A 144,179-nucleotide genomic window follows, 5' to 3' on the forward strand; every position below is an offset into this window, starting at 1 on the left:
AATTGGCCGTTGTTGGCTCCCTTCCCGCTCAATATTTGGGGAGAGGACTAGGGCCTATATAAGTAGAACAAGCCACCATAGTAGGAGAGGACGGGTCAAGAACTCATTCAGAGGCATCTCACCCACACAAGTTCGTCAAGCACAAGAACACCTCAACCTCAGGAGGCTGTTCATCCCCTTGTACTATTCATCATCAGCCCAAGAGGCAATCCACCACCATCACACTGGAGTAGGGTATTACACCACAACGGTGGCCCGAACCAGTATAAATCTTGTGTCTTTGTCTTGTGAGTTCGTCCGCGAGATCTTAGAGAGCTAGGGCATGGATCGGTAGGGAGGAGATCTTCGTGCGCACTCCAGTGTTCGAACCTCGAGGGTTTTGCCGGAACCCGTGATCTGATAGAAACGAAGGGCATATCTCTCCTTGTCTCCACCGGACACCCCCTCTTTCTACACCACTTTCACGTACGCACACAAACTATCTCTCGGCCCTCTAAAAGTATGCATGCCCATGACACATTCACGTGTGACGGTCACTGTATTTCAAGCAAAAGCACTATACGGTCGGTGGACTTCAGAATATGCTCATTACGGTCACCGTACATATTCTCGTGGTGATCAAACGGTATCTAGCTCATGATACGTCTCCGTATTTTGTTGATGACACTGACGGACATTGTATTTGATGCGTGCTCCATATTTTGTTGACGACACTTACGGTCATTGTATTTGAAGCAAAAGCACGATATGGTCACTGGACTTCAGAATAAGCTCATCACGGTCAGCACATACATTTTGTGGTGCTAACCAACCTGTGGTTGGATGGTTAGGAGGATAGTGGTTTCTCGAGCCCACCAGGGTTAAAGTCCTGGTGCTCGCATTTATCTTGGGTTAATTTCAGTATTTTTCCGGCGATGTGCGTTCAGTGGGAGGAGACGTTCCACTCGACCAGGAGGCACCTATGGTGACTTCGTAAAATCTCAAGATCATATGCTGTCTCACTCTCTCAAAGGTGCTCATAGGGGTAGGGTCTGCGTGTGTGCACTTATAGCGGTGAGTGCTTGCGCCTATATATGAGCGCTTGCATCTGTATCGTGTTAAAAAATACATGTCGTTATTATACGGTCACTGACTCACCCGTACAACTCCGTATTTTGTTGATGACACAATCAATTGACCAGTCAAACGTTCCACGTGGCGCAACTAGTGTTGCACCATCCGGGCACATAACCGTGGGGCCCACCTGTCAGCGCGTATATGAACGAAAGATATGGTTGTTTGAGTCTGTACTGTGTTAATAAAATACATTTTAGTGTGATCATACGGTCACTGGCTCACCATACAGCTCCGTAATTTGTTGATGACATGATCAATTGACCAGTCAAATGGTCCGCATTCAGCAGCACACATTACCATAGGGCCCACCCGTCAGCGCGTATATGAAGGACAGAAATGGTAATAAATTAGTGGTCGGTGGGGATTCAAAGTCGTGAGACCTCTGGTTGGCAGTCGCCGGCGGTGGGGGCGCGGTGATTGGGCGGTGGCGTGGGGATCGCTGGAGAAAAAGCTCGGCGCGGGGGGGGGGCCTAGAGGGATGGCCGGGGCGGCGGCGGACCGGCGGTGGGGAGTGGTTTCGGGGTGGGCGGGGCGGCGCGGCCGCGTGGGCCGGCCGCGGGCGGCGGCGGCCATTGGTTCGGCCGGCGGTGGCTGGCGGCTCAGGGGGTGGAGGTTGAAGATAAACTGCAGGCCCTTGATTTCATATCCAACGGCTGGAAAATCTATTGACTAGAGATGAAAAAGTCAGTTGACTGACGTGTAGCCTCACCCAGCACGTACACATGCACGCACGCAACACTCGCATGAACACACGCACGCATGCAGGTGTGCAACACTGACACATACACACAACGAACACACGCACGCATGCAGGCGTGCAACACTGACACGTACACATGCACTCACGAACACACGCACGTACGCACACATGCATGCAACACTGAAACGTACACATGCACGCACGCAACACTCGCATGCCTGCATGCACACCGCACACGACGCAAGACACACGCTCAACCTATACGTGCATGCACCCTTTGTTAAGGACATGGATTGTTACGGGTATTAACCAATCTAATCCTTTTTTTGCAAGGTTTAATTAATCTTATCTTTGATAACCAGAACATTGATGTTTGCAGCAGTCTTTATGAATCACAACGTATCGAGCGGGCTATCAACGTATATATGAAAATTTTAAAATTGTCTTACATTATATAGTAGGCTTATCTAGATGAAATAGATAACGTCACACTCAATGAACAATCATAGGTTTATGAAATGCCCGCTTCTGGCCGCCCTGGCCCACCAAAACTTCCTCTACCGTGCGCTGCCTGCGTTGGGTCACTGACATGCAGGCCATGTACCCAAAGAGCCCACACATCAGTGGAAGAACGGCGCCATGTCGTACGTCAGAGTCGAGGGTGCCACTCGATGCACGCCTGGCTAAACACGCCTCCTTGCTGCATTCAAACGCCTCCATGAAACCCGTGTGGAAGCCGAGAAACCCACTCTGGACACACGTCCGTTCATGACCGGGCCGGCCTTAAACGCAACGCCGGCCGAGCTCCTCCCATCCGCCGTCTATTTAATCTCCTATTTGAATGAGGCCAAACACCGGCCAAGAATCGCTCCCCTCCGCCGCTCCCCTATCTCCTCCTTCACCATTTTGTCCACTCTTACAATGGCTTACGAAGAGTAGTTATCCCGCATCCAAGCCGGCTGGGTGGCCCACCGAGCCCGCCGGATACGAGCTATGCAGCTCGCTGATCCACCTCCCTCCCCTCGCCCGACGGAGCCAGTTGCCACCCCAAGCCGGTGTGCGGTTCAGCAACTCATCGCTCCAGGCCAGCTTGACGAGCGGCGCACGGGCGTTGTCGCTGTCGTCCACGCCGCCGCCTCGCACCGCACCTCCCGTGTCTTCGACCGCATCTCTTGTTTCTGTGGCCGAGACTCCCATGCCGGCGGCCGCGCCATGCAAGCAGAGACAGAAGCCGGGTGCGCGGAGAGCGACGTGTCGGTGGCCAGTGCCTCCGCGTCCGCCGCCATCATCGAGGAGAAGTAGAACACGGGAGGCCGTCGCCGCTTGGGTCCCATGAAGGCCACCGTGGAGGTGACGCTGGCATACACCACAGGTGTCTTGCCGGATCCTTTTGTTGAGAGGACCTTCGTCGACCCCGCATGGGCTCCACGGAAGCGGAGAAGCCCCCTTCCACCATCGTCTTGGGCATCAGCCAACCATATCAGTTGGGCAGCGGGGAAGGGACTCATCCTTTGCGCTGAAGCAGATACCTCCAGGGCTCCCGGCAGTCCGGTGATCGTGCTGCCGGACATGAGGAACACAAATGGATCGGCGGGCTACCATTTAGGCCAGGTATTATATACCTGTGCTGTCCAGAACTAGCACCGCTTAGTTGATTTGAATGTAATGAAATCCGTCATGTTTGTATGAAAATCCGGTATTTTATATGAATTCCGTCATTGTTTATGAGAAATATCGCCGTGTTTGCATGAATTTCGTCTGGTTGGTTGAGTTGCCGTCAGAATGTGTGTGGCTATGGTTGGATGGCGTAATATGCGGGTCGCCGGTTGGTCTGCGGCCGGCTTGGGCGGCGTGGTGGGACAAAAAAAGCACAGCTCGTGCGAGCTCGTCTCCAACGTGCGCGTTGGAGGATGCATGAGCACCCGAGCCATTCATCGTTCATTTGGTGGCAAAGGCACCACTGGACAAAAGGGTCGCCAATATTTTGGCGACCCCGGGCAAAATCCAAACAGCCCCTCCCAGCAGATTCAAATCCCTCGTTTGCCGTGAAATTTTGCCGTGTGTTGTTTTCATGGACTAGCAAGATGCCCGTGCACTGCACGGAACATCAAGATGCTTTTTTTTTACAAAACACATGTTGTGATTGACCCATGCAGGAGTAATCCCATGTGTAAAAACTAATGATACCTCAAAAATTTTATCGAAAAAATGGTATCTCGAGAATTTCATCAAAAAAATGATATCTCGAGAAAGATGAGAGATAAGGTGAGGAGGAGTGGGGCGTGGTGGTTACTGGTGGTCTGATTGGGCGGAGGCATGGGGATGGACGACGCATTATGTCTAGGTTTGTATCTCTCTCACACACACCCACGTAGGTGGGGGACGTGCACGAAGAGAAGAGGTGCACGCACGGCGCACATACTCCCATCTCTTTCCCAGCCACACCTGCGCGGGTACACGGTGGAGCTCATTTCTATACGAAAGGGCAGCCCACGTGGTAATTTTACACGTGTACTGGTTGTCCACTTGATGGAGGATCGTCTACCACGGGTGAACAAACAAATTGCGACTTGACGCGTCATATGGGGCCTACCTTCGAGGCAAGGTTCTGTACACTCGAGATGCTCTGTACGTAAGTATTACTTTTGATGTGCCCCGTCAACTCGCAAAACGAGGAGAAGCTTGGTTACGATGTCGTCTCCCCCGCCCACGGGCGCGGTGGCTCGCAGGACGAGGTGAAGCTTGCTTACTACGCCTACGCCCGCTCCCTCGCCCACGCACGCGGTGGCTCGCAGGACGAGGAGAAAATTTTACTACTCCCTCCGTTTACTCCTCATCCCTACCTTGGTTAGAGAGATTATCATATTGTTTGGAATATATGTCTTTTAGTAGTACTCCCTCCTTTCTAGTTTATGGCTCAATTTCCTTGGAGTATTACATAGGAGTAGTACTACTACAGCAATTTCCTTGGAGTCCGTGGTGCAGCAAGCTACCCTAGGCTATGTTACTACTCCCTCCTTTCCAGTTTATGGCTCAATTTCGAAATCTCTCCAACCAAGGTAGACGGTGAGTGGTGGAATTAATTTCGTAGTTTGCACAAGTAATGTACGTTCGTTTTTCTCAAGAAGTTATGTTTACCGAGGCATTAATTAGAACGAATGCATGCATGACCACTAAATTTCCATGAACTTCTACATGCATTGGTGAGCTTTCTCTTGACAATGCTTGCATCGGGTGATTTAACGTACCTTGAAATCCAACATGTGATGGTACTATTACTACTAGTAGAATTGAGACTTATAAAACAGAAAAACGATTTTTTTAGACGAGCCCATAAACCGGAAGGAGGGGGTAGTAAGTAGTATACTACCTCCATAGTGGGTACGTACTCCGTAAAATCAGATTTTCCCAAAACTAAGTCGCTCAACCTTTATTTGCTTGTTTCCCTTCTTTCCTCGTTGCCTCAAACAGACTATGCCAAACTCCCCTGCCTGCCGCGCGGGAAAAGACCCACGCTTGCCTTTTTTTAGTCTGGGTTTGTATCGATGGATCACGCGAAGCAGCAAAAACCAAGTTGTGTCTTGTACACCTCCGTCGACGCTCGCTTTCATGAATTATGTACTTCCTCTCGCCGACATGTGGGACATATAGCAACCGGGTCGACGTGTCATGCACCAAATAATAGTGCAGAACAGTAGGGGGGACGCACCCCAGTCGTACTGCCCCAGTAGTAGTAATGAGCAATGAGACGTCAAATCACAAGGCCGCACCTTCCCAGACGGACGAAGCAACCATTATTTCACACTTCCCTTTGCCATTATCTCCTTCAAGAAAACCATGTAGTATTGCTTCTACCATTGTTTTGTCTCAAGAGGGACACGCGCATCGCCTTGGTACATCCTGACACGTGGGACCGCATGACAGGCCATGCTCCCCCGCCGATCGCTCAGTAAAATCACCTCATTTTTACTACTTCCTCCGTATCGGATTACAGGGCATGCACGTCGTTCTAGGTTGAGAATTTAACTGGCTAATATGTGATGAAAAATATATGTTTAGAAACTACATCCGCTTAAGAATTGAATGATATACTTTTTGTGACATAGTAACTCATATTTAGTTAGTCAAATGGATGACCGAGAACTACGTGCGCGTCCTATAAACCGAGACGGAGAGGGTAGTACAGTACGTATCTTTTCTCTACTCCTATAAAAGACTCAGTTGGTGATGATGGTGTGTCTGCCATCCGTCATTTATGACCATCAGATCTGCATCTTACGACTATGATGTAAGTCATGGCATTTTTGCAACCAGACCCCACTCCTCTGCTCCAATTTGCAGAAACCCCTTAGTATCTTGAAACCAACCACATCCCTCCCCCACCTCATCAAAACAGCCACAAGGAATATATTATGAGTGAAACCTAATACGAGTATATTTTTAGTGATATATACCCCAAACTATAGTGTTTTTCTTTCAAGTTTGTGAACATGTATTATTCTATTTTGGATCTGTTGCAACGCACGGGCACATTGCTAGTTAGATCAATATAGTCGGGATTCACCAAGGAGCAAAACCAAGTGGTAGGCTGCTCCTGTCGTGTTGGCGTAGCAACTCAGGGCTCATATGGTTTGGAGGAAATCAGAACGTAGGAACTAGGAGTAGTATAGGAATTTGATAGGATGGCACTTGCCATCCTAAGGAATTGACTTGCCTCGTTCCTACGCGCAAAATGAGCTTTGAGTGGATGTGTAGTTTCCTCCAAAAACACGGGAAATGAGTAGTATTCTACGAAATTCCTATACGCATTTCCTATAAACTGAATGCATATATAGGAAATTTTCCTCCGGCATCCTTGTTCCTATGTTATTCCTACGAAAATCCTCCAAACCGAATGAGGCCTCAAGCAGGGTCAGTCCGCACACGAAATGGTGACACACTTAACAAGACCCCTTTGGCCGACATGTGGCTCATCCACCGTCTTGTTCCATGTGCGATGCACCAAATTACAGTTCGAAGCACCGGTTGGACTTGGAGGCACCCTGGTCGTAGCGCCGCAGTAGTAGTAAATGAGCGATGAGGGGTCAAACCACAAAGCCCCACCTTTCCCGCATTAAGCTAGACGGACGAAGCAACCATCATTTTACTCTAGGGCGCAAGAGCATAAAGAAAAGAGCAAACCAATGATGCGTGCGGCAGCTACCTAGGGCACCCTAGGGTAGGGGCCTCCACTACAAATCCATTTTTTTAAGAGCCTCCACTACAAATCCACTTCTCCCTCCTCCTCTTGAAGAAAACCGATGATGCGTGCGGCGGTATGGTTTGTAGGAGTACTACGGCATGCGGGGCCACGTCATAGTAAACTGGAGAGGGATTGAGTTCGATTCGACGCCTTAATATGTGTGGGACGCTTGGTTTTGCGGGAACGAGGCAGTATTTTGGGTTCGGGGACCAGTGGAGATATACGTACAAAAAATTGTGATGTAGGTGCGACCGAAAGGCAATGATGCATGGGCCCTGCATTTTGATATACCCGCGGCCGCGTGAAATTTGCTACTCTACCTAAAACTAGTAAGGTACACATGCATTGAACGCATGAGATTTGGGAACCAAATTATGAATAAATACACACTATAGCATGTAAAGCTTTGAGTCATATATGCATGATGTAGATGTTCGTTTAGTTCTTATAGTTAATCTCATTCAAAATCAATTAGTTTTAAAAAGGTTAAGATTCATGGGATTGTGCTGTAACACCCCGGATGTAACTTTCCATATTTGTAACTCCGACTCTTGCCATTTTCGGCTATGTGTTATGATATTCCCTCCGTGGTCGGGTTTTGTCTTTCGTTTTGCATTTTGTCTTGTCATGCATTTTCATATCATGTCATCATGTGCATTGCATTTGCATACGTGTTCGTCTTATGCATCCGAGCATTTTCCCCGTTGTCCGTTTTGCAATTCGGCGCTCCTATCTCCTCCGGTGCACCCTCTTATTTTTATTTCGTGTGCGGGTGTCAAACATTCTCGGAATGGACCGAGGCTTGTCAAGTGGCCTTAGTATACCACCCGGAGACCACCGGTCAAGTTTTGTTCCATTTGGAGGTCGTTTGGTACTCCAACGGTTAACCGGGCATCCGCAAAGTCCATTTGTGTGTGCAGCAAAAACCCCCCTCAAAAACCAGCCCAAAACCCACCAAACTCTCTTCCATGCTCTAGGTCGTTCGATCACGATCGTGTGGGCGAAAACCGCACCTCATTTGGAGTCTCCTAGCTCCATCTACCTGTTTATATGCATCTCCCCCGAAAAACGAAACGCAGACGAACCCTAGCAACTCCCCTCGCGCCGCGCCGGACGCGTCCGCCGCCGGCCGGGCACAGCCGCGCCGCCGCCCCGACCACTCACGCACTGCGACCTGTCCCTCTCTCTCCTCCTCCCGCCGCCGGCCCGGCGAGCCCGAGGAGGGCCCGCCCGAGCCCGCATCGCCGTCGCCCGAGCCCGCATCGCCGCCGCCCGAGCCCGCGCTCTCCTCCGCGCCGGCGCCTCGCCCCGCCGCCGCCGGCCGGTCCCGCATCCTCTGCCACCGCCGCCGGCTTGCCTTGCCTTCGCCGTTGCCAGCCCGAGGCCCGCCGCCTCCTCCCTCCGCCGGGGCCCGCGCCGCCGTTCCCGCCCCACCTGCGCCGAGGCCCGCCGTCTCCTTCCTCCATTGCCGCGCCATCGCCGGCCACGGGAGCGACGAGCCCGAGCTCTCTTCCCCCGATCGGATCTGAGATCCACTGTAGCAAGGTTGACTTTCCCGAAGCCCGTTTTTCCTCCAAGTTTTTTTCCTGTTACAGCAAGTACCTATGTTCATCAGTGCATAACTCCTTTAATATAGCTCCGTTTCACGCATGTAATATGTCAAATTGTTCGTCTCGTGATGCTCTACATTTTGTTCAATTGCACGATGTTCATTAGAGGTCATATTGATGCCCAAATCTCTGTTGCAAGAGGGCTAGTTGCTGTTAATCTGCTGGTTCTTATCAGAACTTGGAGATTTGTCATTTTTGTATCTTTAAATCTGTGCATATTATGGGCATGAGCTCTACATGTGTTTTGTTGTATGACATGCCATCTTTCCAAGGGTGTATGCCATGTATTTTTGCGATCTCTGTGGTGACTAGCACAAGCTTGCAAACTAGGCTCCCTAATGTTTCTGATTTCAGGGACTTGGTGATTTCTCTAAGTCTTTGTCTGCTGTTATTTTGTTGCCATGTAAACTTGATGCTACAGAGAGATCCATGCATATTTTGGTGATGTTCATTAAGTATGTTTTGTAGCTATAGTTGTAATAGATCCATTCCTGCCCTTGTTTGGAATTATAGAGTGCCATAGCATGACTCAATCTTGCTCTACTTTTGCTATAAAATATTTCTGGCAGATTCTTAACATGATATGCAATTTTGCCAAGCTTATTGTAGTTGATCCATACATGCTATGCTTTTTTTCTTGCCATGGATAGCTTCATAAACATGCCATCTTTCTGTAGGTATGCTTGTTTTGTCATGCATTGCTCTGTAGTGAGTGCATCAAGCTCAGAAAGAGGCCTACATATTATTATTTCTGCCATGCTCTGTTTTCTGCCAAGTCCGAACCCTGATGACGAAACTTGCTATGTTTACATGCTTGTCATCATATCTTCTGATCCTTTTTGGCTTATGGTCACTAAGGGAATTTTGACATATGCATTTAGTAGAACACTGCCATGCCTTGTTTTGCTATGTTAAGTTCCTGTAGCATGTTGATTTCGTGCTCGGAACATTGCTACCTGATGCTGTGTTCTGCCATGTCCAATTTTTCACTGTGATCCTCTTATTTTTTGCACTTTTGCCATGCTTGTTTGAGCTTGATATGTTGTGATCTAGCCGTAGCTCAGTGTTCATCTTTTGTCAAGCATCTCCTGGAGATTACTTTCATGTGCTTTGTTGCTATGTTGGGGTGCCGTAGCATTGTTACTTGTTGCATTTTAACTGCTATCATGCTGTTAATCGCAGATTCGTGTCATTCTTGTTTTGCTTGCCATTTGCAAACCGTACATCCGTTGCCGGTGATCTTTATATCGATTTCGACCGAAATCATCTCATCTTTCCAGTGGCATGCTTGGTTTGCCAGGTTACTGCGTTGTTCATCATTTTTCCTTCCGGAGCACGCATACGCATCGCATATCATACATGTTTTGCATCATGTTGCTTGTGCATTTCTCGTGGTTGATTGTGGTCCCGTTTGCTTGTGTTCTTGTCTTGGGTAGAGCCAGGAGACGAGTTCGTGAACGAGGAACCTGTTGAGTACGCTTACGAGGATCAAGCTTTCGACAACTCTGAGAACCTTGCAGGCAAGATGACCACCCCTCGAAATCACTTCTATCTTTGCTTTGCTAGTTGTTCGCTCTATTGCCATGCTGCGCTACTTATCACTTGCTATATAATGTCTCCCATTTTGCCATGTCAGCCCCTAACCATCCTTTCCTAGCAAACCGTTGTTTGGCTAAGTTACCGCTTTTGCTCAGCCCCTCTTATAGCGTTGCTAGTTGCAGGTGAAGTTGAAGTTTGTTCCATGTTGGAACATGGATATGTTGGGATATCACAATATCTCTTATTTAATTAATGCATCTATATATTTGGTAAAGGGTGGAAGGCTCGGCCTTATGCCTGGTGTTTTGTTCCACTCTTGCCGCCCTAGTTTCTGAGATACCGGGATTATCTTCCTTGAGTTTGCGTTCCTTACGCGGTCGGGTGATTTATGGGACCCCCTTGACAGTTTGCCTTGAATAAAACTCCTCCAGCAAGGCCCAACCTTGGTTTTACCATTTGCCACCTAAGCCTTTTTCCCCGGGTTTTCGCGAACCCGAGGGTCATCTTTATTTTAAACCCCCGGGCCAGTGCTCCTCTGAGTATTGGTCCAACCTGTCAGTCGCCGGTGGCCACCAGGGGCAACTCTGGTCTGGCCTATCGGAAGCTTGGACAATCCGGTGTGCCCTGAGAACGAGATATGTGCAGCTCCTATCGGGATTTGTCGGCACATTCGGGTGGCTTTGCTCGTCTTGTTTTACCATTGTCGAAATGTCTTGTAAACCGGGATTCCGAGACTGATCGGGTCTTTCCGGGAGAAGGTTTATCCTTCGTTGACCTTGAGAGCTTATGATGGGCTAAGTTGGGACACCCCTGCAGGGTATTATCTTTCGAAAGCCATGCCCGCGGTTATGAGGCAGATGGGAATTTGTTAATGTCCGGTTGTAGAGAACTTGTCACTTGACCCAATTAAAATACATCAACTGCGTGTGTAGCCGTGATGGTCTCTTCTCGGCGGAGTCCGGGAAGTGAACACGGTTTGAGTTATGAATGACGTAAGTAGGAGTTGAGGATCACTTCTTGGTCATTACTAGAAGACGACCGTTCCGTTTCTTCTCTTCTCGCTCTCTTTTGCGCATGTTAGCCACCATATATGCTTATTGCCGCTGCAGCTCCACCTCATTACACCATCCTTTCCTATAAGCTTAAATAGTCTTGATCTCGCGGGTGTGAGATTGCTGAGTCCTCGTGACTCACAGATTCTACCAAAACAGTTGCAGGTGCCGACGATGCTAGTGCAGATGATGGGATCGATCTCAAGTGGGAGTTCGATGAGGAACGTGGTCGCTACTATGTGTCTTTTCCTGATGATCAGTAGTGGAGCCCAGTCGGGACGATCGGGGATCTAGCATTTGGGGTTATCTTATTTTCATCTGGATTTTGACCGTAGTCGGTCTATATGTTTGTATTTTGGATGATGTATGAATTATATTTATGTATTGTGTGAAGTGGCGATTGTAAGCCAACTCTTTATCCCATTCTTGTTCATTACATGGGATTGTGTGAAGATGACCCTTCTTGCGACAAAACCACTATGCGGTTATGCCTCTAAGTCGTGCCTCGACACGTGGGAGATATATCCGCATCGTGGGCGTTACCTAGACGGAGGGAGTACAAAGAGAAAAAATGAATTGCAGTTAAAAGAATGACATTTCTAACAAAAATGTGAATTTGAACTACATATGTGTGCACGTGACCATCACATACATTGTCAATGCAAAATTTAATGCAAGAAATAACTTATGAGTAACATGCATGAATTGATGATGTGGTGCTTGCATGCATAGAGTAGAAAAACAATGTGATTTATGACTTGCATGCATGACGTGTTCTTGTGCCATAGTTGCATGTCTAGGAAAAAAGCTACTAGTGGGTTGTACTAGCTATTTAGGAATAGAAGATGTATAGATGGAAGTTGTAGGGAAAGAGATGACATGTATCTCAATTCCCATGAGTAGGGATTGGAAAAGAGATGTCATTTGGTTCACATCATAGCAACTTTTCTATTGATTCTAAAGATGACATGTATCTCAATTCTTATGAGGAGGGATTAGAAAAGAGATGTCATTTGGTTCACATCATTGGAACTTTTCTATTGAATATACGCTAATGTTTATTTTCCTTTCAAATTTTGGGAGTATAGGAATCCATTGATATGAACCAAGTGGCTCTAAAGCTATAAAAATGATATCATGTTTATTTCCTTTGAAATGTGGAGTATATGAATCTATTCCTATGAACCGTTGGCTCTAAAGGAAACAAATCCTATAAAAATCATATCATATAGAGTTCCTATGATATTCCTCCACACCAAAGGATGGTTGAAATTGTTGTAGGTGATGCGACGGTCTTTCTTTGTAGACTCCTCCGCCATCTTTATAGTTACCTCTCGAAGATGAATGAAATGATATATACTGGGTATTCTATATGTGCATTTTGGTACACGAAAACTCGGTAAAAGTTTGCGATGTTCGAATTTACAATAAAGCTATATGCACTGCATTTTGGAACGGGGAGAGGAGCATACGGCAGTTGCTAACACTCACGTGGAAGATTTGTGTGTAGGAGGAGTGGCTGCTCTTTTAAATGACATGGAAAAACTGACATTGTCGGATGCCGATCTAACGGTTCTTACGGCGTTCGTCAGGAAACGGCTTGTGGCGAACATTTGTCGGATAATGATTTATGGACACATGCATTGCATTGATACGTGCCCCCTCTCTCTCACGCACACACGCACCCTCACGAGTCACGAATCTCCCGAGTCCTCTCGCACCCATCGTCTATCTGCAGGTAGACGTCACACACATATGTGCTCTTCACACCCTACCCTCAGAACTTCTAAAAAACAAAAGACGCCGCACACCTTTTATTTTAGCTCACACGTCACACACTTATACTATTACGCTTGTGGCAAACGTTCTTTGGGCATAGTATATTGTACTCTCATGAAAAGAAGCGGTGCACGCACACACTAGTTCTCTCACACCCACTCGCGGGTACACGTAGGAGCGCATTATTTTGAAGCTGGTACAACAAAATAACTCCACTATATATATAAGCAGGAGCCTTAGCGCTTGCTTTACTAGGGTTCCTCTATTTCACTCCCTTATGCTCTCCAGATCTAAGCAAGACATAGGTGGCCACACTCTCTCTTTGCTCACGGCTGTTCACAAATCCGGCCGGACCACCTTGACCGGGGCAGGGGTGTAGGTGCATCGTTCACGCTGTCGTGATCGGCGGCCGTGCCGTTCTCTCCGAGAGAGCGCCGGCTCGGGAGGGCCTCCGACCCCTTGTTCCTCCCTACGGTATTGTGTCCAAGATGCGGCCTCCCGACGCCGTCTTTGCCACATGCCAACGACCCTCAGGTATATATTCCTTTGAAACCCGCCTTGCTCTGCTGCCCTAGCTCCCCACGTGGCTGCGTGTGGATCTTTTTCTACTTCCGTCGGCTGTTCCAAAGCTACCTAGACTTTTACTATTATTAGAGGTAAAGGTAGTTCATACAGTCGAATCTAAGAGTTGGTTCAAATAGGGAAGAAAGTGGGAAAGCTGTAGCATGAATCTAGGACTTGGTTCTAAGAGGAAACGGAGAAAAGTAGTAGATACTGGCTACCCAACCGGTCTATTGGTTGAAAAGGTGAAGAAAGCATGGTGGATGGCGAAGGGTGGGGGGAAGTGGACATGTCTCTTGGTTGAAAAAGGAAATAAAGTGAGGGGTGTTGGGGGACAACGCAAATGAGAATGAGCAGGTCTAGATTTCCTGTGCTCACATAGGAAAATGTCGCCGAGGAGATAAAAAATGGGACAAATGCAGACATGCTGCCTGAGTGTTTGCCGGTCTCGGCAACCACATCTGCCTCACCACTTTATGCCCCTGTTGTCCCTACGCCCATATCGCTACCATTAATGTAAAATCACATGAAGCATTAAGCAATGCCACCTAATGTCACTATAAGTAATGGTCTAGTGCCATCGATAAATTGAAGCAATGCCACCAGCATTTTATGAAGTGCTTCCGTCTTGCTTTATTTCCCATGAATTGTGTTGTTGCAGTTACACTTAAATCTCACACCGCTAACATTGCTTCATCCCAGTGGAACTGCACAAATTTGATTGCACATTTACTGACCATGTGCTACTCTCATGACAGTAATACTAATGCTATTGTTCTGCATGTTAATTTAGTGGCAGTGTTGATGTGATGTGATGATACTTAAGGGCACTTTCATACTGTCAGTCTAATGCCAATTATAACACAATAGATGCTGCTGTTAATCATACGCTACTGCAAATATCTATCACTGTTTGAATAACCTTACTTCGTATTTGCGCAAGCAGGGATGTCTGTCTCCGTATCATTTCTATCTGCGCAATCAAAAGTACACACCTCAGTTTTAGTACAACTGCACAAAATGAGATGGCTATTCCTAGCTGTCGTCCTCTAACCACCAGTGTTCTAGGTATTCCTACATTGGTTCTAACTAGGTAGAATGACCAACGAAATCTAAAAGAAGCTGATTCGTACGTTTTACTTCCTGATTGCAGTGCAGGGATGAGCGAAAACAGTTGCATCCTAGTCCTGAATGCACTTTCTTCTAGTTCATCCATGGACCGAGGACTAGCTGGCATGGCTAGACGGAGGTTTTTGGAACAGGAGCGCAGACAAGAGGCATTGTGGTCTGCTTATTTCTGCAAATAGCGGTGCTTAAATTTAGTGGGATGCACAAGAATTTCAGCTGGTCAGTACACTACATGGTTCAGTTCAGCATTCCAGAGTGAACTCCAGGAAGAACCAGGGTGAATGTTGGCGTTCTGGGAACGGGGATCCCCAGACTTGCCTGCCTGCGGCCCACAGCGTGGCTAAGCCAGCGGGCCGTACGGCCCATATCCATCAACAAGGCATCCAAGACCCTCGCGAGGGTCCAAGCCTCGCGAGGCAGACGACGCAAGACCTCCTCTGGAGTAGCCTAGCCAGGCAGGCTCACGAGGAGCGGAGATATCAAGGCGGGGCAAAACCTCACGAGGCTCTCGTGACGTGAGCCATGATGAACGGCACCGGGTGGGTGCTAGCGCGCGCAACATCCTTATTTCCTCTTTGGTGCTAAGGAGGCCAGCGCAGGCGAAGAGTACCGAGGCATCAGGCAAAGGTTGCTATATTGGTGCAACGAGACCAAGACCAGGAGGACGGCGAGACGGAGGTCATCATGGATCCCAAGGCAGCGTCACCACCAGAGCTTTTCGCAGGCGAAGACCGCTTTTGTCAGGATAGCTTGTACTAGCCGCCCCCCTTCAAATTTGCCTGCCGTTGTTGGCTCCGTTCCCGCTCGATATTTGGGAAGAGGACCAGGGCCTCTATAAATAGGTCTGGCCACCACAATAGTAGCCATCGGATCCAGAGACGCGCACAAGCTCGTACTCACAAGAACACCTCAACCTCAGGAGGCTGTTCTTCCCTTGTACTGCTCATCATCAGCCCAAGAGGTAATCCACCACTACCACACTGGAGTAGGGTATTACACCACAATGGTGGCCCGAACCAGTATAAACCTCGTGTCTTTCTGTGTTGCGAGTTCGTCGAGTTCGTCCGCGAGATCTTAGCGAGCTAGGGCGTACATCGGTAGGAGGAAAAGTCTTCGCGCGCACCCCAGTGTTCGAACCTTAAGGGTTTGCCGGAACCCCACATCCGACATTTGGCGCGCCAGGTAGGGGTGCGCCGGAGCTTCTTCTCCGCCAACCAGCTCGCCGACGCTCCCCAGCCACGATATCTGGCGACACAAGGGCCGGCTCCGATCGCTGGGCAGCCTGGCCGGCCCGGGCAGCGCCGCCTGCCCATGAAGATCTCGACCCCGCACTCCGGGCGGCGCGAGCACCGCCAAACTCCGCCGGGCGCGGGCAGCGCGGCCAGGCGTCGTCCACCCTCACCCCACGGTAGGTACGGGCCGCTCCAAGAGCAGCAAGCCATGCCGCAGCAACGGCGCCGCACTCGCGGCGGGAGCAAGCAAACATGTGGGCAACGCTCACCGTGGCAAGGGAGCTGCTGTGGTGCAGACTGATGGAGAGCGGCCGGGACACACTGCTGGAGCGTGTTGCCGAGCTGCTGGATGCAGCGGCGTCGGGAGCACCATCCTTCTGCTATCGACTTCCTCCCCAGGCCACTGCAGGGCCGCGCGGCGAACCTCACCACATCCGCGCGCCATCAACTACGCCCGGGGGCTTCATCAACATCAGCACGGCCAACGGCGTAGGTGGCTGCGACTCCCCCATGCCGCCCGCGACAAGCGCGGGGGCAAGCGTCGCCCTCCATGGGCCCAGCCGGATGCCGTGCTGTCATCCCCAGGACACCACCATGGGCCGAGCAACATGGAGCGTGGGTCACCACGGCGAGGTGTTCGGGGTGACGGCCCCGGAAGCCTACGTGCCCCGTATGATGGACCAAGGGTACGCACCAGAGGACGACCCTGGCTCGTTCATTGGAGAAGATTGGGGAGAGGGGGCGCTAGGAGCTGAAGCCTTCGAAGAACCAACGGAGGACCACGACGATCGCGCCGGCGATGGCAACTACAGGGTACCCCTAATCCCTCAGGAGCAAGCTTACGCTAACCATGAGTCGCAGGAGGAATAGATCACCGCAACGGCTAGCGGTCCCAGCTCGGCGGCCTCCCTGCCGCCAGGGGAATCGCGTTGGGGGCTGCAAGAGAGGGGTCGGGAGCCAGGCCCCTCCCCACGGCGCGTGAAACTAGGGGACACTCGGAGGTAGGCCCTCTGCCGGGGAGGCTTCGGCCAACCTTGCCCCGGCAGAGGACCTGTGGCCGACGAGGAAACCGCTGGCGTCCTCTTTCCCTCCTTCGTGTCGTCCTGGTGACCGGTCGGCTCAGAGGAGGTCAAGGGTGGCGCAAGGCGGGGCCCTCGTCTGGCGATATGAAGCAAGACCGGTACCTGTGAAGAAGGCCCAGTGCCTGTGAGGCTCGCCGCCCGTGACACTCTCACGTAATAATGAGTTGGGGCTGTACACGCCCCGGAGTCTCAGGGGTGCCGGCCTCAGGCCTTGGGGCTCCCTCAAACACCTAGTGGCAGCACTTAGCTCCGCGCTGGTGAGAAGACTTGAAGACCAGAAGACTAGACTAGGTGCCGGACGCGGCCTTCTCCGTAGCTTTGCTTTTTGGATCTGGATTTGAGTTGAAGTTGAGTTTTTATTGATGCGCGCGGGGGGAGCCTTTTCTTGTTCAAGCAATTTTGTAACGCCCACGATGCGTCTATATCTCCCACGTGTCGAGGCGCGACTTGGAGGCATAACCGCATGGTGGTTTTGTCGCAAGAAGGGTCATCTTCACACAATCCCATGTAATGAACAAGAATGGGATAAAGAGTTGGCTTACAGTCGCCACTTAACACAATACATAAATTAAACATACATCATTCGGAGTACACACATAGTCCGACTACGGACAAATCCACATGAAAAGAAGATAACCCCAAATGCTAGATCCCCGATCGTCCCAACTGGGCTCCACTACTGATCAACAGGAAACGAAACATAGTAACGACCCAGGTCGTCGTCGAACTCCCACTTGAGTTTCGGTTGCGTCACCTGCACTGGTATCAACGGCACCTGCAACTGTTTTGGTAGAATCTGTGAGTCACGAGGACTCACCAATCTCACACCCGCGAGATCAAGACTATTTAAGCTTATGGGTAGGAAAGGGGTAATGAGGTGGAGCTGCCGCAAGCACTAAGCAAATATGGTGGTTAACATACGCAAATAAGAGCGAGAAGAGAAGCAACGCAACAGTCGTGAAGCTATAAGTGATCAAGAAGTGATCCTGAAACTACTTACGTCCATACATAACCCAAACCGTGTTCACTTCCCGGACTCTGCCGAAAAGAGACCATCACGGCTACACACGCGGTTGATGCATTTTAATTAAGTCAAGTGTCAAGTTCTCTACAACCGGATATTAACAAATTCCCATCTGCCACATAACCGCGGGCATGGCTTTCGAAAGATAATACCCTCCAGGGGTGTCCCAACTTAGCCCATCACAAGCTCTCACGGTCAACGAAGGATATTCCTTCTCCCGGGAAGACCCGATCAGACTCGGGATCCCGGTTACAAGACATTTCGACAATGGTAAAACAAGACTAGCAAGACCACCCGACTGTGCCGACAAATCCCGATAGGAGCTGCACATATCTCGTTCTCAGGGCACAACGGATGAGCAATCCATACAACTAAAACCAGGCCTCAAGTTTCCCCGAGGTGGCGCTGCAAAGGGCTCTAGTTTGGACCAACACTCAGAGGAGCACTGGCCCGGGGGGTTAAAATAAAGATGACCCTTGAGTCTGCAGAACCCAAGGGAAAAGGGCTTAGGTGGCAAATGTTAAAACCAAGGTTGGGCCTTGCTGGAGGAGTTTTATTCAAAGCGAATTGTCAAGGGGGTCCCATAAATCACCCAACCGCGTAAGGAACGCAAAATCAAGGAACATAATACCGGTATGACGGAAACTAGGGCGGCAAGAGTGGAACAAAACACCAGGCATAAGGCCGAGCCTTCCACCCTTTACCAAGTATATAGATGCATTAATTAAGATAAGAGATATTGTGATATCCCAACATAAACATGTTCCAACATGGAACAAACTTCATCTTCACCTGCAACTACCAACGCTATAAGAGGGGCTGAGCAAAGTGGTAACATAGCCAAACAACGGTTTGCTAGGAAGGTGGGTTAGAGGCTTGACATGGCAATATGGGAGGCACGATATGACAAGTGGTAGGTTGCGCGACATAGTGATAGAGCGAACAACTAGCAAGCAAAGATAGAAGTGATATCGAGGGTAATGGTCATCTTTCCTGAAATCCCGCTAGGAAGAAGAACGAGTCCATGAAGAAGACAAACGGATGTAGTCGAACGAATCCTCACAACTCCGGAACGAAACCGAAGCTAACGAGAGAAGCAACCCGGAAAGAAACAAACAACATAGTAAACAACCACCACATACACATGGCATGATGGACAAACAAGTACGATGCATGTCCGGTTTAATGAGGCATGGGATGGCAAAGTGCACAAACAATACTACAAATTAAGCGGAGCTCAATATGCAACGAGTTGCATATTAACGAAACACCACATCAAATATTTAGTTCCCTCTCGTTTGTGTACCCAACAATATTAAATGTTGATTAACATGGCAAGGGGTGAAGCATAAGTAAACTACACATTTAGGTAAGTTTAAATGAGTCCGGAAACATCAAACAATAAATCCAGAAAATCCTCATGTCCATATTTTGAATTAGCTACTGTTCTGCCCTAAATCATATTTTAAAGTTGTTAAACATCAAAATAATGTGAACCAAGTTATTCTATGCATTCTCCTACCCAATTTACATATAAAGTTTATTTAAAATGGAGCTACGGTTATTTAGTTATGAAATAAATCATTTTAACATGGCATTTACGCAAATTTAATCAAACAACATTTTTAACATTTTTAACATGGATGATTGCTGCATATTATGAAAGTACTTGAAAAACTAAACATTTAACATATATGAAGTTTTTACATATGATGCATGATTATTCAGTTATTAAATGCATGAACAACAAGGGGTTTTCTGAAAACTGGCGTTCTCTGGATTATTAGACAAATTCGCAGATAGGAAAAAAACACAATCGGGCTGAAGATGCTGGCCCAACAGTGCACAGGAGAGGACACTGGATCTGGGTGCTCACCAGGCCGCATGGGCCGGTTGGTGGAGCAGCTGGCAAGCCGCGGCTGGACCTTGGAGCGCTGCAGCTGGAGAGGCGCGGTCAACGCGAGGCGCGGGTGAGCGGGCGCCTCGTCCTGGAAGAAGCAGAAGACGCAGGCAGAGGCAGGCAGTGGCGATGCAGGGGAGCGACGATGGCGAAACTTGGCGCGCGAGGCGAGGGACTTGGCGGCGGCATCCTGCTGGGGTGATGACGACGGCGGGAGGGACTTGAAGCGCAGGGACGGCACAGCACGGGATCCGGTCGGGAAGGGTTGTGGCTGGAGGAGTCCGGCCGGACCCGGAGGAAGCCGTCGGCGATCTTGGCTCCTGTGGACCTGGCGGTTCAGGGACTTGGCGAGGCGGAGGGAGGCAGACACGGCAGCGGCGGCGTCGAAGCCCTGTCCATGGCGGCAGAGAGGGAGCAGAGAGATTAGAGACAGAGAGGAAAAGAGAGACGGTCAGGGGAGTGGCTACACTGGCCTGGTTTGGTCGCCGGTGGCACTCGGCGGAAGGAAGGTCCGGTGAAGGAGAAGAAGACGGCAGGGCGAGCTCTCCGGTGGCTTGCGTGCTCGGGGACGGGAGGACACTGGAGGCGGGGAAGCTTTGAATCGGGAGCTCCTCTGTCGATCGTGCAGCAAGGCGGGGAGGCCGCGGGCGATCCGCGGGCGAGGTGGGTCGAGGGGTTCTGGTTGGGTTCGCTGCAGAGATGAGGAGAAGGTGGTGGCTTTCTGGAATCCGGTGGCGGCGGAAATCAAGGGAGCTGGTCGGAGCGGTTGCCGGGGATTTTGGATCGGGAGTTTCCCGAGGGATACATGAGAGGGGTGGTTGGCTAGCGGCGACGCGATGGGAATTGGTGGATTAGACAGGTAGGGGCTAGGGTTTAGGCTGATTAAATAGGAGGTGGTTAGAAGGGGCAAGTTTTAGAGCCTCCGATCAAAATCCAACGGTCTTGGATAATTAGGTTAGAAAGCTCAAACAAATAATCGAAGATATTTTAGGGATGTTTGGGGATGATCCAGACCCATCGGTAACGACAACCCGGTTCGGGTCCGGGGAAGTTTCGGATGCACACGCGAGGGGTCTGAATAAAATGTAGAGAGGGTCAAATGGTCAGACAAGTGGGGCTCGAAAAACCCGGTTGGTCTCGAAACGGTCAACGAAGGCAAGGGGGGACACGGCAACTACGAACGGATGCAAGTTTTGAAAAATGACGGCAACAAAGTGCCGATGCAATGCGGATGGTGCAATGATGAAATGCAACAAGCAAATAAAACACATGGCGATCACGAAGGACATGGAAGGCGTCTGGAGCGTCGGTCTCGGGGCGTTACAACACTCCAACACTACAAGAGGATCTCGTCCCGAGATCTAAGGACGGCACCGGAGAAAAGCGGAAGAGGAAGAGAAGAGGTAAAGCTAAGTTGCTTCTTTGACAATCGAGTGAGACCAATGACCCTAGAGAGGTTGAAAACTTGAAAGAAGAACACAACAGAGTTGAACAAAATTGGGAAGACTCTGGTAGAAAAGAGAAACAAGGAACACCATGTGAACCTTGGAGCTTGCAAAACTATGAATGACGAGCAAAATGGACAAGAAGGAATTGAAACCACTCCGGTTAAAATTAGCTAGGCAAGGAATAAGAATAAAAGAATTCAGGTAGCACTCCGGTTAAATGAATATAAGCAAGGAAAAGAACATGATCTTGACAAAACGAGAAGATGGGATGAAGAGAGCAACCTTACAATGCCTCCGGAACGAAAGAATAGTAGCTAGATTGTTGGGATAAGGGATAGAGAAGAAAATGACAACTTCCACCACAATTTAATTTCAAGAGCATCCTTGCAAGAAAGGATTGAATGGAGTTATTTGAAAAACAACAACGGTAAGAATAAGCTTGTTGTGGGCTTATGGAAACAACTCAAAACTTAGAGGTGAATACATGCCAGTACGGAAAACAATTGATTGCTTGAGAGCAACACGGAGATGAAAACTTGATTTGCCGAGAGAATAGGAGAAAACTTGGATCATTGATAGCCATCACAATTAGCAACATTCCTTCGAGAAGGCTTTAAGTGAAATCTATACCAAGATAACATCAACAAAGAAATTGTTGGGTTGAAAAGATACCATGAACGAAGAAAATATGATGGGTTTAAATATTTCATTCTTGATAACTTGTGAATCATGAAACATGAAAAGAAATTGTCAAGAATGACATATCACCATCTCAAAATGAGGTAGAAAGAATTGCACTTCGGAATGCAAGATGAAGAATGCTTGAGCTCCTCAAAACAAAACATGTGTTAAGCACCCTGTTTAATTTTTGAGTATAGCTTGGCGGATCATAACTTCGAGAGAAATCTTCAAAATAATAATTAAAGAATGAAAGGAATCCTTAACGAAGCACCATGTTGAGCCTTCGTGAGAACTCCGGTCAAGAATGATCAAACGAAAGGAAAGCTGAAAAGAACTCCGGTAATAAAAGGATGATAGAAAGAAAGAGAAGTTGAAAACACCAGGTGAATCCTTGCAATGATTTAGATGGAGCTTTGCGACGAGATAATGCAGAAAACTTGGAAGTCCGGAAGAAGGAATTAATCACTTGGATGAAACAAGAATAAGAATTACATTATGCTTAGCCTTCACCAATTTAGATTGATGACAAGCAACGGATTTTGCATACTACTTATTCTCGTAGAAAGGATTAAGATAGATATTGCGCAAACTTGGGAAGGTCTTGATGGAACCACCGGTGGGATTTAACCAACGAATAAATCAATATGAGAACATAGGAATAGGAGTCTTGAACAAACCGCCGTAAGAATTGAAAATGAAAGTAGCAAAGGCACAAATCACCGGGAAGAATTGGAAAACGAATGAAGATACTTGAGGGGATTTAGATACATGAGAACGAAGAGATCATGAACTGATTAAAAGATATTTGGATGATGCATCGAAAGATTTGGAGAACGATAGTTACACGCTGTGAATGAAGAATTATGACATGATGGCCATCGGAGGAAAGAAATGGAAACAACTCATGAAATGCTCCGGATACATATGAAAAGAATTCTCGCAATGGAAAATAATTATGAGAGGATGGCTACAAGCTAGAACCATGAATCTTCAAGAGAACGGACCAAGATTCAAGAGAAATTCTTCTTCGTTCTTCAAATGTTGAGAATGATGACGAGAAACACCACCATGAATTTTTAGGCACTCCGGATTGAAAATTAGAAGGTTGAACCAACGATGAAAAGAATTTGAAAGATCTTGGAGAAAGACATTTGACTGATGATAATTCATTCTTACGTCAAACTTTGCAATGAATTTGAGAATAACTCCGAAAAGAATTAGAAGAGTCAGGTAAGATCCTGGGAAAAGACCTGTGGGTTAGGGCCCACTCAAAAGAAACACCGTTGAACAATTTAAAAGAGAGATTGCACTGGTTGAATTAAATGGCTTGAATGAGATAAGAACCTCAAAATAGCTAGAAAGGATTAAGAATAGAAACATGAATCCTCTGGGATACCTTCAGCACTGCAGATAAACATGAATAACAAGAGGTGGATGATTAAGAGGTGCACCGGCATGAGAAAACATTTGAAACGAGGAAAGGATATGATCGACAAATCTTGAATTGGATCCACCGAAGAAGAAAAAGAACGAAGAATAATAAACTTGAAGCTCCGTTAGTATCTTCATGGGAAATCACCGGATAAGAACATTGAAAGAAAAGAATGAAGAGACTTCGCATCAATAAAAAGGATACTTGATTAAGAAATTTGAGTCCTTGAAGAAAAGGGTGGGAGGGTGGGAAAACAAAAGCAACTTGTGACGCCCGGATAATTAGACTACAACAATTCCCTACTAATGATGCCATGTCACCTCAGTTACTGTTGATAATCTCGCGTTAGTTCGAAACCAGTTTGTATTCAAATTCAAAATCAAGCAAACAATAAAAGTTTTCAAATGTCAAAACTAAAATGTTCTAAAAGTGACAAATAAATCATATGTAATATTGGTGGAGGAACCAAGTCTTTATAAAATGTTTAAATGCACCAAACTAATTAAATCAGTAGCTAAAACCATTAATTAAATGCCTTTTGTATTTTGTAAAATATTAAACTATATTATTTTGGGATGAAACTTTTTGTGGTTGTGACATAATTTGCAACAACAATTTAGGTGTCCATTTGGTATTTTATTGAAACTAAAATAAATTGGAAGTTAAAAGAAATCAGAAAATAAGATAAATAAAAAAGGATAAAGATAAAACAAAAAGAAGAAAAGGAAAACCCCTTCCCCCCCCCACTGGGCCACGGCCCAGCAGGCCATCGGGCCGCCAGGCCGGCCCGCCGCACCCCCACACCCTCCCCCTTATCCACCCCACTGGGGGAAAACCCTAACCCCCACGACCCCACTCTCCCCCGATCCCCCCCTCTCTCGCTCGGTTCCCTTCCCCCCTCCCCGATCTGGATCGGGGGCAACTACCCCGTCGCCTAGCGCTCGCCGCCGCTCGGAGCCTCCCTCGCTGTACCGCTTCTACCTCGACTCCTCCGCCTCCCCGTTCTGGAGCTGGGCGCCCATGCCGCCGCCCGACGCCGCAGGACACCTCCGCCACCCGAGGACCGCTCCGCCGCCTCGACCACGCCTCCTCGCCGGACTACCTCCCCGGTGTCGCGTTGTCCTCGTCCCCCACCCCGACCCCCGCTGCCCCTGACCCTACAGCCACCGTGAGCCGCCGCCTATTCCCTCCTCCTCTCCCCTCTGCTCCCGTCAACGGATCCGACCGTGCCGTCGTCCGCGCCGTGGCCCTGGTGCCGTCCCTGATGGCCATCGGCCACGCGCTGCTTCGCCCCCGACGGCGCCCTCGGCGGCTGCCGCGGCCGCCCCACGACCGCTGCGGCTCACCGCCGCCCCGCGCTCACCATGGCCCCCGCGCCCGCTGGCCGCGTCAAGCGCCCCCAGCGCCTCGCGCCCCTCCTGGCCTCCCCATGTGAGCTCCTCTCGTGCTCGCCTCCCTGCTGGTCCCAGCCACCGTCGCGACCAGCGCGTCGGGGGCGCGCCCGTCTGGCTCGGCCACGGCCCCTCCCCCTCCACGCGCGGCCGTGCCCGCCGCCGGCAGGCCGTCCTGACCACTGGCCTCGCCCCGCCGCGCTCCCTGCGAGCGAGCGCCCACTCCTGGCGCTCGTTGCGCCCGACCCGCTTTGGCCTATGGGCCACTGACCACTGGGCCAGTGCCCCCCGGCCCTATGACACATGGGCCCCGCCCAGAGAACATTTAAAAAATGATTAAAAAATTAATTAAATTAATAAAAATAAATAAATAACTAAATAAATAATAAAGATAATTAATTAAATTAATTAATCATGTTAATATTAACTAATTAAGATTAATTAACCTAATAACTAATTAACCTAATTAACTACTGTTAATTAGCTAACAGCCCCTGACAGGTGGGACCCACCTGTCAGGTTGACCAGGTCAACGGTCAACGTTGACTGCTGACGTCATGCTGATGCATTAATTAAATTTGGAATTAAATTAATTTATTAAATTCTAAAAATGATTTAAATCTTTAAAATTTAATATAAAATAAACTATAGCTCGGATGGAAAAACTTTGTACATGAAAGTTGCTCAGAACGACGAGACGAATCCGGTTACGCAGCCCGTTCGTCCGCCACGCATCCCTAGCATAACGAACACGCAACTTTTCCCCTCGGATTCATCTGTCCGAAAACGCGAAACACCGGGGACATTTTCCCGGATGTTTCCCCCCTTCACCGGTATCACCTCATACCGCGTTAGAACACGTCTAGCTCTGCCATTGTCCTGTTATGCACTTGCTTGCTATGTATTTACTGTTTCTCCCCCCTCTTCTCTTCGGTAGACCCCGTGACGATGCTGATGCCCCTGTGGTCGACTACGTCACCGATGACCCCTCCTTCTTGTCTGAGCAACTAGGCAAGCCCCCCCCCTTGATCACCAGATATCGCCTATTCCTTCTCTATACTGCTTGCATTAGAGTAGTGTAGCATGTTATTGATTTCGGTTAATCCTATTCTGTTGCATAGCCTGTCATTGTTGCTACAGTTGTTACCCTTACCTGCTATCCTACCTGCTTAGTATAGGATGCTAGTGTTCCATCAGTGGCCCTACACTCTTGTCCGTCTACCATGCTATACTACTGGGCCGTGATCACTTCGGGAGGTGATCACGGGTATATACTATATACTTTATATACATGACACATGTGGTGACTAAAGTCGGGTCGGCTCGAGGAGTACCCGCAAGTGATTCTGATGAGGGGGCTGAAAGGACAGGTGGCTCCATCCCGGTAGAGGTGGGCCTGGGTTCCTGACGGCCCCCGACTGTTACTTTGTGGCAGAGCGACAGGGTAGGTTGGGACCACCTAGGAGAGAGGTGGGCCTGGCCCTGGTCGGCGTTCGCGGATACTTAACACGCTTAACAAGATCTTGGTATTTGATCTGAGTCTGTCCATTTGGTCTATACACACTAACCAACTACGCGGGAACAGTTATGGGCACTCGACGTCGTGGTATCAGCTGAAGCTCTACTTGACGTCAGCGACGGAGCGGCGCGCGCCGGATTGGACTGGAACGCCTGCTAGGCTAGGTCTGCTTCCGGCCGCGTACGCAACGTGCAGGTGTGCAATGGGCGATGGGCCCTGACCCCTGCGCGCATAGGGTTTAGACCGGCGTGCTGACCTCTCTGTTGAGCCTAGGTGGGGCTGCGACGTGTTGATCTTCCGCGGCCGGGCATGACTTAGAAAAGTGTGTCCGGCCAAATGGGATCGAGCGTGTTGGGTTATGTGGTGCACCCCTGCAGGGAAGTTTATCTATTCGAATAGCCATGTCCCTCGGTAAAAGGACGACCCGGAGTTGTACCTTGACCTTATGACAACTAGAACTGGATACTTAATAAAACACACCCTTCCAAGTGCCAGATACAACCCGGTGATCGCTCTCTAACAGGGCGACGAGGAGGGGATCGCCGGGTAGGATTATGCTATGCGATGCTACTTGGTGAACTTGCCATTTACTCTCTTCTACATGCTGCAAGATGGAGGTGGCCAGAAGCGTAGTCTTCGACAGGACTAGCTATCCCCCCCCTTATTCTGGCATTCTGCAGTTCAGTCCACCGATATGGTCCTTTACACATATACCCATGCATATGTAGTGTAGCTCCTTGCTTGCGAGTACTTTGGATGAGTACTCACGGTTGCTTTTCTCCCTCTTTTCCCCTTTCTATACCTGGTTGTCGCAACCAGATGCTGGAGTCCAGGAGCTAGAGATCCCGAGGATGATTCTACATGGAGTTCGGCTTCGAGGAGTAGTTAGGAGGTCCCAGGCAGGAGGCCTTGCCTTTTCGATCGTTGCTACTTTTGTGCTAGCCTTCTTAAGGCAAACTTGTTTAACTTATGTCTGTACTCAGATATTGTTGCTTCCGCTGACTCGTCTATGATCGAGCAACTGTATTCGAGCCCTCGAGGCCCCTGGCTTGTATTATGATGCTTGTATGACTTATTTATGTTGTAGAGTTGTGTTGTGATATCTTCCCGTGAGACCCTGATCTTGATCTTACACATTTGCGTGCATGATTAGTGTACGGCCAAATCGGGGGCGTCACACAACTTGGGTCGGATGAAACGAACACCGTTGAGAAAAAGCTTAGAATTGATCTTGCGAATGTCGGAATGATCGGATTTACTTGAAGAGAAGCACACCAGTTGGAAAGGATTGAAAAGACAACCTTGATGAACAAGAAGGATTAGCATCCTCATAGAAATATGAGAACACCGCTTAGAAAAGGTATGGAATCAACACTTGACAATGAAGCAACTCGAATACCACAAAACAAACAAAAACAAAGGATTTGGCTTGCACAATAAGCCGGAAACAAACATATGATAGATATTTCGCCCAAAGTGTTCGTGATGAGGCCCCACGGGCACGACGTACAGCGGACGTCACGAATGACAAACAAGACGTCCCCGAATCGGCATAGCTAGGGATTCTTTAAGACACCTCGTGACCACTGTAAATCGACGGTGAAACGCTAACCACTAGACGTTGGTCCCTAATCTCAAATCATACATCTGTCGAAAAGATATTCTAGGAGCTACTTGAATTCCCACCTATAAACTCCCGACACTTTCTGGTTATGCAATCTGGTGTTGGGGATACAGGGGACGCAATATATCTCACCCAAACTAACAATCCCTAGATCCAGCCGTATCCATCCGTCAACACATAACCAAGAAAACTCCGGAAATCGTGTACCTCAACCTTCGAAAAGCATCCGTTATACAAGTTATGACCATACTCCCGAACTCCCTCCCCAGTACTGGGTGGCATCGAGGTAATCTCACCAACAACTGCATAAAAGAGATTTTCGATGTCGGCAAAACTCAGGTATTCCAGAGCTGCAACGATAAAATTTGTGACGACAACTCCTCAGAGCTCAACTCCCCGGTGCACTGCCACAACCCCTAAATGTCAGGAGGCACCAAGAACAATGTTCTCATCACAAAACCATCGGAACGATTCCAAGATACCCGCGTGATCCTAAATTTTTTTTAGTGAAATTGGAGGAGAGGAAAGTCAAAACATCTACGTCAGGAGGCCTCACTAGAGCGACGAAGGGACTGAGGAGTAAAAAGAATCCTACTCTCCGATATATATAATCCTAAGACTCAAAACATTTTTTCTAGACTCAACAACGCTAGCGATTCGATCAAGCAGGGGGCTCCTATGTCGGGGATGGCTCTAATACCAACTTGTAACGCCCACCATGCGGCTATATCTCCCACGTGTCGAGGCACGACTTGGAGGCATAAGCGCATGGTGGTTTTGTCGCAAGAAGGGTCATCTTCACACAATCCCATGTAATGAACAAGAATAGGATAAAGAGTTGGCTTACAGTCGCCACTTCACACAATACATAAATTAAACATACATCATTCAGAGTACAGACATAGTCCGACTACGGACAAATCCAAATGAAAAGAAGATAACCCCAAATGCTAGATCCCCGATCGTCCCAACTGGGCCCCACTACTGTTCAACAGGAAACGAAATATAGTAACGACCCAGGTCCTCGTCGAACTCCCACTTGAGTTTCGGTTGCGTCACCTGCACTGGTATCAACGGTAGCTGCAACTATTTTTGTAGAATCTGTGAGTCACGAGGACTCAGCAATCTCACACCCACGAGATCAAGACTATTTAAGCTTATGGGTAGGAAAGGGGTAATGAGGTGGAGCTGCAGCAAGCACTAAGCAAATATGGTGGCTAACATACGCAAATAAGAGCGAGAAGAGAAGCAACGCAACGGTCGTGAAGCTATAAGTGATCAAGAAGTGATCCTGAAACTACTTACGTCCATACATAACCCAAACAGTGTTCACTTCCCGGACTCCGCCGAAAAGAGACCATCACGGCTACACACGCGGTTGATGCATTTTAATTAAGTCAAGTGTCAAGTTCTCTACAACCGGATATTAACAAATTCCCATCTGCCACATAACCGCGGGCACGGCTTTCGAAAGATAATACCCATCAGGGGTGTCCCAACTTAGCCCATCACAAGCTCTCACGGTCAACGAAGGATATTCCTTCTCCCGGGAAGACCCGATCAGAATCGGGATCCCGGTTACAAGACATTTCGACAATGGTAAAACAAGACCAGCAAGACCACCCGACTGTGCCGACAAATCCCGATAGGAGCTGCACATATCTCGTTCTGAGGGCACAATGGATGAGCAATCCGTACAACTAAAACCAGGCCTCAAGTTTCCCCGAGGTGGCGCTGCAAAGGGCTCTAGTTTGGACCAACACTCAGAGGAGCACTGGCCCGGGGGGTTAAAATAAAGATGACCCTTAAGCACCGGGATTTTCTCACTTCTCATGACATTCGATTGAAGACAATAACGCTAGAACGATATGTAGCCAACCATGCAAACACTAGATTTATCACATTCTTCCTGCTGAATGCGAGGTTACTACTGTCCATCAGGCTTAAGTTTATCAGCAGCATGGTTTTGACGGATGGGTATGTCGAAGAGCAAAAAAAGGAGTTTCAGGTGGACAAAAGAGCTTCTGAACGTGCCGGGCTTCTATTTACAACATATTGTGGTCATAATCCAGTAAATTTTACAACCCAGGATGTTCATTCTATGGACCTGACCGATCCATTTGACTGTAACTGCCGAAAACAGTGCTGGAGTTAGATGTTATTGCCCTTCTCAACCTGGGTTTTGTCTAAACCTGATGAACGATTAACCCTCGTGCTTTTGTACAGTTTGTAAGCTGGAGTTAGATGTTCTTGCCCTTTTCAACTCGGCTGTGACTGTCATATTTTCTTTGAAACAAGGCAAATGGCTTGCCATTCATTTAATTTAGAGTGAAATATTGTAACAAATCCCAACCAAGGGAAATAACATCACTCTCGCCGGCTGCTTGAGCTCACTGTGCATTACAGAAGCCAAGTCATTAGCCCCCACCAGCACCCACAAACTTATTTCGAACTAGCACACCAAATGGGCTGTAAATTTTCATAGGAAAGGCTGCATGACCGTGACAGATTTGGATTCTGACATTTGGGACCCACGAGGAAATAGCCTATCCAAGGTGGTGTCGACTTACTAGCTAGGCAACAAATGATTCTACCTACCAGCCGTTGAATTGACATCCAACATCTCTCGTGTATCTTCTATCTCTGGTCTTCTTCCTCCAGCCGCCCAAACCAAACCACCCCGCCGGCTCCGCCTGCTCCCGCCTCCCATGGCTTGCTGTGCCTCCGCTGCCCTACCATACCCTCCAACATTGGACAATCCCTCCCTCTATTCCCCCACATGTCCTGTTATTCTTGGGCGACGTCAGCCCCAACACGCACCCGCACCCGAACTAGTCAACCCTCGTACTCCCCTCCCCCTGTGACTGGACCGGCGCATCTTCCATGGCTCCTGTTCGTTCCATCTGAGGCCTCGCCGTCATCCTCGGCCTTGGTTCGCTCGCTGTGCGCGGTGCGCCGCCTTCTTGCATTGTCAACGCCGTCAACAACCGAGAGGAACAAGGATATGACTGTACATGGAGAGGATGACAGTAGGGACCCACCACCATCATGGCAGTACGCAAGCAAGTGCCTCATTATTATAAGCCCAAAAAAATGGTTCCTCCTAATGGTTGGACATCTGGGGCTCACGCCATTGTCAACGTAGTCAATAAACGAGAGTACTACACAACAAGCGGCTGACACCAGGGACCCAGCAAGTCGCGCAATTGTTATTTACTTTTTTTTGAGGAACAAGCAGTTGTTATTTATACTAGTTTTAGCGACGGATCAAGGTAACAACGGGGCTATGCGGGGCTGTGGCCCGTCTGGCCAGGGTTTTATTTATGTTTACCACATCATGAGCCCAGTTGTGTTTTTTTCTTGCTGAAAATGGCTAGCCCAGTTCTATTTTTTAAAAAGAAATACCCAAACGAGGCCTACTTGCTTTATCAGCCCTGCTGGGCTGCAAATCTTTCAGGACGAGGAGCGTTTCATTCGGTTTGCCCAGAAATTGGCTGTACATTTTTAAAACACATCAAACCGGAATTAGTTCCAATTTTTTTAATTACAGATTTTAAACTCCATAGATTTTTATGCGTGGACAATTATTTGGATTTTTTATTTATATAAATTATTTTTGAAAATAGTTTGAATGTGACTCGATATTTCGGGATTAAAAATAGTTGACTGCACCGAAATATGCAAAATTTCGTATAATTTTTAACCGTGGCCACAATATGGGGTGTAATGCTAACAAAAAGAAGATGGGCTCCATACGCTCAAAAAAAGAAGATGGGCTCCCAAAAAATTCTTAAGAATTGGCAAATGGGTTGTAAATTATTAGAAATAATGGCAGATGGGTTGTATGCTGTTTTCCACATATTTGAGGCTAACTTGTGCGCCTACTATAGGTTGACGCATATGCTTTCCTAAAAAATAAGGTTGACGCACACGCAACGCCGTGTCAACTTATTCAACACACGAGAGCAGTCACTGTTGGTTGTCCATCCAACGGCCGCCGTGCTTCTTCAATCTCTGCTCTTCCTGCTCCAGCCGCTCAAACAAGCGCCGGCGGGACTGCCTGTGTCACAGCCCTAGCTTTAGCTTTGCTTGTGGACTAGTCTTGGTTGCTGCATCATGTTTAAATTTTGCTTAAACTTGAAATAGGGGTGATCAATCCCTAGCACCCAAAAGAACTCAACTAGGTTCAACTTAAAAACATTTTCAATGAACCCAAATGCCCTTTAGAAAAGTTCATGATTTTTGTTAAAGGTGAAAACCTCTGCCAAAAATGATGCACCTATTTCTAGGCCATTCTGGATTTTTGAATTAAATCTTATTGTATTTGACTTTTGGGCATTTAAATACTATAAATAATTTAAATGTTCAAATAATGTTGGAACTATTTTTGGGCCACTGAAATAATTCAGCAAGTGTCCATGAATATTTTCAGGATTTTAGGAAATGCCTTGGTATTTTTCCTAAGCTCAAAACAGAGGCAAATAATTAGAAAACAAAAACAAATTAGAAAACAGAAGAGAGGGAGAGCTTACCTGGCCTCACCTGTGCAGCCACCAGAGGGGCCAGCCCACCACTGTAGCGGCCCAGCCCACCGAGGGCAGAGCCGTCTTCCTCCTCCCGCCAGTAGGCACAGGGGAAGCGTGGAGCGCGCGCGTGCGAACGCGGCCACCTCCTGCTTGCCACCGAGGCGCCCCCGACGCGTCTGGAGACGCCTCGCAGCCCCTCGCTTCTCTCCCGCACTCTCTGCCCTCTCACTCGCCCCCAGCCTGCTCTCTGCCTCGCTCCCCCTCGGACCCAAGAACGCCAGAGCGCGCCGCTGCAAAACACCGCGCCCACCGCCGTCCCTTTGCCCATGGCCGTGACCCTAAGCTCTGCTCAGGCCCCAAGAACCCCCAGGCCGAACCACTCAAGCCCGGATGACCCCAAGATGACACTGCGGTTTTTCTTCCCCGTCCACGGCCGCCGGATGCAGTTGCCCGATTCACCGTCTTCAACGCGTCCCCGAGCCCGCTTCGACGCCCCCTGCAACCTCCGTGAGCCACTACACCGAACCCCTCTCTCCTCGTGTTCGTCTGGCCTGTCTAGCCGCCACTTCCTCCAGCTCAAGACCTCACCGCCACCGGCCATGGTGCCACCGCGGTTGCTGACGCCAAAGCTCGCGTTCGAGCATGCCGTTGAACTGCTGGAGCTCCCAGGAGACCATAGAGCACTTCAGCTAGCCCCTCCGTGCACCATAGCGCCGCTCGCGTCAAGCCCATAGCTCCGGCCGCCGCCCAACTCGCCTTTGCCGCCGCTACCGAGTGCCCCGTGGCCTATTGCTGCCACCACTAGATGCGCGAGAGCGCCAGCAATCCGTAGGAGCAAACCCCGCCCCAAACTGTGGGCTGTAGCGAGATCCCGACGATCTCCGCCGCGCGAAATGGTCGTCGCCGGCGAAACTCCGGCGAAAACCGACGTGGCGCAGTCATTAGCGCTAATCCCCGCCAGCTCAGCCACCCTTTAGCCACTGACAATGGGCCCCGCAGCATGTCAAAGTGCTAGTCAACGCGGGTTTAGCACCGGTGTCACTGACGTGTGGACCCCACACGTCAGGTTTGACCCTGGTCAGCGCTGCTGACGCAGGCATGACGCAGTGCTGACGCAATTAATCCTTTTCTGGATTTAAAATAATTCAGGAAATTCCAGAAAATGCCCTAAACTTCTAAAATTCATAGAAAATTATCTGTAACTCCAAATAAGATAATTTATATATGAAAAATGATCAGAAAAATCCAATCTATCCATCTGTACTGGTTTCATGCATGTTTAAACAACTTAACCTTGCTGTTTAGTTCAAAACATGATAAGGCACTATTTAAAGTCATAATTTGAGTTTGGGATTGAACCTTTGGTTCAAAATGACCCAAACCCATCTGTTTGTAGTTGCATTAGCCAAAACACATTCATATTGCCATGTCATAGAATGCATCATATTGTGCATTGCATTGATCGTGTTTCTTCTTTGTTTGCCGGTAACCGTCCCCTCTCAGTAGCCGATGCTCCGATGACGTGATCGATGACACTGATGAAGAACTATAATATCTTCAGAAGTGCCAGGCAAGCATAACCGCCCCTTGTTCATTCCGATACAATCCCACTCTCTCGCTCCTGCTCTCTTTTACTGCATTAGGACAACAACGATTCAACTGTTACATGCTGCGGTAGCTGAACCCCTTATCCTCTGCATGACCTGTCATTGCCACAGTAAATAGATGAAACCCACTAGCATGAGTAGGAGTTGTTTGAGCCCTGATGTGCCTACTCATTCATGCTTGTTGGTCATGCCTGCTACTGCTTAGAGTTGAGTCGGGTCTGATTCATCGGGGTTGAGTTGGAATGGTGATGAACATGTCCTACTATGTGTGAGCTAAGTGTGTGAACACGATTTGGTAAAGGTAGCGGTGAGAGGCCATGTAGGAGTACATGGTGGGTTGTCTCATTGAAGCCGTCCTCAGTAACTGAGTTCTGTGTTTGTGATCCATGATACAGTTACTACCACGCATTGGGCCCGAAACCAATGGACCCTCTCGGCTTCTTAATCACCCTTGTCCTTTGTCCAGCAGTTGCAAGTAGTTTCTGGTGTTTGTAGTATGCTGGAGGCCGTGGGCAGCGCTGGCCGGAGGGGTGGGCTGTGATGCGGTAGGCACGTGGCACGGTGTACCGGGCGCCCGTTTGGTGTCTCAGGAACCCTGCACACATCGTTCGGGGCCGTATGTGGAAACCTCGGCCGGACTCCCTGCGGATGGAACCTGAATAGGCGATAAACCTGGACTAGAGACTTGAGTGTTTAGGTAGGCTGTGGCCGACACCCTCGCTGGGCTTCCGCTTGAAGGTTGCCGAGTACATGTCGTGTAAACGGCGGTAAGTGGTGAGAGCGTGTGTGACGAAGTACACCCCTGCAGGGTTAATATGATCTATTCGAATAGCCGTGTCCGCGGAAATGGACTTCTGGGTTGCCTATAACAGTTCATAGACAAGTGAAAGTGGATACTCTAAAATGCGCAAGATAAGCGTGAGTGCTATGGATGGCGTTCTCGTAGGGAGACGGGAGCGGATCCATAGTGGTGTATTGATTTGGTGAATATGTGGACTCGTGTGCGCCACCTCAAAAGAGTTGCTTGCAGTCGTAGTTCAGGTTAGCCACTGAGTCAAAGCTGGCTTGCTGCAGTTAAACTCCACCACCCCCTTTGTTGATACTGATGCATATGTAGATAGTTCTGATGTAAGTCTTGCTGGGTACATTTGTACTCACGTTTGCTTATTTTATGTTTTTGCAGAGAGACTTCAGTCTCGCTAGTAGTTCCGCGTGGACTTCGACGTTTAGCTTGATACCTCAGCTACGATCTTGTGCCCTCGGCAGGATCTAGTAAATAGTCAGGCTTCTCAGCCTTTTCCATTTATAGTTGTCTGTACTCAGACATGTTAAGCTTCCGCATGTGTTTGACTTGTATGCTCTGAATGTTGGGTCATGAGACCTATGTTTGTAATATCTGGCTCTTCGGAGCCTAATGAATAAATACTCTGAGTCGTAGAGTCTTGTTGTGATGCCATGTTGTATTTGCACATATCGAGCATATTGTGTGTATGATTGAAATGCTTGGTATGTGTGGGATCCGACAACCTAGTTGTTTATCCTTGGTAGCCTCTCTTATGGGGAAATGTAGTCTTGTGCTTCCATGAGCCATAGTAGTCCGCTACAGCCCGGTTCACCGGAGTCCTGCTAGCCCAGCACTACTGCTCCGGAACACTTGACTGGCCGGCATGTGATTCACTTCGTTCCTGTGTCTGTCCCTTCGGGGAAATGTCACGCGGTGACATCCGGAGTCCTGCCTAGCCTGCTACAGCCCGGGTTCCCGGAGTCCTGTTAGCCCAGTGCTACAGCCCGGATTCGCACGCTGCTGACCGACATGCTCGATGTTGATTCATGTATGCCTGTCCCCATAAGTTAGTGCCACTTTGGGTTCACGACTAGCCATGTCGGCCCGGGTTCTCTGTCATATGGATGCTAGCGACACTACATATACGTGAGCCAAAAGGCGCAAACGGTCCCGGGCCATGGTAAGGCGACACCCGTGGGAATACCGTGCGTGAGGCCGCAAAGTGATATGAGGTGTTACAGGCTAGATCGGTGTGACTTAGAATCGGGGTCCTGACAGCGTTGGTATCAGAGCCTGACTGCCTGTAGGATTACCAAGCCAAACTAGTCGAAGTTGAGTCTAGAAATGCTTTAGTTATATAAGGGAATTGATTGTGCAAGGGAACGCAAGGCTCTTTTTACTCCTTTACCTTATGCCCTTCTGATCTGAGTCACCCTCTTCTCTTCTACGGGGATTTAGAACTAGGCCTTCTCATCTATCTATCAGGATGACATGTTACTAATCCCAAGGCTTAGAGGATTGTTGGATTTAAGCTCCAGTTCAGTTTCTACTACTTCTATGTGTTCATAGTTGGTCTCGGAACCTTGATATTGTGCTTCTGAGTGGTTATGCCACCATTTCTTGCAGGATGTCTCAAATCCATTGAGCATTTACAGCCGTTATGCTGTCTGAGTCATCCGAGGTTTCTAAATAGTCTGATGCATTTGCAAATCCCTTCTTTCCGTTTCCGATGTTCCTTTGGGCCAGATTAACCACACTAATCGCTGAGTTGAGGTACTCCATTGCCTCGACATATATGTTGGAGCTAGTATTATGACCCTAGGTGTCTTAGAAGATTACCTAGTAAACTAGCCATGTTTTGTGATCCCGGTGTGATGATTCTGGCCATCATTCTTGAAAGCATCCTGTGATGTTATTAGTTAGTAGGTATTCTACTCCTGGGTTTTGAACCCGAGATTCACCCAAATTACTTCATGTTGTTAGTATTTGCTAGTTCCCTTAAGATATTAGTAACCCTTGCGATAGTCCTCGAGGTCCGTGGTATATCACTCTTCCAAATACCATGAACCATCCTTGGCAGAAGTTCCTCCTTGAACTAAAGGATCACAATAAGAGTGCTCTTAATGGGTTCTCCCTGCAAGAATTGTGAATCTGCCAGTCCTTCCTCTTCTGCATGGGTTATCCGGAAGAAACATGTTGAACTTGGTTCGACATACTAATCTATGCATCCACAACTCAAAATTTTATATGTTCCTTGAGTTTACCCTCCTCAGCTGTATTCAGACCCCAGTCTATCAATTGATAGTCAGGAATAGTTGGCATTCGTGTTCATCGATGCGTATTATTCTTGTGGTCCGTCAAGCCGTTCTAATCCGGAATGACTAGGAGAAACAAACTCCAGTACCTCGTCCATCTCTGGGATTAGGTCAAAGTAGTTGTATTCCGCAGATCAAATGCCAATCCAGTTTTTGTTCTGTTCTACCTTGGAGTGTTACCATCTTTATGTCAAGAGTGTCATGAGAATTGCACCACCTCCTATGAATTCTTGGCGCAGTAATACTTCTTGCCATCATTGTTCATTCCTCGGTTCCCGTGTTATTATAACCGGAATACCGACAAGTGAATTGTGATGTGTGAAATCAATACTCCTAGCAACTCCATTGCTTGGTAGTTAATGGACAATAAACTCATTCTTAGCGTGTTGGTTATTGTTCTACCATCCTAGGACTGATCGTGCTACCTAGTCCATTTTGTTGGTGCACCCTTCCGTCGATGAGTTAGGATTTTGTCAATCCCTCACTCTTTTGATCATATCATCTTGCCTTGGAAGCAAGATTGCTCCCGGGCCTAATAACATTTCGGTGGTTCGTGATTTTCCGAATATCTTCTCGGAAGTATCACCAGGTTGTCACCTGACCGCTATGTTGAGCTCGTGATCAAGTTGGTTTCTTGTAAACCACCCCTTCTCCAAGAATCTGTGTTGGATACCCCTGAGCTAGTTGGTCAAGCTAAACAACAACTTGGAGAGTTGGAAGATAAAAGCTTGCCAGCTTAGTTCATTTCAAGGGATATATTTGCGTGTGTTGAAGATAGATGATACCTTCATCGATTGGTCCCTGTGATCAGTTGTTGGACCTATTGTCGTATCAAGACTTTGATTTGAGTATGGGCTATCATCAAATCAAATCAGAACCAACGATGTTCATAATGTTGTCTTACTCGTGGTTGATCCCTCGAGCATACACCATTATATCTTTTGGGTCTGACCAATGCTATCACTTGTTCACATAATTATGGAATTCCATCTCCATGGAAACCTGGATGAATTGTTGTTCAGCCCATCAGCAACACTGCTACCTTCTCCATGACTCGTGTTGAACATCCAGCTAGTATTGGAAACTTTATAAGCATTATCTTCGTGTTCCGTTCATGAAGCATATGTTGGATGAAAGAAGTGACTTACTCTAATTCATGTGCATTAGATGCAAGTTGCCGCCGTGAATTCGAGAAAGTTAGTTTTGCTTCCTCTGGAATCATCCCAAGTCAGTCATGCACATGCGAAGTATACCATGGCTTGAGAGATTAGCTACCTCCATCCCATCGGTATTTCCTAGCACACCAAGCCACTGATTGATTTGTTCAAAGAAAAGAAGTTCATGCGCTACTCCTGAAGGGCCCGGATGGACATGCACAAGACTTCGTTACCCTAGATGATGGTTCCCCACCTGAACTCGGTAGTGTTTTATCATAAGACTACTATGTGGTCATGCTTGTCTGGGACAGCCTGTTCACATGTGTTTAGCAGAACCAGCTCATGTTTTGGAGCTTGCTATCTTAGTTCATTCCTCGAGAATCTCGCAATGCTATCTCATCGGTTTGTGTTGCAAACTTTCTTTTCCAGACACGTTGTCCGAAATATCCTGTTACCAACCAGATCCGAATCTCAGGCAGATATGATGGTTGGAACTTCTTCCAGGATCTATGATGTAGGTCCCGACAAGGTTGATGTTCTGGCCGACACACCTAGCCGGAAGATCTGTCATTGTAGTATCTTTGACCATCTTTCCATGAGGATTTCGTACGACTTATTCCACAAGTTGTTTCTTTTGGATTTTTGTGCTTTCGAAGTCCGACCTTTACTTGATGGCCATGTTGATGTTTTTAAGCATTGACCGTGGTACCTAGTACATCAAGGATAACATTAGAAGCGGAGTGCTAAATGTCTCTCGGTCGATCATCCAGATTTGCTTCTTTGGCATTGCTAAGGAAAAATCTGAGAAAGTGATGTTCTCCTTTGCACCTGCATCCTCCATCATCGTTCATCATGGTAGTATGATGTGTCGCCAGGATCCTCGGCACGGATGTTGGTAAAACCTTGATGAATATGGAAATGCTCAAGTTCTGGAGAGCATATTCAGACACTAGGTTATATCCCCGGTATCAACGGGAATGTGCCTTCCGTTTGCCGAGTTGCTCCTTAACCATAGTTTCCTTTCCGATCTGAGTATGCCATTTTTCCGAACTCCTTCAAATGATGGTTTGCGATTTTCCTTGGGCCGGTTTAGAGAGTTTCAATGATCTTTGTATCAAAAGTAATTCTTTTTGCCGCTTAAGGGAATAATTCTACGAGTCACCTTCCCCAAGGTGCCCCGTTATGGAGTCATGGCAACTTCCCTCGCTGCTTTGAAACCCTCGTCAAATTGTTTCTCCCGTCCCTCCTGATGCATGTTTTGCCTCACAGCTCCAGAGATGTTTCTATGTCTCATTCCGTGAGTTGATCTTGTGATCATTAAGATGATCCTAAGTTGCTCGAACCTCAGGAAGGTTGATTCCTCTAAAATTCCCCCTTTCTACTCGTTGTCTTGTTGGATAGAGTTCTCAGAACAAGATGTCAAGACAGGGATGATGATCGAATCAATTTTCTTATGAAGTACATATGGATCGTGAAGATTGTGTTAGCTTTGTGTCCCCTCTGTTTTCTTACCTCACGTCCTGAATCTCGGGACGAGATTCTTGTTTAGTGGGGGTGAGCTGTCACAACCCTAGCTTTAGCTTTGCTTGTGGACTAGTCTTGGTTGCTGCATCATGTTTAAATTTTGCTTAAACTTGAAATAGGGGTGATCAATCCCTAGCACCCAAAAGAACTCAACTAGGTTCAACTTAAAAACATTTTCAATGAACCCAAATGCCCTTTAGAAAAGTTCATGATTTTTGTTAAAGGTGAAAACCTCTGCCAAAAATGATGCACCTATTTCTAGGCCATTCTGGATTTTTGAATTAAATCTTATTGTATTTGACTTTTGGGCATATAAATACTATAAATAATTTAATTGTTCAAATAATGTTGGAACTATTTTTGGGCCACTGAAATAATTCAGCAAGTGTCCATGAATATTTTCAGGATTTTAGGAAATGCCTTGGTATTTTTCCTAAGCTCAAAACAGAGGCAAATAATTAGAAAACAAAAACAAATTAGAAAAGAGAAGAGAGGGAGAGCTTACCTGGCCTCACCTGTGCAGCCACCAGAGGGGCCAGCCCACCACTGTAGCGGCCCAGCCCACCGAGGGCAGAGCCGTCTTCCTCCTCCTGCCAGTAGGCAGAGGGGAAGCGTGGAGCGCGCGCGTGCGAACGCGGCCACCTCCTGCTTGCCACCGAGGCGCCCCCGACGCGTCTGGAGACGCCCCGCCGCCCCTCGCTTCTCTCCCTCACTCTCTACCCTCTCACTCGCCCCCAGCCTGCTCTCTGCCTCGCTCCCCCTTGGACCCAAGAACGCCGCAGCGCGCCGCCGCAAAACACCGCGCCCACCGCCGTCCCTTTGCCCGTGGCCGTGACCCTAAGCTCTGCTCAGGCCCCAAGAACCCCCACGCCGAACCAATCAAGCCCGGATGGCTCCAAGGCGACGCTGCGGTTTTTCTTCCCCATCCACGGCCGCCGGATGCAGTTGCCCGATTCACCGTCTTCAACGCGTCCCCAAGCCCGCTTCGACGCCCCCTGCAACCTCCCTGAGCCACTACACCGAACCCCTCTCTCCTCGTGTTCGTCTGGCCTGTCTAGCCGCCACTTCCTCTAGCTCAAGACCTCACCGCCGCCGGCCATGGTGCCACCGCGGTTGCTGACGCCATAGCTCGCGTTCGAGCATGCCGTTGAACTCCTGGAGCTCCCAGGAGACCGTAGAGCACTTCAGCTAGCCCCTCCGTGCACCATAGCGCCGCTCGCATCAAGCCCATAGCTCCGGCCGCCGCCCAACTCGCCTCCGCCGCCGCTACCGAGTGCCCCGCGGCCTATTGCTGCCACCACTAGATGCGCGAGAGCGCCAGCAATCCGTAGGAGCAAACCCCGCCCCAAACCGTGGGCTGTAGCGAGATCCCGACGATCTCCGCCATGCGAAATGGTCGTCGCCGGCGAAACTCCGGCGAGAACCGACGTGGCGCAGTCATTAGCGCTAATCCCCGCCAGCTCAGCCGCCCTTTAGCCACTGACAATGGGCCCCGCAGCATGTCAAAGTGCTAGTCAACGCGGGTTTAGCACCGGTGTCACTGACGTGTGGACCCCACACGTCAGGTTTGACCCTGGTCAGCGCTGCTGACGCAGGCATGACGCAGTGCTGACGCAATTAATCCTTTTCTGGATTTAAAATAATTCAGGAAATTCTAGAAAATGCCCTAAACTTCTAAAATTCATAGAAAATTATCTGTAACTCCAAATAAGATAATTTATATATGAAAAATGATCAGAAAAATCCAATCTATCCATCTGTACTGGTTTCATGCATGTTTAAACAACTTAACCTTGCTGTTTAGTTCAAAACATGATAAGGCACTATTTAAATTCATAATTTGAGTTTGGGATTGAACCTTTGGTTCAAAATGACCCAAACCCATCTGTTTGTAGTTGCATTAGCCAAAACACATTCATATTGCCATGTCATAGCATGCATCATATTGTGCATTGCATTGATCGTGTTTCTTCTCTGTTTGCCGGTAACCGTCCCCTCTCAGTAGCCGATGCTCCGATGACGTGATCGATGACACCGATGAAGAACTATAATATCTTCAGAAGTGCCAGGCAAGCATAACCCCCCTTGTTCATTCCGATACAATCCCACTCTCTCGCTCCTGCTCTCTTTTACTGCATTAGGACTACAACGATTCAACTGTTACATGCTGCGGTAGCTGAACCCCTTATCCTCTGCATGACCTGTCATTGCCACAGTAAATAGATGAAACCCACTAGCATGAGTAGGAGTTGTTTGAGCCCTGATGTGCCTACTCATTCATGCTTGTTGGTCATGCCTGCTACTGCTTAGAGTTGAGTCGGGTCTGTTTCATCGGGGATGAGTTGGAATGGTGATGAACATGTCCTACTATGTGTGAGCTAAGTGTGTGAACACGATTTGGTAAAGGTAGCGGTGAGAGGCCATGTAGGAGTACATGGTGGGTTCTCTCACTGAAGCCGTCCTCAGGAACTGAGTTCTGTGTTTGTGATCCATGATACAGTTACTACCACGCATTGGGCCCGAAACCAATGGACCCTCTCGGCTTCTTAATCACCCTTGTCCTCTGTCCAGGAGTTGCAAGTAGTTTCTGGTGTTTGTAGTATGCTGGAGGCCGTGGGCAGCGCTGGCCGGAGGGGTGGGCTGTGATGCGGTAGGCACGTGGCACGGTGTACCGGGCGCCCATTTGGTGTCTCAGGAACCCTGCACACATCGTTCGAGGTCGTATGTGGAAACCTCGGCCGGACTCCCTGCGGATGGAACCTGAATAGGCGATAAACCTGGACTAGAGACTTGAGTGCTTAGGTAGGCTGTGACCGACACCCTCGCTGGGCTTTCGCTTGAAGGTAGCCGAGTACATGTCGTGTAAACGGCGGTAAGTGGTGAGAATGTGTGTGACGAAGTACACCCCTGCAGGGTTAATATGATCTAGTCGAATAGCCGTGTCCGCGGAAATGGACTTCTGGGTTGCCTATAACAGTTCATAGACAAGTGAAAGTGGATACTCTAAAATGCGCAAGATAAGCGTGAGTGCTATGGATGGCGTTCTCGTAGGGAGACGGGAGCGGATCCATAGTGTTGATTGATTTGGTGAATATGTGGACTCGTGTGTGCACCACCTCAAAAGAGTTGCTTGCAGTCGTAGTTCAGGTTAGCCACTGAGTCAAAGCTGGCTTGCTACAGTTAAACTCCACCACCCCCTTTGTTGATACGGATGCATATGTAGATAGTTCTGATGTAAGTCTTGCTGGGTACATTTGTACTCACGTTTGCTTAATTTATGTTTTTGCAGAGAGACTTCAGTCTCGCTAGTAGTTCCGCGTGGACTTCGACGTTTAGCTTGATACCTCAGCTACGATCTTGTGCCCTCGGCAGGATCTAGTAAATAGTCAGGCTTCTCAGCCTTTTCCATTTATAGTTGTCTTTACTCAGACATGTTAAGCTTCCGCATGTGTTTGACTTGTATGCTCTGAATGTTGGGTCATGAGACCTATGTTTGTAATTTCTGGCTCTTCGGAGCCTAATGAATAAATACTCTGAGTCGTAGAGTCTTGTTGTGATGCCATGTTGTATTTGCACATATCGAGCATATTGTGTGTATGATTGAAATGCTTGGTATGTGTGGGATCCGACAACCTAGTTGTTTATCCTTGGTAGCCTCTCTTATGGGGAAATGTAGTCTTGTGCTTCCATGAGCCATAGTAGTCCGCTACAGCCCGATTCACCGGAGTCCTGCTAGCCCAGCACTACTGCTCTGGACACCTGACTGGCCGGCATGTGATTCACTTCGTTCCCGTGTCTGTCCCTTCGGGGAAATGTCACGCGGTGACATCCGGAGTCCTGCCTAGCCTGCTACAGCCCGGGTTCCCGGAGTCCTGTTAGCCCAGTGCTACAGCTCGGATTCGCACGCTGCTGACCGACATGCTCGATGTTGATTCACGTATGCCTGTCCCCGTATGTTAGTTCCACTTTGGGTTCACGACTAGCCATGTCGGCCCGGGTTCTCTGTCATATGGATGCTAGCGACACTATCATATACGTGAGCCAAAAGGCGCAAACGGTCCCGGGCCATGGTAAGGCGACACCCGTGGGAATACCGTGCGTGAGGCCGCAAAGTGATATGAGGTGTTACAGGCTAGATCGGTGTGACTTAGAATCGGGGTCCTGACAGCCTGCTCCCTCCTCCCACGGCGGCTATGCTGCCACGCATGCCTCACCGCCCCATCGTTCTCCCATCGCTGGCCTAGCCATCCCTCTACTCACCCACACCTGTTGTTATTCTCCGGCGACGGCAGACGAACCAGTAAACCCTCACACTCCCCTCCGCGTGGGAAACAACTGCCAAGTTTTCCCTGGCTCCATGTCGTTTCCCTTCCTAGGCCTCGCCGTCGTCCACTGCCCTTGTGCTCTCGGCGCGGTGTGGTCAACGTGGTCAGCGAATGACATGCATCAGAAGTGGACTGTACCTGGAGAGGCTGACAGCTGGGTCCACGGCCGCACGCAAGGAAATGCCTCCTTATTACACTCAAAATAATGATTCCTCCACCTGACAGCTGGGACCCAGCGGAAGGGCCTCTGTATTTCGCAAAAAAACGTTCCCCCGATGACAGGTCGGACCCACCAGCTATATCTTTGCACGCAAGGAAGTGCCTCGTTATTACGAACACAAAAATGAATACTCCCCCTACTAGCTGGGACACACCATAGTGGGAGGCTAACTTGTGGGCCTACTAAGATGACGGGGACGGAGGGTTTTGTCAACTTAGTCAATATGAATGATTCTAGCTCCAGTGACCGTACGATGTCCATCCAACGGCCGTAGTGATTCTTCAACCTGTGGTCTTCTTGCTCTAGCCGCCCAAACAAGCGTCGGCCATGCCGCCTGCTCCTGCCTCCCGTGTCTGGCTGTGCTGCCACTGCTGGCCATGGCATCCCTCTATACTCACCCACACCTCCTGTTATTCTCCGGCGACAACAGCCTCACACCACAGCCGAAGCAGTCAACCCACGTACTCCCCTCCGCGTGGGCATCCACTGCCGCGTCTTCCCCGGCTCCGCGTCGTCCCCTTCCTAGGCCTCGCCGTCGTCCACCGCCTTGGTGCTCTCGGTGCAGCGTGGTCAATGTGGTCAACGAACGACTTCCATCGGAAGAGTACTGCACGTGGAGAGGTTGACAGCTGGGTCCACGGCTGCAGCAAGGAAGTGCCTCCTTATTACGCGGAAAATAATGATTCCTCCACCTGACAGTAGGGACCCACCGGACGGGCCACTGTATTTCGTGAAAAAAAACGTTTTCCCCCTGACTGCTGGGACCCACCAGCTATATCTTCGCATGCAAGGAAGCGCGTCCATATTACGGGCAAAAAAAATATTTGCCCCCTGACTGCTGGGACCCACCAGCTACATCTTTGCACGGAAGGAAGTGCTTGACAGTCGGCACCCACCTGGTCGAAGCGTACGTAGCATTGTCATTCTGGTCGCGAACGTGTACGTACATACGATCGGTCTGTTTGCAGGCTGCAGCGATGAACCGTGGCCGTGTAAGGAAGGACACATGTCATAGTAGAGGCGCGCACATGTCGCAATAGAGGCGCACACGTAGCATGTACACGTACGTACAACGGCCAGGGTGGAAGAAAGAAAATACGGCCACGTACGTACATACGGGCGGGGTCTCGAACGTCTACTCGCGCATACGTACGGCCAGGGCTCGTGTACATGGCTGGGTCAGAATGGAGAAACTGCGTCGTCGTCATGTTCATGGGGAGGCAACGGAATGCGTCGTGTTCATTGGGAGGCAACGGAACGCGTGCTGTTCATCGGGAGCCAACCGGCTTGGACGGAACAACCGAGGGAAACAAGGCCTGGCGTACCGCAGAACGAAGGAAACGACCTTGTGTTCGACCGGCCATGGTCGAAATGGGATCCTGTTCATCGGGAGGGGTCTGGCGTACCCAAAACGGAGGAAACGGACCTCCTACGATCGAAACGGGGTCCTGTTGATCGGGAGGTGTCGGGGATATACCCCGCGGTATGACCCGGCCAGAGTTATAACCCGGCTGGGACTTGGTAAACCGGGAGAGAGTTAAGACAGATGGTTAAGGCAGACAGTTAAGACAGATAGTTAAGACAGATGGTAAACCGACAGGAAGTCATAACCCGGCAGACAATCATAACCCGGCAGACAATCAAAACCCGGCAGACAATCATAACCCGGCAGACAGTCATAACCCAGCAGACAGAGTCGCCTGGGGTTAATAAGCCCGAGATGTTATGAAGCCCAAGACGTTAAGAAGCCCATGAAGAGAAGTCAGAATAGTTTAAGTCTTAATCCGAGTTGGACTCTACATGTAACCCGCCCCTTCAACTTATATAAGGAGGGGCAGGGCACCCCAAGAGGGGGGAGAGAATAATCTTAAGGGTTAGACATAACTGGGAGAGCCGGTTTACGGCGACTCTCTCATTAGCATAATGAGACCTAGCCACAAACAACATGTAGGGCTATTACTGGACGATGTTTCCCGGGGCCCGGAGCTGTCTAAATCCTTGTCTTCTGTGTTGATCCGCTTGGCGTCTCTCATCCCGATCAACCCCTCTCAAGCTACCACATAGATGCGTTGGCCTCACGACTAAGTCCTCACACTAGGACATCTGACGTGACAAATCCACGACAGTTGGCGCCCACCATGGGACCTGCGCACGGTGGTGATGAGTTCTCGGAGGGATCTATTCTAGGGATCGAGAAATTTGCAATTTTCCGGAGGAGAAAATTCCCGTTTAGAAGGATCTGCGTCAGCTTCAAATTCATCAGTCTGAATTTGCAATCTTTGAGATTTGAGGTCAAGGGAAAATTAGGGTTACGCATGATAAACGTGACCCGGCAATCCGTCGAATCTGGAGACAAATCCATATCGGTTATAGTGACCGCCACGAGAGCCGAGGCAAACTTCTATTCGGGCGAGTCACCAGTATCCGGGAACACTAGAAGTGTCAAAAAAGGAATTTTTATGTGTGCGGTTCTTGAATAGAAGACCACCATGATCTGGACGTGAATTGTCCAAAGGCTACTACAGCATGGAGGAGGTTAATATTCGCCTGTGCTATTGCGGGTCACTGAGACAGACAAGAATACTATTCAAATCAATACTGCAATCGGATCAGTCCAACCCGGGATCAACGACCATAACCCGTTCTCCTCTGAAGCTATGGCCGCGCTTCACAACCTTTCCACGACCGTTGTCAACGCTTCTGCGACCTGCCACACGTTGAATCGCCGGAATCCGTCGCCGCAAACTCCGATTCACACGGCCCTTCGTCCACGACCATTCCCACATCATGTTGTTCCCATCGACCGTCTACTGCGGCCGAGTCACCACGCGCCGCGTTGAGCTGCCGTCGGACCACCTCATTACTCGGCCCCCGGACAGCTATAGCTGTGGCCTTGCTTGTGACTCGCCTTGCCTGACCAAGGGATTCTTGAGTTGCCCATCTCCGCCGTGTCTATGAGGGTCAAATCGTTGCCTGGTCAGCCCGCGTCTGCAGCCCGATGTCAAATCGGCCCCGCTGGCCTCGCCCACTGCTGCTCTATTGTCGGCCGTTCCTCGCTGGTTCGTCACGGCTGGACCCTTATTCCACTGAACCGCCGCCGCGGTTACTGCCTCCGCAGCGCCCTCGCTACTGTTGCTGGTTGCGCTTGAGCCGCCTCTGACTGCTCCACGCCTACCTCGTCCCGTGACGACCCGATGACCCCCGTGCCGCAACAACCGCCGCAGGAGAGCCGCCGGCCGTCGTGCTCTACTTGCATGACTGCTCTACTCGGACCCCTGTCTTGCACCTTCCCACACGAGCCGCCGCCTCCAGGGCCGGTTTCGCTATCACATCTGCAGCCCGACGCCCTCCAACCCGCTGCGTGAGTCGCCCCGTCTCAACGTGCCTCTGCCTGTTTCCAAACCGCCGAGGTCGTGACCCGCCGACTTCAACTCTGCTGAGCTGACTTGCTGCAGCTACTCCTACCGCCTCCGCCGAGATCTTGCCTGCACGCGGACGCCTAGGAACCGGCATCCATCACGCCGACTTGCTACTGCTGCACCCCACGCACCGATTCACCATTGCTGCGAGCTGCTGCTATCCTCGCGTGCCGGTTCACTAGCCGTGACCGCGCCCTTGTGCTGCCCCCGGCTCGTTTCTGCCTTGTTAAATCGCCGTCAAGCGGCCAGTAGCGCTACATCCCTGCCTGGGTCAACTTCTGACCCGTGGCTCACCTACTCCTGTCGCCTTGAGCCGCCAATGCTACCGTGGTCCTGCCTCCGCTGCCGCTGCAGTCACGGAGGGCCTCAAAACCGGTTCTACTGCCTAGTGCCGCCGGATTATTCCGTCGTGGGTTACTTCTGCTGGCCATCTTCAAACCGGCGAGAACGAGCCGCCTCCCCCACGGCACGGCCATGTTCAGTCACCTTCGCCCGCGCTCGTAAACCGCCGAGCGACCCGTACGACCGGCCATGAGCCGCTCTACTGCCCTCTGAACTGCCTGCGCCAAATCGCCCCGTTTCATGGCCTCAAGTGGCCTCTGCCTTCGTGGCCTCTCTGAGTTACCTTCGTGGCTACGGACATGTCAAGTCATCGTCGTCGCTCAGCGCGCCTCCGTCGGGTCACCTCCGAGCTCGCTTCTGCCGCTGAATCGCCAAAATGGCCTCAAATCGTAGCCCTTATGACCTTGTCGCGCTTCGGGCAACCTCCGCTTGTAACCCGGCCCAATTCTTTCCACGAGCATATGCCGCCGTGGATCGACAGCCAGCTGCGCCGCGTCGTCACTTCACCCCCTGCCGCGAGCTGGCCCTGCTTCAAATCGCAAACCGCCCGCCGGTTCGTGCCTTTTCATGCCGTCTCGCCGTTGCGGCAAACTGCCCGCCGGTCCGTGCTTCGTCCGGCAGCACAGCCTCATCTACTCAGCCGCGAGCCCGGACCGAGTCGCTGCTCTAGTCGGTTCTGGCGACCCTCGAGACAGTTCTTCGGCTCTATCTCCGCCCCTGCTGCTCCTCCGTGCCTGCTCGACGGATCCGCCTCCGCTTCTGCTGCCGTCACGGCCGCGCTGAACCGGCCACAGCCGTGCGACAACCCGCCTCGGCTTGAGCTGCCACTCTGCCAGCGGACGCCTAACCGTCGAGCCTCTCCGCTCCGCGCCGGTTCAGCCCGCGCCACCTCTTCTGGCCCGAGCCGCCTCTGTCGCGACCATCTCCAGCCCTGCTGGCTCTCGCCGCTCGCTCCACCAAAGAAGGAGCCCTGCTTCCCCTGCGCTCGCTCTGGCTAGAAAGAAGGAAACAAAGGAAAAGTCAAGGGCGGTTTAAAAAAAGCCCATGACTCAGTGGGTCTATTCTAAACCGCTGCAGCCTCTGCATCTGACCACCAGCATATATGACTGGTTTGACGTCCCAGGGAAGTGCCAGGTGCTATCCAGTTTATTTATGTTATCAATGCATGTTAAATTCCTTCGAGAACAATTATTCTCCCTTTAATCTTTTTATACACAGGACAATGGTTCCATGTTTGCGGTGGAGACAACAAGTTCATCTGTCATTCAAATGCATCAGGACAGTTATTCATCGCTAAAGAGATAGACCGTGGATACGGAGTGCATGACATCGTCATTTTGCACTGACATTTACCCGTGCTGTTTCGCTCAATAGAAGCGCTTAAAGTCGCCACCCTTGCAGACGGATTTCCATCAATACATCAAGGTTATACCCGGTCACACAAGTTACCAACAAACATGTGCAAGTTGCCGCCCCTCAGTCCGGTCTATTTCAACAAATCTGGAGCAGATCATAATATATTATCAGCTTCTAGCGGATGGTTCAATGAATCAGAGTACAAATCATTGCCACTACAGTTTGGGTAATTTCAACAATCAGCGTGGATGATGATGAAGCCATGTACCTAGGGTAGGGTCATAGGCCTGACCTAGACACCCTACCCAAGGACATCACCCAAAGCCAGAAGCATTCAAAGGGTACCATCATCCACTCGACCAGAGACATTCCACTCGGAAGAATCAATGTCACTTGACCGTCACATAAACCACTCGACGTACAGAAGATCTAAAGTCTCTCTACACAGCAACGGTCGGGCGTTTACTCATAGACTTAATTATCATTTATAACACTTTATTGCGGGCGTTACCTGTAACGCTTCCTCTTTATGAACATCGAACCGTGCGTAACGGAGGGGAGCTGGGGTCCTGGCGCACTCTATATAAGCCACCCCCTCCACCGGGACAAGGGTTCGCACCCCCTGTAACTCACACACGCATAATCCAGTCGACCGCCTCCGGGCTCCGAGACGTAGGGCTATTACTTCCTCCGCGAAGGGCCTGAACTCGTAAAACTTGTCTGTACAACTTCGACATAGCTAGGATCTTGCCTCCTCATACGTACCCCCCATTCCATTGTCAGTCTTAAATCCACGACAGTTGGCGCCCACCTTGGGGCAGGTGTCTTAGCGACTTGTTGGTGAAGTTGCGATTTTTCCAATTCCCATCATCATGGTTTCTGACGGAGGATTGGCTGAGGACCGCGAGATCCGTCTCGGCGCGCTCTGATAACCCACAAGTATAGGGGATCGCAACAGTTTTCGAGGGTAGAGTATTCAACCCAAATTTATTGATTCGACACAAGGGGAGCCAAAGAATATTATCAAGTATTAGCAACTGAGTTGTCAATTCAACCACACCTGGATGACTTAGTATCTGCAGCAAAGTGTTTAGTAGCAAAGTAATATGATAGTAGTGCTAACGGTAACAAAAGTAACGGTAGCAAAAGTAATATTTTTGGTGTTTTGTAGTGATTGTAACAGTAGCAACGGAAAAGTAAATAAGCAAAGAACAATATGTGAAAAGCTCGTAGGCATTGGATCGGTGATGGAGAATTATGCCGGATGCGGTTCATCATGTAACAATCATAACATAGGGTGACACAGAACTAGCTCCAATTCATCAATGTAATGTAGGCATGTATTCCGAATATAGTCATACATGCTTCTGGAAAAGAACTTGCACGACATCTTTTGTCCTACCCTCCCGTGGCAGCGGGGTCCTAATGGAAACTAAGGGATATTAAGGCCTCCTTTTAATAGAGTACCGGAACAAAGCATTAGCACATAGTGAATACATGAACTCCTCAAACTATGGTCATCACCGGGAGTGGTCCCGATTATTGTCACTTCGGGGTTGCCCGATCATAACACATAGTAGGTGACTATAGACTTGCAAGATAGGACCAAGAACTCACATATATTCATGAAAACATAATAGGTTCAGATCTGAAATCATGGCACTCGGGCCCTAGTGACAAGCATTAAGCATAGCAAAGTCATAGCAACATCAATCTCAGAACATAGTGGATACTAGGGATCAAACCCTAACAAAACTAACTCGATTACATGATAGATCTCATCCAACCCATCACCGTCCAGCAAGCCTACGATGGAATTACTCACGCACGACAGTGAGCATCATGAAATTGGTGATGGAGGATGGTTGATGATGACGACGGTGACGAATCCCCCTCTCCGGAGCCCCGAACGGACTCCAGATCAGCCCTCCCGAGAGGTTTTAGGGCTTGGCGGTAGCTTCGTATCGTAAAACGCGATGAATCCTTCTCTCTGATTTTTTTTCTCCCCGAAAGTGAATATATGGAGTTGGAGTTGAGGTCGGTGGAGCGTCAGGGGGCCCACGAGGTAGGGGGGCGCGCCCAGGGGGCAGGCGCGCCCCCCACCCTTGTGGACAGGGTGTGGGCCCCCTGACATGGATTTTTCTTCCAGTATTTTTGATATTTTCCAAAAAGATGTTCCGTGGAGTTTCAGGTCATTCCGAGAACTTTTGTTTCTGCACATAAATAACACAATGGAAAGTCTGGTGAAAACAGCGTCAGTCCGGGTTAGTTCCATTCAAATCATGCAAGTTAGAGTCCAAAACAAGGGCAAAAGTGTTTGGAAAAGTAGATACGACGGAGACGTATCAACTCCCCCAAGCTTAAACCTTTGCTTGTCCTCAAGCAATTCAGTTGATAAACTGAAAGTTATAAAGAAAAACTTTTACAAACTCCGTTTGCATTTGTTGTTGTAAATATGTAAAGCCAGCATTCAAGTTTTCAGCAAAGATTATGAATAACCACGTTCACAATAACTCTTAGGTCTCATGTTTACTCATATCAATGGCATAATCAACTAGCGAGCAATAATAATAAATCTCGGATGACAACACTTTCTCAAAACAATCATGATATGATATAATAAGATGGTATCTCGCTAGCCCTTTCTGAGACCGCAAAACATAAATGCAGAGCACCTTTAAAGATCAAGGACTGACTAGACATTGTAATTCATGGTAAAAGAGATCTAGTCATAGTCATACCCAATATAAATTAATAGTAATGGATGCAAATGACAGCTGTGCTCTCCAGCTAGTGCTTTTTAATAAGAGGGTGATGACTCAACATAAAAGTAGATAGATAGGCCCTTCGCAGAGGGAAGCAGGGATTTGTAGAGGTGCCAGAGCTCGGTTTTGAAATAGAGATAAATAATATTTTGAGTGGCATACTTTCATTGTCAACATAACAACCAAGAGATGGCGATATCTTCCATGCTACACACATTATAGGCGGTTCCTAAACAGAATGGTAAAGTTTATACTCCCCTCCACCAACAAGCATCAATCCATGGCTTGCTCGAAACAACGAGTGCCTCCAACAAGCAACAGTCCCAGGGGGAGTTTTGTTTGCAATTATTTTGATTTAGTTTGCATAAAGCATGGGACTGGGCATCCCGGTGACCAGCCATTTTCTCGTGAGTGAGGAGCGGAGTCCACTCCTCTTGAGAATAACCCGCCTAGCATGGAACATACGAACAACCCTAGTTGATACATGAGCTATTCGAGCATACAAAACAGAATTTCATTTGAAGGTTTAGAGTTTGGCGCATACAAATTTACTTGGAACGGCAGGTAGATACCCAATATAGGAAGGTATGGTGAACTCATATGGCATAACTTTGGGGTTTAAGGGATTGGATGCACAAGCAGTATTCCCGCTTAGTACAAGTGAAGGCTAGTAAAAGACTGGGAAGCGACCAACTAGAGAGCGACAACAGTCATGAACATGCATTAAAATTAATAAACATTGAGTGCAAGCATGAGTAGGATATAATCCACCATGAACATAAATATCGTGAAGGCTATGTTGATTTGTTTCAACTACATGCGTGAACATGTGCTAAGTCGAGTCACTTAAATTATTCAAAGGAGGATACCACCCCACTATACCACATCACAACCATTTTAATAGCATGTTGGCACGCAAGGTAAACCATTATAACTCATAGCTAATCAAGCATGGCACGGGCAACTATGATCTCTAATTGTCATTGCAAACATGTTTATTCATAATAAGCTGAATCAGGAACGATGAACTAATCATATTTACAAAAACAAGAGAGGTCGAGTTCATACCAGCTTTTCTCATCTCAGTCAGTCCATCATATATCGTCATAATTGCCTTTCACTTGCACGACTAAACGACGTGAAAATAATAAGAGTGCATGTGCATTCGACTAAGATGGAATCTGCGAGCATTCAATAAATAGGAGAAGACAAGGTAATATGGGCTCTTGGTTAAATCAACAATAATGCATATAAGAGCCACTTCAACAATTTAATCATGGTCTTCTCCTATCGACCCCCAAAGAAAAGAAAAGAAATAAAACTATTTACACGGGAAAGCTCCCAACAAGCAAAAGAAGAACGGGAAATATTTTTTTGGGTTTTCTTTTTAATTATTACTACTACAGCAAGAAAATAAACTAGCTAAAAGCTGCAACTAATTTTTTTGGTTTTTTCTTAAGGTTTATCAAACACACAAGAAGAAAGCAGGAAAAAGAAAATAAACTAGCATGGATATTACAGTGAAAGAGTATGAGCACCGACATCTAGCAATGAGTGTGTGTGAACATAAATGTAATGTCGGTGGGAAATACATACTCCCCCAAGCTTAGGCTTTTGTCCTAAGTTGATTCATTGCCACGGATGGCCTGGCGGATATCCATAGTTGTAGCCGAGGTCGTACTGAGATGAAGAAGACTCTGATTGCCACTGGTTGGAAATCATCTCCGGATCCCACTGATAGTTAGACTGTCGTGGAGGCTCAAATTGTGGTTTCGGCTCCGTGGCTGGTGTAGGGTTCCGGTAAGCGTAAATGGCCGCCCACGGAACGAGATACGGACCTGTAGATAAATTAAACAAGGAGGGAGCAGGCAAGGTGATAGTCTCAGGGTGATATTTATCAAAGAATAATTTGTATTTAAGAGCCCCTTCCCTATTCTTAACAAGAAAGTCATGCGCTACCATACTCTTATAATCTAAATAAGCAGTGGGCAACAATTTTTCTTCTTTTTCATAGTGCCTAATAGGTATGTTATAATGTGCAGCAAGGCGTGAAGCGTAAATACCTCGAAAGATGGACCCTTTGTACAGTTCAAACTTAACCGTTTCGCAATAATACCGCCCATACTAACAGTGTTATCGCGGAATAAACCATGGAACAAAATGATAATATCAGGAACACTAAGGTTTCCACAGTTTCCGCGACCAATTAAGCAGCGACTAGCAAATATGGCAAGGTAGCGTAAAATAGGAAAATGTATGCTAGTGATTCTTGCATCGGAAACCTTCCTGGTTTCCCCCACAGTAATGGTGTCAATAAACCCGTCCAGATCTTTACGATGTGGTTCATCTAAACTACCCTCAAAAGGTATTTTGCAAACCTTGCAAAATTCATCTTGTGGCGTCTTCTTAACAACATCATATAAATGAAACTCTACTGAAGGAGGTGTTTCCTTAGGATAGTAGTAGAAGTTTTGCACAAAAGTATTGGTGAGTAAGAGATACTGGTTGCGTTGATCGCGGGGAAAGTTGGTGAGGCCTGCATTCTCAGCCAATGAATAGAAATCATCATAAATCCCGGCTTCTCTCAAGAAATCATCGGAAGGCCATTCACACGGCCGAACCTCCGTGGTGCGAGGCAAATTATATTTGGGCCAGCAAAGTGTTTGGTAGCAAAGTAATATGATAGTAGTGGTAACGGTAACAAAAGTAACGGTAGCAAAAGTAATATTATTGGTGTTTTGTAGTGATTGTAACAGTAGCAACGGAAAAGTAAATAAGCGAAGAACAATATGTGAAAAGCTCGTAGGCATCGGATCGGTGATGGAGAATTATGCCGGATGCGGTTCATCATGTAACAATCATAACATAGGGTGACACAGAACTAGCTACAATTCATCAATGTAATGTAGGCATGTATTCCGAATATAGTCATACGTGCTTATGGAAAAGAACTTGCATGACATCTTTTGTCCTACCCTCCTGTGGCAGCGGGGTCCTAATGGAAACTAAGGGATATTAAGGCTTCCTTTTAATAGAGTACCGGAACAAAGCATTAGCACATAGTGAATACATGAACTCCTCAAACTATGGTCATCACCGGGAGTGGTCCCGATTATTGTCACTTCGGGGTTGCCCGATCATAACACATAGTAGGTGACTATAGACTTGCAAGATAGGATCAAGAACTCACATATATTCATGAAAACATAATAGGTTCAGATCTGAAATCATGGCACTCGGCCCCTAGTGACAAGCATTAAGCATAGCAAAGTCATAGCAACATCAATCTCAGAACATAGTGGATACTAGGGATCAAACCCTAACAAAACTAACTCGATTACATGATAGATCTCATCCAACCCATCACTGTCCAGCAAGCCTACGATGGAATTACTCACCACGGCGGTGAGCATCATGAAATTGGTGATGGAGGATGGTTGATGATGATGATGGCGATGAATCCCCCTCTCCGGAGCCCCGAACGGACTCCAGATCAGCCCTCCCGAGAGTTTTAGGGCTTGGCGGCGGCTCCGTATCGTAAAACCCGATGAATCCTTCTCTTTGATTTTTTTCTCTCCGAAAGTGAATATATGGAGTTGGAGTTGATGTCGGTGGAGCGTCAGGGGGCCCACGAGGTAGGGGCGCGCTCAGTGGGGGCAGGCGCGCCCCCACCCTCGTGGACAGGGTGTGGGCCCCCTGACGTGGATTTTTCTTCCAGTATTTTTGATATTTTCCAAAAAGATGTTCCGTGGAGTTTCAGGTCATTCCGAGAACTTTTGTTTCTGCACATAAATAACAGCATGGAAAGTCTGCTGAAAACAGCGTCAGTCCGGGTTAGTTCCATTCAAATCATGCAAGTAAGAGTCCAAAACAAGGGCAAAAGTGTTTGGAAAAGTAGATACGACGGAGACGTATCACGCTCATGTTTGTCGCCGACGACTCCGCTTGGCTCCAAGAGGCTCCACTCGACGTCGAGGCGCTCCCCATCCACGGGGCGACGCACTTTCGCGCATTCGTCCGCGGCGTCCTTCTTCGGCAGCCGCCGACTCAGTATCGGTCGGCTCCTGTAGCGTCCTCGCTCCCCGCTGTTCGCCGGTGCAAGCGCTCCGGCCGGTCGCGGCTCCCGCGGTGGGTGAGGCATGTGTTGGCCCGCCAATCGACCACCCCACAAATCACCGCAATCGATCCCGACAAAACTCTCTACGGCTTGTTTGACTCATCGACTGGCTCCGTCGAGACCGTATCCGATTGCGACAGCAGCGACCCCGCGGCGGAAGTTCTGATGGTCAACGGACCACGCAGTCCTCCTGGCTTCCCCCGCGACGACAGTGGCGATGGGGGCGGCGATCCGTCGCGCGTTCACGAGGAGTACCTCCCCGAGCCCTTCTCTTCGCAGCAGAGGGAAGAGCTTCGCCGCCGCAACATGGATGCACTTCACACTCCTATCGTTGGAGAAACCCCCGAGGCCCGGGCCTTGGAGGATGCGCGCCTGGCCAACTTGGCTGAGCGCACTCGACTCGAGAACCTCCAGCACGCACTCGACGAGCGTGCTTGGCAGCGGATTCCTGAGTCCAGTCAACGACAACTTTTTTCGCCTCCAACTCAGGTATACCGAACTCCGATTCAGAATCTCACAGCTGCAGCCCGAATAGCAGAGTCGATTCAGCCTTCCCAGTCGAAAGCTGGCAGAGGTTTGATGCAGATCCGAGCTTTACTCCGGGCAGCAGGAGAGAAAACACAGCAGTATCACAGTCACGGAATAGAATTCATAGCAGGTCTGTGATGGCAGACACAGTTCAGTCGGCTCACAGCCCAAGATCGCCCCCGCGGCGTGAGGGATGTGGGGACCGGCGGGATCAGTACAGAAACCGTGAGCAGTATGATCACCGACTCGACCACGATGACCGTCGTCGAGTGCCCACGCCTCCCCCGAGGAGTGCGTCATATGTGCCTCGACAACACGATGACAGACGCCCTCACAGTGGCGGGCGAAGAATTCCAGTCAACCCCAGGGAGCCGGGCTTTGATGCGAGATCCATTCTTGTTCAAGGTCTGGTCGACAGAAACAGAGCACATGGAGAGGGTCATGACAGAGATCACCCGACTGGCAGCAGAGTACATGTTTCAGGCCCAGAGTGCTTTAGCAAAGCCATCAGGGCTGCGGTGGTTCCTCCCAACTTCAGGTTGGCGAATGGAGTCATCAAGTTCACTGGTGAGTCCAAGCCTGACACTTGGCTTGAGGACTACCGAGTGGCTGTGCAGATCGGTGGCGGCAATGATGAAGTGGCCATGAAACACCTTCCTCTTATGTTGGAAGGCTCAGCCAGAGCGTGGTTGAATCAGATAGCACCTGGCAGCATATATAGTTGGGAAGAACTCGCCTGAGTGTTTGTCAGAACCTTTGAGGGTACTTGCAAACGGCCGGCAGGGTTAACAGAGTTGCAGTCCTGCGTGCAGAAACCGAATGAGACCTTGAGAGATTACATCTAGAGATGGATCACATTGCACCATACAGTGGAGAATGTGTCAGATCACCAAGCAGTTTGTGCCTTCAAGGAGGGTGTTAAGTATCGAGAGTTGAATCTGAAATTCGGTCGGACAGGAGATATGTCTCTGACCCGGATGATGGAGATCGCAACCAAGTATGCTAATGGTGAAGAGGAAGACCGACTCCGGAGTGGCAAGCATAAAACAGTCGCCCAGGAAACCGAAGGAGGGAATTCCAGTCGGAAGCAGAAGCGCAAGGCCGAACCAGCTTCTCCTCGTGAGGCTTTAGTTGTGGCTCAAGGAAAGTTCAAGGGGAAGCCCAAAGGGCCCTGGAACCCCAAGAAAGTGAAAGATCAAGACGGAAATGATGTGTTGGATTTACCCCGTCACATTCACATCAAGAAGGATGAAGAGGGTAATCTGATTTACCCTAAACACACCACTCAACAGTGTCGGCTCCTGATCCAACAGTTCCGGGAGAAACAATCCAAGGAGAAGGAAAAAGAGTCGGACAAGGGTGAGGATAAAGAAGAAGACGATGATGGTTTTCCCAACGTCAATTCCACTCTGATGATTTTTGCTGATGTTGAAAGCAAAAGTCGGCTGGAAGTTATAAACAGAGAGGTGAACAGGGTTGCTCCGGCAACACCAAGTTATTTGAAGTGGTCCCAGACTGCCATCACATTCGACCAGTCTGACCATGCAGCACGTATAGCCACCCCTGGGAGGCAAGCGCTGGTGGTCGACCCAGTTGTTGAGGGCACTCGACTGACTCAAGTGCTGATGGATGGTGGTAGTGGCCTGAATATCCTGTATGCTGAGACCTTGAAGGGAATGGGCATTCCGATGTCCAAGCTTAGTCAAAGCAATATGAGTTTCCATGGCATCATACCTGGCAAGAAGTCTGAATCACTCGGCCAGATCGCCCTTGATGTGGTTTTTGGTGATTCCAAGAATTACCGCAAGGAAAAGTTGACAATTGAAGTAGTGGATTTCCAGAGTGCTTATCATGCCATTCTGGGTAGGCCTGCCTACGCACGTTTCATGGCTCGACCATGTTACATGTACCTCAAGTTGAAAATGCCTGGTCCCAGAGGAGTGATCACTATCACTGGCAATCGGTAGAAGGCAGAAGAGTGCTTCCAGAAGGGCTCAAAAATTGCCGATGCACAAATGGCAGCAGTCAAAATGCAAGAATACCGGAAGAACGCAAATCCGAGTTATTTGTTGCGCTCCAAGAAGCCTGCCACTGATTCTGCATTTTAGTCGTCCTGTGAACCCAAGCCGATACATATTCACCCGACTGATCCTAATGCTGCTCCTACTCATATCTCAATATCACTCGACAGTAAATAGGAAGAAGCGCTCATCAAGTTCCTCCGTGAGAACTGGGACATCTTTGCATGGAAACCTGCTGACATGCCAGGTGTACCCAGGGGACTGGCTGAGCATCGTTTGCGAGTCGACCCAAAAGTAAAACCAGTCAAGGAACATCTTCGACGGTCCGCCGTACAGAAGATAAAAGCAATTGGTGAGGAAGTGGCTCGGCTCCTGACAGCTGAGTTCATCCGAGAGATTTACCACTCCGAGTGGCTCGCCAATGTTGTCATGGTCCCCAAGAAGGACGATTCAGTTTGCATGTGCATTGACTTCAAGCATATCAATCAGGCCTGCCCGAAAGATCATTTTCCTCTCCCCCGCACCGACCAAATCGTCGACTCAACTGCGGGGTGTGAGCGATTGTCTTTTCTGGATGCCTATTCCGGGTATCATCATGTCGGTGTACAAAAAGAGGGGTGCGTTTTTGTACCCCTTTACCTGTGCATGGGCAGTCGAAGCCGCGCCTACAGTCACGCCAAGCAGAATAGGGGAGGTGAGCCAAGGTAAGACCGAAGCCCAAGATAATAAGAGCAACACCAAGGCCAAGACCACAAAGAGAAGAGGGACGAAGCAGGTTCCCCTGGCAAGACCCTTGTCGGGGCAGCTCGCCCCACACCAACAGAATGAGCCACCCTTGAGCCCACGGTCCCCAACGCCATCATCCACGTGGGGCCAGGGCTCGGGAAGGCACCTCTGTGGTGGCATGTAGATCTTTGTGAAGACATATTCAAGATCAGATGAGGATTAGAAGACGACGATCCTCGGCAAGATCCTTGCCGAGGAAGGCCACCAGACCCCTGGAAAGGTCCTTGCCGGGGACGACAACGCGCCGCGGCAAGCCCCTTGCCGCGCCACCCGGCAAGGGCCTCACCAAGGACGCCAGCGGGGCCACCGCCAGGCCCGCGCCAACCAAGCTTTCACCGCCGTTCACATGCAGCTGCCAGCCCAACCAGCTAGGCGGGCACCTGCGTGGCAACATGCAACTCCTAGGCCAACTCATCGAGCGCCTGTGTGGCGGCATGCAGATCTTCGTGAAGGCTCCGCCACTGCGCCACCTCAGCTGCCTGCCTGCCTACATGGCACCATGCACCTAACCAGCCCGGGCGCGTGTCAAGGCGAGGAGGAGTGGCGATGGACGGGACGGGCCTCGCCCCCGTCCCCAATAAAGCAAGGGGACACCTAAGCTACGCATTGAATGCGTCTTGTCCTGTAATACGAGCGATAAGCTCAAGGCACTGTATGCCTTTCCACCTCCTGTGTGCCACTGTGGCAACCCCTTTCGACTATAAAAGGAGGCCCATGGCATACTGGAGAAGGATTCGGCTCTTTCGATCCACACACTGACCACAGCTAGTTCGAGAGCTCAAGAACTCTCTGAAATACACCCACCAAAGCAGGACTAGGGTTTGGTCACGACCGGTTTTTCGGGATATTAATTCTCTAGAAAATGGCCCTTGTGCTCACCAGCCCCAGGATTACTGTTAGCTGATGAGGCACCAACTTGATACAGAAATTCCAAGCAAAGTACAAAATATGTAGTACAAGACCATTGTGGCCTATGAGTACAACACTTGGTTTCTAGTGGTTGATGGCGGAAGCGGTTTGTGGTTCATCTGCGTCTATGGGACTCCATTTCCCACAGGAACAGCTGACCAGGACAACTCCTATCTTCGCGAGGCTGCTATCATCACTGCGTAGGTTCCGGGGCTGTCATCGCAATGCTCCTCTCCACGCGAGAAATCTGGCCAAGACAATAGCCAGGGACAAGCCAGTGAGTACTTTTGAATGTACTCGCAAACATTATGAACACGGGTATAATATAACAAGGGATAATCATGCTCCGAAATATTCTATGATCATAACGTCTGTCACGAAATAAACGAAATCCATGATGCACGCATGCGGGTAAAATATGAATATGCAGTACGGGAGTATAAATAGAATACACCGATCGAGTGTCTGAAGCGACGCCTCGGAAAGATAAAAGATAAAACATGCCTCAGTCGGGCGTCTGAGCGACACCACATAAAGGGCTTATAGATAAAAGAAATAACAAGCATGCCACAGTCGGGCGTCTATGCGACACCACATAAAGGGCTTATAAATAATAGAAATAACAAGCATGCCACAGTCGGGCGTCTGCGCGACACCACATAAAGGGCTTATAATATAAAGAAATAGCAAGCATGCCACAGTCGGGCGTCTGAGCGACACCACATAAAGGGCTTATAATATAAAGAAAATAGCAAGCATGCCACAGTCGGGCGTCTATGCGACACCACATAAAGGGCTTATAAGAGAATAATCGCAGTGAGTATCCAGGAGGTAGAACCGTCCCAGGGATACTCAATAATTCAAATAATGTAAATGGTTAGTCCACAATAATAATAATCATAATCCTCATATGTCACAGGTCATAATCAATGTTCTGGTTTAGCCGTTTCTCCTCCGAAGACCGTCACTAGACCCATCTCAGACTGTAGTCCTTACCCATGGACATGGCTATCCTAATAGGTTTCTCCTCTGCAGAGGGTGTACTCTTTACCCACGAGTAACGGATTTATTTAGTCCATCAGGACTAATTCCGCCTACGGTCTTTTAATTGAAAACACACCTGACCCGCACACACCAGCTTAACTTACCGGTGTCTGGAATCACCCACGACACCTGTCAAGCAAAACTCTAAGTGGGGAGGCTACAACCTCAACTTAGCATGGGATGAAATTTATATCACGCGCTCTAAGGGGTGCCCCCCTCTCGGTCCCAACCGGAAACACCGATGCCCCCGGACCAGGTGGCATGCCTACCGGATGCATCCGGTATCTTCCACCATGGCCTCTCTGTACGGTGTGTGCTAGGAAGGGGTTGACAACTTACTGAACCGCACCCTACCTGCGGCAGGGACAAGTCGTAGTACGAAACAAATATGGGGGTTACTGGAACAAGACTCGATCTACGGCCGACTCAGGAGGTTCAAGTATCCCCTGTATGATTAGCATAACAAATATATTTCAACTAACAGACAGAATCACCGCTCATCATACCTCATCATGCCATACCGGACACACTCGTCTCGACGAGGAACTAGGGACAAGCTCGTGTCTACCCAAGACCGCGACTTTCCCGGCTTCCTTCCGGTATGCATGAAAAGCTCACGAGGATGATCACTATCACCAGCATATCCATTTCTAACAGCAAAGAATCTCCATTGTGCACTCATGCGTATGATTTTATCGTCACATAAAATAACGTATGCTCCAAGTCAAGGTGGTGTTGTAACCGTATCAAAACACCACACAAAAATATTATGCCAGGGTTCAGAATGCTTGCCTTCAAGAGTATGCAAGAGGGAGTGCATTTTTTTGAAAGTTGCCTTCTTCTTCAAAATCCTATTTTATGAAAATTTAAATTAACACATAGCTTTAAAATAGTACAAAAAAGTTGTTTGGAAAATTTTCAAATAAATACTAAAATAAACTAGACAGAATTTGAGAAAGGTAGGAAAAGGAATCAACTAATTTGGAGTATTATTTAAGAAGATATAGTCAGTCAAAGTTCTGTTTTTAATAAAATCATAAAAAGAAAACGTTTCGGGGGGGAAATACGCTTTCGAAGCAGTGGAGACGTACTTCAGGGGTTTACGCGACCACTTAAACACGTGGTGGCGGGGCTGGGTCACTGACAGTGGGTCCAGCGGGCCCACTGGTCAGGTATGACTAGTCGCTCCTCCCTCCTCTTCCTCTGCCCGAGCGGAGGCGGGACTCCGGCGATCGACGCCGGCGAACGGCGGCTCTTCGCGGGCTCCGGAGGGCAGGGATGGATCCGTGGTTCCAGGGCGGTCCTCCCGGTGGTCGCTAGGCAGGTGGGGACGGAGGGAGCCGCCGGCGGTGAGCTCCGCGGCGGACGGCGTTTCGGGAGTGATTGGGGGTTTGGGCTCCGGTGGTTTCCGATCGAGGCTGAGGCGCTGGGCAGCTCCGCAAGATCATGGGGAGTCGAACGGTGGCGCTGGAAGGATGGGGGCAGCTCTGTTTGCGACGAGCGAGACCGGAGGGCGGCGACGGCCGAACCGGCCGGAGTCGAGGAAGACGGCTACCAACCGCCGATTGCTGGCTGAGGGAGTGCTATGGGGGTGGCCTGGGGTCGCCTGAGTGCTCGGAGGAGCTCGGGGGCCTCCTATTTATAGGGGTCGAGGCTGGTTCCCGTGGCGGCCGTGGATAAGAACGCCGGCGACCGCCGTTCTGTAGCCGCAGGACGACGTGGCGGCGACGAGCGCTAGCTGACGGGTTTGAGGATAGGCTCGGACTGTACAAGGGGGCAGCTGGCGCGTTGCTGCGGCTCGGGCGGCAACGTCCATGGCAGGAGCCCACTGTGGCCGGCCGCTAGCCGCCGTGGCCGACCTGACGGCGGTGCTGTAGGGCGCCAGGGGTGGCTCTGCGGCGAGGGAGGGGGCGGGCGTGCTGGCTGCGGGTGGCCAAGGGCCAGAACGGGCGCGGGAGGGCGGCAGTGCGACGCGGCGGCTCGGTGCGTGCGCGTGCAAAACGTGCGCTCTGGGCGCGTCCAGAGCGCGCACGCTACGTGTTTGACAGAATGCCAATGCATGCCATAGGGCTTGGGTGAGGCTGGCAAGTAGCAGGTTTAGGTTAGAGTCTTCTAGGAGCTTAGTGGACATGCTATTTTGTCCAGAGGTGCAAGGTCACAGTGCAAAGGCAAAAATCATGTCAAAACTGACCATGCACACAAGGTGCTCGACAGATTGCTAAGTGCATCTAGGCAACTCTTGGAGTGGCCAAAAACTCCAGATCAGGGTCTCCCTAGATGTAGGTGATGATGGCAAGATCATTTGGACAAAACCAGAAACTTGCTAGGGCAAGTTTTGCAAAACTTCAGTTTTGGGCAGCAAGAACAAAGCTTCATTGCATGCACTAAAAATCCTCCAATGGGTCCACTCTCCTGGGCTTAAGGGTTTTGTAGGGAGGACTACAAGCAGGAAAAAGCTCATGGGCACTAGAGCAAAATAAATTAGGGTTGCAGTACAAATCACCAACTGGACCAGAATGAAGATGAGGATGATTCTTTCAACTTTTTCAAAGAACACCAATGGGTTTTTGCATAAAGTTGAATTAGATGCCTCTACTGACATCTCCAAACACTTGGAAGAATTTTTATGGAAATATTTAAATAGGTTGTAGTGCAAAAATACCTACTGGACCAGATTTGAAAAGTTGATGTAGAGCTCAAAATCTCCAATGACCAAAAGATATTCTTGCATAAAAGTGATGTGGAAACATCACATGACATCCCCAAATTTTGGTGAAAATTTTAAATGCATTAATCAAATGGTTGCAGTGCAACAGAGGCTCCAAATTTATGAAAAATCATTTTAAAAGAATAAAGCTCAGGAAAAACAATTATGCAAATAAATCCACTGATAAAGAATTGTTTTATTGAGAGAGTATACAAGTCCAATAATATTTTTGGAAAGTTTCCACTTGAGGTAAAAACCCACAATATTAAAGAGAAGAGGGGTTCTGAAATCAAAGATAAATCCAGAAAACAAAAATTTAATTTCCTGGCAAAATTTTAATTAATAAAACAAGGTCAAAATTTTGGGGTGTTACAACACTACCCCCCTTAAGAAAAATCTCGTCCTCGAGATTTGTTAAAAGCTGTTTTGAACAAACATCGCTCTTACCAAAGGAAAGATCATCTTACTTATGCAATAAAATGTGGCTATAGTGAGAGGGCAATAAGTGGTGTAAAAACTACAGTGTGGTATACTGGCGTTGCGTGAGAAAAATCCATGGTTGGGGAAAACGAGATATTTCTACGTTGGATACAGTAAATTTAGAATAAATTCTAAATTACTAAAATACGCTGGTCGTACCCGAGAGCACAGTGCTCTCTCTGGCTGACAGGTGGACCCGGGGCCACTGTCAGTCTCTTCTTCTACCTCTGGCTCTCTCTTCTTGCTCTCTCTCGCGTGCTTTCCCGCGCTTTCTCCACCGGTGACGTCTAGCGCGTAGGGCATCTAGGCCGTACTGCGGTAGTGCGCGGCGTGCTAGCTGCCGGTGCAGCGTGCACTCACCTCGCGGGCCAGTGCACTGTCGGCACTGCTCGCGGATTCCCCTCCGAACACTGGTGATCGAGCGACGAGCGGCGCTGGTGGACCTCGCCCACCGTACACCGATCTCGAGCTATAAAATGACCGCGGTGCTCCTTTCTTCTTCCTCACACCTGGCCTTGCTTCTTCTTCTCCTTCCTTCTCCTCCATTTCTGTTTGCAGGAGCTCGAGGCGAGGCTCTAATGGCGGAGGTGATGCCGGACTGGTACGTGGTCCTGATGTGCGGAGGTTTGGCGACGTTGCTGGGGTTCTCCGTGCTCCTGTGCGCGATGATCCTGGATGATCGTCGTGATGCTGCCGCTCGAGTGTTAGCTCTCCGCGGCGGCGGTGATCGCGAGGATTAGGTGCGGCATCGAGTGCTAACTGCTGTCAGTGGGCTGGAGTAACTTGCGCCCGAATGATTACTCATAAATCTCTCCTACTGAGACTGTGGTGTCCTCGGGTGTGACTAGTTAGGTGCAAAATGTGTACGGGGATTTGTAATTAGTGCACGAGGTCGAGTGGTTGCGGTTGTGAGTCTGCCGCTGCGTGAATAAAATCTACGTCATGAAGAGGCATATGCTGCAGCAACTCAGGGAAAGAAATCTCACTACAAAATTTATCGTGAGTGAAAATTAGTTAAATCAAAATTAACAGCAGTAAAACTGCTCACATAATTGAAACCAAATATTTGATCCGTCGCACAAATTTTGCATACCACGTACAAGTTACAACACATAAATAAAAACTGGGATAATAAACACAGCGGTGACGTCTACAATAAAAACGGCAAAAGGACAGGGTCCTGAGAAAACGTCTCTGGTACTGGGGCACACTCCTCTTCTATCGGGGGAAGCGGGTTGACTAGCCGATGAATGCGTCTCTCCTGGTCAGGCCTCACTGGTCTGCCAATAGCGATCTGAGGATTTAAATCAGCGAGGCTCTGGAGATAACCCATTACCCGCTGAGTCAAATGCTCTTGAGCGATAACATACTGGGCAAGGTTGGCCAGTACTGGATCTCTCTCAATTCGTCCACCGGGAAAAGATGCTACTTCTCCGGGTGCTGCACGACTCGGAAAGTAATAATACCCTCGTTCGCTGGCATAGGGTACCGCGAATCGAAGACGAGCGAGCGCTTCGTACGCAGCAGCTTCTATGGCCATATGCGGAGTCGGCATGGATTTCCCCACGAAGGAGACTTCCGTTGGGTCTTGGTTTGGGTTTGCGGGAGGGATGTGCACCACTGCCCAATATTTCGAGGTGGAAGGGGTGATCCTCGATTTGAGCAACTCGTACTGGGGTGGATGGATGGCACTCATGGTACTGCAGGTAAAGTCCCACAATAATTTAACAAAACTACCCGGGGTTGCGTCTGGAGTTCTCAGATAAATACTGGGGGTCGGCATGGCAAAGAAATGGCTGTGAGTGTTGTGCACAAGGTGAGGGGTACTTGGCAAGGTCACGAGGTGGCCTTTTATATAGCATTGGGGCTGGGTTATTTACCGTGGTGAAGGGTAACTAGTTTGTCGGTTTTGTTCTATGGGGTCGGGGTCAATGCTACAGATACACATATCCCACAAAGTGACGCATTACTGTGGGTGTCGTCGGGGTGGTTTTGGTAGCTGCGCCCGGAATTTAAAAATGCAACTGTACGCTAACGTACTTATGCATGGCTACTATTCAAAAATAGGGGCGCACAAGCAGACACATTTAATATGGTGATACAGGATCACACAATTACAAGGCGTAGAAATACTAAGGCTCGTTACTACTCGAGCGACTTAGTCTACTTCGTTAATATCTAAGCGGGCTTGCCTTGTGGACGTCGAGGCTTCTCCACGGGTTTCACCGTCGGGATTAGCTGGATGAGGTTGAGGGGCTGCAGGGTCGGGGTAGCGATGATGACCATCGCGGGGGTTGTTGGCCACAATCCCGTTGGAGCGTGTTCCCAAAAGGCGACGAAGCACTTCTGGGGACACCAAAGTATTTTGGTCGATGGCTGGGGCAGACCTCAAGGACTCGATCGGGTGTCCGAACAGCACGACTGGGTTGTCGGCGTCGGGCTCACCTTCTCCTCTCGCCGGGGCTCGGCGAACCAGTTCTCCACGAGCTGCGATCAGGTCAAGGGTGATTTGATCGAACAGTTCCTCTAGTGCACTTACATAGCGCACCAGATGCAATAGTGCAGGATCCGTCTCGTGATCTCCGTTGGCAACCTGGGGCGGCCTACCATACCCGTCACGGCTGGGGTAGTAGTAGAACGAGCGACAGTTAACTCTGGGCGACAAGTGCCGGAGTTGAACTATAGCTTCTCGAGCTGCCAGTTGGATGGCTTGTGGCTCAAAGGAAGTTGTCCTTCCAGTGAACCTGTAGGGGCGTTCTGGTGATAGACCCCTACCATAGATGTGTACAGTGGCCCAGAATTGACGGCTCTCACCGCTCATGGGTCCTTGGTACACAACATATTCTGGGGGCTCTTCTAATGCATAGGCACGGCGGGTGAGGTTTGCGAGCACGGTCACAAAACCTCCAAGGTTGGTGGCTGTGGTCTCATTGTGAACAATGGGTCCAGGCATCGTAGCTTGGTTTGGGGAAAGAGGCTGTGCTGTGCTGTGTTGAGGCTAGCGTGCCCTTTTTATAGAAAAGGGGACGGAGTCTTCCTTCGCACGCTTGCGAATGAGACATGCTAGGTGTCGGTCACTGGCGCGTGATCGACGGGCTAGGCTGATAGGTTGGGCACCGACTGCCAAAAGCGTCGGGGTCACTGTGTGGCTATCTTACACGAGAAGCTTGGCCGGGGTTGGGTTAAGGTCTGGTGGGTTGGTTAACCTAGGTTTATTGACCTGGCTAAGATAGGATTAGCCAATGGTCAGCCTGGCTCTGATACCAAGTTTGTCACGACCGGTTTTTCGGGATATTAATTTTCCAGAAAATGGCCCTTGTGCTCACCAGCCCCAGGATTACTGTTAGCTGATGAGGCACCAACTTGATAAAGGAATTCCAAGCAAATTACAAAATATGTAGTACAAGACCATTGTCGCCTATGAGTACAACACTTGGTTTCTAGTGGTTGATGGCGGAAGCGGTTTGTGGTTCATCTGCATCTATGGGACTCCATTTCCCACAGGAACAGCTGACCAGGATAACTCCTATCTTCGCGAGGCTGCTATCATCATTGCGTAGGTTCCGGGGCTGTCATCGCAATGCTTCTCTCCATGCGAGAAATCTGGCCAAGACAATAGCCAGGGACAAGCCAGTGAGTACTTTTGAATGTACTCGCAAACATTATGAACGCGGGTATAATATGACAAGGGATAATATTCTATGATCATAACGTCTGTCACGGAATAAACGAAATCCATGATGCACGCATGCGGGTAAAATATGAATATGCAATACGGGAGTAGAAATAGAATGCACCGATCGAGTGTCTGAAGCGACGCCTCGGAAGGATAAAAGATAAATCATGCCTCAGTCGGGCGTCTGAGCGACACCACATAAAGGGCTTATAAATAATAGAAATAACAAGCATGCCACAGTCGGGCGTCTGAGCGACACCACATAAGGGCTTATAAATAATAGAAATAACAAGCATGCCACAGTCGGGCGTCTGAGCGACACCACATAAAGGGCTTATAAATAAAAGAAATAACAAGCATGCCACAGTCGGGCGTCTGAGCGACACCACATAAAGGGCTTATAAATAATAGAAATAACAAGCATGCCACAGTCGGGCGTCTGAGCGACACCACATAAAGGGCTTATAAGAGAATAGTCGCAGTGAGTATCCAGGAGGTAGAACCGTCCCAGGGATACTCAATAATACAAATAATGTAAATGGTTAGTCCACAATAATAATAATCATAATCCTCATATGTCACAGGTCATAATCAATGTTCTGGTTTAGCCGTTTCTCCTCCGAAAACCGTCACTAGACCCATCTCAGACTGTAGTCTTTACCCATGGACATGGCTATCCGAATAGATTTAACCTCTGCAGAGGGTGTACTCTTTACCCACGAGTAACGGATTTATTTAGTCCATCGGAACTAATTCCGCCGACGGTCTTTCAATTGAAAACACACCTGACCCGCACACACCAGCTTAACTTACCGGTGTCTGGAATCACCCACGACACCTGTCAAGCAAAACTCTAAGTGGGGAGGCTACAACCTCGACTTAGCATGGGATCAAATTTATATCGCGCGCTCTAAGGGGTGCCCCCCTCTCGGTCCCAACCGGAAACACCCATGCCCCCGGACCAGGTGGCATGCCTACCGGATGCATCCGGTATCTTCCACCATGGCCTCTCTGTACGGTGTGTGCTAGGAAGGGGTTGACAACTTACTGAACCGTACCCTACCTGCGGCAGGGACAAGTGGTAGTACGAAACAAGTATGGGGGTTACTGGAACAAGACTCGATCTACGGCCGACTCAGGAGGTTCAAGTATTCCCTGTATGATTAGCATAACAAATATATTTCAACTAACAGACAGAATCACCGCTCATCATACCTCATCATGCCATACCGGACACACTCGTCTCGACGAGGAACTAGGGACAAGCTCGTGTCTACCCAAGACCGCGACTTTCCCGGCTTCCTTCCGGTATGCATGAAAAGCTCACGAGGATGATCACTATCACCAGCATATCCATTTCTAACAGCAAAGAATCTCATTATGCACTCATGCGTATGATTTATCGTCACATAAAATAACGAATGCTCCATGTCAAGGTGGTGTTGTAACCGTATCGAAACACCACACAAAAATATTATGCCAGGGTTCAGAATGCTTGCCTTCAAGAGTATGCAAGAGGGAGTGCATTTTTTTGAAAGTTGCCTTCTTCTTCAAAATCCTATTTTATGAAAATTTAACTTAACACATAGCTTTAAAACAGTACAAAAAAGTTGTTTGGAAAATTTTCAAATAAATATTAAAATAAACTAGACAGAATTTGAGAAAGGTAGGAAAAGGAATCAACTCATTTGGAGTATTATTTAAGAAGATATAGCCAGTCAAAGTTCTGTTTTTAATAAAATCAGAAAAAGAAAACGTTTCGGGTGGAAAATACGCTTTCGAAGCAGAGGAGACGTACTTCAGGGGTTTACGCAACCACTTAAACACGTGGTGGCGGGGCTGGGTCACTGACAGTGGGTCCAGCGGGCCCACTGGTCAGGTTTGACTAGTCGCTTCTCCCTCCTCTTCCTCTGCCCGAGCGGAGGCGGGACTCCGGCGATCGACGCCAGCGAACGGCGGCTCTTCGCGGGCTCCGGAGGGCAGGGATGGATCCGTGGTTCCAGGCGGTCCTCCGGTGGTCGCTAGGCAGGTGGGGACTGGAGGGAGCCGCGGCGGTGAGCTCGCGCGGACGGCGTTCGGAGTGATTGGGGTTTGGGCTCCGGTGGTTTCCGATCGAGGCTGAGGCGCTGGGCGCTCCGCAGATCATGGGGAGTCGAACGGTGGCGCTGGAAGGATGGGGGAAGCTCTTTGCGACGAGCGGACCGAGGGGGCGGCGGCCGAACCGGCCGGAGTCGAGGAAGACGGCTACCAACCGCCGATTGCTGGCTGGGGAGTGCTAGGGGGTGGCCTGGGGTCGCCTGAGTGCTCGGAGGAGCTCGGGGGCCTCCTATTTATAGGGGTCGAGGCTGGTTCCCGTGGCGGCCGTGGATAAGAACGCCGGCGACCGCCGTTCTGTAGCCGCAGGACGACGTGGCGGCGACGAGCGCTAGCTGACGGGTTGAGGATAGGCTCGGCTGTACAAGGGGCAGCTGGCGCGTTGCTGCGGCTCGGGCGGCAACGTCCATGGCAGGAGCCCACTGTGGCCGGCCGCTAGCCGCCGTGGCCGACCTGACGGCGGTGCTGTAGGGCGCCAGGGGGTGCTCTGCGGCGAGGGAGGGGGCGGGCGTGCTGGCTGCGGGTGGCCAAGGGCCAGAACGAGCGCAGGCGACGACAGAGGGACGCGCGACTCGGTGCCTGCGCGTGCAAAACGTGCGCTCTGGGCGCGCCAGAGCGCACGCTACGTGTTTGACAGAATGCCAGCATGCCATAGGGCTTGGGTGAGGCTGGCAAGTAGCAGGTTTAGGTTAGAGTCTTCTAGGAGCTTAGTGGACATGCTTTTGTCCAGAGGTGCAAGGTCACAGTGCAAACAAAAATCATGCAAAACTGACCATGCACACAAGGTGCTCGACAGAATGCTAAGTGCATCTAGGCAACTCTTGGAGTGGCCAAAAACTCCAGATCAGGTCTCTAGATGTAGGTGATGATGGCAAGATCATTTGGCAAAACCAGAAACTTGCTAGTGCAAGTTTTGCAAAACTTCAGTTTTGGGCAGAAGAACAAAGGCTTATTGCATGCACTAAAAATCCTCCAATGGGTCCACTCTCCTGGACTTAAGGGTTTTGTAGGGAGGACTACAAGCAGGAAAAAGCTCATGGGCACTAGAGCAAAATAAATTAGGGTTGCAGTACAAATCACCAAACTGGACCAGAATGAAGATGAGGATGATCTTCTCAACTTTTCAAAGAACACCAATGGGTTTTTGCATAAAGTTGAATTAGATGCCTCTACTGACATCTCCAAACACTTGGAAGAATTTTTATGGAAATATTTAAATAGGTTGTAGTGCAAAAATACCTACTGGACAAGATTTGAAAATTTGGTGTAGAGCTCAAAATCTCCAATGACCAAAAGATGTTTTTGCATAAAAGTGATGTGGAAACATCACATGACATCCCCAAATTTTGGTGAAAATTTTAAATGCATTAATCAAATGGTTGCAGTGCAACAGAGGCTCCAAATTTATGAAAAATCATTTTAAAAGAATAAAGCTCAGGAAAAACAATTATGCAAGTAAATCCACTGATAAAGAATTGTTTTATTGAGAGAGCATACAAGTCCAATAATATTTTTGGAAAGTTTCCACTTGAGGTAAAAACCCACAATATTAGAGAGAAGAGGGGTTCTGAAATCAAAGATAAATTCAGAAAACAAAAATTTAATTTCCTGGCAAAATTTTAATTAATAAAACAAGGTCAAAATTTTGGGGTGTTACAGGTTTTACGCATCCTCGCGGCCCGAACCTGGGTAACTGATCCTTGTGGTGTCTACTAGCCCTGGTCTTCTGGCAACCCCGCGCCCCGGCAACCATAGTAGGGATTCTTGTGATCCCATAGGTGTCGTTTCACACCGACATCTTTGGCGCGCCAGGTAGGGGGCGCAATTGTGAGAATCTGGTCTAGTAGTTAGCCTTGTAGTTCTTCGTCGCCATGGCTCCTAAGAAGAAGACGGCCACGGCAATCGGCTCGTTGGGAGCCGAACGGCCCGTGCCAGTGCGGACGAGCAGTGGACCGGTCGCGGACAGGACCCGGGCCGCGGTCCGCGGACACCAGCACTGCCCTGGCAGTCAGAGCCTGGCGAGCGGCGTTGTTCGTGCACCAGACGACCGGCCGCACGTCGCCGGATCCAAAGACGGAGCTGGGCCCCCCGCAGGCGGCGCGGGGCCCTCCAGGGGTGTCGTTGTGCCACCCCCGGGCGGCGCAGCGACCTCCAGGACGCCCACACCGGCGACCACTGCGCGCTCTTCCCATGGTGTGCGCGCCGACCAGCGTCACCACGCTGGTGACCCTGGGCACCGCCATGGGAAGAGCCCTGTGCATCATCCACGAGATGAAGGGGTTCAACACGCCCACCGAAGTGCTGGCAAAAATGGCACGCAGCCGCTGGGTCGTAACGGAGCTCCTTCTAATGTAGTTAGAAGTCAAAGCGCGCCGCGATCCATGCAGTTGTCACCGCCGCCCACGCCAGCAGCAGCTTTGGCGCGCGCGCAGCTGCTCCTCGACTTCCCTCCTGCTGTGGAGAAGCTCGACGAGTGGAGGGCCACCATCCGGAGGCGCGTCGCCGTCGCCAACAAAGACGATCCGTGACCAGCGGGGCCCTCGGGTCAGTGCTCCGCCGAGCCACCACACGCTGGCGCTGGGAGGACCGGGGGAGCTGCGGCCACGGTGCACTCTCCTCCTCCTCGCCATCTGCCGCAGGCATCGGCCCGTCGTGATGATGCTTGTGATAACATCTCCATAGCGTCGTCCGACCCGCGGACCCTCCGCGATCAGCGACAGGTCCTACGGGAATGAGCTCACGAGGACGCTCGAACCACCGTCGAGCGCCGGCGCGAAACACGCCGCCAGTTGGACAAGCGGGCGGGACCCGCTATGGACCACCCGGCACCGGGGGCTCCGGCGGCCTACCTTACGAGGTGGGCTGCCCAGCATTTACCCGTGAGCTACGGCAGTTCCAGTGGCCGTCCCACCGCACGTTCAAGCCCGACGACGGCGAGAAGTACACTGATAAGACCCATCCGTCCGAGTTCCTCAGCATCTACACATCGCGATGCAGGCTGCTGGAGCTCGTGACGACAAAGTGCTTGCCAACTATTTCCCGCTGGCGCTGAAGCCCAGTGTGATGTCTTGGTTGATGCACTTCCCGATGGATTCCATTTCTTCCTGGTCGGATCTATGCCATGAGTTCGTTGGCGCCTTCACGGGAGGCCACCAAGCTCATGGCCAGGCGAGTGATCTGCATATCATTCCCCAGAAGGAAGGGGAAACCCTGCGCAAGTACATCCAGAGATTCAGCCGGGTGCAGTACAACATCCTCGACGTTCATCCCGCCGCTGTGATCAGCACGTTCCACCAGAACATGCGCAACCGCAAGATGCGCGAAGATCTGGCGGTGACCAAGGTTAAGGATGTGGCCGAGCTCTACGTTCTGGCCGATGGGTGCGCCCGGGCTGAAGAGGGAAGGAAATACCCCGGCGAAGACGTCGGCGCGCAAACCGACTCTACCGATGAAGACGCCGCTACCCCGACGAAGTAGGGCTGGCGTCGCAATAGGAAACGCAAAGGCAAGGCCATGTTGGCCATTGAGGGATCTGATGACACCGGTGCCGGCAAGAAGGTCAAGGCAGACGCCCCCGGCAAGGAGATTGCCGGGTGCGCCGCCTGTCGGGCCTTGGCGGCTACCGACAAGCCAGGAAGCTCCGGCAAGCAATACTGCAAGATCCACCGCACCAAGGGCCATGACCTCCAGAACTGTCGACAAGTCAAGCTGCTTGCTGAGAAGCAAAAAGCTGAGTACAAGAGGCGGGACAAGCAGAAGGACCAGGATGGTGCTAAGGGATCCGGCAAGAAGCGTGGCGGCCAAGGAAGCCGCCCCGGCAAGGACAACCAGCAAGAGAGGCCTGCCCGGGGCCGCGACAAGAAACAAGAAGACGATGATCACGACGAGGACGACGAATCCGGTGAGCAAGGGTTCCAGAAGGCTACAGCGGCCATGTGCGTCGATGGCGGCGCCTCGCTGCAAACTTCCCACCGCGAGCTCAAGCAGTGGGCGCGTGAGATTACAGCAGCGGAGCCGTTGTTCGACGCTCAGAAGCCGCTGAAGTGGTCCAGCACGTCCCTCATCTTTGACACCGAGGACCACCCTGACCGCTCAACCGCGGTCGGGTGTTTGCCATTGTTGGTCTCACCAATGAAACGCAACCTCAGGGTGAACAAGATGTTGGTTGACGGTGGGGCCGGCCTGAACCTGATCTCGCCTGTCGTGATCAAAAGATTGCAATTCCCTGATGGAGACCTCGAGGAAACGGGCACATTTCAAGGGGTCAATCCGGGGAGGAGCCAGCCGAAGGGGAAGGTCACACTGCCCGTGACGTTTGGAGGAGAGTTGAACTACAGGACGGAGAGGATCATCTTCGACATGGCTGAGATCCCCTTGCCCTACAACGGGATCCTCGGCCGCCCGGCACTAGCCAAGTTCATGGCGGCGTCGCACTATGCCTACAACATGCTAAAGATGCCTGGGCCGTTGACCATCATCTCCATCCCCTCCGACAAGAAGGACGCGCTGATCTGCGCCGACCAACTCTACCAGGAAGCAGTTGCAGCAGCCGCCGTCAAGGCACCTACTCCTGCCGCTGAAGGCCCGGGAGGGAAGAAGAAGCCCGGCAAGACCTCTCGCACCCACTCCGGCAAGCGCACCTCCTCGGAGTGTTGTGCTACCATCGAGGACGTGCCAGAGAGCTCTGCCTACAAGAGCAAGAAATCCAGAGCCGAGCCGCCACAGACCAAGAAGGTGCCCGTCGGAGAGGATGGCACGGGAGGGGCCTTCACCATAGGCTCCACCCTCGACAGCAAATAGGAAGGCGCGCTCGTCACCTTCCTGCGGGCGAATGTCAACGTGTTTGCATGGCAAGCATCCGACATCCCCAGTGTTCCAAGGGAGGTGATTGAGCACCACCTAGCTGTCTGCCCCCATGCGCGGCCCGTCAAGCAGAAGGTCAGAAAGCAGGCTCTGGAGAGGCAGGAGTTCATCATAGAGGAGATCAGGAAGTTGGAAGCGGCAGGTTTGGTGAGAGGAGTGCTCCACCCGACGTGGTTGGCCAATCCGGTAGTGGTGCACAAGGCGAATGGGAAGTGGAGGCTGTGTATTGATTACACAGATATCAATAAGGCTTGTCCTAAGGATCCCTTCCCGTTGCCGCGCATCGACTAGATTGTTGACTCCACAGCCGGGTGTGATCTGTTATCATTCCTCGACGCCTACTCAGGCTACCACCGGATCTTCATGACAAGAGAGGATGAAGAGAAGACATCATTCATCACCCCATGTGGTACGTACTGCTTTTTACGAATGCCTTTCGGGCTGAAGAGTGCTGGCTCAACGTTCGCAAGAGCAATCCAAATTGGTTTTGAACCTCAGCTCCATAGAAATATGGAGGCATACATGGATGACATAGTGGTCAAAACCAAAGACGGGCCAACTCTTGTGCAAGATCTGGAAGAGACATTGGCCAACCTGCGCAAGATCAACCTCAAGCTGAACCCTGAGAAGTGTGTCTTCGGTGTTCCATCCGGCAAGCTCCTCGGGTTCTTTGTGTCGCAGCGCGGGATCGAGGAAAACCCAGACACGATCAAGGCTATTGAGCAGATTGAGGCGCCCAAGCGGATCAAGAATGTGCGTCGGCTCACCGGTTGCGTTGCCGCCATGAGCCGATTCATCTCCAAGTCCGCCGAGCGCGCCCTTCCTTTCTTCAAAATCTTGAAGAAGGCAGGCCCAATGGAATGGACCCCAGTAGCCGAGGCAGCATTGCAGGATCTGAAGAAATACCTTTCCTCCACGCCAGTACTGGTTGCGCCTAAACCACAATTGTCGTTGCTGCTGTATCTGGTGGCGACGAATCAAGTGGCCAGCGCCGTGCTGGTGGCACAGAGGGAGGTCAATGAGGAGGCAATGACACGGCAGAACCAGCGGATGGCAAGCCCAAGATTCCCCCGGCAGGGCCTGGTGCCGGTAAGGCGAGGCCCCCGGCAGAGTCTGATGCCACCGAGGCAGTGCCCGCGCAGTCAAGTGAGGTGGTGCAGAAGAAGAAGATGATGCAGCACCCAGTTTACTTTGTCAGCTCCCTCTTGCGGGGAGCTAGGTCGAGGTACTCCGGTGTGCAGAAATTGCTCTTTGGCCTCCTTATGGCCTCGAGGAAGCTGCGTCATTACTTCCAAGCCCACGAAATCACTGTCGTCACCCGCCTCCCATTGCAACGGATACTGCACAACCCAGATGCGACTGGAAGGATTGTGGCATGGGCCTTGGAGTTGTCAAGCTTTGGTTTAAAGTTTGAAAGTACCTCGACAGTTCAGAGAAGAGTCTTGGCGGAGTTCATTGCAGAATGGACCTCGGCGCCTGACAAAGAAATCCAGGAGACCACTCTCCCCGGCAAGGAAGCAGACCGCAACTGGATCATGTGATGTGGCTTTCTCGCTACAAGGCGCCGGTGCCGGTGTGCTGCTCGTCGCACCCACCGGAGAGCACCTCAAGTACATGATCCAGATGCACTTCCCCAGGGAGATGTCCACCAACAACACAGCTAAGTATGAGGGATTGCTTGCCGGTCTCAGGATCGCGACAGACCTCGGGGTTAAGAAGCTCATCGTCAGGGGTGACTCGCAGCTCGTTGTCAGGCAGGTCAACAAGTATTATCAGAGCCCATTGATCCAAGCTTACGTAGATGAGGTGAGGAAGCTGGAGGAACACTTTGACAGTATCCAAGTGGAGCACATCCCCCGAGCGGAGAACGACACCGCCGATTACCTGTCAAAGCGTGCCGCATTCAAGCTACTTGTGGAACCGGGTACCTTTTTGCTCCGGTTAACTCAACCATCCGTCGAACCATCAGCAGGGCAGAACAAGCGGAGGAAGTTAGGTCCCGGCAAGTACTTTCCTACCGAGCCCCCTGGGGCTGTCGGCAAGGGTGCTGCCGCGGACGCTGAGCCTGCCCAAGAGCAAGTGGCTCGGCCAGGGCGTCAAACCCTGGCCGTAGAGACAGCCGCTCCCATGGCGGAAGAAATGCCTTTGGCCCTTGCCGTCGAGCCCCAGGCTCCGGCACGGGCACAACATACCGTCGAATTCCTCCAAACAGGGGAGCTTCCTGAGGAGCAGGAAGAAGCGGAAAAAGTAGCCCGTCGGTCCGCCCTGTACCAGTTCGTCGATGACGTCCTGTACCTGAGAAGGCCAAACAGTGTGAAATTGAAGTGCATCCCCCGGGAGGAAGGACTGGAGCTGTTGGCGGAGATACATGGAGGCATATGTGGCTCCCACATAGGGTCGAGGGCCCTTGCCGGGAAGGCGTTTCGGCAAGGTTTCTTCTGGCCCACCGCTCTCCAGGATGCGACGGCACTAGTAACCAACTGTGAAGCGTGCCAGTTCCATTCAAAGAAGCTTCATCAACCAGCCCAAGCCCTTCAAACAATCCCTCTCTCCTGGCCATTCTCGGTCTGGGGGCTCGACATACTGGGCCCTTTCCCCCACGCTGTCGGAGGCTTTGAGTACTTGTACGTTGCAATCAACAAGTTCACAAAGTTGCCGAAGGTGGAAGCAGTGAGAAAGGTGACTGCTCAATCAGCTGTCAAGTTTTTCAAGGGACAGGTCTGCCGTTTTGGTGTGCCAAACAGAGTCATCACCGACAACGACACACAGTTCACGAGCCACACCTTCATGCAATACATTCAAGACCTCAGCAGCAAGGTCTGTTTTGCTTCCGTGGCACACCCACGGAGCAACGGCCAAGCGGAGAGGGTGAATGCTGAAGTGTTGCGAGGCCTAAGGACAAAGACTTTTGACAAGCTGCACAAGAGCGGAAGGCGCTGGATTGATGAATTGCCGGCGGTTCTTTGGTCGATCAGGACGACCCCAAATCGAGCCACCAGCCAGACACCTTTTGCCCTGGTCTACGGGGTAGAAGCAGTTCTCCCCACGGAACTCATATACGGGTCACCTCGAGTGCTCGCTTATGATGAGCTTGAGCAAGAGCAGTTGCGCCAAGATGATGCGACGCTCCTTGAGGAATATCATCTTCGGGCGGCTGTGAGAGCAGCACGCTACCAGCAAGCCTTGCGCCGCTACCATAGCCGCAAGGTTCATGCCCGAAGCTTTGAGGAAGGCGTCCTTGTTGTTCGGCGCGTTCAGTCGGCCAAGAATGCCAACAAGTTGACGCCGAAGTGGGAAGGCCCTTATCGGGTAATACGAGTCACCAGGCCCGGCGCAGTCCGCCTGGAGACCGAAGATGCCGTCCTAGTGAGCAACTCCTGGAACATTGAGCATCTTCGCAAGTTTTACCCATAAGGCGCGGCTTGCCGGGCCTCCCGGCAAGCCACCTTTTGTACAAGCTTTGCTGGCGAGGCATGTAACCCTTCTTACAAAGCCAGGCGCAGACCCTGATCATAAATAAATGAAGCGCTGGCGCCCTAAGTCATAACATGCATGCTAAGTCGAGTCTCTTCCATGGATAGGGTTGATAGTGCTCAGCGGCGACTAACCCTTAGCTTAGAGGTCGAGTGCGCGTCTATCTGTTTCTTTTCTGTCCTCCTTTGGTTCGCAGGGCACATGAGCACTTTTGCTGAGCTACTTGGAAGAAGGGAAACGGACCGGCATCCCGACCCCGGCAAACCAGAGTTGCCGGGGGGCTACAAGCACGGGGATCCAACCGCGGCAAGACAAGGTTGCCGGGGGTTGCAGATCCAGATAAGTCTTTTATCCTCTGTCATGCATTTCGGAATAGGACTGGGGCATGTGAAACCTCGTTTTTATCTCTAAGATGCCGTGCTCCCCTTTTTCCTATACCTAAGGATTATTTCCTGAGTCCGGTTTGGTTTTAGCCGGGACGGCATGGAGGTAGAATGAGGAGCCTACAGCCCACTTCATCCCTACCTCCGCCAAGAGCGCGAGAACGGTCGAGTGGAGTGGGGGGTGGCAAGGCCTGTTGCTAGGCGAAAAACGTTTATCTTAAACAATAACAAGGATTCGCTCCTTGTCGCGGGATTTACCCACGAACAAAAAACCCGGCAAGCATCCCTTTTTCATTAAAAACATCCCATACAAGTACAGTTCGTACGAAATAAAAAACATGAACAAAGGGGATTACAAGCTTTAAATTTAACAAGGCCCGAAGGCTTACAAATTAAAAAAGAGATAAGGTGCCCGTGATTCCTTTCTTGTTCCTCTCCTCAGGAGGCAGGTCAAGGAGGCCAGAGGACAAAGGGAGAGCCTAGGCGAGCTACGAGCAGCAGAAAGCACCAATAGAACACCTCGGTGGCCGCCCACGGGTAGGCCGGTGATGACGGTGCCGGGAAAGGAGCTGGAAGACGAGGCGGCAGGACCGGCATTACGCGACGAAGGCGTCGGTGCCCGCGTACTCCGAGTTGACGGCCTTGCCGCCCGCCCTCTTCCTCTTCCGCAGCCCCCCGACGCCAGCCGCCAAAGGAGATGGCCCCGAGAAGTTCAAGGAGTTCGCCCCACCGCCGGAAAAACCCTGCCGGAGGAGCGGCTAGGTGCAGATGCTGCTGCTGCCGCACCTGCCCAGGCGCAGGGCGTCCGACGCCTAGTCGGACTCATCCCCGTCATCTGCCCCGCTGTCCTCCTCATCACTTTCGCTTGAGGAAGAGCTTCCATCGTCGGAATCCCCATCGAAGGAGCTCTCCACGCATCACTTCAGGCGAGTCCCGAACTCTCCGAAGACCTTGATGGAGAGCAGGCCGTCCTCCATCAATTTGAAGTAGAGGACGAGCCCCGCCGTCAGGCTGTGGATGCGAGCGAACGTCTTCCACCCACGACGGAGGTACATGACCCGAGGAGCCGGGAAATCGACGTCGACCCGCGTGCCCCCATTCCCACAACCCCTCATGTGCAATCTGAGGGATTGGGGCCGGTCACGCTCCATCTCCCGAGCAAACGGGGCGGGAAGACGGAGACGCACCATTGGCAGGGGCGAAGCCGGCGCGCCGCCCCGTCCTCCTCTTCCCCGAGCACTGCGACCTCTGCCCCGCCCTCGCCCCCTCCCCCTTCCCCTCGCGGCCGGTTCCACCACCACGGGCTCAGGAGGAGGAGGGACGCACTGTCGAGCGGCGACCCTCACCGCCACCATCGAGAGACCCGGATTCCCTATCTCCATGGCGAGTGAAAGGAAGAAGCAGAAGCAAGAGGAGGCAGATGATAGAAGAATGCGGGACGCCATCCCCCTTCCCCCTCTTTATAAAGGGGCGGGGTCGGGGCTCGGCTGCCCCACTCGGCCAATCCAGCCACCGGAGGCGCAGGGAATCAGGACCGACCCGCTGCCCCAACCAGCGACGGCCCGGTTTCCCGCCTCCACCGCTTGCCACCCCAGGCGCATGAAGGACGCGTGGCGGACGTGCAGAACTGAGGGGACAGGTGTGTTGGAAATATGCCCTAGAGGCAATAATAAATGGTTATTATTATATTTCTGTGTTCATGATAATAGTCTTTTATTCATGCTATAATTGTATTGTCCGGAAATCGTAATACATGTGTGAATACATAGACCACAACCTGTCCCTAGTAAGCCTCTAGTTGACTAGCTCGTTGATCAACAGATAGTCATGGTTTCCTGACTATGGACATTGGATGTCATTGATAACGGGATCACATCATTAGGAGAATGATGTGATGGACAAGACCCAACCTAAGCATAGCATAAAAGATCGTGTAGTTTCGTTTGCTAGAGCTTTTCCAATGTCAAGTATCTTTTCCTTAGACCATGAGATCGTGCAACTCCCGGATACCGTAGGAGTGCTTTGGGTGTGCCAAACGTCACAACGTAACTGGGTGACTATAAAGGTGCATTACGGGTATCTCCGAAAGTGTCTGTTGGGTTGGCACGGATCGAGACTGGGATTTGTCACTCCGTGTAACGGAGAGGTATCTCTGGGCCCACTCGGTAATGCATCATCATAATGAGCTCAATGTGACTAAGGCGTTAGTCACGGGATCATGCATTGCGGTACGAGTAAAGAGACTTGCCGGTAACGAGATTGAACAAGGTATTGGGATACCGACGATCGAATCTCGGGCAAGTAACATACCGATTGACAAAGGGAATTGCATACGGATTGATTGAATCCTCGACACCGTGGTTCATCCGATGAGATCATCGTGGAACATGTGGGAGCCAACATGGGTATCCAGATCCCGCTGTTGGTTATTGACCGGAGAGGCGTCTCGGTCATGTCTGCATGTCTCCCGAACCCGTAGGGTCTACACACTTAAGGTCCGGTGACGCTAGGGTTGTAGAGATATATGTATGCGGAAACCCGAAAGTTGTTCGGAGTCCCGGATGAGATCCCGGACGTCACGAGAGGTTCCGGAATGGTCCGGAGGTGAAGAATTATATATAGGAAGTCCAGTTTTGGCCACCGGGAAAGTTTCGGGGGTTATCGGTATTGTACCGGGACCACCGGAAGGGTCCCGGGGGTCCACCGGGTGGGGCCACCTGTCCCGGAGGGCCCCGTGGGCTGAAAGTGGAGGGGAACCAGCCCCTAATGGGCTGGGGCGCCACTTTGGGCCTCCCCCCATGCGCCTAGGGTTGGGAACCCTAGGGGGGAGTTCCCCTTGCCTTGGGGGGCAAGGCAACCCCTTTCCCCCTTGGCCGCCGCCCCCCCCCCTTGGAGATCCCATCTCCAAGGGCTGCGCACCCCCCTTGGGGGCCTATATAAAGGGGGGAGGAGGGAGGGCAGTAGGACACAGCCTTTGGCGCCTCCCTCCTCCCCTGCAACACCTCTCTCTCTCGCGCAGAAGCTCGGCGAAGCCCTGCCGGAGAGCCGCTACATCCACCACCACGCCGTCGTGCTGTTGGATCTCCATCAACCTCTCCTCCCCCCTTGCTGGATCAAGAAAGGAGGAGACGTCGCTGCACCGTACGTGTGTTGAACGCGGAGGTGCCGTACGTTCGGCACTCGGTCATCGGTGATTTGGATCACGGCGAGTACGACTCCGTCATCCACGTTCATTGGAACGCTTCCGCTCGCGATCTACAACGGTATGTAGATGCACTCCCTTCCCCTCGTTGCTAGTAGACTCCATAGATGCATCTTGGTGAGCGTAGGAAAATTTTAAAATTATGCTACGATTCCCAACAGTGGCATCATGAGCCAGGCCTATGCGTAGTTACTATGCACGAGTAGAACACAAAGCAGTTGTGGGCGTTGATGTTGCCAATTCTTCTTGCCGCTACTAGTCGTTTCTTGTTTCGGCGGCATTGTAGGATGAAGCGGCCCGGACCGACCTTACACGTACGCTTACGTGAGACAGGTTCCACCGACTGACATGCACTAGTTGCATAAGGTGGCTAGCGGGTGTCTGTCTCTCCTACTTTAGTCGGAACGGATTCGATGAAAAGGGTCCTTATGAAGGGTAAATAGAAATTGGCAAATCACGTTGTGGTCATACGTAGGTAAGAAACGTTCTTGCTAGAAACCTACAAACCACGTAAAAACTTGCAACAACAATTAGAGGACGTCTAACTTGTTTTTGCAGCAAGTGCTATGTGATGTGATATGGCCAGAAGATGTGATGAATGATATATGTTATGTATGAGATTGATCATATTCTTGTAATAGGAATCACGACTTGCATGTCGATGAGTATGACAACCGGCAGGAGCCATAGGAGTTGTCTTTATTATTTTGTATGACCTGCGTGTCATTGAATAACGCCATGTAAATTACTTTACTTTGTTGCTAAACGGTTAGCCATAGAAGTAGAAGTAATCGTTGGCGTGACGACTTCATGAAGACACAATGATGGAGATCATGATGATGGAGATCATGGTGTCATGCCGGTGACGAAGATGATCATGGTGCCCCGAAGATGGAGATCAAAGGAGCATGATGATATTGGCCATATCATGTCACTATTTGATTGCATGTGATGTTTATCATGTTTTTGCATCTTATTTGCTTAGAACGACGGTAGCAAGTAGGATGATCCCTTATAATAATTTCAAGAAAGTGTTCACCCTAACTGTGCACCGTTGCGAAGGTTCGTCGTTTCGAAGCACCACGTGATGATCGGGTGTGATAGATTCTTAATGTTCGAATACAACGGGTGTTGACGAGCCTAGCATGTACAGACATGGCCTCGGAACACACGCAATACACTTAGGTTGACTTGACGAGCCTAGCATGTACAGACATGGCCTCGGAACACGGAGGACCGAAAGGTCGAGCATGAGTCGTATAGAAGATACGATCAACATGGAGATGTTCACCGATCTTGACTAGTCCGTCTCACGTGATGATCGGACACGGCCTAGTTGAGCTCGGATCATGTTTCACTTAGATGACTAGAGGGATGTCTGTCTGAGTGGGAGTTCATTAAATAATTTGATTAGATGAACTTAATTATCATGAACTTAGTCTAAAATCTTTACACTATGTATTGTAGATCAAATGGCCCACGTTGTCCTCAATTTCAACGCGTTCCTAGAGAAAACCAAGCTGAAAGATGATGGCAGCAACTATACGGACTGGGTCCGGAACCTGAGGCTCATCCTCATAGTTGCCAAGAAAGATTATGTCTTAGAAGCACCGCTAGGTGAAGCACCAATCCCTGAGAACCAAGACGTTATGAACGCTTGGCAGCAGCGTGCTGATGATTACTCCCTCGTTCAGTGCGGCATGCTTTACAGCTTAGAACCGGGTCTCCAAAAGCGTTTTGAGAAACATGGAGCATATGAGATGTTCGAGGAGCTGAAACTGGTTTTCCAAGCTCATGCCCGGGTCGAGAGATATGAAGTCTCCGACAAGTTCTTCAGCTGTAAAATGGAGGAGAACAGTTCTGTTAGTGAGCACATACTCAGAATGTCTGGGTTGCACAACCGCTTGTCTCAGCTGGGAGTTAATCTCCCGGATGACGCGGTCATTGACAGAATCCTCCAGTCGCTTCCACCAAGCTACAAGAGCTTTGTGATGAACTACAATATGCAGGGGATGGAAAAGACCATTCCCGAGGTATATTCAATGCTGAAATCAGCGGAGGTGGAGATCAGAAAAGAACATCAAGTGTTGATGGTGAATAAAACCACTAAGTTCAAGAAGGGCAAGGGTAAGAAGAACTTCAAGAAGGACGGCAAGGGAGTTGCCGCGCCCGGTAAGCCAGTTACCGGGAAGAAGTCAAAGAATGGACCCAAGCCCGAGACTGAGTGCTTTTATTGCAAGGGAAGTGGTCACTGGAAGCGGAACTGCCCCAAATATTTAGCGGACAAGAAGAAGGCCGGCAACACCCAAGGTATATGTGATATACAAGTAATTGATGTGTACCTTACCAGTACTCGTAGTAGCTCCTGGGTATTTGATACCGGTGCGGTTGCTCATATTTGTAACTCAAATCAGGAACTACGGAATAAACGGAGACTGGCAAAGACGAGGTGACGATGCGCGTCGGGAATGGTTCCAAGGTCGATGTGATCGCCGTCGGCACGCTACCTCTGCATCTACCCACGGGATTAGTTTTAAACCTCAATAATTGTTATTTAGTGCCAGCTTTGAGCATGAACATTGTATCTGGATCTCGTTTAATTCGAGATGGCTACTCATTTAAATCTGAGAATAATGGTTGTTCTATTTATTTGAGAGATATGTTTTATGGTCATGCCCCGCTGGTCAATGGTTTATTTTTGATGAATCTCGAACGTGATGTTACACATGTTCATAGTGTGAATACCAAAAGATGTAAAGTTGATAACGATAGTCCCACATACTTGTGGCACTGCCGCCTTGGTCACATTGGTGTCAAGCGCATGAAGAAGCTCCATGCAGATGGACTTTTGGAGTCTCTTGATTACGAATCATTTGACACGTGCGAACCATGCCTCATGGGTAAGATGACCAAGACTCCGTTCTCCGGAACAATGGAGCGAGCAACCAACTTATTGGAAATCATACATACCGATGTGTGCGGTCCAATGAGTGTTGAGGCTCGCGGAGGATATCGTTATGTTCTCACTCTCACTGATGATTTAAGTAGATATGGGTATGTCTACCTAATGAAACACAAGTCTGAAACCTTTGAAAAGTTCAAGGAATTTCAGAGTGAAGTCGAGAATCAACGTGACAGGAAAATAAAATTCTTACGATCAGATCGTGGTGGAGAATATTTAAGTCACGAATTTGGTACACACTTAAGGAAATGTGGAATAGTTTCACAACTCACGCCGCCTGGAACACCTCAGAGAAATGGTGTGTCCGAACGTCGTAATCGCACTCTATTGGATATGGTGCGATCTATGATGTCTCTTACCGATTTACCGCTCTCATTTTGGGGTTATGCTTTAGAGACTGCCGCATTCACTTTAAATAGGGCACCGTCTAAATCCGTTGAGACGACACCGTATGAATTATGGTTTGGGAAGAAACCTAAGCTGTCGTTTCTAAAAGTTTGGGGATGCGATGCTTATGTCAAGAAACTTCAACCTGAAAAGCTCGAACCCAAATCGGAAAAATGCGTCTTCATAGGATACCCTAAGGAAACTATTGGGTATACCTTCTACCTCAGATCCGAAGGCAAGATCTTCGTTGCCAAGAACGGGTCCTTTCTAGAGAAGGAGTTTCTCTCGAAAGAATTGAGTGGGAGGAAAGTGGAACTTGATGAGGTGATAGTCACCCCTTCCGAACCGGAAAGTAGCGCAGCGCGGGAAAATGTTCCTGTGGTGCCTACACCGACTGGGGAGGAAGTTAATGATGATGATCATGAAGCTTCAGATCAAGTTACTGAACTTCGTAGGTCCACAAGGACACGTTCCGCACCAGAGTGGTACGGCAACCCTGTCCTGGAAATCATGTTGTTAGACAACGGTGAACCTTCGAACTATGAAGAAGCGATGGCGGGCCCGGATTCCGACAAATGGCTAGAAGCCATGAAATCCGAGATAGAATCCATGTATGAAAACAAAGTATGGACTTTGACTGACTTGCCCGATGAGCGGCGAGCCATAGAAAACAAATGGATCTTTAAGAAGAAGACGGACGCAGATGGTAATGTGACCATCTACAAAGCTCGACTTGTCGCTAAGGGTTATCGACAAGTTCAAGGGGTTGACTACGATGAGACTTTCTCACCCGTAGCGAAGCTGAAGTCCGTCCGAATCATGTTAGCAATTGCCGCATACTATGATTATGAGATATGGCAGATGGACGTCAAAACGGCATTCCTTAACGGCTTCCTTAAGGAAGAGTTGTATATGATGCAGCCGGAAGGTTTTGTCGATCCTAAGAATGCTAACAAAGTATGCAAGCTCCAGCGCTCAATCTATGGGCTGGTGCAAGCATCTCGGAGTTGGAACATTCGCTTTGATGAGATGATCAAAGCGTTTGGGTTTACACAGACTTATGGAGAAGCCTGTGTTTACAAGAAAGTGAGTGGGAGCTCTGTAGCATTTCTCATATTATATGTGGATGACATATTATTGATGGGAAATGATATAGAATTCTTGGAAAGTATAAAGGCCTATTTGAATAAGTGTTTTTCAATGAAGGACCTTGGAGAAGCTGCTTATATATTAGGCATCAAGATCTATAGAGATAGATCAAGACGCCTCATTGGTCTTTCACAGAGTACATACCTTGACAAGATATTGAAGAAGTTCAGTATGGATCAGTCCAAGAAGGGGTTCTTGCCTGTATTGCAAGGTGTGCAATTGAGCACGGCTCAATGCCCGACCACGGCAGAAGATATAGAAGAGATGAGTGTCATCCCCTATGCCTCGGCCATAGGGTCTATTATGTATGCCATGCTGTGTACCAGACCTGATGTAAACCTTGCCGTAAGTTTGGTAGGAAGGTACCAAAGTAATCCCGGCAAGGAACACTGGACAGCGGTCAAGAATATCCTGAAGTACCTGAAGAGGACTAAGGATATGTTTCTCGTTTATGGAGGTGACGAAGAGCTCGTCGTAAAGGGTTACGTCGACGCTAGCTTCGACACAGATCTGGATGACTCGAAGTCACAGACCGGATACGTGTATATTTTGAATAGAGGAGCAGTAAGCTGGTGCAGTTGCAAGCAAAGCGTCGTGGCGGGATCTACATGTGAAGCGGAATACATGGCAGCCTCGGAGGCAGCACAGGAAGCAGTCTGGATGAAGGAGTTCATTACCGACCTAGGGGTGATTCCCAATGCGTCGGGCCCGATGACTCTCTTCTGTGACAACACTGGAGCTATTGCCCTTGCGAAGGAGCCCAGGTTTCACAGGAAGACCAGGCATATCAAGCGTCGCTTCAACTCCATTCGTGAAAGTGTTCAAAATGGAGACATAGATATTTGTAAAGTACACACGGACCTGAATGTAGCAGATCCGTTGACTAAACCTCTCCCTAGGGCAAAACATGATCAACACCAGGACGCAATGGGTGTTCGATTCATCACAATGTAACTAGATTATTGACTCTAGTGCAAGTGGGAGACTGTTGGAAATATGCCCTAGAGGCAATAATAAATGGTTATTATTATATTTCTTTGTTCATGATAATAGTCTATTATTCATGCTATAATTGTATTGTCCGGAAATCGTAATACATGTGTGAATACATAGACCACAACCTGTCCCTAGTAAGCCTCTAGTTGACTAGCTCGTTGATCAACAGATAGTCATGGTTTCCTGACTATGGACATAGGATGTCATTGATAACGGGATCACATCATTAGGAGAATGATGTGATGGACAAGACCCAACCTAAGCATAGCATAAAAGATCGTGTAGTTTCGTTTGCTAGAGCTTTTCCAATGTCAAGTATCTTTTCCTTAGACCATGAGATCGTGCAACTCCCGGATACCGTAGGAGTGCTTTGGGTGTGCCAAACGTCACAACGTAACTGGGTGACTATAAAGGTGCATTACGGGTATCTCCGAAAGTGTCTGTTGGGTTGGCACGGATCGAGACTGGGATTTGTCACTCCGTGTAACGGAGAGGTATCTCTGGGCCCACTCGGTAATGCATCATCATAATGAGCTCAATGTGACTAAGGCGTTAGTCACGGGATCATGCATTGCGGTACGAGTAAAGAGACTTGCCGGTAACGAGATTGAACAAGGTATTGGGATACCGACGATCGAATCTCGGGCAAGTAACATACCGATTGACAAAGGGAATTGCATACGGATTGATTGAATCCTCGACACCGTGGTTCACCCGATGATATCATCGTGGAACATGTGGGAGCCAACATGGGTATCCAGATCCCGCTGTTGGTTATTGACCGGAGAGGCGTCTCGGTCATGTCTGCATGTCTCCCGAACCCGTAGGGTCTACACACTTAAGGTCCGGTGACGCTAGGGTTGTAGAGATATATGTATGCGGAAACCCGAAAGTTGTTCGGAGTCCCGGATGAGATCCCGGACGTCACGAGAGGTTCCGGAATGGTCCGGAGGTGAAGAATTATATATAGGAAGTCCAGTTTCGGCCACCGGGAAAGTTTCGGGGGTTATCGGTATTGTACCGGGACCACCGGAAGGGTCCCGGGGGTCCACCGGGTGGGGCCACCTGTCCCGGAGGGCCCCGTGGGCTGAAAGTGGAGGGGAACCAGCCCCTAATGGGCTGGGGCGCCCCTTGGGCCTCCCCCCATGCGCCTAGGGTTGGGAACCCTAGGGGGGAGTTCCCCCTTGCCTTGGGGGGCAAGGCAACCCCTTCCCCCTTGGCCGCCGCCCCCCCCTTGGAGATCCCATCTCCAAGGGCTGCGCACCCCCCTTGGGGGCCTATATAAAGGGGGGGAGGGAGGGCAGCACACACAGCCTTTGGCGCCTCCCTCCTCCCCTGCAACACCTCTCTCTCTCGCGCAGAAGCTCGGCGAAGCCCTGCCGGAGAGCCGCTACATCCACCACCACGCCGTCGTGCTGTTGGATCTCCATCAACCTCTCCTCCCCCTTGCTGGATCAAGAAAGGAGGAGACGTCGCTGCACCGTACGTGTGTTGAACGCGGAGGTGCCGTACGTTCGGCACTCGGTCATCGGTGATTTGGATCACGGCGAGTACGACTCCGTCATCCACGTTCATTGGAACGCTTCCGCTCGCGATCTACAACGGTATGTAGATGCACTCCCTTCCCCTCGTTGCTAGTAGACTCCATAGATGCATCTTGGTGAGCGTAGGAAAATTTTAAAATTATGCTACGATTCCCAACAACACCGCCCCACGCATCGCCGCCCACGTCACGCACACACCCTCCATCGCCGCGCCACGCGCGCGGGTCGTGGGAAGCGAAGCGCGCGAAGAATCTTACACGCGGTAATGAACCGCCCCGCCTGCCCGCGCACGCGTTTGGCCTGACCCAACGAACCATGTCGCGCTTTATGTGTGGCCCAGGCCCGGCGGGCTCCTGTCGGCTGGATACAAAAGAGGGGTGCGTTTTTGTGTAACCCCTTACCTGTGCCACGTGGCAATCGGAGCTGCGCCTACGGTCACGCTAAGCAGAACAGGGGAGGTGAGCCAAGGTAAGACCGAAGCCCAAGATGATCAGAGCAATGCCAAGACCAAGACCACAAAGAGCAAAGGGACGAAGCAGGTTCCCCCGGCAAGACCCTTGCCGGGGGCAGCCTCAGCAGCCCCGGCAAGATCCTTGCCGGGGCAGCTCGCCCCACACCAACAGAGCGAGCCACCCTTGAGCCCACGGTCCCCAACGCCATCCTCCACGTGGGGCCAGGACTCGGGAAGGCACCTCTGTGGTGGCATGCAAATCTTTGTGAAGACATATTCAAGATCAGATAAGGATTAGAAGACGACGATCCTCGGCAGGATCCTTGCCGAGGAAGGCCACCAGACCCCCGGCAAGGCCCTTGCCGGGGACGACAGCGCGCCACGGCAAGACCCTTGTCGGGCCACCCGGCAAGGCCCTCACCAAGGACGCCAGCAGGGCCACTGCCAGGCCCGTGCCAACAAAGCTTCCACCGCTGTTCACATGCAGCTGCCAGCCCAACCAGCTGGGCGGGCACCTGCGTGGCAACATGCAGCTCCCAGGCCAACTCATCGAGCGCCTGCATGGCGGCATGCAGATCTTCGTGAAGGCTCCGCCACTGCGCCACCTCAGCTGCCTGCCTGCCTACATGGCACCACGCACCTCACCGGCCAGGGCGCGTGTCAAGGCGAGGAGGAGCGGCGACGGACGGGACGGGCCTCGCCCGCGTCCCCAATAAAGCAAGGGGACACCTAAGCTATGCATTAAATACGTCTTGTCCTGTAATTCGAGCGATAAGCTCAGGGCACTGTACGCCTTTCCACCTCCTGTGTGCCACTGTCGCAGCCCCTTCCGACTATAAAAGGAGGCCCATGGCATACTGGAGAAGGATTCGGCTCTTTCGAACCACACACTGACCACAGCTAGTTCAAGAGCTCAAGAACTCTCTGAAATACACCCACCAAAGCAGGACTAGGGTTTTACGCATCCTCGCGGCCCAAACCTGGGTAAACGATCCTTGTGCTGTCTACTAGCCCTGCTCTTCTCGCAACCCCGCTCCCCGGCAACCGTAGTAGGAATTCTTGTGATCCCATAGGTGTCGTTTCACACCGACACATCAGATCCGACGGTATGGTCTCGATGAGATAAAAACGGCTTTCATCACTCCATTCGGATGCTTCTGTTATGTCACCATGCCATTCGGCCTGAAGAACGCCGGAGCCACATTCATGAGGATGATTCAGAAGTGTCTGCACACACAAATCAGTCGGAATGTGGAAGCATACATGGATGACATTGTGGTCAAGTCACGAAAGGGTTCCGACCTGCTGGCTGACCTTGCTGAAACTTTTGCCAACCTCAAAAGGTATGATATCAAGCTTAATCCTTCAAAATGTACATTCGGAGTTCCTGGCGGAAAGTTGCTCGGCTTCCTCGTTTCCGAACAAGGGATCGACGCAAACCCAGAGAAAGTTGGTGCCATACTCCGGATGAAGCGCCCTGTGCGTATACACGATGTCCAGAAGCTTACTGTTTGTTTGTCCGCCTTGAGTCAATTCATTTCTCGCCTCGATGAAAAGGCATTGCCTCTTTACCGACTGATGAAAAAATCTGATAAGTTCGAGTGGACTCCTGAAGCTGATGCAGCTTTTGCAGAACTCAAAGCCCTGCTTTCCACGCAGCCGTGCTCGCTGCCCCAATCAGCAAAGAGCCTTTACTGCTTTATATTGCAGCCACTGGACAAGTTGTCAGTACAGTACTCACGGTCGAGCGAGAAGAAGAAGGAAAAGGTTATAAAGTTCAGCGCCCAGTATACTATGTTTCTGAAGTTCTGACTCCATCGAACCAAAGATATCCACATTATCAGAAGCTTGTTTATGGGATTTACATGACCATGAAGAAGGTTGCACACTATTTCTCTGATCATTCCATTACAGTCATCAGCGACGCACCATTCTCAGAGATTTTGAACAACAGAGATGCAACTGGTCGAGTGGCAAAGTGGGCGATTGAAATCCTCCCCTTGGATATCAAGTTTGAGGCAAAGAAAGCAATCAAGTCCCAAACAATAGCAGATTTCCTCGCCCAGTGGGTTGAACAGCAACTGCCGACTCAGATTCACTCGGAGCATTGGACCATGTTCTTCGATGGATCCAAGATGTTAAATGGTTCCGGTGCTGGGGTGGTATTGGTATCCCCCCGAGGCGACAAAGTCAGCTATGTTCTCCAGACTCATTTTGACTCCTCCAATAACGAAGCTGAATATGAAGCACTTCTGTACGGGTTGCGTATGGCCATTTCACTCGGCGTCCGTCGCCTCATGGTCTACGGCGACTCGGATTTAGTGGTCAATCAAGTGATGAAGGAGTGGGACGTCAGAAGCCCAGCTATGACTGGCTATTGTAATGCAGTGAGAAAGTTAGAGAAGAAGTTTGAGGGGTAGAGCTCCATCACATACCCCGACTGAAAAATCAAGCAGCCGATGATCTGGCAAAGATAGGTTCCAAGAGGGAGGCCATTCCCAGCAATGTGTTCTTGGAACATATTCATACACCTTCAGTTCAAGAAGATCCTTTCACTGAAGAGCCCCCGCAACCAAAGAGTGCCACTGATCCGACTGAAGTCGAAGTCCCAGCCGTGGTCGACTTGATCATGGAGGTTTTGGTCATCACTCCTAATTGGACTATGCTGTACATTTCATACATTCTTAGGAAAGAACTCCCAGAGGATGAGGAAGAGGCCCGACAGATCGTCCGTTGATTCAAAGCCTTCACTGTGATAAAGGGACAGATGTTCAGAGAAAGTGTGACTGGAGTTTGCCAGAAGTGCATAACACCAGAAGAAGGTCGAGTGATCCTTAACGACATCCACTCGGGGACCTGTGGTCACCATGCGTCCTCTCGGACCATTGTGGCCAAAGCATACTGAGCGGGGTTTTATTGGCCACGAGCAAATGAGATGGCAAAATAAATAGTCGACAAATGTGAAGGTTGCCAATTTTACTCCAACATGTCTCACAAGCCTGCATCAGCCCTGAAGACCATTCCACTCATCTGGCTCTTTACTGTTTGGGGATTGGATATGGTGGGACCACTGAGAACTGGTAGGAGCGGCTTCACTCATGTGCTCGTGGCAGTCGACAAGTTCACCAAATGGATCGAAGCTAAGCCTATCAAAAGTCTTGAAGCCAGTACTGCTGTCAGCTTCGTCACAGAGTTAACATTCAGATATGGTGTTCCGCACAGCATCATCACTGACAATGGGTCGAACTTCGATTCTGATGAGTTCAGAGCCTTCTGTGCTTCCCAAGGTACTCGAGTCGACTATGCTTCAGTCGCCCACCCCCAGTCGAATGGACAAGCTGAAAGAGCAAACGGATTGATTCTCAAAGGACTGAAACCCCGACTGATGCGTGATCTCAAGCACGCAGCAGGCGCCTGGGTCGATGAACTTCCATCAGTGCTTTGGGGATTGAGGACAACTCCCAATCGGTCGACTGGCCGAACCCCATTCTTCTTGGTCTATGGAGCTGAGGCTGTACTTCCGAGTGACTTGCTCCACAATGCACCCCGAGTCGAGCTTTTCTCAAAGGATGAAGCAGAACAGGCAAGGCAAGACGCAGTTGACATCCTGGAAGAGGAAAGAGAGATGGCCTTGATCCGGTCGACCATCTATCAGCAAGACCTGCGTCGATTCCACGCCAGAAACGTGAGGGGTCGAGCATTTCAAGAGGGAGACTTGGTTCTTCGAGTGGATCAACAGAAACCACACAAGCTTGCTCCTGCTTGGGAAGGCCCCTTCATCATCACAAGAGTGCTCCACAATGGAGCATACCACCTTTACAATGTCGAGCACAAGAAAGACGAGCCACGCGCTTGGAATGCGGAGTTGCTCCGCCCCTTTTATACTTAAAAGAATTCAGATGTAAAAAGAAATACCTTCTAGTTTGATTATCAAAGACACAGTTTTACAGTCTCCTAAATGTTTGTTGTTTCTTTGTTATATATTTCAAATCCCCCAGTGGGTGACTTAGCTGCGAATCCGTTTCGCCTAAGTTTAAAAAATCCTACCGAGTGGTGAGATGGCCTCTCACTCGGGGGCTTAGCTGCAAATCCGTTTCGCCTAAGTTTAAAAAATCCTACCGAGTGGTGAGCAAGCCTCTCACTCGGGGGCTTAGCTGCGAATCCGTTTCGCCTAAGTTTAAAAAATCCTACCGAGTGGTGAGCAAGCCTCTCACTCGGGGGCTTAGCTGCAGTCCAGTACTCGCCTAAGTTTGAAAAATCCCACCGAGTGGTGAGCAACCCTCCCACTCGGGGACTTAGCTGCAGTCCAGTACTCGCCTAAGTTTGAAAAATCCTACCGAGTGGTGAGCAAGCCTCCCACTCGGGGGCTTAGCTGTAGTCCAGTACTCGCCTAAGTTTGATAAATCCTACCGAGTGGTGAGCAAGCCTCTCACTCGGGTGCTTAGCTGCGAATCCGTTTCGCCTAAGTTTAAAAAATCCTACCGAGTGGTGAGCAAACCTCCCACTCGGGGGCTTAGCTGCAGTCCAGTACTCGCCTAAGTTTGAAAATTCCTACCGAGTGGTGAGCAAGCCTCTCACTCGGGGGCTTAGCCGCGAATCCGTTTCGCCTAAGTTTAAAAAATCCTACCGAGTGGTGAGGAAGCCTCTCACTCGGGGGCTTAGCTGCAGTCCAGTACTCGCCTAAGTTTGAAAAATCCTACCGAGTGTTGAGCAACCCTCCCACCCGGGGGCTTAGCTGCAGTCCAGTACTCGCCTAAGTTTGAATAATCCCACCGAGTGGTGAGCAACCCTCCCACTCGGGGGCTTAGCTGCAGTCTAGTACTCGCCTAAGTTTGAAAAATCCCACCGAGTGGTGAGCAACCCTCCCACTCGGGGGCTTAGCGGCAGTCCAGTACTCACCTAAGTTTGAAAAATCCCACCGAGTGGAGAGCAACCCTCCCACTCAGGGGCTTAGCTGCAGTCCAGTACTCGCCTAAGTTTGAAACGTCATCCCTATCCGCAAGGACAACCAGGTACAGGTCGACTGCAACCTCCTCTTCGGAGCTGCGCCACAAATACAATGTGCGCTCCATCCTTATCCGCAAAGACGACGAGGTGCAGGTCGACTACAACCTTCTCCTCGGAGCTGCGCCACAAGTATAACGTACGCTCCATCCTCATCCGCAAGGACGACGAGGGGCAGGTTGACTGCAACCTTCTCTTCGGAGCTGCGCCACAAATACAATGTGCGCTCCATCCTTATCCGCAAGGACGACGAGGTGCAGGTCGACTGCTACCTTCTCCTCAGATCTGCGCCACGAGTATAACGTGCACTCCATCCTTATCCAGAAGAATGACGAGGTGCAGGTCGACTGGAACCTCTTCCTCAGAGCTGCATCTCAAGTACAAAAAAATATTCCGAGTGAAGAACAAATTCCACTCGAAGGCAAACACAAGCATATTCGGAGATAAACCAAATTCAGATACATCCTAAGGTTCTGACCGCGGATTAAAGTACTCAGGCATCAAGCCCAGAGGAGTTTAACGGTTACAAAATCAGTCGGAATTCCGAGGCAAATTTAAAGTGAGGCATAAAAGTTTGTTCACTCTGCAGGAGGAGGGCTGGCAGGCTCGACGAATTCGTCGAGGTCGATTCCGTCGGCAATCCGAGTGGTAGCAGCAATGAAGGTCTCCATGAAAGATTGGAAGTCGTGCTTCTTGGTGTTGGTAACCTTGATCACTGCCAGCTTCTCTTCTCGCGCTTCCTTGCAGTGGACACAAACCAAGGACAGAGCCACATCAGCGCCGCACCGGGCAGAAGACTTCTTCCATTCTTGCACTCGACCGGGAATCTCATTAAGTCGAGTCATCAGAGACTCGAGGTCATTCGGGAGCGTTGCCCCTGGCCAGAGTGTTATGTCGATCCGTGACATTGCGACTTTCAGTCGGGCAAGATAATCAGCAACACCAGCAACACGGGATTCCAATCGGAGTACATTCATGGCAGCCTCGTCTTTCACTTGAGAATGGATGGGGTCCAAGCTTGTCTCAACTCGCCCAGTCTCTTCCTCGAAGTTCTTGCAAAATTCTGCACACACAATTCAAAGATGAGTCAGTGGTTGTATATCGAGTCGACAGTAACAAGTCAGTCGAGCCGAAGAAAATACCTTCAAGCATGACGAACAGCTTCTTGGCAAGACCTCCCAGATAATTCTCCAGATCGTCCCTCTTGCGAGCAATGCCTTCCATCTTCTCGTTCAGATTGTTCTTGTCCTTCTTCAGGCGAGTCGCTTCCTTATTGGCTTCATTAGGGGCGGTTTTCAACTTGGTGTTTTCTTCCTCCAGTTTCCCGACTGAAGCTAGCTTCTGTTCGGCGAGCGCAGTTTTCTCGTCAGTTGCTTTCTGTGCGGCCGCAAGGTCTTGGTCCTTTTTCGCCAGAGCTTGGTTTATTTTCCCTGAAAGAAACAATGCTCGGTTCAGAAAAAGCAAAATAAAATCCGGTTCAGAGACAAATCAGTCGGCAAGTTTGTCTTACCGGCAGCTTCATCCTTGGCCTTCTGCAGGTTTGTCTTGGCCAGTTCCAGATCGAGGTTGAGTTGAATATGTTTCTTCTCCAATTCAGCAAAACGGACTCCGAGTTCACAAGATTTCTGTAATCAAGAGATAGTCAATCGACAGATGGAATGATTAGTTGCTTCAGAACAATGGTCTGATAAATCCAAGTTGTTTTCAGACCGTAGTCGACTGCCCGCAGTCGACCACGGTCTCGGGGACAACACCCAGTGGGTGCACTTAGCGTGCCCCCACTGGTCTAGTTTCCACTCGACATGGTCTGTCCAGGTTGAGTGTAAAGAAAAACAACATTATTCTCAGACCGTAGTCGACTGCCCGCAGTCGACCACGGTCTCGGGGACTACACCCGTGGGTGCACTTAGCGTGCCCCCATTGGTTCAGATTCCACTCGACATGGTCCGTCCAGACCGAGTGGAAAATTCAGCTTCTCATACCATAGTCGACTACCCGCAGTCAACTATGGTCTCGGGGACTACACCCAGTGGGTGCACTCAGTGTGCCCCCATTAGTTCAAAGATCCGATCGACACAACCTAGTCGACTCAAGATACAAGTTTGCTCAGTGGCAAATCAAAACACCCACTGGGGGTACGGATGCGAAGCGCAGACAGATGAAAAGATTCTTCGAAGAAAGTTTTCAGGTAGCATATCCTAACAGAACAAGCTAAAAGAGTCAGTCGGCAATCTGCTAACCTGGACGTTGCTCTGGAGAGCGGAGCTGGCGTCATAAGCAGCTTGGCTAGCTTCCCGCACCATCTTCATCTTCTCCATCATGATGCCCACCTGGCTCATAGCCTCTTTGGCAGCACCCACCTGGTCCTCTGGGACATGATGTGCAGCAAAAAGTGAAGGTGGATCGGCGAGAGTCTGCGCGGCTGACGCTGAAGGCTGAGCACTCGACAGTGGTATGGCGAAGGAGACGGAAGTCCGATTGGCATCGCCGGCGTCCTGGATTACCGGTTCCGCCACCGGCGTCGACTGAGGCATCATGCGAGCGGACGTTTTCCTGCTTCTTCTTCCCAAGGGCCTCTGTGGCTCGTCCTCGTCGTCGTGAGGGAGATCAATGATGTTGAGAGGAGCTGTAAAAAGATCAGTAGCCAAAAATTCATCCTCGTTGGTTATACCACAGTTCAATCGACAAAGCAAGGACAAGATCACGAAGATTATACCTGGGTTGGAGGTGACCGCATCTTCCATATCCTCATCCTCGTTTTTGTAAGCAAAGGTCCCAGAGGTAGCAGCACTGCTAGTTTCAAGATTCGTTCGGTCAAACCAAGAAAAAATAGACAACACAGAATTTCGGGTAAAACTGAAGACAGGACACTTATGCAGAGGCAACATGGATATCGATTTTGATTTTGGGCAGAGCCTTTCGAGTCTTCTGCGGTACAACCTTGGATTGTTTCAGAGCCTTTTCAGTCGGCGCCGGAGAAGACGTCCGAGGACGCTTTGACGACTGCCCAGTCTGAACGGCTACCTTGTCGCGGGCGCTTGCCGGGTCGTGGGTGAGCTTGGATCGCCTTTCCCTACGGGGAGGTGAGTCAACCTCTTCTTCATCACTCGGGTCTGAGCTCTCCTCATCCCCTTCACCATCCGAATGCCACTCGCTGCTCTCGCCTCCGCTCGCCTCCCCCTCCGGGTCCTGCTCCTGCTCTCCGTTGGGCATCGAATACATCTCAGTAAGAGCCTGGAAGACAACAAGCAAGACAAAAGTCAGTCGGTTAATTGCAAGCAGTTACATGATAAATCAAGATAACACTCGGCAATTCAGAGTTGGACCTTGTCTGTTTGGTGCGATTTGTCGAGTGGAGGGACTCTCCTGGCCCCCTGGGGTTATCTTTGTTGCCAGTGATACCCCTCAACCACTTCTCCACCGTATCCTCATCGACTTCTTCTGGATGGATCCGAGTGGAATCGTCAATGCCCGAATACATCCACATCGGGTGTTCACGGGCTTGAAGCGGCTGAATGCGTCGCCTGAGGAAGACTTCCAACAGATCCATGCCCGTCACGCAATCACGGATGAGCTGGACCACTCGCTCGACCAGCACCTTCACCTCTGCTTTCTCCCCCGGGGTCACTTTCAAGGCGGAGGGCTTCTCCACTCGAGCCATGGAAAAGGGGGGAAGTCCAGTCGACTGACCTGCAGTCGGCTGGCCTTTGCAGTAAAACCAAGTTGACTGCCACCCTCGGACTGACTCGGGTAGGATTATGGCTGGGAAAGAGCTCTTACCCCTCATTTGGATTCCAAGACCCCCACACATCTGGATCACTTTTGTCCTCTCATCACTCGGGTTAGCTTTTTTGACCAACTGGGAGCGACATGTGAAAATGTGCTTGAAGAGGCCCGGTGTGGTCGACAACCCAAGAAATTCTCGCACATAAACACGAAAGCGGCAAGATACACGATGGTGTTGGGGGAAAAGTGATGAAGTTGTGCTCCGAAGAAGTTCAAGAAAGCTCGGAAAAAAGGATGCGGAGGCAAAGAAAACCCGTGGTCGACGTGGGTGGCGAGGAGGACGCACTCACCCTCCTGCGGTCGGGGCTCAGTCTCGTCCGCCGGGAGCCGCGCGGATCCGTGGGGGATCAATCCCTCCTCAGCCAGATCGTCAATGTCGTCCTGGCGAATCGTCGACCGGATCCAATCTCTCTGGATCCAGCCGCGCAGCAGACCGGACCTCGATGAAGATCCGCTTCGGCTAGACTTCTTCCCCTTCGCCTTCGCTGTCGTCTTCATCGCGCGCTCCAAAGCCACCGTCTTCTCCTTCCCCATCGCCGCGGACGGAGCTCGAACAGAGCAGCGGCATCGGAGGAAGAGCGGATGCGGTGGAGAAAACGGAGAAGGAAGAGGAAGAATGGGAACGCACTGTTCAAAAACCCCGGACCGACGCCATATATGAGGTTGCTTCCGAGTGACTGGCCTGTGGACCCGGGCGATCTTATCAAATTCCGCAACACTCGCGCGAGCGATACGTGGCGAAAAAGGCGGCACGGAAATCGAGGCGGCCTTGCCTTATCCAACCCGATTGCTGCGGCCTCCTCCGCCCTGCGCGCTTCCCAAAAATTCAAATCCCACGAGATCCGTGGGCAATAGAGCAACCTGTCAGACGGAAGATTTTCTCCATATCAACGCTCGAAGCTTTTCAGCAAAAGTTCACTCGACAAAACCAAGAATGGATCAAGGCGACAGAAAAAGAAGTTGGTGTCACCGTGTTGATTCATTGATCCCAACAAGACACTTCCGAAGCGCGGAAGTTGAATCGAGAATATTTTCAACTCCTTCTCCATTCAAACCCTGAACCATTCGGGGGCTAATGATGAAGCCATGTACCTAGGGTAGGTTCATAGGCCTGACCTGGACACCCTACCCAAGGACATCACCCAAAGCCAGAAGCATTCAAAGGGTACCATCATCCACTCGACCAGAGACAGTCCACTTGGAAGAATCAATGTCACTCGACCGTCACAGAAACCACTCGACGTACAGAAGATCTAAAGTCACTCTACACAGCAACGGTCGGGCGTTTACTCATAGACTTAATTATCATTTATAACACTTTATTGCGGGCGTTACCTGTAACACTTCCTCTTTATGAACATTGAACCCTGCGTAACGGAGGGGAGCTGGGGTCCTGGCGCACTCTATATAAGCCACCCCCCTCCTCCGGGACAAGGGTTCGCACCCCCTGTAACTCACACACGCATAATCCAGTCGACCGCCTCCGGGCTCCGAGACGTAGGGCTATTACTTCCTCCGCGAAGGGCCTGAACTCGTAAATCTCGTGTGTACAACTTTGCCATAGCTAGGATCTTGCCTCCTCATACCTACCCCCATTCTACTGTCAGTGTTAGATCCACGACAGATGACCCACTGGCCGGGTTACTCACACAATTCCAATGGGATCATTGATAACCCGCCATGGTGGACTTCAACCATCCGTGGATTCATATCGCGTTATTAACGCTAAAGATATACGATGAGTGCTGCGAAGATCATCAACTCACTACCTTGACTCCAGCTTTAACATATTACATCGTTTCGCTGTTCAACTATATGTCCGTGTACATCACGGTCAAATATGGCGAATCTCAAGCCAACTCCTCGAGTCGTCTTAAGACTCGGGGGCAACAATGATATGACTCAGCAAGTCTTGCCAGTTTCAGCAAATACAAGTGCCCCAGGACGTTGAAGGGAAAGATAACTCGGCCCCGGAGGCTACTGTTATATTGATGAAAATTTAAAGGCCGTCAGAAATATTTCCGGCTTAAAAAGTATATGACAATCACAAAATCTCGGCTGAATGAAGGAGTTTCGGGTCATCAGGAAAGATTCCGGTTGAAAATCCGGTTCAAGGGAAATATGTCTTCCACAAAGTTTTGAAGCTCTCAATATCCGGTTTAAAATTCCGGGTCAAAAAGAATAATGAATCTTCATCAACAATTATAATCACTTGGGGGCTCTGGTCGTATCCAAACCATAGCTTATACCCTGTTGATTGGTGTAAGGCCACCAGGATAATCACTTGGGGGCTTGGTCGTATTCGAACCATAGCTTATGCCCTCTTGATTGGTGTAAGGCCACTAGGATAATCACTTGGGGGCTTGGTCATATTCGAACCATAGCTTATACCCTCTTGATTGGCGTAAGGCCACCCAGATAATCACTTGGGGGCTTGGTCGTATTCGAACCATAGCTTATACCCTCTTGATTGGCGTAAGGCCACCAGGATGATCACTTGGGGGCTTTGGTCATATTTGAACCAAAGCTTATACCCTCTTGATCGGCGTAAGGCCACCAGGATGATCACTTGGGGGCTTTGGTCGTATCCGAACCATGGCTTAAACCCTCTTGATCGGTGCAATACCACAATTATGACTACTTAAATCCTCTTGATTTTTTAGGTTTATTTGATGAGGTTTATAATGCTTTATGATTATAATTCACCGGTGTTTATTAACCCGGCCTGGCTTTCGACTATAAGTCGCCAGTATATATTTGGATTGTGCCATTGGAATCATGCGCTTATAAATCATTGGATTATATTATTCAAATTTTTAATAGCCAACATGGCTGGATTTTTATTATGGTTACCAATAAACAGTATTATGATTGAGGTTTTCAAAAAGTTGCTTTAGCGCAATGGATATTATTTTATCAATGGATATGATTTATTCTACAATGGAAGGAATAGCCCCGAGTCGCTGCAGGCTTACGACCCGGCACTTTGGGGCTACATTATTCAAGTTGAAGATTACATCAAATATGCAAGTCTCATGTCGCTGCAAGCATGCACCATGACACTTGGGGGCTAATGCAAAGTCATTTTTAGTAGCCTTATTGAAGACACGACTCATCACATCATAATGAGCCGGCCCTTGGGGGCTACCAATTGCTCCTGTCAACAATTCAAGGCACACAAGTTAAATCCATTATATTGAAGGGTCCATTGCTTAGTTGATAAAGCACAAAGCTCTTAACCTTGTGGATGTGGGTTCAAGCCCTACGATGGAGGCTACATTATAAGATGTTATTTTCATTGAATTATATATCAAGTCCCAGCTCAGTATTACCTTAATGACCCGGCCCTTGGGGGCTACACATCACTGCTCAAATCTACATGATTATATTTACAAAGTCCCTGCTCATTATTGCGTAATGACCCGGCCCTTGGGGGCTACACTAGTTGAAGTTTTTATGAGCATAAGGCAATTTCAAGTCCCAGGTTGCTGCAAGCATGACAACCCGGCACTTGGGGGCTACATATGTGGAATACTCAGTTTATGACTAATGACTGAGATGAACAAATCGGTTTTCTTCAAGGCGGTGACATTTATATTGAAGCAAGTCTTAAGCTATTGCTACGCTACCTTCTTAAGACTTGGGGGTTACAAGTGATAGGCATATAAGAGGTATATTTTCAAGCTTGATGTTAACTACAATTATGACCCGGTGCCATCAATATTTATAAACCGGGAATTTTGGCAATGATAAACCGACAAGTTCTACATCCTTAAACCGGCTGAGATCAGATGAGTATTTCAAGGACCAATATTTCTGTTAAGCATTGGGATTATTCTTCATAATATTTTTCTGTGACAAACCAATGTCAGCAAATTCATTAAGAAGCTGGCCTATTGACCCGGATTTTCTAGAACAAGGAAATGACAAGGATTAAGGATGACCAGGATCAGTTTAACATGGATAAATCCAAATTAAACTGGGGGCTAATGTCGGGTATATACCCCGGAGTATGACCCGGCCAGAGTTATAACCCGGCTGGGACTTGGTAAACCGACAGAGAGTTAAGACAGATGGTTAAGGTAGACAGTTAAGACAGATAGTTAAGACAGATGGTAAACCGGCAGGAAGTCATAACCCGGCAGACAATCATAACCCAGCAGACAATCATAACTCGACAGACAATCATAACCCGGCAGACAGTCATAACCCGCAGACAGTCATAACCCAGCAGACAGTGTCGCCTGGGGTTAATAAGCCCGAGACGTTATGAAGCCCAAGATGTTAAGAAGCCCATGAAGAGAAGTCAGAATAGTTTAAGTCTTAATCCGAGTTGGACTCCATATGTAACCTGCCCCTTCAACTTATATAAGGAGGGGCAGGGCACCCCAAGAGGGGGGAGAGAATAATCTTAAGGGTTAGACATAATTGGGAGAGACGGTTTACGGCGACTCCCTCATGAGCATAATGAGACCTAGCCACAAACAGCCTGTAGGGCTATTACCGGACGATGTTTCCCGGGGCCCAAAGCTGTCAAAATCCTTGTCTTCTATGTTGATCCGCTTGGCGTCTCTCATCCCTATCAACCCCTCTCAAGCTACCACATAGATGCGTTGGACTCACAACTAAGTCCTCACACTAGGACATCTGACGTGACAATTCCACGATAGGAGGGGTGTGGCGTACCGCAAAACGGAGGAAACGGACTTGTGTTGGAGCGCTACGGTCGAAACGGGGGTCCTGTTCATCGGGAGGCGTGTGGCGTACCGCAAAACGGGACTCCACGGGATACTGTTCATCTCCACCGTCAACCTCCTCCAGCCTCCACGGGCTACTGTTCATCCACCGTCGACCTCCTCCAGCCTCCACCGGCGACTGTTCATCCATGGGCTCATGTTCATCCAGGCTCCACTGCGCACTCCTCCACCGGCTACTGTTCAACCTGCCCTCTCCACGCGGTCCTGTTCAACCACCCCTCCACGGGGCTACTGTTCATACAACCCTCCACCGGCTACTATTCATCCAGCCCTCCACGGGGTCGTCCTGTTCATCCAGCCCTCTACGGGGTCGTCCTGTTCATCCAGCCCTCCACGGGGTCCTATTCATCCAGCCCTCCACGGGGTCCTGTTCATCCACCGGCTCGATCGATCGGGGTACTGTTCATCCAACCCCCCACCGAGAACTGTTCATCCAAACCCCCCAACAACGCTCACTTTTCATCCAGAGGCAGCATCGATCGGCTTCAGTTAGCAGCAGTAGCAAAGGAATCACTCGGGTTCAGTTAACAGCAAGGGATCGATCGATCGCTCGGGTTCAGTAACCCGTAGCCTGCAGTGCAATCGCTCGGGTTTAGTTAGAGCCCAACGCCTCGCACACACGCGCGTACGTATGAGAGAAACGCGCATCGCTCGGCCCCCAACCACCCACTGTAACCAGGAACTCCCTGATAATTTCCTCGCCCTCGCTTCTACCATGGTTTTTTCCGTCATGGACGGCCCAAAGAATGTCATGCAGCTGCGTCTCCGGCCTGCCCATGACGAAAAGCCCATTTTCTGTCATGATTTTTTGTCATAGAGGTAGGAGCCCAACACATCTATGATGATACCGTGTTTTGTTACAATTATCGTCATAGAAGTGTCATAAGTATGACATAATTTTTTTTGTTCGGCCCAAAATGTCACGGATGTGTCTTTTCTTTGTAGTGACCTACCTAGGGATTGAGCAAGATCCCTCAAGTAAGTTTTCCATCGGTGCAAAAAGGCAATAAAAATTGCTTCTAAATGTGTGAGATCATTTAGTGTAAGAGAAAATTGAGTGTTGCACGAACTTGTGATGGTGAAGAATAAAAGCGACAGACTACATAATAAAGGTCACTATCACAAGGGGCAATGCAACGTGACGTTCTTTTGCATTAAGGGGTTGAGGATACAAACAAATAAGCGCATGGCAACCTCTGCTTCCCTCTGCGAAGGGCCTATCTTTTACTTTTATGTATTTACTTTTACGAAAGAGTCAAAGTTTTCCTTCTTTTCCTTTTTATTTTTCTCCTTTGGCAAGCATCATGTGGTGAAGAAATATCTAGGCACATATGTCCAGTTGAATATAGATAGCATGAGTTATTATTGTTGACATCACCCTTGAGGTGAATACGTTGGGAGGCGAAACTATAAGCCCCTATCTTTCTATGTGTCCGGTTGAAACGTTTTGCTCATGTGTACGCGATGAGTGTTAGCAATCATACAAGACTATATGATGGTTGAGTAAGTGGACTTGCCTAAAGGCTCCGATACGTGACCCTTCCTGAAAAGATGATGAATTGTAGTTGCAAAGTTGACTGAGAACATAGTTTGTTGGTTTTTAGTAGAGTTTTTGCTTTATACTTCAATAGTGTGATGAATTGTCACTTATTCATGAGAAGTCTATGATAAGAGCTTTATGACAAGAGTCTTATGCTTAAGTTTGTTGTTGTTATAATAATGAACATGATGCTTCTATGTCTGTATTTTGTTTTTATCGACTCCTCTCTCTCAAAGCATGTGGACATGTTTTTTGATTTCGGTTTTCGCTTGAGGACAAGCGAGGTCTAAGCTTGGGGGAGTTGATACGTCCATTTTGCATCATGTTTTCTTACTATTATTTAAGATGTTTTTATCCATAATAATGCTTTTTGGAGTAATTCTAATGCCTTTTCTCTCATAATATGCAAGGTATACACAAAGAGGGAGAATTCCGGCACCTGGAAATCTAGACCTGGAAAAGCTACGTCAGGCCACCTATTATGCACAACTCCAAACAAGCTGAAACTTCATGGAGATTTTTTATCAAATATATGAGGAATATTGGAGCAAATAACTACCAGAGGGGCCCAGTGATACGTCTCCAATGTATCTATAATTTTTTATTGTTCCATGCTGTTATATTATCAATCTTGGATGTTTTATAATCATTTTATAGTCATTTTATATCATTTTTTGGTACTAACATATTGACATAGTGCCAAGGGCCAGTTGCTGTTTTCTGCATGTTTTTTACATCGCAGGAAATCAATACCAAACGGAGTCCAAATGCAACAAAACTTTATGGAGATTTTTTTGGACTAGAAGACACCTAATGGGCCAAGGCTATGCCTGGGGGGTGCTCCGAGGAGAGCACAACCCACCAGGGCGCGCCAGGAGGCCCAGGCGCGCCCTGGTGGGTTATGCCCACCTCGGGTGCCCCTCGGACCACCTCTTTGCTCTATAAATACCCCAATATTCCAGAAACCCTAGGGGAGTCGACGAAAATCAATTCCAACCGCCGCAGAGTCTAGAACCATCAGATCCAATCTAGACACCATCACGGATGGGGTTCACCACCTCCATTGGTGCCTCTCCGACAATGCGTGAGTAGTTATTTGTAGACCTTCGGGTCCGTAGTTAGTAGCTAGATGGCTTCCTCTCTCCGCTCAATTCTCAATACAATGGTCTCTTGGAGATCCATATCAAAAGGCATGGACATGATGTACAGGTAAAGCATGACAAAACATGAACACTGAACTATCTTCAGAAATCAATAGAACATGCTCAAAAGGACATGGCAAGATTGCAAATAATAACAGTTTCACAGACTTGGCAGAAATCACTGGACATGGCAGAAATAACATCAGGTTGCAAAGTTTAGAGCTATCAAACAACATTCTACAGGAACAGATCATAGCAAACAAAGGCATGGTATGAATCTACTAATTGCATAGAACAAACGTCCCTTATTGATCACGAGCAAAAAAAGGCACAGAAGATATGATGGCACCCATGTAAACATAGCAAGTGATATGACAGATTCAGACTTGGTGAAAATAACAGCCCAAGGCAGGAACAACGATAAGTGGGCATCTTGGTGAGCTTGTACCACTCACCACATAGCATTACATGGCATGACAAGGCATCCAACAGTAAGATGGAATAATTATGAAGCTAAGAATGGAAAGAGCAAGTTCATAGGGTGCATGGATCACTAGCAAAACACATGTCAAAACTGAACTTCATGTGAACAGGCTGACAGCAACATTATTTAGCATGTTGAGAGCAAGATTACAACAAGCTACAGCAGGCTATAAATGTAAACAAGGGCATGAAAGAATAGAGCATAACATGTATAACTTAACATCCTTAGTGAACAGCTCCATATTATGCATAGAACGACTAGTAGCAGCAGGTTTACATGGCATCACAACATAACAGACTCGGTCTTAGCAGAAATGACAAGTCACAGAAATCAGCAACATCATAGAGGCTACTTTGCATGCTTGTGCTAGTCACCACATATATCACAAAAAATATGACAAGCACCCCTGTAAAGATGACATGATGTAGTTCAAAACTCATGTAGAGGTCATGCTCATAGGATGCACACACAAAATGCAATGAAAAAGACAAATCACCAAGTTCTGTAAACAGACAGCAGTTAACATCATATAGCACTCTTGCAACGATGATTAGGGCATCAAGATGGACTCAAACAAGCATGGGACAGTGGAATGAAATGAAGAGCATCTCATGATGAACATTTGGACATATGATACAGACAAAACAGAGCAACATGCACAAAGTTAGTGTAGGTAAAACATGCACACATAAGATGATTTTCCTGGGACTTCGAAGAAAAAATACCCTCGCGAAAACGGGATCCAGGTCGGGGTAGCTCCATCTCTCGTATAGGGCAGCTCCGACGGAAGTCAACGGCGACGGGGAGGGGGCGTGGGACTCCAGCGGGGCTCGGGACGGCCGGGACTGGATAGATCGGGGCATGCGGAACCCATTCCCGGTGATGAGGCGACTTGGGGCGACGCGAGCGCCGAGATCGGGGCGGCCATGGATGCGCCTGTGAAGGTGAGAGAGAGAGAGATGCGTGAGGGAGAGAGAGAACGAGACAAAGAGAGAGCAGACGGGAGGAGGAGAGATGGCCGGCGGGGCTCGCCTGGACGGTCGCCGGCGGGAGGGACTCCGGCGGTCGCCGGCCGGAGCGATGGGAGACGAGCGGCGCGGGGCTCTGGATCGGGCTCCTCCCGGTCTGGAGCTCGCGGCCAGCGGGCACGGAGGCGCGGGGGCGCGGAGCGACGGGCGCGCGGGGCGGCGCGGTGCGGGCTCGCGGCGGTAGGGCGGACGGGCCGCGCGGGCCCGCTGCGGGCTTCGGAGGGGCGGACGGGCCGCGCGGGCCCGCTGCGGGCTTCGGCGGGCCGCGGAGGAGAGAGAGAGGACCGGCGGTGGCGGCTCAGGATTGGCAGGGAGCGACGGCGCGGACATGTCCGGCGGTGGGAGGATTTGTCCGGCGGCGCGAGGTGGAAGGAGGCTAGGGTTCATCCGGGATTTTCGGGGGAAGTCCCATATTTATAGGTAGAGGGAGGTAGGAGAGTCCAAATGGGGTGCGGTTTTCGCCCACACGATCATGATCGAACGGCGGAGAGCATGGAGGGGATTTGGATGGGCTAGGTGGGCTGTGTGAAGAGGTGCTGGGCTGCAAAGAGAAGGGGGTTTCGGGCTACGTGGTTAACCATTGGGGCATCAAACGACCTCCAAATGGAACGAAATTTGACGGGCGGTCTACCGGTGATATACCAAGGCCACTCAGCAAATCTCGCCCCATTCCGAGAACATTTTTCTCCCGCTCACGAAACAAGGTCTGAGAGGGGCGACGGGCGCGTGCGAGTGTCGGATCGCGAAACGGACAGCGGGGAAAAGGACCGGATGCAAGTTTTGAAAAACATGCAGATGAAATGCAGATGATGACATGGCAAAATGCAACACGCAAGCAAATGACATGGCAACTACGACGAATAACTGGAAGACACCTGGCGCGTCGGATCCGGGGCGTTACATACATCAACACCATAGCCTCTCCGATGTTGTGTGAGTAGTTTACCACAGACCTTCGGGTCCATAGTTATTAGCTAGATCGATTCTTCTCTCTCTTTGGATCTCAATACAAAGTTCTCCTCGATCTTCTTGGAGATCTATTCGATGTAATTCTTTTTTGCGGTGTGTTTGTCGAGATCCGATGAATTGTGGGTTTATGATCAAGATTATCGATGAACAATATTTGAATCTCCTCTGAATTCTTTTATGTATGATTTGTTATCTTTGCAAGTCTCTTCGAATTATCAGTTTGTTTTGGCCTACTACATTGATCTTTCTTGCAATGGGAGAAGTGCTTAGCTTTGGGTTCAATCTTGCGTTGCTCGATCCTAGTGACAGAAGGGGAAATGCCACGTATTGTATTGTTGCCATCGAGGATAAAAAGATGGGGTTTATATCATATTGCTTGAGTTTATCCCTCTACATCATGTCATCTTGCCTAATGCGTTACTCTATTCTTATGAACTTAATACTCTAGATGCATGCTGGATAGCGGTCGATGTGTGGAGTAATAGTAGTAGATGCAGAATGTTTCGGTCTACTTGTCGCGTACGTGATGCCTATATACATGATCATGCCTAGATATTCTCATAACTATGCACTTTTCTATCAGTTGCTCGATAGTAATTTGTTCACCCACCGTAATACTTATGCTATCTTGAGAGAACCCACTACTGAAACCTATGGCCTCGGGGTCTATTTTCCATCATATTAATCTTCCGTCAACTAGCTATTTCAGTCGCCGTTTATTTTGCAATCTTTAATCTTTATCATAAAAATACCAAAAATATTATCTTATCATCTCTATCAGATCTCACTTTTGCAAGTGGTCGTGAAGGGATTGACAACCCCTTTATCGCGTTGGTTGCAAGGTTCTTATTTGTTTGTGTAGGTACGAGGGACTTGCGTGTGGCTTCCTACTGCATTGATACCTTGGTTCTCAAAAATTCAGGGAAATACTAACGCTACTTTGCTGCATCACCCTTTCCTCTTCAAGGGAAAACCAACGCATGCTCAAGAGGTATTAAGAAGGATTTCTGGCGCCGTTGTCGGGGAGTCTACGCACAAGTCAAGACATACCAAGTACCCATCACAAACTCCTATCCCTCGCATTACATTATTTGCCATTTGCCTCTCGTTTTCCTCTCCCCCACTTCACCCTTGCTGCTTTATTCGTCCTCTCTTTCCATCCGCCTCTTTTTTCGCTTGCTTCTTGTGTCCCGTGTGCCATCATGGCTAGTCCTTTATCTACTCCTTTATCTCCTGAGAATGAAGTTCTTAATTTTAAACAAAGGGAGGGAGAAAATCTAAAAGATGCTTGGTACAGAATTTGCTATGCTCAAAAGAGATCTACTAGGAAGCAATCTACTTCTGTTCTTCTTCGCAATTTTTATGTAGGCATCACCCCTTGGAATAGATATATTCTTGACACCATTACCGAAGGGAATTTCTTGGGTAACCATACTTTTGATTCTTATAATTCTATGATAGATTTGTTTGGCCCACCACCTCTTTTGGTTAATGGAACTATTTTAACTTTGGAGCTTGTGATGCAAAGGCTTGAAATTATTGAAAATAAAGTTGCCACCATAGAGTTGATTGAAAATTTGGATAAAAATATCCACAATCAAATTAACCAATATGGATCTAAGGTAGGAGTTACTCTAAATTTTTTTAAAGAAAAGGAACCCATAGTTAACGAAAAGATAGATCAAGATTCCACAAGAATTGATAAAATTGAAGATATTATTACCAACTTACGGTCTGCGTTTTCTTCCGTGAAAAGTACTCCAAAACCTCCTAATGCTAAAATTGCCAAACTGATGTATGTTCCTAAAAATAAGGGTGAAACTTCTAGTAAGGAAAATGCGGATCTCAAATCCATAAGTGTTCACCCCAACTTTCCCGCTATCATTAAGGAACCTTTTGCTACAAATGATTTTCTCGATTTCTTTCCTAGGAGTTTGATCATTAACAAAAAGAAGGAAACTCCTAAGGGTTATAAGTGTTCTATTGAAGAATTGCCTGCCAAAGATGGCAATACCTAGATCTATCCTTGTCTTTATGCCTAGCTAGGGGCGTTAAACGATACCGCTTGTTGGGAGGCAACCCAATTTTATTTTTGTTTCTGGCTTTTTGGTTATGTTTAGAAATAAATATTTGATCTAGCCTCTGGTTAGATGTGTTTTCATGTTTTAATTAGTGTTTGTGCCAAGTAGAACCTTTGGGAAGACTTGGGTGAAGTATTTTTGATCTTGCTGTAAAAAAAAAAGAAACTTTAGCGCTCACGAGATTAGCTACAACTTTTTACTGGAGAGTGCTATTTAGTCGATTCTTTTTGAAGATGATTAATAGATAAATTTCTCATTTCCAGCAATTTATTTTAGAATTTTTGGAGTTCCAGAAGTATGCGTTTGATACAGATTACTACAGACTGTTCTTTTTTTGATAGATTCTGTTTTTCGTGTGTTGTTTGCTTATTTTGATGAATCTATGGCTAGTATCGGAGGTTATGAACCATAGAGAAGTTGGAATACAGTATGTTTAACACCAATATAAATAAAGAGTGATTTCATTACAGTACCTTGAAGTGGTGTTTTGTTTTCTTTCGCTAACGGAGCTCATGAGATTTTCTGTTAAGTTTAGTGTTGTGAAGCTTTCAACTTTTGGGTAAAGATTTGATGGATTATGGAACAAGGAGTGGCAAGAGCCTAAGCTTGGGGATGCGCAAGGCACCCCAAGGTAAAATTCAAGTACAACCAAAAGCCTAAGCTTGGGGATTCCCCGGAAGGCATCCCCTCTTTTGTCTTCGTCCATCGGTAACTTTACTTGGAGCTATATTTTTATTCACCACATGATATGTGTTTTGCTTGGAGCATCTTGTATGATTTGAGTCTTTGCTTTTTAGTTCATCACAATCATCCTTGTTGTACACACCTTTTGGGAGATACACACATTAATCGGAATTTATTAGAATACTCTATGTGCTTCACTTATATCTTTTGAGCTAAACAATTTTGCTCTAGTGCTTCCCTTATATTATTTTGAGAGTCCTTTAGAACAGCATGGTAATTTGCTTTGGCTATAAAATTAGTCCTAATATGATAGGAATCCAAGATGGATATAATGAAAACTTTCATATAAGTGCATTGAATACTAAGAGAAGTTTGATACTTGATGATTGTTTTGAGATATGGAGATAGTGATATTAAAGTTGTGCTAGTTGAGTAGTTGTGAATTTGAGAAATACTTGTGTTGAAGTTTGCAAGTCCCGTAGCAGGCATGTATGGTAAACGTTGTGTAGCAAATTTGAAACATGAGGTGTTCTTTGATTGTCATCCTTATGAGTGGCGGTCGGGGACGAGCGATGGTCTTTTCCTACCAATCTATCCCCCTAGGAGCATGCGCGTAGTGCTTGGTTTTTGATGACTTGTAGATTTTTGCAATAAGTATGTGAGTTCTTTATGACTAATGCTGAGTCCATGGATTATACACACTCTCACCCTTCCATCATTGCTAGCCTCTTCGGTACCGTGCATTGTGTGAGTTCCTTATGACTAATGCTGAGTCCATGGATTATATGCACTCTCACCCTTCCATCATTGCTAGCCTCTTCGGTACCGTGCATTGCCCTTTCTCACCTTGAGAGTTGGTGCAAACTTCGCCGGTGCATCCAAACCCCATGATACGATACGATCTATCACACATAAACCTCCTTATATCTTCCTCAAGACAGCCACCATACCTACCTATTATGGCATTTCCATAGCCATTCCGAGATATATTGCCATGCAACTTTCCACTGTTCCGTTTATTATGACACGCTTCATCATTGTCATATTGCCTTGCATGATCATGTAGTTGACATCGTATTTGTGGCAAAGCCACCATGCATATTATTTCATAGATGTCACTCTTGATTCATTGCCCATCCCGGTACACCGCCGGAGGCATTCATATAGAGTCATATTTTGTTCTAGTATCGAGTTGTAATCATTGAGTTGTAAGTAAATAGAAGTGTGATGATCATCATTAATAGAGCATTGTCCCAAATAAAAAAAGGTGAGAAAGGCCAAATTAAAAAGGGCCCAAAAAGAAAAAGAAAAAGAAAAAAAGAAAAAAAGGGACAATGCTACTATACCTTTTCCACACTTGTGCTTCAAAGTAGCACCATGATCTTTATGATAGAGAGTCTCTTGTTTTGTCACTTTCATAGTAGTAGGAATTTTTCATTATAGAACTTGGCTTGTATATTCCAACAATGGGCTTACTCAAATGCCCTAGGTCTTCGTGAGCAAGCAAGTTGGATGCCCACCCACTTAGTTTCTTTTATTGAGCTTTCATACATTTATAGCTCTAGTGCATCCGTTGCATGGCAATCCCTACTCCTTGTATTGACATCAATTGATGGGCATCTCCCTAGCCCGTTGGTTAGCCGCGTCAATGTGAGACTTTCTCCTTTTTTGTCTTCTTGATACGTCTCCGTCGTATCTACTTTTCCAAACACTTTTGCCCTTGTTTTGGACTCTAACTTGCATGATTTGAATGGAACTAACCCGGACTGACGCTGTTTTCAGCAGACTTTCCACGGTGTTATTTATGTGTAGAAACAAAAGTTCTCGGAATGACCTGAAACTCCATGGAACATCTTTTTGGAAAATATTAAAAATACTGGAAGAAAAATCCACGCGAGGGGGCCCACACCCTGTCCACAAGGGTGGGGGCGCGCCTGCCCCCCCTGGGCGCGCCCCCTACCTGGTGGGCCCCCTGACGCTCCACCGACCTCAACTCCAACTCCATTTATTCACTTTCGGGGAGAAAAAAAATCAAAGAGAAGGATTCATCCCGTTTTACGATACGGAGCCGCCGCCAAGCCCTAAAACCTCTCGGGAGGGCTGATCTGGAGTCCGTTCGGGGCTCCGGAGAGGGGGATTCGTCGTCGTCGTCGTCATGAACCATCCTCCATCACCAATTTCATGATGCTCACCGCCATCCATGAGTAATTCCATCGTAGGCTTGCTGGACGGTGATGGGTTGGATGAGATCTATCATGTAATCGAGTTAGTTTTGTTAGGGTTTGATCCCTAGTATCCACTATGTTCTGAGATTGATGTTGCTATGACTTTGCTATGCTTAATGCTTGTCACTAGGGCCCGAGTGCCATGATTTCAGATCTGAACCTATTATGTTTTCATGAATATATGTGAGTTCTTGATCCTATCTTGCAAGTCTATAGTCATCTACTATGTGTTATGATCCGGCAACCCCGAAGTGACAATAATCAGGACCACTCCCGGTGATGACCATAGTTTGAGGAGTTCATGTATTCACTATGTGCTAATGCTTTGTTCCGGTACTCTATTAAAAGGAGGCCTTAATATCCCTTAGTTTCCATTAGGACCCCGCTGCCACGGGAGGGTAGGACAAAAGATGTCATGCAAGTTCTTTTCCATAAGCACGTATGACTATATTCGGAATACATGCCTACATTACATTGATGAGTTGGAGCTAGTTCTGTGTCACCCTATGTTATGATTGTTACATGATGAACCGCATCCGGCATAATTCTCCATCACCGATCCAATGCCTACGAGCTTTTCACATATTTTTCTTCGCTTATTTACTTTTCCGTTGCTACTGTTACAATCACTACAAAACACCAAAAATATTACTTTTGCTACCGTTACCACTACTATCATATTACTTTGCTACTAAATACTTTGCTGCAGATACTAAGTTATCCAGGTGTGGTTGAATTGACAACTCAACTGCTAATACTTGAGAATATTCTTTGGCTCCCCTTGTGTCGAATCAATAAATTTGGGTTGAATACTCTACCCTCGAAAACTGTTGCGATCCCCTATACTTGTGGGTTATCAAGACTATTTTCTTGCACCGTTGCCGGGGAGCATAGCTCTATTCTTTGAGTCACTTGGGATTTATATCTGCTGGTCACTATGAAGAACTTCAAAGACGAGAAAACAAAAATATATCCCTCAACTACAAGGGGAGGTAAGGAACTGCCATCTAGCTCTGCACTTGATTCACCTTCTGTTTTGAGTAAGTTTGCGACACCTAAACCTGCTTCTGCTATTCGTTCTGATATGTCGCATGTTATTGATGATGCCACTTCTGCTATGCATGATACTTATGATGAAACTACTTCTATGCTTGATAATACTGTGCCACTTGGTGAATTTCTGGATGAACAACTTGCTAGGGTTAGAGAGAAAGAAATTATTGAAACTGATAATATTGATGAAAGTGATGATGAAGACTCTCCCCCTAATAAATATGAATCGCCTGTTATTCCTGAGGGTTATGTTTTTGAAAAAGAAGCTGCTTTAGCTCTTTTAGCTTGCAAAGATAGATACGAGCTCAAGAGGTTATTAGCTAAATGGAAGCAACAATCTCTTAATGCTAGAATGAAACCTGGCCCTGCTTTTGCTACTTCACCTATCTGTGTTACTGATAAGGATTATGAATTCTCTGTTGATCCTGATATAATTACTTTGGTTGAATCTGATCCTTTTCACGGCTATGAATCTGAAACTGTTGTGGCACATCTTACTAAATTAAATGATATAGCCACCCTGTTCACTAATGATGAGAAATCTCGCTACCTTTATATCCTTAAAATATTTCCGTTCTCATTAAAGGGTGATGCTAAGATATGTTTTAATTCTCTTGATCCTGGTTGTGTGCATAGTCCCCAGGATATGATTTATTACTTCTCTGCTAAATATTTCCCTGCTCATAAGAAACAAGCTGCTTTAAGGGAAATATATAATTTTGTGCAAATTGAAGAAGAGAGTCTCCCACAAGCTTGGGGAGGCTTCTCAAGTTACTTAATGCTTTGCCTGATCATCCTCTTAAGAAAAATGAAATACTTGATATCTTTTATAATGGACTAACCGATGCTTCCAGAGATTACCTGGATAGTTGTGTTGGTTCTGTTTTCAGGGAAAGAACACCGGATGAAGCTGAAATTCTATTGAATAATATGTTGACAAATGAAAATAATTGGACGCTTCCTGAGCCAGCTCCTGAGCCTATTCCTAAACCAACTCCGAAGAAGAGAGGTGTTCTATTTCTCAGTCCTGAAGATATGCAAGAGGCAAAGAAATCTATGAAAGAAAAAGGTATTAAAGTTGAAGATGTTAAGAATTTACCTCCTATTGAAGAAATACATGGTCTAAATCTACCGCCTGTTGAAGAAACATATGATCTTAATCCATCACCTATTGAAGAAACTCATGGACTTGATAACCCGACACAGGTAGTAAAGGTAAATTCTCTCTATAGATTTGATGAAGGTGATATTCCTCACTATAAGTCTGCTAGACAATGCTTAGAAGAGTTTGATAATTTTATTGTCAAACAAGATAACTTCAATGCTTATTTTGGTAGACAATTGAAATACAATTCCGATACGCTTGAACATTTGGGTGATTATATATCTAGAGTTAAAGGTGAACTTAAACTCATTACTAAACATGCTTCTATGGTTACTACTCAAGTAGAACAAGTACTTAAAGCTCAAAATGATTTGCTCAATGAATTAAATAGTAAGAATAATGATTATGTTGTTAGAGTGGCTACTAGAACTGGTAGAATGACTCAGGAACCTTTGTATCCTGAAGGCCACCCTAAGAGAATTGAGCAAGATTCTCAGAGAAATAATATTGATGCACCTAGTCCTTCTAAAAAGAAGAAAAATAAAAAATGATAGGACTTTGAATGCTTCTAGTGAACCTATTGCTGAACCACCTGAGAATCCAAATGATATCTCTATTTCTGATGCTGAAACACAATCTGGTAATGAACATGAACCTAGTGAAAATGCTAATGGTGATGTTCCTGATGATGCTCAACCTAGTAATGATAATGATGTAGAAATTGAACCTGCTGTTGATCTTGATAACCCACAATCAAAGAATCCACGTTATGATAAGAGAGACTTTGTTGCTAGGAAACACGGTAAAGAAAGGGAACCATGGGTTCAGAAACCCATGCCTTTTCCTCCCAAACCATCCAAGAAAAAGGATGATGAGGATTTTGAGCGCTTTGCTGAAATGATTAGACCTATCTTTTTGCGTATGCGATTAACTGATATGCTCAAAATGAATCCTTATGCTAAGTATATGAAAGATATTGTCACAAATAAAAGAAAGATACCGGAAGCTGAAATTTCCACCATGCTTGCTAATTATACTTTTAAGGGTGGAATACCAAAGAAACTTGGAGATCCAGGAGTACCTACTATACCATGCTCCATTAAAAGAAACTATGTTAAAACTGCTTTATGTGATCTTGGAGCCGGTGTTAGTGTTATGCCTCTCTCTTTATATCGTAGACTTGATTTGAATAAGTTGACACCTACTGAAATCTCGTTGCAAATGGCTAATAAATCAACTGCTATACCTGTCGGTATTTGTGAGGATGTGCCTGTTGTGGTTGCAAACGTTACTATTTTAACGGACTTTGTTATTCTTGATATTCCCGAGAACGATAGTATGTCTATTATTCTTGGAAGACCTTTTTTGAATACTGCAGGGGCTGTTATTGATTGCAACAAAGGCAATGTCACTTTTCATGTTAATGGTAATGAGCATACGGTACACTTTCCGAGGAAACAACCTCAAGTTCACAGTATCAATTCTATTGGAAAAATTCCATCGATTATATTTGGAGGTTTTGAATTTCCTCTTCCTACTGTCAAGAAGAAACATGATATTCTTATTATTGGGGATGTGCATATCCCCGTTGAGGTAACATAGTGTTATTCGAAATTTCTCCAGTTCCATGTTATTCAGAATGAGTTTGTTAACAAGACCTGATCAACCTTGTTAGTGGATTCCTTTTGATGAGCATGAGATGGATGAAACTAGAAGGCACAACCTTCTGTACCCTCTTTCTACTTTCTGTTATTTAGTTGAAATAAAGTAAAAATAGTATTTTTCTGTCTGTTTTCTGATTTATCCGTGCAATATAAAAATACCCCGAAAATAAAAGTTCTCCAAATGCCCTGAAAATGGAATATGATTTTTTCTAGAATATTTGAGAATATCTGGCACTGAGAACACAGCAGGAGGGGAAAGCACCTGGCCACGAGAGTGGAGGGTGTTCCCTACCCCCCTGGGCGCGCCCCCTGCCTCGTGAGCCCACGATGGCCCCCCTCCACTTATTCCTGCACCCACACACTCCTTCCTCCGAAAAAATAACCATCCAGCTCAAGCACGAGTTCTAGCTCATTTGGCTGCGATTTTCAATCTCCTTGCTCAAAGCACCTCTCACAAAACTGCTTGGGGGGATTGTTCCTTGGTATGTGACTCCTCCATTGGTCCAATTAGTTTTTGTTCTAGTGCTCTATTCATTGCAAATTTGTGCTGCCTAGGTGACCATGGTCTTGAGCTTACATGTCAAATTTATATGGTTCCAGGTAGTTCTAATGCATGATATAGGCTCTAGGCACTTGTAGGAGTAGTTGCTATCAATTATATTGAGCTTGGTTCACTTTCATTTGAAGTTACTAAAAATTTCAGAAATTTTTCAGAGGAAGAAGTATGCTTAGGAAAATGTACCAAGGTGGTTCTTCAAGGAAGCAAGGACCCAGGCTCGCAATGCGTGATGCTGACGATGAGCCACGAAGGGACGCTCCAGTGCGGCCCTATTAATGGCCTTCAGAAAACTTTATGGATCGAGCGGGAATCAAGGAAGAATTTAACACATATCTGTGTAACGCTGATCTTGTGAGCTTCGAGGCAGAAAAATGCCGCCAGTACCACTATCTCACTAGTTCCTTTGTGAGGAGGTTTGAATTTTCATCTTCACGTAATTCTCCAACTATCCTGTTTGATCTTTATGAAAAATCTTATACCATGGACTTAGAGGATTTTACCTCTGCTTGCAAACTTCCACAATGGGGTAGTGCTAGTGAACCCTGCAAATCTGAATTTAGAAATTTTCTTGCTAGTATAACTGTGGGGGAATCTAGAGATATAGCACAAGCTACCATAGGGAACATTCATTTTCCTGCTATACATTATTTTTCTCTCTTCATAGGTAGGTGCATAAATGGTAAAGATGAAGCATGTCATATGTGTGTCCCCGACCTCAGTATTCTTAGGAGTGCTGTGTTAGGAGACAAATCTTATACTTTGGGAGCCATTGTTGCACGTAGGTTGCATAATAATAGATTTAATGGAGATTTCTTCGGTGGAATTTATGCAACCCGCTTAGCTGATTTTCTTGGTGTAACCATACGTGATGATGATATTGAATTGCCTCCTGCTTACCTAGACTTTAATGCTATGGTTCACCACCAGTTTGTTGAGAGGAATGAATCACCTCTCCAGTATCGCTTAATCTTTGACAGACGTCGTGCTGTCTGTATTACTCTCCCTGTTCCTGCCTTCATTGATTATCAGGCAAAAGGAAGATATGTTATTACCAGAGAGGAGGCAGATGAGTACAAGAGGAGGGCGGAGGCAGCTCGCCGCCACACTGCAGCCCAGGAGGCAATAATTGCCGCATCTCAGTACGACCTCGGCTACAACTATGGATATCCGCCAGGCCATCTGTGGCAATGAACCAACTTAGGCCAAAAGCCTAAGCTTGGGGAAGTACGTATTTCCCACCGAAATTACATTTATGTTCACACACACTCATTGCTAGATGTCGGTGCTCATACTTTTTCATTGTATTATCCATAGTAGGTTATTTTCTTTTTTTTCTTTCTTCTTGTGTGTTTGTTAAACCTTAAGAAAAACCAAAAAAATTAGTGTAGCTTCTAGCTAGTTTACTTTTCTTGTTGTAGTAGTAATAGTTAAAAAGAAAAACCCAAAAAGATTTCCCGTTCTTCTTTTGCTTGTTGGGAGCTTTCCAGTGTAAATAGTTTTTATTTCTTTTCTTTTCTTTGGGGGTCGATAGGAGAAAGACCATAATTAAATTGTTGAAGTGGCTCTTATATGCATAATTGTTGATTTAACCAAGAGCCCATATTGCCTTGTCTTCTCCTGTCTATTGAATGCTCGCAGATTCCAGCTTAGTCCAATGCACGTGCACTCTTATTATTATTTTCACATCGTTCGGTCGTGCAAGTGAAAGGCAATTATGACGATATATGATGGACTGACTGAGATAAGAGAAGCTGGTATGAACTCGACCTCTCTTGTTTTTGTAAATATGATTAGTTCATCGTTCCTGATTCAGCCTATTATGAATAAACATGTTTGCAATGACAATTAGAGATCATAGTTTCCCGTGCCATGCTTGATTAGCTATGAGTTATAATGGTTTACCTTGTGTGCCAACATGCTATTAAAATGGTTGTGATGTGGTATAGTGGGGTGGTATCCTCCTTTGAATGATTTAAGTGACTTGACTTGGCACATGTTCACACATGTAGTTGAAACAAATCAACATAGCCTTCACGATATTTATGCTCATGGTGGATTATATCCTACTCATGCTTGTACTCAATGTTCATTAATCTTAATGCATGTTCATGACTGTTGTCGCTCTCTAGTTGGTCGCTTCCCAGTCTTTTGCTAGCCTTCACTTGTACTAAGCAGGAATATTGCTTGTGCATTCAATCCCTAAAACCCCAAAGTTATTCCATATGAGTCCACTATACCTTCCTATATGCGGTATCTACCTGCCATTCCAAGTAAATTTGTATCTGCCAAACTCTAAACCTTCAAATGAAATTCTGTTTTGTATGCTCGAATAGCTCATGTATCAACTAGGGCTGTCTGTATCTTCCATGCTAGGCGGGTTATTCTCAAGAGGAGTGGACTCTGCTCCTCACTCACGAGAAAATGGCTGGTCACCGGGATGCCCAGTCCCATGCTTTATGCAAACTAAATCAAAATAATTGCAAACAAAACGCCCCCTGGGATTGTTGCTAGTTGGAGGCACTCGTTGTTTTGAGCAAGCCATGGATTGATGCTTGTTGGTGGAGGGGGAGTATAAAATTTACCATTCTGTTTGGGAACCGCCTATAATGTGTGTAGCATGGAAGATATCGCCATCTCTTGGTTGTTATGTTGACAATGAAAGTATGCCGCTCAAAATATTATTTATCTCTGCTTTAAAACTGAGCTCTGGCACCTCTACAAATCCCTGCTTCCCTCTACGAAGGGCCTATCTATTTACTTTTATATTGAGTCATCACCCTCTTATTAAAAAGCACTAGCTGGAGAGCGCAGCTGTCATTTGCATCCATTACTATTAATTTATATTGGGTATGACTATGATTGGATCTCTTTTACCATGAATTACAATGTCTAGTCAGTCCTTGATCTTTAAAGGTGCTCTGCATTTATGTTTTGCGGTCTTAGAAAGAGCTAGCGAGATACCATCTTGTTATATCATATCATGATTGTTTTGAGAAAGTGTTGTCATCCAAGATTTATTATTATTGCTCGCTAGTTGATTATGCCATTGATATGAGTAAACATGAGACCTAAGAGTTATTGTGAATGTGGTTAGTCATAATCTTTGCTGAAAAGTTGAATGCTGGCTTTACATATTTACAACAACAAGAGAAAACAGAGTTTGTAAAAGGTTTTCTTTATCACTTTCAGTTTGTCAACTGAATTGCTTGAGGACAAGCAAAGGTTTAAGCTTGGGGGAGTTGATACGTCTCCGTCGTATCTACTTTTCCAAACACTTTTGCCCTTGTTTTGGACTCTAACTCGCATGATTTGAATGGAACTAACCTGGACTGACGCTGTTTTCAGCAGACTTTCCATGGTGCTATTTATGTGCAGAAACAAAAGTTCTCGGAATGACCTGAAACTCCACGGAACATCTTTTTGGAAAATATTAAAAATACTGGAAGTAAAATCCACGCCAGGGGGGCCACACCCTGTCCACGAGGGTGGGGGCGCGCCTGCCCCCCTGGGCGCGCACCCTACTTCGTGGGCCCCCTGACGCTCCACCAACCTCAACTCCAACTCCATTTATTCACTTTCGGGGAGAAAAAATCAGAGAGAAGGATTCATCGCGTTTTACGGTACGGAGCCGCCGCCAAGCCCTAAAACCTCTCGGGAGGGCTGATCTGGAGTCCGTTCGGGGCTCCGGAGAGGGGGATTCGTCGCCATCATCATCATCAACCATCCTCCATCACCAATTTCATGATGCTCACCGCCGTGCGTGAGTAATTCCATCGTAGGCTTGCTGGACGGTGATGGGTTGGATGAGATCTATCATGTAATCGAGTTAGTTTTGTTAGGGTTTGATCCCTAGTATCCACTATGTTCTAAGATTGATGTTGCTATGACTTTGCTATGCTTAATGCTTGTCACTAGGGCCCGAGTGCCATGATTTCAGATCTGAACCTATTATGTTTTCGTGAATATATTTGAGTTCTTGATCCTATCTTGCAAGTCTATACTCACCTACTATGTGTTATGATCCGGCAACCCCGAAGTGACAATAATCGGGACCACTCCCGGTGATGACCATAGTTTGTGGAGTTCATGTATTCACTATGGGCTAATGCTTTTTTTCCGGTACTCTATGAAAAGGAGGCCTTAATATCCCTTAGTTTCCATTAGGACCCCGCTACCACGAGAGGGTAGGACAAAAGATGTCATGCAAGTTATTTTCCATAAGCATGTATGACTATATTCGGAATACATGCCTACATTACATTGATGAATTGGAGCTAGTTCTGTGTCACCCTATGTTATGATTGTTACATGATGAACCGCATCCGGCATAATTCTCCATCACCGATCCAATGCCTACGATCTTTTCACATATTGTTCTTCGCTTATTTACTTTTCCGTTGCTACTGTTACAATCACTACAAAACACCAAAAATATTACTTTTGCTACCGTTACTTTTGTTACCGTTACCACTACTGTCATATTACTTTGCTACTAAATACTTTGTTGCAGATACTAAGTTATCCACGTGTGGTTGAATTGACAACTCAACTGCTAATACTTGAGAATATTCTTTGGCTCCCCTTGTGTCGAATCAATAAATTTGGGTTGAATACTCTACCCTCGAAAATTGTTGCGATCCCCTATACTTGTGGGTTATCACTTCTCCACATAACCCCCATCATTATATTCGATTCCACCCATAGTGCTATATCCATGGCTCACGCTCATGTATTGCATGAAAGTTGAAAAAAGTTTCAGATTACTAAAGTTGCTTGGCTTGTCATCGGGGTTGTGCATGAGGAGAGCATTCTTGTGTGACGAAAATGGAGCATGACCAAACTATATGATTTTGTAGGGATGAACTTTCTTTGGGCATGTTATTTTGAGAAGACATGATTGCTTAGTTAGTATGCTTGAAGTATTATTATTTTTATGTCAATATTAAACTTTTATCTTGAATCTTTCGGATCTGAACATTCATGCCACAATAAATAAAATTACAATGAAGAATATGCTAGGTAGCATTCCACATCAAAAATTCTGTTTTTATCATTACCTACTCGAGGACGAGCAGGAATTAAGCTAGGGGATGCTTGATACGTCTCCAATGTATCTATAATTTTTGATTGTTCCATGCTATTATATTATCTGTTTTGGATGTTTAATGGGCTTTATTATACACTTTTATATTATTTTTGGGACTAACCTACTAACCCAAGGCCCAGTGCAAATTGCTGTTTTTTTTGCCTATTTCAGTGCTTCGCAGAAAAGGAATATCAAACGGAATCCAAACGGAATGAAACCTTCGGGAGAGTGCTTTTTGGATTAAACGTGATCCAGAGGACTTGGAGTGGACGTCAAGAAAGAAGCGAGGAGGCCACGATGCAAGGAGGCGCACCTGCCCCCCTGGACGCGCCCCCACCCTCGTGGGCCCCTCGCAGCTCCACCGACCTACTTCTTCCTCCTATGTATACCCATATACCCCGAAACCAACTAGCAGCACCACGAAACCCTATTTCCACCACCGCAACCTTCTGTACCCGTGAGATCCCATCTTGGGGCCTTTTTCGGCATTCCGCCGGAGGGGGAATCGATCACGAAGGGCTTCTACATCAACACCATAGCCTCTCCGATGATGTGTGAGTAGTTTACCACAGACCTTCGGGTCCATAGTTATTAGCTAGATGGCTTCTTCTCTCTCTTTGGATCTCAATACAATGTTCTCCTCGATCTTTTGGAGATCTATTCGATGTAATTCTTTTTGCGGTGTGTTTGTCGAGATCCGATGAATTGTGGGTTTATGATCAAGATTATCTATGAACAATATTTGAATCTCCTCTGAATTCTTTTATGTATGATTTATTATCTTTGCAAGTCTCTTCGAATTATGAATTTGGTTTGTCCTACTAGATTGACATTTCTTGCAATGGGAGAAGTGCTTAGCTTTGGGTTCAATCTTGCGTTGCTTGATCCCAGTGACAGAAGGGGAAACAACACGTATTGTATTGTTGCCATTGAGGATAAAAAGATGGGGTTTATATCATATAGCTTGAGTTTATCCCTCTACATCATGTTGCCTTGCCTAATGCGTTACTCTGTTCTTATGAACTTAATACTCTAGATGCATGCTGGATAGCGGTCGATGTGTGGAGTAATAGTAGTAGATGCAGAATCGTTTCGGTCTACTTGTCGCGGACGTGATGCCTATATACATGATCATGCCTAGATATTCTCATAACTATGCACTTTTCTATCAATTTCTCGACAGTAATTTGTTCACCCACCGTAATACTTATGCTATCTTGAGAGAAGCCACTAGTGAAATCTATGGCCCCCGGGTCTATTTTCCATCATATTCATCTTTCATCAACTAGCTATTTCTGTCGCCGTTTATTTTGCAATCTTTACTTTTAATCTTTATCATAAAAATACCAAAAATATTATCTTATCATCTCTATTAGATCTCACTTTTGCAAGTGGCCGTAAAGGGATTGACAACCCCTTTATCGCGTTGGTTGCAAGGTTCTTATTTGTTTTTGTAGGTACGAGGGACTTGCGTGTGGCCTCCTACTGGATTGATACCTTGGTTCTCAAAAACTGAGGGAAATACTTACGCTACTTTGCTGCATCACCCTTTCCTCTTCAAGGGAAAACCAACGCATGCTCAAGAGGTAGCAATGTTCACCACGGAAGACTACCCCATCTCACGTGATGATCGAACTTGGGTTAGTTCATTTGTATCATGTTTCACTTAGACAACTTGAGGGATGTTGATTTAAGTGGGAGTTCATTAGTAATTTAATTAATTGAAATAAATTTATCATGAAGTTAGTCCTAATAGCTTTTGCAAATCTATGTTGTAGGTCAATGGCTAGTGCTACCATTCCCTTGAGTTTTAATGCGTTCCTAGAGAAAGCTAAGTTGAAATATGATGGTAGCAACTACACGGACTTGGTCTGTAACTTGAGGATTATCCTCATTGCCGCATAGAAGAATTATGTCCTTGATGCACCGCTAGGTGACAGACCTGCTGCAGGAGCTAAAGCAGATGTTATGAATGTCTGGCAGGCTCGATCTGATGACTGCTCAATAGTTCAGTGTGACATGATTTACGGCTTAGAACCGGGACATCAAAAGCGTTTTGAACGCCACAGAGCATATGAGATGTTCCAAGAGCTGAAGTTAATATTTCAAGCAAATACCCGGGTTGAGAGAGATGAAGTCTCCAACAAGTTCTTTAGCTGTAATATGGAGGAGAACAGTTATTTCAGTGAACACATACTCAAAATGTCTAGGTATCATAACCACTTGACTCAGCTCGGAATTGATCTTCCAGTTGAGAGTGTTATTCACAGAGTTCTTCAGTCACTGCCACCAAGTTACATAGGCTTAGTGATGAACTATAATATGCAAGGGATGACGAAAACGATTCCCAAGCTCTCCGCCATGCTGAAATTGGCGGAGGTAGAAATCAAGAAGGAGCATCAAGTGTTGATGGTTATTTAGACCACTAGTTTCAAGAAAAAGGGCAAGGGAAAGAAAGGGAACTTCAAGAATAATGGCAAGCAAGTTACCGCTCCCGTGAAGAAGCCCAAAGCTGAACCCAAGCATGAAACTGTGTGCTTCTACTGCAAGGGAAATGGTCACTGGAAGTAGAATTGCCCCAAATACTTGGCAGTTAAGAAGGATGGCAAAGTAAACAAAGGTATATTTGATATACATGTTATTGATGTGTTACTTACTAATGTTCGTAGTAGGGCCTGGGTATTTGATACCCGGTTCGATTGCTCATATTTGTAACTCGAAATAGGAGCTGCGGAATAAACAAAGATTGGCTAAGGACGAGGTGACGATGTGCATGGGGAATGGTTCCAAGGTTGATGTGATTGCCGTCGGCACGTTACGTCTACATCTACCTTTGGGATTAGTTTTAGACCTCAATAATTGTTATTTGGTGCCAGCGTTGAGCATGAACATTATATATGGATCTTGTTTGATGAGAAACGGTTATTCATTTAAGTTAGAGGATAGTGGTTATTCTATTTATATGAGTAACATCTTTTAAAGTCATGCACCTTTGATGAATGGTCTATTCTTGTTGAATCTCGATCTTAGTGATACACATATTCATAATATTGATGCCAAAATATGAAAAGTTGATAATGATAGTGCAACATACTTGTGGCACTGCCGTTTAGGTCATATTGGTGTAAAATGCATGAAGAAAGTCCATGCGGATGGACTTTTGGAGTCACTTGATTTTGAATCATTTGATACTTGCGAACCATGCCTCATGGGTGATACGTCTCCGACGTATCTATAATTTATAAAGTATTCATGCTATTATTTTATCATTATTGGATGTTTTACAATCTTTTTATAGCAACTTTATATCATTTTTGGGACTAACCTACTGACCCAGTGCCCAGTGCCAATTGCTGTTTTTTGCTTGTTTTTTACATTGCAGGAAATCAATACCAAATGGAGTCCAAACGCAACGAAACTCCACAGGGATTTTTTATGGGCCAGAAGACATCCATTGGGCCAGAGCAGCACCTGGGGGTGCCCCGAGGGGGGTCACAACCCACCAGGGCGCGCCAGGCCCCCCTAGTGCACCCAGGTGGGTTGTGCCCACCTCGGTGGCCTCCCGCACCCCTTCTTTGCACTATAAATTCCCAAATATTTCGAAACCCTTGGGGGTTAACCTAGAGCAGAAGTTCCGCCGCCGCAATGCTCTGTAGCCACCGAAAACCAATCTAGACCCGTTTTGGCACCCTGCCGGAGGGGGGAATCATCTCCGGTGGCCATCTTCATCATCCCGGCGGCCACCACGATGAGGAGGGAGTAGTCCACCCTTATGTGTTTAATCTCTCTCTCTCTCGTGATTTATATCATGGGCTTTGTTAATATAGTCGGATCATATGATGTTTCTCCCCTCTATACTCTTGTTGTGATGAATTGAATCTTTACCCTTTGAAGTTTTGTCATATCGGATTGAATATTCAGAGATGAGAACACATGATATATGTCTTGCGGTATGAATACTTGAGGTGAGAATTGGTGTATCTTATTGATTCACTTGATATATGTTATGGCATTCAACTCGCGGATTCCTGCGGCGATATTGGGTAATCTATGCATAGGGGTTGATGCACGTTTTTCTCCGGTAGAAACTTCGGGGTCTCTTTATAGTTCTTTGTGTGGATTGAGTATTATGAATATGAATATGCTTTGGTGTTATTCTAGTATGAACTCTAGGATAGATCGAACGGAAACAATAGCTTTGTGTTATTTTAGTACGAACTCTTGAATAGGTCGATCGGAAAGAATAGATTTGAGGTGGCTTCGTACCTACAAACATTTCCTATCTTTTGTTCTCCGCTAATAGGAACTCGGGAGTGATTCTTTATTGTACTTTGAGGGATAATCATATGACCCAACTATGTTAGCACTGTTGAGAGATTGCACTAGTGAAAGTACGGACCCTAGGCCTTGTTTTTAAGCATTGAAACACTGTTTTTGTGCCCATTTACTATTTGCTACCTTGCTGTTTTAATTTATTCTGATTATAAAAATATAATTCTACCATCCATATTACACATTTATCACCATCTCTTCGCCGAACTAGTGCACCTATACAATTTGCCATTGTATTGGGTGTGTTGGGGACACAAGAGATTTCTTGTACTTGGTTGCAGGGTCGTTTGAGAGGGACCATCTTCAGGTCATCCACTTGAGGGAAAACTGCTACTGTCCTACAAAACTCTGCACTTGGAAGCCCAACACGTGTCTACAAGAATAAAGTTGCGTAGTAGACATCAATGGGTAAGATGACTAAAACTCTGTTCTCCGGAACAATGAAACGAGCTAATGACTTATCGGAAATAATACATACTGATGTATGCAGTCCAATAAGTGTTGAGGCACGTGGCGGGTATCATTATTTTCTAACCTTCGCAAATGATTTGAGTAGGTATGGGCATGTCTACTTGATGAAACACAAGTATGAAACATTTGAAAAGTTCAAAGAATTTCAGAATGAAGTGGAGAATCATCGTAACAAGAAAATAAGGTTTCTATGATCTGATCACGGAGGAGAATATTTGAGTGCGAGTTCTGCCTTGATTTAAGACAATGTGGAATTGTTTCACAACTCACGCCTCCTGGAACACCACATCGTAATGGTGTGTCAGAACATCCTAATCGTACTTTATTAGATATGGTGCATTCTATGATGTCTCTTACCGATTTGCCTTTATCATTTTGGGGTTATGCATTACAGACATCCGCATTCACGTTAAATAGGGCACCGTCTAAATCCGTTGAGACGACACCGTATGAACTATGGTTGGCAAGAAACCTAAGCTATCGTTTCTTAAAGTTTTGAGATGCGACACTTATGTCAAAAGGCTTCAGCCTAATAAGTTTGAACCCAAATTGCAGAAGTGTGTCTTCATAGGATACCCAAAAGAAACTATTGGGTAGACCTTCTACCACAGATCCGAAGGCAAAATCTATGTTGCTAAGAATGGGTCCTTTCTAGAGAAGGAGTTTCTCTCGAAAGAAGTGAGTGGGAGGAAAGTAGAAGTTGATGAGGTAGTTGTACTTGATCTCGAATTGGAAAGTAGTACATCAGAGAAAACCATTCCCGTGAAGCCTACACCAACAAGAGAGGAAGCAAATGATGATGATCATAAAACTTCAGATCAAGTTACTACTGAACCTCGTAGGTCAACCAGAACACGTTCCGAACCAGAGTGGTATGGTAATCCTGTCCTGGAAATCATGTTGTTAGACAACGACGAACCTACAAACTATGAAGAATCTATGATGAGCCCAGATTCCGATAAATGGCTCGAGGCCATGAAATCTGAGATAGGATCCATGTATGAGAACAAAGTATGGACGTTGGTGAACTTGCCCGATGATCAGCAAGCCATTGAGAATAAATGGATCTTCAAGAGGAAGATGGGCGCTGATGGTAATATCACTGTGTACAAAGCTCGACTTGTCGCAAAAGGTTTTCGACAAGTTCAAGTGGTTGACTATGATGAGACTTTCTCACCCGTAGTGATGCTTAAGTCTGTCTGAAGCAGGTTAGCAATTGCCGCATTTTATGATTAAGAAATCTGGCAAATGGACGTCAAAATTGCATTCCTTAACGTGTTTCTTAAAGAAGAGTTGTATATGATGCAACCAGAAGGTTTTGTCGATCCTAAAGGTGCTAACAAAGTGTGCAAGCTCCAACGATCCATCTATGGACTAGTGCAAGCATCTCGGAGTTGGAATATACGCTTTAATGAGGTGATCAAAGCATATGGTTTTATACAAACTTACGGTGAAGCCTGTGTTTACAAGAAAGTGAGTGTGAGCTCTATAGCATTTCTGATATTATATGTGGATAACATATTGCTGATTGGAAATGATATAGAATTTCTGAATAGCATAAAAGGATACTTGAATAAGAGTTTTTCAATGAAAGACCTCGGTGAAGCTACTTATATATTGGGCATCAAGATCTATAGGGATAGATTGAGACGCTTAATAGGACTTTCACAAAGCACATACCTTGACAAAGTTCTGAAGAAGTTCAAAATGGACTAGTCAAAGAAAGGGTACTTGCCTGTGTTGCAAGCTGTACAAAGTTCTGAAGATGCTTAATAGGACTTTCACAAAGTACATACTCAAAGCCCGACCACGGCAGAAGATAGAGAGAGAATGAAAGCCATTCTCTATGCCTCAGCCATAGGTTCTACAAAGTATGCCATGCTATGTACCAGGCCTGTTGTCTGCCTTGCCATGAGTCTGGCAAGGGGGTACAATAGTGATCCAGGAGTGGATCACTACACAATAGTAAAAAAATTATCCTTAAATACCTAAAGAGGACTAAGGAAATGTTTCTCGGTTATGGAGGTGACAAAGAGTTTGTCGTAAAGGGTTACGTCGATGTAAGCTTTGACACTGATCCAGATGACTCTGAGTCTCAATCTGGATACATATTGAACATTGGAGCAATTAGCTAGAGTAGCTCCATGTAGAGCATTGTAGACATAGAAATTTGCAAAGTACTCATGGATCTGAATATTGCAGACCCGTTGACTAAAACCTCTCTCCCAAGCAAAACATGATCACACCTTAGAACTCATTGGGTGTTAATCCATGGCAATGTGAACTAGATTATTGTCTAGTGCAAGTGGGAGACTATTGGAAATATGCCCTAGAGACAATAATAAAGTGGCTATTATTATATTTCCTTGATCATGATAAAGGTTTATTATTCATGCTAGAATTGTATTGACCGGAAATTTAAATACATGTGTGGATACATAAACAAATACCGTGTCCCTAGTGAGCCTCTACTAGACTAGCTCGTTGATCAAAAGATGGTTAAGTTTTCCTTACCATAGACATGTGTTGTCACTTGATAACGGGATCACATCATTAGGAGAATGACGTGATGGACAAGACCCATCCGTTAGCATAGCATATGATCGTTTAGTTTATTGCTATTGCTTTCTTAATGTCAAATACATATTCCTTTGACCATGAGATCATGCAACTCCCGGATACCGGAGGAATACCTTGTCTACTATCAAACGTCACAATGCAATGATCATAAAGGTGCTCTACAGGTATCTCCGAAGGTGACTATTGAGTTGGCATGGATCGAGATTGGAATTTATCACTCCCTTTAACGGAGAGGTATCTCTGGGCCCTCTCGGTACTACAGCATCACAAGAAGCTTGCAAGCAAAATAACCAAGAAGTTAGTTACAAGATGATGTATTACGGATCGAGTAAAGAGACTTGCCGGTAACGAGATTGAACTAGGTATGGAGATACCGACGATCGAATCTCGGACAAGCACTACTGCAGGATGCTGCTAACGCAACACTACGATCGGAGACCCTTTGACAAAACTGTGTGCGATGCAATAATCGCAAATGGTGGTGTAAAAAACCCGTCAAAAAATGTGCAAAATGTTTGCAATGATGGATGCATCAAACACGGTTCAGATTTTAGTTGCGTGTGCCATGCAGGGCATATGGTTCAGTTCAATTAAATGTTTGCGATGAGGAGGCACAAAAGAAATGGGCAGCCAGATGAAGGTGTGTGTGATATACAGCATACGGTTCACTCGGATGAACTGGTTGTGATTAGGGAACAAAAAAGAAACGGTCAGCCAGATCAAGGTATGTGCGATATACGACATGCGGTTCACTCGGATGAACTGTTTGCGTTGAGCCAAGAGAACAGAAACGATTCAACTTAACAAGATATGTGTGATACACGGCAAACATGTATGTAATCGGAAATGTGTGGGAAGACCGATAACAACACAGACGATTCCTGTTAACAAGCCGTGTGTGTTGTCAGCAAACGATTGCTGATATACAATTGTCAATGATTGATGAAATCATCACCGACGGGTTCCATTGTTTAGTCCGTGTGTGATGTGATTTGCTCTGTCTGCAGAGCATCAAAAAGTATACTTGAAAAGACAGCATTGCAAAACCAAATTAAGCATACAATTACACAAGTGACTACACACATAACATTTCCACACACCAAAGTAAGCAATTACATGCATACTAAACTAGGAGAAACGAGGATCTAATCATCTACTTATTGTTGCGATGACGCTTGCCATTGCTCTACTTCTGACTGGATCCCTGGCCGTTTTGGGGAAGGAGGCACTTCCTCATGTCAACGATCCGCCTGTACATGTCATAGCTCATGTATGCCTCCTTGGCCGCCTACACGACGTGAGCTTTTTCGAGTATCTCCATCCAGGCCGAGTGCCAGGCACGCTTGTCCTTGTTGCAGGAATCCTTCATGTCTCTGTAGTAGGGGTCGATGATGGCCTCGGCGAGGTGAACCAGTGAGTCCTTCTCATGCTCCTTGCTGCCCCAGATCTTGCATTGGCCCTGGATGTCAACAAGATTCTGGCAGATGATGCCCTAATACTCGAGCGCCTTTACATTGTTGGTGATGTCCACCATAGCGAACATGTAGTGGGGGCTGTTGACAAACCTGGCGAAACGCTCGCAAGACCTTGTGGCTAGGCAGTAGTGGTAGACGAGGATGTGGTGGTGCACGCACATCTAGGCAACGACGACCTTGGGACGAGACCCGGCACGAGCGTGGGTGTACTCGAGGTCGAACCCGACCACCTTGTACTTCTCCTCGGCAAGCAACAGCTCCATGATGTGGATGGAGTGCTCCATGATTCCCATGCACGCTTGACATCACCGCACCGCACGTGTTTCGTTTGACCACGCGTGGGCTCGAAGAGGTGCCAAATGTATCATCGGTGAGCCTATTCCCGCGCTACCGTGTAGTTTACCGCACAAGCTTCCTGTGCGGCTAGTTTGGCCATGCGTCGGCTAGAAGAGGGACAAATCGTGGGCGTTTATTGGCAAAAGGCTTTGTAAAAACAAATTGTGTGGAATGACTTCGGTCATAAGTTTACCCATGTGTGATGAGGTCAAAGTTACACAGAAGGGTGATGATGGACACTCGAGTGCGATAATTAATTATGTGCTCTACAGGGTCACACAGTTGAAGAAACCAACTGTGTGCAATAATGTCAAAGATCGCAGTCAAGTTAGCTATACAGATCGTGTGCTGTGAGACCGACAAGATAACAGATTCGAGAATGGTTAATAAAATCTAAGACCATTGCATATTAAGGTCAAAATAGTGCTACCAATATACGAGTCTCATACGATGCCATTTCAACGATTGTACCACAAAAGCTTGAAATATTACAAGGTTCAAATTCCAGAGTTATATGGCTTAAATTCGAAGATTACAAGGTTCGAACTAATATTAGAAATGAAATTCAGCTCATTAGCTGCAAACACTCGCACTGATCCACTGAACATGGATATCAGAGAGGTTCAAACTAATATTACCACTTCTAAGTCTGGTTTCGAAACCTCATAATTTTTGCAAAGGGTTCAACCACTGAGAAGTCATGTATGGGTTGATACGATGACTTCCGATTACTCTGTCATCTGAAGTTCCAAAATGAAAATAAGCATTTTCGGAGCCTATTCCATTCTGCCGCAGGCGCCGGCGCTGATCAACAAACCATTCATTTTTGCGAAATAAATGTAGGGCAAACCTCATTACTTTCAGCACTTTTGCTATGAAAACAAAGAACCTAGAGAATATAATCTTCGGTAAGGTCCCACGGTAGGAGTTCAAAGTAATTTTTGAGAGATGCAGATCTAGGCGTTCGACGTAATTGTTATATTGTATCACATTATCCACCACTGGGCCTAATCTTATCTGCAAAAGAAGAAAACATGTTAGTGCCTACATGCAGTTCTGAACACTACTACATGCCTATTTGGTTTGCAGGATTTGTAAAATGCACTAACATGCCATCTTCGATCTGACATGATTAACATGGGCATTTGATTACATTATAGAAAAATGTAGCCTTCTTCACAAGAGGTTGGAGTGGATGAAAAGTTCCCTAAGAAAACTATTATAGATGAATCCAAAGGAGAAATGCTTATGGATTGTAACCATATGGATCAAGCAACCAATATGGGGGGAATGTATTTACTGAAATCCTCCAAAAGAATCGTTCAGAAATCATAGTACATTGTCATTGTAAACTTGGAAAAAGGTGTCACAAATTGAACTCCCTTATGGTTAACATTTAACAGGAAAGGAACATCACCTCGATATATAGCTTCTCTAGGCACGGAAAGCATCTCAGGAAACTGACAACTTGCTCCAGGTTGGGGACGATAGATTCTATTGCCAAGACCTTCACTGTGCGCAGTTTCAGGGTCAAGATTGTCGGAATCATTTTCTGGATGACAGACAAACAAACATCTTCAAAATTAGAAATAATGTTAATTTGTAGAAGGAGAGGTAGAAGGCGACTGTTGTACCTGAACGGGTGTGGATCCAATAACAAGTTCGGAGTATTTGTCAAACGAGTAGCCCACCACTGTCAATTTCGGTGCAGAAATGACATTGATTCTTGTTGGACCTTCTTGATCAACTACAAGTAATCTCTCAAGTGCAGGTGTGTCCTCAATGACCATACTGTGGTACACATATTGTGATGTCTTTCTGCCACACCAGGAACACACATAAATCGGAGAGTCATGGTGGTGATGTGGAAGCAACTCAACCCATTGATCGCCTGAAGACGAAGGTACTCGAGTGCAGTATAGCCACAGAGCAGGTGCTCTATGTCATCGTTTGGGAGGCAGACGGCGACAAGCTCGAGGTGCTTCAGTCATGGTAGAATAAGAGCGGGCGCGTCATTAAGGGGGATGGCAGTTCGATGCGCAGCGTGGGTGCGAGGCGGAGTGCAGGCGTTGGCAGCGAGCGCATAAGCCCATCATCAAAAGTGAGCTCCTCGAGCTGATCTAGGGCGGGGGATCGGAACCAGTCGTCAAGCTTGGCTCGGTCCTTGCCGTTGGAACAGAACTTGCCCATTCTAAGGCCTTTGGTTGGGCCAAGGTGACTGCCGAGGATCTCGGAGAACGCATACAAGCTTTTGCGATAGCCATGGCAGAGCTCGTGGGTGTCGATGAGGTCGAGAGGGGTGGAGTTCCATAGGGGGCGCCACCGCTGTGAAAGGACGGTTGTCCGTGCCCCATATTTGATTGGGAGGTGGGAGATGATGACTGTCAACATATCATCGGGGAGGTTGCTGATGAAGTCTAGGCTTGCTGGAGTCGCTTGCGGTTCTTGCCCGCCCCACCTCCACTTGTTGGCAGCCCCGTTATCCACCTCCAGAGTCTCCTCGTTAGTGGCACTTTCTGATAGAAGTGGGAGTACAGGGAATATTTACTTAAAACAGGGCAATAGAAAAGTTTATTGGTAACTAGAAGTTATTAGGTAGGAATATAGTAAGAAAATGGAATAACAATTGGTTGCTTAAATACTACACACTTCATTTGATATTGCTGGGTAAGTCCACATGCAGATACTTGAAAATAAAACTTACTTTGAACAAAGTCTGGATGGATGATATCGTCGGGGAAGTTAGCATATATCTCATGACCAGGCCCTTTTATGTGCAATGCAATTATAGTGCCAGCTTTCAGTACATAAAACTTAGAAATTTCTTTCCAAAGGCCAGTACCAAAATAGGAGTCACCACGTTCATCATGTCTTATAGTAGCAACGAGTGTAAATCCATGGTTTGTGTTCAGTATGACATCCCTGCAGTCTTGATTTATGTAAAGGGAAAGATTGTGCACTACAGATTCTGTTGCATAGCAAGGGACGCTGCAGAAAATGGTAGGATTGTTAAAGAAAATATGGTAACATCTAAATATGGGCCCAAATTGAAAGAACTGTATAGCAGTTGAAATCGAAGGACAAAAATCTACAATTAAACAGATAGGGTAAACATGATGTCATGGAAATATGAGAGTAATCGAAAGAACAATACATCATTAATTTGCCTAATATAGAAAGAAGAGGGGGAAATCCCCTTTGACGTATATGGTGCATGTGGCACCTTTTATCCAAATGTAGCAATATCTAGAATATGTTCAGGAAAGTAGGCCATGCCAACCGATTTAGGGCGAGATTGAACATACCGCGCGCGCGCATCTTCAAGTCATCTGGTATGGTGAGATTGAATGTCTGGCGGAGGCCGCAAAGTCCTGATGTGTCCGCGCACTATACACTCTATGAATGGAAGAAAACCCTCAAATCAGCTTGAATAAAAATGAATTCACGGCGATTTCGGTCGGGTGATTAAAGGAGACAGATGAACTGGGATAATAGATGAGATAATATCTCATTAAATTAATTACCTTGTTGTCCATGAGAAAGAACCCTCAGTATGGCAGATTCCCCAACCGAGCGGAGCTGGGTCGACCGCAAGCAGCGTCGAGAAAGTCGATGGCGATAGGCGGCGGCAAGCGGAAGTGGCGAAATGCGTTGGGCCTTGCCGGCAGCTTGGCGGCAGCGGCAGGCAGCGAGCTAAGTGGTTACCACCATGATAGGCGGTGCCATGCATAGACACGGAGGAGCTTGTGCAGGTGTGAATGGGGACCGGAGGGGGTGGCAGGCGGGGTGAGGGTTTTTGTGACTTGGGGATGGTGAGGTTTTCTTTTTTCTTTTTTGAATGGGTGGTGAGGGTTGTCTGTCCCACAAAGAATTTCGGAGGCAACGGTTTGCTAAAGCCAACCGTGTGTGATTGACGCAATAGGAAAAATGAAAGTCATTGCACACGGTTCCAATTTTGAGAACCGTGTGTGATTGATGTACTACCTCCGTCCTGGTTTATTGGTCCCCTTTGTAATTTGTACCAAATTTTGACCAAATATTTAACTAAGAAATTTTTATGCATGTCATGAAAAATTATATCATTGAACACCATGTTCAAATACGCATCCAATGATATAATTTTTGCTGACCTGCACTAACAGTTTGTTAGTTAAATTTTTGGTCAAAATTTAACACAAATTACAAAGGGGGCCAATAAACCAGGACGGAGGTAGATTTCATCAACCGAACTGATTGCATCCATAACCCACATTTAGACATAACTAAACATAGATTAAACATACTCAGACATAGATAATAAGCGTACACAAGCATAGTTCAACCATAAGTACATAGTTCAACCATCATTAAGCATACTCAAGCGTACATAGTTCGATCTCACATCTCATCTCATAGGCCGGCACGATCCTGAAGCTTCTCCAGGTACTCGGCGTACGTGTCGTGCGCCACCTTGCGAGAATACATCTGCTTGAAGGAGTCAATAGCCCGTCCTCTTGCATGCGCCAGAACACTTACATACACATCGTGAAGCTTGTGGATGCAAAATGGGCATCGATAGCCGCCGTTCCAGGTCCTAATACGACTGTTCTGCATTCCCGCATAAAGCTCCCTCGGGATTTGCCTCTAGTACCTCCTCTGGGCGTCTTCATCCTCGCTGTCCACATCGTCAGACAACACCTATACAAATAGTAAAACAAATTTGGCATCAAATCAATGTTTACATGCCGTGAAGTAGGATTAGGAATTTATGGTTATTTATTTATACATATCCAGAGATTATGGTTCGCGTTTTAAGCACAGTCGTCTATGTACAGACCAATCTTGAAGAAAATAATGGCACAAACATATGTAGGTCATTCAAAATCAATTGTCAAGTCCTCGCTAGGAATTATTAGCACGAACACTAACCCTAGTCAGATTACTAGCAAAAATCATTTGCATAGATGAAACAACTAATCACTTATCACTTGTACCATTCAAATAATATACACTACGCGGATCTAACGAAACTTACTCAGATTTCATGGATTGGGAGAACATAACCATAGGATTTCTATTCCAAAAAGGGGGAGGCAGGAGTAATAAGAGAAACCCTAGAATCTATTTGACACATAAATGGGTATAGATGACTAACTAGTTGTCCGTCGTCGTCGGGGTCATCGCCGGAGTGGTTGTCGAAGTCGTCGCCGGGGTCGTCGCCCGAGTCGTCACTAGAGTCGGTGTGGAACTCCGCCTCCGCTGTGGAAGCTCGACGCCGTCGACGACGTCAGGGTGCAGCGATAACTCGCTGGCGGTGATGGCAACCTCTGTCTCCATCTCCACGCCGTGTTCCGGTGCTTCAACAGCCCCGGCGTCGCCACTCTCTTTTATGGGGCGCTTCGGCCGCATCCTCCTACACTGACGGCTTTGAGGACTGAGAGCGGCATCGAGGATGCAAGCAGAGAGAGAGGATTGTGTGTGTGGCGAGGATGGGGGTGCGGCCGCTCAAGAGCACAATTAATATGGAGTAGTGGGAGAGAGGCAAGCGGCGGTCAAACCGCTGGCTCGCTTCTCGGTGAGCCTGCCCACCGGACTGTTGGCATGCCTACCGTCGTTTAACACAGCTACTCGCACGCCTCCCAAAGACACTGCGCAATGAGCACGCCTCCGTCAATTCACACACCTATACGCACGCCTCCCGGTCTGCCTGCGCGGCGGACTGCTCGCATGCGTCTCGTCAACTCACACCTGCTTGCACGACACACGAGTCATGTATATTGTTTTTCTATTTGGATGATTTATGCTGCTGCTTTATTGCTTAACCGAAACATGGCACGCATCCATTGTTGGTCTAATGCTCACGGTTCAGATAAATAATCCGTTTGGTATATTGGTTCCCAATTATTAATAATCTCATGTTTGTCATTTGATAAAGATTACATCAAAACTGGTCTTAAATTGGACAACAAAAAGTACAGTGCCACTTTGTATTGGTGTCCATATGACAACATGATAAGTTTCATGAACTTCAAATAAGTTTTGGATGTACTAGAATTTAAAAATCAAGATTCTCAATGTTTGAAATTTCTTCCACGGGGAGTAAACATGCACCAAGTGAGACACATGTGTTTTTGCAATCCATTTAGGTGCACTGTCACGTGCGCATGTAGCTCAAATTTGATTTTTGCACATTGTACCCGTAGAATATCAATCTATTAATGTACTAAAACGTCCTAATGATCTCTGTTTTTTTCGAAATTAAAATGTCACTCTTTTGGTAACATATGTTCACCGCGGGATAATTTAACATGCATCATAGTTGCGGTGGATTCATGGTGTGTGTGTGGGTGTGTGCGTATGGGGGTGGCGGGTGGCTTGCAGTACACTATGCGTTGTGAGCCACCGTGTGGGTTGGCCATTTTGTTAGGCAGGTGCAACATCAGAGTCGTGAATTCGTTATTTATAATATTACACAACCCTTTCATACATACACGTTTTGGCCACATGCAGTCGATGGTTGTCCTACACGACCCTCGATACCAACATGTGATGCTTTCTGTGGGCCCGCGAGGTCGTCGTCCAACACTTTGACGAACAGCCGACAGTGAGGTTAATTTGACCAGCAAGGTAGAATCTTTTTTGTTAGTGTTATGGTGGTATATATTACGCGTCGAAGAGGTGGGAGGGGACTAGCATATATGCTATACGTACGCGTCCGTGAACAAGTACACCTCACTCAGTGTCGGGACTTTTCGGTTTCCGAGGCACGTGCCACATCATAGTTGTGAAATTGGCTATTCAAACATCACACAACACCTCTTTGAGCCACATGCATGCAGACGGTGGTTATCCCAGCTAGGACACTCACCTATGAAGCTTCCATCTATGGGCCCACGAGGCCATTGATACGTCTCCAACGTATCTATAATTTATGAAGTATTCATTCCATGTTTACAACAATTTTATATGGTTTTGGTATGATTTGCATGGAACTAACCTGGACTGACGCTGTTTTCAGCAGAACTACCGTGGTGTTGTTTTTTGTGAAGAAATGGAAGTTCTCCAAATGAGCTGAAACTTTTTGACAATTTTTTTTGGAACAAAAGAGACCCCCGAAGCTTCGTGGAAGGACCAGAAGGTGAAGGAGTAGGGCATAAGACACCGGGGCGCGCCTGGGCCCTTGCCCGTGCCCCGGTGGGTTGTGCTCACCTCGAGGCCCATCTTAGCGTGAAACTGCTACCTCTTGAGCACTGCGTTGGTTTTCCCTTGAAGAGGAAAGGGTGATGTAGTAAAGCAACGTAAGCATTTCCCTCCGTTTTTGAGAACCAAGGTATCAATCCAGTAGGAGGCCACGCGCGAGTCCCTCGCACCTACACAAACAAATAAAATCCTCGCAACCAACGCAATAAAGGGGTTATCAATCCCTGCACGTTACTTACGAAAGTGAGATCTGATAGATATGATAAGATAATATTTTTGGTATTTTTATGATAAAGATGCAAAGTAAAGAAAGCAAAATAAACGGCGCCAGAAATAGCTTGTTGTCGGGAGATTAATATGATGGAAAATAGACCCGGGGGCCATAGGTTTCACTAGTGGCTTCTCTCGAGAGCATAAGTATTTTGGTGGGTAAACAAATTACTGTTGAGCAATTGACAGAATTGAGCATAGTTATGAGAATATCTAGGTACGATCATGTATATAGGCATCACATCCGCGACAAGTAGACCGACTCCTGCCTGCATCTACTACTATTACTCCACACGTCGACCGCTATCCAGCATGCATCTAGAGTATTAAGTTCAAAAGAACAGAGTAACGCTTTAAGTAAGATGACATGATGTAGAGGGATAAACTCATGCAATATGATATAAACCCCATCTTGTTATCCTCGATGGCAACAATACAATATGTGCCTTGCTGCCCCTACTGTACCTCGGAAAGGATACCGCAAGATTGAACCCAAAGCTAAGCACTTCTCCCATTGCAAGAAAGATCAATCTAGTAGGCCAAACCAAACTGATAATTCGAAGAGACTTCCAAAGATAACCAATCATACATAAAAGAATTCAGAGAAGATTCAAATATTGTTCATAGATAAACTTGATCATAAACCCACAATTCATCGGTCTCAACAAACACACCGCAAAAGAAGATTACATCGAATAGATATCCACGAGAATCATGGAGAACTTTGTATTGAGATCCAAAGAGAGAGAAGAAGCCATCTAGCTAATAACTATGGACCCGAAGGTCTGAGGTAAACTACTCACACATCATCGGAGAGGCTATGGTGTTGATGTAGAAGCCCTCCGTGATCGATGCCCCCTCCGGCGGAGCGCCGGAAAAGGCCCCAAGATGGGATCTCACGGGTACAGAAGGTTGCGCGGTGGAATTAGGTTTTTGGCTCTCTATCTGGTAGTTTGGGGTACGTAGGTATATATAGGAGGAAGAAGTACGTCGGTAGAGCAACATGGGCCCCACGAGGGTGGAGGGCGCGCCCAGGGGGGTAGGCGCGCCCCCCTTCCTCGTGCCCTCCTGGTTGCTTTCTTGACGTGGGGTCCAAGTCCTCTGGATCACGTTCGTTCCAAAAATCACGTTCCCGAAGGTTTCATTCTGTTTGATATTCTTTTTCCGCGAAACTCTGAAATAGGCAAAATGGCAATTCTGGGCTGGGCCTCCGGTTAATAGATTAGTCCCAAAAATAATATAAAAGTGTATAATAAAGCCCATTAATGTCCAAAACAGAATATAATATAGCATGGAACAATCAAAAATTATAGAAACGTTGGAGACGTATCAAGCATCCCCAAGCTTAATTCCTACTCGTCCTCGAGTAGGTAAATGATAAAAACGGAATTTTTGATGTGGAATTCTACTTGGCATAATTTCAATGTAATTCTCTTAATTGTGGTACTAATATTCAGATCCGAAAGATTCAAGACAAAAGTTTAATATTGACATAAAAATAATAATACTTCAAGCATACTAACTAAGCAATTATGTCTTCTCAAAATAACATGGCCAAAGAAAGTTATCCCTACAAAATCATATAGTCTGGCTATGCTCTATCTTCACCACACAAAGTATTTAATTCATGCACAACCCCGATGACAAGCCAAGCAATTGTTTCATACTTTTGATGTTATCAAACTTTTTCAATCTTCACCCAATACATGAGTGTGAGCCATGGACATAGCACTATATGTGGAATAGAATGGTGGTTGTGGAGAAGACAAAAAAGGAGAAGATAGTCTCACATCAACTAGGCGTATCAACGGGCTATGGAAATGCCCATTAACAGATATCAATGTGAGTGAGTAGGGATTGCCATGCAACGGATGCACTAGAGCTATAAGTATATGAAAGCTCAATAAAAGGAACTAAGTGGGTGTGCATCCAACTCGCTTGCTCACGAAGACCTAGGGCATTTTGAGGAAGCCCATCATTGGAATATACCAGCCAAGTTCTATAAAAACATTCCCACTAGTATATGAAAGTGATATCATAGGAGACTCTCTATCATGAAGATCATGGTGCTACTTTGAAGCACAAGTGTGGTAAAAGGATATTAACATTGTCCCTTCTCTCTTTTTCTCACATTTTTTTTATTTGGGCCTTTTCTCTTTTTTATGGCCTCTTTTTTTAGTCCGGAGTCTCAACCCGACTTGTGGGGGAATCATAGTCTCCATCATCTTTTCCTCACTTGGGACAATGCTCTAAAAAATGATGATCATCACACTTTTATTTACTTACAACTCAACAATTACAACACAATACTTCAAACAAAATATGACTCTATGTGAATGCCTCCGGCGGTATACCGGGATATGCAATGAATCAAGAGTGACATGTATGAAAGAATTATGAACTGTGGCTTTGCCACAAATACAATGTCAACTACATGATCACGCAAAGCAATATGACAATGATGGAGCGTGTCATAATAAACGGAATGGTGGTAAGTTGCATGGCAATATATCTCGGAATGGCTATGGAAATGCCATGATCGGTTGGTATGGTGGCTGTTTTGAGGAAGATATATGGTGGGTGTATGATACCGGCGAAAAGTGCGCGGTATTAGAGAGGCTAGCAATGGTGGAAGAAAGAAAGTGCGTATAATCCATGGACTCAACATTAGTCATAAAGAACTCATATACTTATTGCAAAATCTACAAGTTATCGAAGCAAAGTATTACGCGCATGCTCCTAGGGGGATAGATTGGTAAGAAAAGACCATCGCTCGTCCCCGACCGCCACTCATAAAGAAGACAATCAATAAATAAATCATGCTCCGACTTCATCACATAACGGTTCACCATACGTGCATGCTACAGGAATCACAAACTTTAACACAAGTATTTCTCAAATTCAAAACTACTCAACTAGCATGACTCTAATATCACCATCTTCATATCTCAAAACAATTATCTAGTATCAAACTTCTCATAGTATTCAACACACTCATAAGAAAAAAAATTACTAATCTTGAATGCCTATCATAATTAAAGCAAATTACCACGCTGTTTTGTAGGACTCTCAAAATAATCTAAGTGAAGCATGAGAGAACAATAGTTTCTATAAAACAAATCCACCACCGTGCTCTAAAATATATAAGTGAAGCACTAGAGCAAAAACTATATAACTCAAAAGATATAAGTGAAGCACATAGAGTATTCTAACAATTTCCGAATCATGTGTGTCTCTATCAAAAGGTGTGTACAGCAAGGATGATTGTGGCAAACTAACAAATAAAGACTCAAATAATACAAGACGCTCCAAGCAAAACACATATCATGTGGTGAATAAACATATAGCTCCAAGTAAAGTTACCGATGGAAGTAGACGAAAGAGGGGATGCCTTCCGGGGCATCCCCAAGCTTTGGCTTTTAGGTGTCCTTAGATTATCTTGGGGTGCCATGGGCATCCCCAAGATTAGTCTCTTGCCACTCCTTGTTCCATAATCCATCAAATCTTTCACCCAAAACTTGAAAACTTCACAACACAAAACTTAACAGAAAATCTCGTGAGCTCCGTTAGGAAAAGAAAAGAAAACACCACTTGATGGTACTGTAATGAACTCATTCTTTATTTATATTGGCGTTAAACCTACTGTATTTCAACTTCTCTATGGTTTATAAACTATTTTACTAGCCATAGATTCATCAAAATAAGCAAACAACACACGAAAAACAGAATCTGTCAAAAACAGAACAGTCTGTAGTAATCTGTAACTAACGCAAACTTCTGGAACTCCAAAAATTCAGCAAAAATAGTACGGCCTAGAAAATTTGTTTATTGATAAGCAGCAATTGGAATCAATATTTTATCACGTTCTGGTGATTTGTAACAATTATTTTCGTGAACAAAAGTTTCTGGAATTTTCAGCAAGGTCAAATAACTATCATCCAAGAAGATCCTATAGGTTAAACTTGGCACAAACACTAATTAAAACATAAAAACACATCTAACCAGAGGCTAGATCAAATATTTATTCCTAAACAGAAGCAAAAAGCTAAAAGCTAAAAATAAAATTGGGTTGCCTCCCAACAAGCGCTATCGTTTAACGGCCCTAGCTAGGCATCGAGATTTCGATGATGCTCACATAAAAGATAGTAATTGAAACACAAAGAGAGCATCCTAAAACATGTTAAAATCACATCTAA

The sequence above is a fragment of the Triticum aestivum genome, chromosome 1D (assembly GCF_018294505.1).
Source record: "Triticum aestivum cultivar Chinese Spring chromosome 1D, IWGSC CS RefSeq v2.1, whole genome shotgun sequence".
NCBI classification, from domain to species: Eukaryota; Viridiplantae; Streptophyta; class Magnoliopsida; order Poales; family Poaceae; genus Triticum; species Triticum aestivum.